General features: G+C 39.7%; 1 protein-coding gene, 1 long non-coding RNA gene and 1 other non-coding gene across 7 annotated transcripts; all 3 read left to right on the forward strand.

Annotated features, from left to right (window-relative positions):
- Positions 1-34,881: 34,881 nt before the first annotated feature.
- ANKRD20A1 (ankyrin repeat domain 20 family member A1) lies at positions 34,882-94,411 on the forward strand. Of its 3 annotated transcripts, none has more exons than XM_033209061.1 (21): positions 34,882-35,547; positions 35,815-35,929; positions 36,092-36,265; positions 43,186-43,292; positions 44,341-44,478; positions 47,176-47,231; positions 52,622-52,652; positions 55,318-55,387; positions 58,715-58,796; positions 61,302-61,330; positions 61,426-61,498; positions 67,445-67,515; positions 71,410-71,573; positions 72,960-73,140; positions 74,322-75,242; positions 76,794-76,943; positions 81,725-81,837; positions 83,845-83,974; positions 91,335-91,616; positions 92,222-92,433; positions 93,779-94,411. In XM_033209061.1, the coding sequence occupies exons 1-21, from the start codon at positions 35,345-35,347 to the stop codon at positions 93,903-93,905; spliced, it is 3,429 nt and encodes a 1,142-aa protein (XP_033064952.1). In that variant the 5' UTR covers positions 34,882-35,344; the 3' UTR covers positions 93,906-94,411. The 3 variants fall into 3 exon arrangements, with proteins under 3 accessions (XP_033064952.1, XP_033064878.1, XP_033065016.1); XM_033208987.1 differs by having other exon boundaries at positions 34,883-35,547; positions 58,712-58,796; XM_033209125.1 differs by lacking the exons at positions 76,794-76,943; positions 81,725-81,837; positions 83,845-83,974; ... (1 more) ...; positions 92,222-92,433; positions 93,779-94,411 and having other exon boundaries at positions 34,883-35,547; positions 58,712-58,796; positions 74,322-76,683.
- Positions 45,961-46,067, forward strand: LOC117082576. The gene has a single exon (XR_004436688.1). It is a non-coding gene; the product is annotated as a U6 spliceosomal RNA (small nuclear RNA).
- A 3,311-nt stretch (positions 94,412-97,722) lies between the features above and the next one.
- LOC117082485 lies at positions 97,723-106,108 on the forward strand. 3 transcript variants are annotated; one of them, XR_004436665.1, is made up of 4 exons: positions 98,143-98,185; positions 99,349-99,402; positions 100,206-102,064; positions 102,218-106,108. It is a non-coding gene; the product is annotated as an uncharacterized LOC117082485 (long non-coding RNA). The 3 variants fall into 3 exon arrangements; XR_004436646.1 differs by having other exon boundaries at positions 97,723-100,325; positions 101,892-102,064; XR_004436635.1 differs by having other exon boundaries at positions 97,723-99,402.
- Positions 106,109-144,179: the final 38,071 nt, after the last annotated feature.

Below are 144,179 nucleotides of genomic sequence, written 5' to 3' on the forward strand. Positions count from 1 at the left end.
AAATTCTTTAGAAAATGAGGAAACTTTGGAGTTCATTTGCATCCTAAATGTATATCTTTATAAGTAACTATTTAAATGTGTGACTGTGATTTAACTACTGGCTACACATTTCATTCAATCATTAAATTGTATTTCTTTCAGTAACAATAAAACACAGAAGTAGTAAAAGTTCACTGGTAACCATCAGCGGTTGGGTTGTAAATATCAAATAATAAGATAAACTACGGTACAACTGACTTCACTGGACAAAAATTTAGCAGCAAATTTGTTTACTTCTTCATAATATGTGGTAATAATTGGCCCTGTAGAACTTCTTTAAGGTCATTTATGATCATAATTAAAAGAAGTATTACTTTAAATCATTAATCTACAATCAGCCAGCTATTTGATTCATATTTGATTAATAAATCAAAACGTCCTTCTCAACCGGATTGGTCTAACCTTCAGAACACATTTTGCAAGTCCCTACTTGATTCAAAGTGGTCTTACATCCCTAGTGAAAGTAATAAGTAAAAATTATTCTCTAACCCTTTCAAATATTTTCCTGAAACTGTATTTATCTTTCTGTAAACCAACTTTTAGAAAGAATAAATAAACTAATAAATTGTTGGTTTGTATGAAGTAAGACAAAATGTTTGGACACATTTTTTCTTTTCTTTAGTGACAGAATCAAATAGTTATTTTTGATGCTCAATAGAAGCAACCTGAATATATCACAAAACTTAATCCAGGCTTAATTTCACTTTATGTAAAGATGGTCTAGTCTATGCCATACCTACCACCTACAAATCAAAGCTTAGTATTCAATATTTGGGCAGGTGGAAAGAAATTTCCAATAAAAGTTCTGAGGTAGATTAGAGAATAAAAATAAGAGTGGGACAGATGGGTAATGGTTAATAAGCCTTAACTATTAAAAACAGTATATTTAAAATAGAGGGATCTAAAATACAGAAGCAATAACATGACATTTGGAAGGAAAGATGGTGACAGAGTCCAGGTGTTTAGATATCTTTTTATTCAGAAGATACCAGATAGGGTAGCACAGTTATTACAGAAACAAATGAAAACACATGTTGTTATTCTGACAGTCACAGTGGGGTCAGTAATTCTGCAATATAAAACAACTTCAAAATTTTGCTTGTTTGACAAATGGAAAATTTGCATTTCAAGTACATGTCCTATGTAGATTATTAGATCAATCTGCCCAAGGAGTTACTCAGGGATGTGAGATAATGGAGGCTTGTTGACATGAGCATCTGTGATCACCAGAACTGTGGGAAGTGCAAGCGGTGAATTATTAACTGGCTTTTAAAGATTTGGGTCCAAAGTGAGCCATATCACTCCCGATTATACCACATTGGCTAAAGCAAGTTATATGGAGACAGAAAACATCAAAAAACTTCCTTAATAAAGAAAACTTCAAAAATGCCTACCATATTTCTGCAAAGAATAAAACTGGAAAGATTGGTTGAACAACTTGGATCCTTATCACAGTTGGTCTGTCTGCTCACCAGATATTCTGGTTAGGATTCTTCATCCAGGCAAAATATACTGTAAATGTTTTATCCAGCGATAGTTTCCCAACCCTAGAGCCAAAGACATGGAAGTGAATGGGGAAAGAAATTATCCCCACATACACCAAGTAGTATTGGAGGAATCCGGACAATGAAACTGAAATACTCTCTTTCAAAAAGAAGATTAATGAGAGAATAAAAGAGTTTATGGTTAATAGCAATTCTGTAACTCTAGTCGGAATTAAAGGTGACCTATTTTATGATGGTGTTTGGGTCATACTCTTTGTTAGAGGTCCAGATCTTCTCTCTGGGATAAATTCCTAAATCTACTGTTCTCTATGGGCTTTATTTCTATATAAGGGAAGAGGAGCGGAAAGGAGGGGAAGGGAGGGGAGGGGAGGGGATGAGAGGGGAGAAGAGGAGAGCGGAGGGGAGGCAAGGGGAAGAGAGGGGAGAAAAGGAGAGGAGGGAAGGGAAGGATCTTCTTTTTCCACTACTTTCTTTGTCATATCTGAAGTGTACAATGTGCCCTCCTTAAGAGCTTAGGCATTTGTCGTTTACCTCCTATTTGTAGACAGTTAACTCAAACAATGTTATAGAAATGGAGATATTTATATGCAGAGTTCTGGTTATAATGGTAGCTTTCCTCTTTATATACATGGTAGGTTTTTAATTCTATTCTACTTAGGTTTATGTGCCAATAAACATTCATTTCAGTTTTTTTTTTTTTTAAACAAATGTCTTGCAACATTCCTCTGCTTTTTTGTGCTCCAAAACTTCTTTTTCTTTCTCAGCTTACTTGCAGAAACCATGAGACTATCAGACTTTGAGGTCAAGGTGCACCTTTAGTATCATTTCCTGAATCATTTTTATTCCAATTGAAAAAATCTGTTGAGCTCTACCATAATCCATTCAAAAGTATCAACAATAGAAAGATTGTTAATACCCTTGATTTGATCCTTATAGAAAGGTTGACTTTGATCCTCCCTTGTTATCAAAGTACATCTTAATAATATTTCATATTATATTGTGGTTGAAAATTTTTTAGGTCTCTGAGCTTTTTGACAATATTCTATTTCATTTCTGATTATTCATTTGTACATTTGTCTCTGAGTTCATCTACTTTAGTGATATTTCATTAAGTACAGTAAGCAGCAAGGTATTACTACATCAAACAAGATATTTCAAGAAGAAATAACTCAGATATGAATGTGGACATGGGCAATCAGAATGAAATAGAATGTAACCTGTTGCCAGCTGTTCCTACATTGCTACCTGTTGTTCCTTATGAACCTGGCATTATACTTGCATGCACACACATACAGGCGTATATATATTATGGTGAGGTTTTTACTAAATACTTTGTCATTGCCATGGTGATAATCTTACAGTGAATTGCCATCTTTCCGGTACCCATTCCCTTACCCCTTAGCTTCTTGCATATTTATTTATTTATTTTTGAGGCGGAATTTCACTCTTGTCGCCCAGGCCGCATTGCAATGGTGCAATCTCAGGTCACTGCAACCTCCGCCTCCAGGGTTGAAGCGATTCGCCTGCCTCAGTCTCCCGAGTAGCCGGGATTACAGGCATGCGCCACCACCCCAGGCTAATTTTTATATTTTTAGTACAGACAGGGTTTCACCACGTTGACCAGACTGTCTCAAACTCCTGACCTCAGGAGATCCACCTGCCTCGGCATCCCAAAGTGCTGGGATCACAGGCGTGAGCCACTGCACCCAGCCTATATTCGTTTCTGTTTTCCCCAGAACATGCTTTACTCTTTACTTTGCTTGGAAACAATCTGCATTCCAAATATGTTTAGAATTGCTATAAATGAGTAAGAGAAATACATAGCATAGTATTTTTAAATGAGTACAAAAGTGGATTATGTATTCTATAATTCTATGAAAAGGTGTGTTCAACCTTGTAAGCATAAAAGCAAAACAAATTAAAACAACCAGGAGAGTGGCAAAAAATGAAACAAAAAATTTCATTGTGAAGTGTGGATAAGAGAATAAGTTGGTACAATCATTTTGGTAATTAGGATATAATTGTATACTAATTTGGAAGATGTACATAACTTGTCACACAGAAATCCCACTGGATTTTATCATAATAGACTTAAACTAGAAGAAAATCCTATGTCTATCAATTACAAAATAAATAATTATTTCTTATTGATACAATGAATTATCATAGAGCAATAAAAATAAATGGCATATCTAATATCTAAAATTATCTAAGATAATTTTCACAAACCTCTTGATTGAAACAATATATCAAATAAAAACATATATTACCATTAATAAGCATAACAGACAAAGCAAAATTAAGGATGGATACAAAGGTGTATAACGTTTTTTGAAAAGGTGATATTGGGAGGCTGAGGTGGGCGGATCACGAGGTCAGGAGTTCGAGACCAGCCTGGTCAGAATAGTGAAGCCCTGTCTCTACAAAAAACACAAAAAGTTAGCTGGGCGTGGTGGTGGGCGCCTGTAATTCCAGCTACTCAGGAGGCTGAGGGAGAATTGCTTGAACCTGGGAGACAGATGTTGCAGTGAGCTGAGATCACATCATTGCACTCCAGCCTGGGTGACAGAGCGAGACTCTGTCTCAAAACAAAAAAAAAAAAAAAAGGGAGATAATTATCATAAATTTTAGTGTACAGTTTACACCCAGGTCAGTTGCAGAGAGGTTTCATATTTACAGATGAATTGGTGGAGGCTTCTTGAATACTGATTATAGTTATAGTCATGGCTCTTTGTTGTACCTTATTTTTTCCAGACACATATATTTTTATGTATCATTCTTTATATATGTTAAATCCTAACAAAACAAATACAGAATAACTAATTTAAAAATACTAATTGGTTCTGTAATAAAGTAAACCTATTATGATTCACCTGAATAGAAACTAAAATCCTAAATAGGATTCACAGAATATTGTTTTTCAATGAGCAAGCAGCGAATCCCAGTAGTCTGGCTAAATGTCCCATCTGTGGCATGTACTATCTGTTTGCACTTGGCAAAGTTATTTTGTATCTCTGAACCTGTTTTGCGGTTTCTACAAAACTAATAGTAAAGGAACGCTTATCATCTCATTGTTGTGAGGATTCAGTAATATGTGATATGAAAACTGCTTTACAATGTGGCTTATGATTATGATTATTTTATTATTATTATTTAAACCATACTGTTAATTAAGAACAGAACTGGAACTGCTCTTGAGCCTTCTTGCTTCACAATGTATCCCTCATTTCTCTAACACATTCTGCTTTTAGGTTCCTCAAGGGCTTTGTGCAATTTAGTTACATTTTCAGAATCATAAATCATCTCTGTCAAGCCTAGCATGTCTAGGCAAACATCCCATTATGGTGAGATTAAATTTTAATTTTTTGGAAATAAAATATATCCAACAAGAATAACACCCTCATTAGATAAAAATGCACCTCCTGTGAGTTGGTGTCAATAATTAAACTAAGGATGTGATCTGCACTCTAGAATATTAACATATCGACTCTACCAACCAAAAGTTATCTTCAACAATTTCATTTAAGATTTTTAGGTATAATCAGTTTTGAAATGGTTGTATATGAGTCTTACTAAAACAATATTTGACAATATTCTATTTCATATCTGAGTACTCATTTTTACATTTGGTTCTGAGTTTATCTACTCTAGTTGTATTTCATTAAGTACGGTAAATAAACGGCAAGGTATTACTGCACCAAACAAGGTATTTCAAGAAAAAATAACTGAGAAATGAATGTGCAATTGGGTAATCAGAATGAAATAGAACGTAATCTGTTCCCAGTGTATTTTTTCGTGACTATCTGTGGTTCCTTTTGAATCTTACGTAGAGGTTTTGTAATTGCAGGACAGTAAAAGCAAATCTTGGTTTATAACTTAGGGTTAAAAAATCTTAATTGTGTTCACACAGTAACTAATTGTCTGTTTGTTGAGTTTTTATGGCCTATTTTATATTCACAATATTAAATTTATTGTGGTACAAATGGATGGTTAAGGCAAGCAGAAATGCATACTTGTCTAATTTAAATATTTATTTGATTTTATTTTCTATTAGATTTCAGCTCATTAATTTAATTTAGTACATTTTCTCCTGTGCAACCAGAATGTTTATTAACATGCTTATAATAACAACATAAATGAGCAAGCTACAACCAAAAGATAGATTTTTTAGTTAAGACTTAAAATTTCCACCAGATGGCAGCCCAACCCCTAAAATGCTAGAGCTTACTAGAAAGAGTAGAATGAATATGAAAATTTAATACTTGAGTGTCTGATAAAATAAATTTTTTTAAATCTCTTATAATTAGTTATAATATATTGAATTATAGTTAAGTTATTAAATGCATAGGTGTATAGGTATGTTAATATTTTGTTTTTTAATCTTGATCTTCACATTAAAGTTAAATAGTAAATAAAATTTTTTACTGGAGACTGCATATTGTTTTCAAAAGTAAATAATAACATTAAATAGTTTGTTTTCCTGAATGATGCACAAATTTCAAAATATTAGTTATTTACTTAAGGATCAGTGAAGGCAAGTCATATTAATTATGTCAATGTACAGATTTATAAAAAAATACACATTTGATAAGAACTATCTCTTTACTAGGAAACAATAAAAGAATTAAAACATTGATAATTTTATAAGACATATAATGCTTTCGGAATATAGAGGGAGAAATTAATTTTAGTCCAAAAATATATTTAGTTTGAGGAGGAAAGGTGTATTTTTATAGCGGGGATGACGCTTTATCTGGGCCTCAAGGAAGGTAAAATCAGTATTTATACATATGGGAAAAGGGAGAAAGCTATTCAGGAAATGGAGACCAGTGAATGTAGAGCCAAGGTGTGAGAAATGTCCTGAGTTGTTTGGAAACAAACTTGTATCAGTTTGGGAGTCATCAGAAAGTAAAATGAGTACATCAAAATCAAGAGACAGAAGAGAGAAAAATATGGTAGATAATGATTCTGAAGGCCTTTATAACCTACTAAAAAGTTTTAAAGCATAAACTATTTTAAATAAATCCCATTGCATATTTTAAGCAATGAAAGATTAATTGGGAAGCTGGAAAATCAGAGGCAAATTGTACACCCTGGGAAAGAGTTTATAGAGCCTGATTCAAACCATAGGATGAAAAATGAAATGAAAAGAAGGTGACAAGTGAACAAATGCACATTTCATTGGTGACTTCTTGTTATACTCCTTCAGTCATTAATAAGGAACCAAAGCTTGCTCTTCGTTCCCAGGAAAGTGCCAAAGACTGTTCTAGGTTATTGTTTATCCATTCTGCCCATTTTATATGAACAACAGCAGTATTATTTTAGTAAGGGAGAAAAAAAAAAGTATTTCTGAGATTTTTAATTTGAGAGACAGGACCATGATTGCTTTAACCAAGGTAGAGAATGCCTAAGTAACAAGCTGAAATGGTGTTAAAATGAAGGAAGGGCAGACAGTGGTAGTTATCTTAGATTTGATGTATTGATTTTTGGAAAGACAACCTAGTTGTTATACTAATAGGCAGCTGGGAACACAGATGAGACTGAAACTTTATAGAGATCTAGGCTGTAACAAAGATTTGCTGGTCAAATCTGAAAAGCAATCTTTTGGGAATAAATGAGGTTGTCCACGATAGTAGTAGGGAAGTGAGTAAGGAAGGACCCAGAGGAGCTTGACGCTGAAGTAGAAAGAAAATACATACATGCATACATTAAGTAATATATTTAATGTGTATTGAGGATTTATCATGGGTCAGATAATAAAATGCTGTAAATTTTAAAGAACATTTTGTCTTCTAAACAACTCTCTGAGGCAATATTGCTATTCCAATTTCACAGAAAAGGAAATAGGTACAGAGAAGTTAGAAAATGTGGCCGGGGTGACACAGAAAGGATGTGGTAAAGTCAAGTTCTAAACTTCTATTATCTGATTCTACACTTTGAGCTTTTCTTCTCCAGGTTGTACTGTCTTTTAGGATGAAGTTCTAACTTCTCACGTATTTTCCTTCCTTAATAAAATCATGAATTACATTAATAAATGATAAAGCATGCTTTCATTTTTGCTATACACTCTACTTGAGAATATTACAATAAGCTTTTGGTATTTCCCTTCCCTCCCCTCCCCTCCCCTCCCCTCCCCTTCCCGCTATTTCTTTTCTTTCTTTCTTTTCTTCTTTCTTTTCTCTCTCTCTCTCCCCCTCTCTCTCTTTTTTGTTTCTTAGGATTTTTACCTTTGTATCTGTAAGTAAAACTTGGTTAGTTTTTGTTTTGTTTTGTTTTGCTTGTTTGCTTTTTCTAGAAGATGTTTGATAAAAGATTCTGGGAATGTAGACTGTCCGTAAGTCTTATATGTATTTATAATTCTTACATGCATTTATATGTATTTCAACACATGAAAATTGGAGCAACTTCCTTAACCACGAGAGGGTCTGTTGTTTTTTTAGTTGTTGTTGTTGCTACCACTGTTGGTTTCTGTCATTCCTGGCTGGGAAAAATGTCAATTTGATTTTAGACTTGGGTTGGAAGTAGGAGTCAGCAGAAAGAGCAGTTGACATTACAGGTGGGAGAGGAATTGATGGCAAATCCAGGTCCTGGCAACACAGCTATGAAAGGGGATGCTAACAGTGGTACACAGGTTTACCTTGGGATAATGGTATGTATCTCTCCTAAACAAAAGGAAGAGAAAAGAAAGAATGAGGATGCAGTGTAATTTCTGCTGGAAATTTATATCTCCTGCAACAAAACTGGATTAAGCAATGGGTAAAAAATTATGGGACTGGGTATTTACCCATATCATTAATTCAGAAAAAAAGTGTGATAAACAATAGATAGACTCCTTTTTTATAGAAAGTTTGATTTTGAAATAGAGTGCTGTGCAGCTCCAGCACTGAATGTGGAATGATGTTGTAACCAAGGCAGAAATGCAAAATATGGAAGTTTATTTACTTTTCTCTCTCATGGAATTTCCTCATGCACTGGTACCCTTTGGGCGTGTGGAAAATGAATAATTGAAAACAAATATTTGCAAATTAATAAGTCAGGGTGTGTTTAGTTAGTGAATCTTTTGATTATGCATCATAAGTGAAATCACATGACAACAAATAACTAATAAAGAGTAGCAACGCAAATGAGTACATAAGCTATCCTAAATGGCAGGTGCTTTATATATCAATTATGGTTCATTTTTAACTTAAGATTTTACTTTTGTTCAAGATAATAACCGTTGATTATATTTCCATGTATATGTATATGTACATGCCATGTATATGTATTGCCCAGCCACTAGCTACTTATTACTGATTAATTTAAATTTACCTCAACTAGATTTAAATACAAGGAAATGTTCAAAGACTCAGTCATAATACCCACATTTCATGACCTCAGTATCCACAAGTGGTTAGTCACTACTATATTGTCTACTGCAGAAATAGAATATTTTTATTAATCAAGGCAGCCTTAATGTTCCTCTCAGCTTGACTGAACTCTAGACAGGCTTTTTCCTATTTCTAATCTCTGAGTTCCCTTTTCTTAGAACATTTTTTAGAAGAGTTGTAGTTATAAATTCATTATCTGTTCCTTTGAGATGTATGTAAATCTATTTAAAAGTCTCTCACTAGTATTTAAACCCAGGAATTTCTTTCTCCAGGATCTGGGAGCCATCTTCTTGAAATGTAAATATCAAGAATGATAGCACTCCTATCTCCCACTCTTTCTAGGAGGGTAGGCTAACTTCAGCGGGCATATCACTCCCGTGATAAAGATATGGGATAGTTTATTTTTCCTTTGGGAACACCTACTAGCAAAAACAGCTTATGATCTCCCCCACTCCCCCACCTCCTTCACCAACTTTTAAAATTCTCCAGCCTTTATTCCATTGTAGTTCAGTTCAAATTGAGTTCTCATCTGTCCTCTGGAATAAAGTGTTCCTTGCCTGTGTAATATTGATACAATTTTTGCTTTGACATCATCAAAGTAGAAAGTTGTATTATAAAGGGGTCATCTATATTATGAAAAAAGATAAAATGTTTTGTTAAAACTTGGCTGATACTAGAACATAGTCTTTCCTGGATTATCAAGAAAAAAAATGTTAACCCTGTTTATATGTGTTTTTATGTTCTTTGTGATAAAACACTTATGCATAGTGAAAAAAATCCTATTTTCCTCAAAATGTGCAAGATTTAATGTGATAGTGACTTAGCAGCATTAGGAGCTATTATTTCTTAAGCTGCAATTTTATACTTCATTTTAAAATATAATGTTAGTGATAAGAGATATAAAACAAAGATAGCCCAATTCACCTCTCTGTCTTTAAAAACAACCAGTAAACTCTGGCATCGGTCTAAAAACTTCAAAGTTACCATCCTAAAAAAGTAATTGGTGAGTGTTCTGTTGGGTTTTTTTTCAAGTATCTACAAAGACTAAGTAAACTAGAAGTAAATATTTGAATCAATTAGAATAAACCCCTATTTTTGTTTGTTTGTTTCCTAGAAATGGTGAGTTCAAAAGTGCATGATAAACACATATGTAGCATTGCACATATATGTATGGGTTGTGTGTGTTTATGATTGTGCGTAGGTAGATGCATACAGCTACACATAGGTATTGATATAATGTATTATACAATAATACATACATTTTATGAAGAGAATACATTTCTGCAGACACAGGTTGTCTTAATGACAATTGATATGATAATCATTACATAAGACATATTCATGATACATCATTTATTGCTTTTGGGTTTAATCCATTCACTCTGTAGAGAGGATACGAAAATACTATGTGGCAATTTCAGTGGAGAAGCATTTATATTTTTACATCCCCAGTCTTTCATAGTTATCTGGTCCACAATTATTTTCCCATATATTATGTTTATTGTCTTACAGAACAATATAAAATAATGAATCTCTTCTATTTTGAATGTATCTCAATTTATTTTCATAACATTTAAGTGACATTGCTGAATTTTGAGCATATATGGCATAACAAGCTTTCAAAGAAAGACACCTCAATTTTTCTAAGTAAAATTCAAGTGGTGGAAGCTGAAGTTAATGGCCATCCAGAGAGAGAACTGACCTGCCATGGGCAAGTGATGTGCCCCAGGCATCAATCAGTTTGATTTACAGAGGCAACAGGGCTCATCGACTGGTCCAGCAAGTGGTTAAGTGTAGAAGGCTGGCTGATAAAGTTTGTAGTGTTTAAAACAAATTCTGCTGAGGAAAATCATTCTTACTTGAATTATCTAGAATGATTAAATTTATTAAGTAAATATCCCAGGTTGTATGGTAATATAATTTACCTTACACTGATACAGCATGGCATCGTTATCAGCATCTTTCTTCCAGTGAGAATTATTCTATCTATTAGGATACAATAATATTGATTTAGTTTTTTGAAGAGCAACAGGAACCCAATTCTTATTGAAAAATAGGAAATACATTGCAGAAACTAAATTATAGATATTAATGTATAACAGACATGTAGAAAAAGCCAGTATGTAACTCACATTCATATTATGTAGTAATGTAAACATCTAAGTGTGTGGTCATCCTTATAAAAATCATAGTTGGGTGTTGGGCAGTTAATGAAGATCACTGCAGAATATAACACTAAGAAAGATAGCATACCAGAGATTAGTATGAAGAAAAAATATTTGAAGTCAATGAAAGATCCAAGGCATGAGTCAGCCAGCAAAAAACTTCTGGCAGGTTAAGTATAGATGAGTTGTATATGGTTAAAAAGTACCTTTCCCCAAGTTAGTATTGCATTCTTTTTTTCTATAGAAAAAAAATGAGTTTACAAGTTTCTTATTAAAAATTAAGAAGTCTGTGCCAGACCCATCAATGTTTATAGACAGGCTCACCATTCAGCTTGATCCTATTGGAAGTCACTGTGGAAAGAGACCACAACTTTCCTTTCCCCCTTTTTAGGTTTTCTTCCTCTCAATTTCATGTTCTTCTTGCTCCACCTATAAATTCCCTGCTATAGTTATTGAAAATCTTTAAACTCTTCCAAGTTTGGTTTGACCCAATGAAGTTAGACACATTTCACAAGCTAGCTTCTAGCTCACCTAGAAGTCTCCTTCAGTGTTGATTTCCTCATTATTTGTATACTATGTCCGTTGCATGAACTCCTTGTCTGGGTTGGAGACACAAGTCCTTTTTAAGTAGAGAATATGTATTTATTAGAAATTACTGGCCGGGCGCGGTGGCTCAAGCCTGTAATCCCAGCACTTTGGGAGGCCGAGACGGGCAGATCACGAGGTCAGGAGATCGAGACCATCCTGGCTAACACAGTGAAACCCCGTCTCTACTAAAAAATGCAAAAAAACTAGCCGGGCGAGTTGGCAGGCGCCTGTAGTCCCAGCTACTCGGGAGGCTGAGGCAGGAGAATGGCTTAAACCCGGGAGGCGGAGCTTGCAGTGAGCTGAGATCCGGCCACTGCACTTCAGCCTGGGTGACAGAGCGAGACTCCGTCTCAAAAAAAAAAAAAAAAAGAAATTAGGAGAAATGTCAAAACAAATATATTTATAAATAAGTAGCACTAGAAACTAAATTGAGACTTGGCCTTAGGTCTTATGTCAGGGTGAGGTGAGAGTGGGTACTATAAAAGACCTCCGAGGTTCTGATATTATCAGAGAAGTTCCCAAAGAGGAACATATACTCAATATATTACCAAATCCCTTACAAGGTAACGGTTTGCAACCTATTCAAATTTATCTGTTATTAGAGAAAGACACCTGTTGGCGAGATAAATTAGCATCAGCCCAGAATGTCTTGCAGCAGACCTGTGGTCACACATGTGCTGTGTGACCCAAGCACTCCTGGCTTCCACTGATTCATCCATAATTAAACACTTGATTCAAACTGAGCAATTTCTTTCTTCCAGTGTTTAGAATTTAGTGAGGTCCAAAACAAAGACATACTGGATCTGAATACTGCCGTTTAGTGCTCTGAAAAAATGTTATTTGTGTTTCTACTGCTTAAGATTTTGACACTTGATGCAGGTTTTACTTGAATCTTGGTGTTTCAAACTTTTCATTGACTTCTGTTTTCCCAGGCTTTACTTTCCATTTTTGTTTGTTTGTTTCATATAGCTGATATATATTTTAGAAGTGAGTATAAGATTCTGTTTTTACATATTTCATGGCGAAGGAGAATTAGCATAGTTGAAGAAAAAAAAGATACCTAAAATGAGAAGGATCCATGTACAGTCAATTCAGTGTGTGTAATTATATGTACCTACTGATTTGGAAGATGACCTTTCACACACTGATGTAGTACACAAGAGACAAGATCTTGCTCATAGTGGAAAATATTCCAGAAAATGTTCCAAGACTATTGAATTGTCTCCAGATGGAAAGAGGCTGAAAGATTTGCACTGAAGGGGTGGAGCATTGACCAGTGGGGTAATGTGTCCTCACATTATGTTTTCAGAACTTTGTAGTTATAGAATCCTACATCTGAAAGCCATGCACACACATGTCACATACAGATGAGATCAGGGAACAGTATTAGGTTGGCATAGAGTACTTTTAACTCAAAGATTGTTGGGCTGAATCCATTTTAAATAAATAGTGTGAGAGAGAGATATGTGGCTTGCTGTATGAATTCACCTTTATCATCTTTGATTTCAAGTAAAAACATAGTTATCTTTGAAAAAAGGAGAAAGAAAAATTCTCTTTGACAGACAAATATATCCACATACATTTAAATACAATGATATTGCAAAACATGTTGAACCTCTGTGATATGGTTTAGTTGTGTCCCCACCCAAATCTCATCTCGAATTGTAACTCCCACAACTCCCACTTCATGTTGTGGGAGGGAGTAAGTGGGACATAATCGAACCATAGGGGTGAGTCTTTCTAGTGCTGTTCTCATGATCGTGAATAAGTCTTGTGAGATCTGATGGTTTTATAAACAGGAGTTCCCCTGTACAAGTTCTCTCCTTTTGCCTGTTGCCATCCACGTGAGACATGACTTGCTCCTCCTTACCTTCTGCCATGGTTGTGAGGCCTCCCCAGCCATGTGGAACTGTAAGTCCCTTAAACCTCTTTCTTTTGTAAACTGCCCAGTCTCAGGTATGTCTTTATCAGCATTGTGGAAACAGACTAATACAGTAAATTGGTACCAGTAGAGTGGGGTGCTGCTGAAAAGATACCAGAAAATGTGGAAATGACGTTGGAACTGAGTAACAGGCAGAGGATGGAACAGTTTGGAGAGCTCAGAAGACAGGAAAATGTGGGAAAGTTTGGAATCTCTTTAGAGACTTGTTGAATGGCTTTGACAAAAATGCTGAGAGTGATATGAACAATAAAGTCCAGGCTGAGGTGGTCTCAGATGGAGATGAGAAACTTCTTGGGAACTGGAGCAAAGCTAGTGACTCTTGTTATGTTTTACCAAAGAGACTACCGGCATTTTGCCGCTGCCTTAGATATTTGTGGAACTTTGAACTTGAGAGAGATGATTTAGTGTATTGGGAGGAAGAAATTTCTAAGCAGCAAAGCATTCAAGAGGTTACTTGGGTGCTATTAAAGACATTCAGTTTTAAAAGGGCAACAGAGCATACATGTTTGGAAAATTTGCAGCCTGACAATGTGATAGAAAAGAAAATTCTATTTTCTGAGAAATTCAAGCCAGCTGCAGAATTTTGCATAAGTTACTAGGACCCCAATGTTAATCACCAAGACAATGGGGAAAATGTCTCCAGGGCATGTTAGATACCTTTGCAGCAACCCCTCCTATCACAGGCCTGGAGGTTTAGGAGAAAAATATGGTTTCACAGGCTGGGCTCAGTGTCCCTCTGCTGTGTGCAGTCTAGGAATGTGGTGCCATGTGTCCCAGCTACTACAGCTATGACTAAAAGAGTCCGAGGAATAGCTCAGGCTGTTTCTTCAGAGGGTAGAAGCCCCAAACCTTGGCAGCTTCCACATGGTATTGAGCTTGTAGGTGCACAGAAGTCAAGAATTGAGGTTTGGGAACTTCTGCTTAGATTTCAGAGGGTGTATGAAAATGCCTGGAAGCCCGTGCAGAAGTTTTCTGCAGGGGTGGGGCCCTCATAGAGAACCTTTGCTAGAGCAGTGCAAAAGGGAAATGTGGGATCGGAACCCCCATACAGAGTCCCTACTGGAGCACCATGTAGTGGAGCTATGAGAAGAGGGCCACCATCCTCCAGACTCCAGAATGGTAGATCCACCAAAAGCTTGCACTCTGTGCTTGGAAAAGTCACAGACACTAAATGCCAGCTGGTGAAAGCAGCCAGGAGGGGGACTACATCCTGCAGGCCACAAGGGCAGAGCTGCCCAAGACCACGGGAACCCACCTTTTGCATCAGCGTGGCCTGGGTGTAAGACATGGAGTCAAAGGAGTTCATTTTGGAGCTTTAAAATTTGACTGCCTTACTAGATTTTGGACTTGCATGGGGTCTATAGCCCCTTTGTTTTGGCCAATTTCTCCCACTTAGAATGGCTGTATTTACCCAATGCCTGTACCCCTGTTGTATCTAGGAAGTAACTAACTTACTTTTGATTTTACAGGCTCATAGGCAGAAGTGTCTTGCCCTGTCTCAGATGAGACTTTGGACTGTGGACTTTTAAGTTAATGTTGAAATGAGCTAAGACTTTGGGGAACTGTTGGGAAGGCATAATTGGTTTTGAAATGTGAAGACATGAGATTTGGGAGTGGCTAGGGGCAGAATTATATGGTTCAGCTCTGTCCTCACCCAAATCTCATCTTGAATTGTGATTCCCACAATTTGCATGTGTCATTTCATGGGAGGGAGCCAGTGGGAGGTAATTGAATCATAGGGGCAGATTTTTTTTGTGCTGTTCTCCTGATCATGAATACGTCTCATGAGCTCTAATGGTTTTATAAACAGGAGTTCCCCTGCACAAGTTCTCTCTTTTTGCCTGTTGCCATCCATTTAAGATGTGACTTGCTCCTCCTTGCTTTCTGCTACAATTGTGAGGCCTCCCCAGCCATGTGAAACTGTAAGTCCATTAAGCCTCTTTCTTTTGTAAATTGTCCAGTCTCAGTTATGTCTTTATCAGCAGCATGAAAATGGACTAATACAACCTGTAATTTTTTAGTCATATACAACAATACATAGTTATTCTAGTGAAATGGTTTCAGACTTATTATTTTTTGTGATTTTATTTGATTTGGCTCTTTCACCTGATAACATTAAACTTTTCCAATTATTGGAGAAACCCAACTACATTATTAGTTCAGGTAAGGATTTAAGAAAATCATGAACTAATGCAAAAATATTAGGCCAAAAAATGTACCTTATACAATAAGCCAGAGAGAAAACGCCAAAAAATAATTCAGAGCTACATCAGGGAGAAATTCAAATCAATTTATAGTATGATAGGTACTTAAACGATTTAAATGAAGTTAACCTGAGTACAAGAGTTGACAGCTGACTTAGCCAGGTGTATTTCTTTGTGAATTAAAATGTACCGCTTCTGGGAGTAACACACAACTAAAATATATCAGTAATTTCTTTTTCTATATAGCATGAATTGTTCCTTTCCAGAAAACAACCAGAACAGAGACAGAAAAGATACTAATAATAGAGAGTTGATAGTCAATGTTTAGTTCAAGAATGTTTCAAAGGAAGTGTGGTCCTAATTTGGATCAACATCTAATTGGTTCACTTAATTACTCTGTGTCAAGAGTAATTGATTTTAGACCTAGAAATAAAAACACATCTACAATCAGGGGAAAAAAGTAATTTGGGCCCTTTAAATTGGAAGCAGGGTAAAGGTTGCTTCCAAAAAAGTGTGAAACATGAGTGAGGTTTTTATCTCCTATTTGAACTCTTATTTTAATATCCCTTCCAACCACAGTTATCACCACATTAAATACCAGTGTAATTTAGACCTTGATTATAAAATGCTCAGATTGCTGAAACAAATTGTTGTATTATCTATATAGAAAGCATCATGCACTTAGATACAATTAAAGATTTAGATACAGACATACATCTGAGATATTTCTGGATGGATTCCAGACCACTGCAATAAAACAAATAATGAAGCAAGTCACATGATTTTTTTTAGTTTTCCAGTGTATATAGAAGTTATGTTACACAATACCATAGTCTATTAAGTGTGAAATAGCATTATGTCAAAAAAAGTACATACTTTGTTAAAAATACTTTATTTCTAAAAAAATGCTAATAATCTTCTCAGTATTAAAAGAATAGTAATCTTTTTGCTGGTGGAGAGTCTTGTTTCAATGTTGGCTGCTAACCGATTAGAGTGGTGGTTGCTGAAGGTTGGAATAGTTGTGGCAATTCCTTAAAATAACAGTGAAGTTTGTCACATTGCCACAAACAAAGTTTTTCGTAATATGAAATGTTGTTTGATAGCATTTTACTCACAGTGAAATTGACTTCAGTTCTTTCAAAATTGGAGTCAGTCCTCTCAAAACACACTGCTGCTTTATCAGTTAAGTTTATGTCATATTCTAAAGACTTTGTGGTCATTTCAACAATGTTCACAGCATCTTTGTCAGGAGTAGATTCCGTCTTAAGAAATCACTTTCTTAGCTCATCCTTAAGAATTGAATCCTCATATATTCAAGTTTTATCCTGAGATGGAAGCAATTCAGTCACATCATCAGGCTCCACTTAAAATTCTAGTTCTCTTGCTAATTCTATCACATCTGCAGTTAATTCCTCCTCTGAAGTCTTGAACCCCTCAAAGTTATTCCTGAAGTTTTAAATCAAATTATTCCAAACTTCTGTTAATGTTGATGTTTTGACCTCCTCTCATGAATCACAAATGTTCTTAATGGCATCTAGAATGGCAAATACTTTCCAGAAGATTTTCAATTTACTTTACCTAGATCCATCAGAGGAATCACAATCTATGACAACTATAGCTATGAAATGTACTTTTTTTTTTTTTTTTTTTGAGATGGAGTCTCGCTCTGTCGCCCAGGCTGGAGTGAGTGCTGTGACGCAATCTTGACTCACTGCAAGCTCTGCCTCTTGGGTTCACGCCATTCTCCTGCCTCAGCCTCCCAAGTAGCTGGGACTACAGGCGCCCGCCACCATGCCCCGTTATTTTATTTTTTATTTTTTATTTTTTTGTATTTTTAGTAGAGACGGGGTTTCAACATGTTAGCCAGGATGGTCTGGATCTCCTGACCACGTGATCTGCCCGCCTCGGCCTCCCAAAGTGCTGGGATACAAATGTGAGCCATCGCCCCCTGCCGAAATGTATTTCTTAAATAATAATATTTGAAAGTCGAAGTTAAAGCTTGATCCATGGGCTGCAGAATAGATGTTGTGTTAGCAAGCATGAAAACAACATTAATCTCCATTTATATCTCCATCACAGTCATCTATGGGTGATTTGGGTGCATTGCTGCTCTATTCTATTAGGTGACCAGGTGCGTTGTCAATGAGAGTCATATTTTGAAGGAATATTTTTTGTGTGTGTGAGCAGTAGGACTTAACAGTGAGCTTAAAATATTCAGTAAACCATTCTGTAAACAGATTTCCTGTCATCCAGACTCCGTTGTTCCATTTGTGGAGCGCAGGCAGAGTACATTTAGCATAATTCTTGAGGGGCCTAGGATTTACGTTTTGGTAAATGAGCATTGGCTTCTGCTCAAAGTCTAGCTACATTAGCTCCTAATAAAAGAGTCAGCCTGCCCTTTAAAGCTTTGAAGTCATGACATCTCCTCTCTAGCAATGAAAGTTCTAGATGGTATCTCCTATTAAAAGTTCGTTTAATCTACATTGAAAGTCAATTGTTTAGTATAGCCACCTTCATCAATTATCTTAGCTGGATTTTCTGGATAATTTCCTGCTGCTTCTATATTAGTAATTGCTGCTTCTCCTTGTACCTTTATGCTATGGTGACAGCTTCTTCCCTTAAACCTCATGAACTAAAGTCTGCTCACTTTAATTTTTTTTTCTCCATCTTCTACTCCCCTGTCAGCCTTAAAACAATTGAAGAGAGTTATGTGCTTGCTCTGGATTAGGCTTACGGCTTAAGAAAATGTGGCTGGTTTGATCTATCCAGACCACTATAACTTTCTTCATATCAGCAGTAAGGTCACTTTGCCTTCGTATTACTTATATGTTCACTGGAATAGCACTTTTAATTGTCTTTAAGAATTTTTTCTTTATACCGACAACTTGGCCATTTGGTACAAGAGGTCTTGAGTATCCACTATCTCAGCTTTTGACGTGGCTTTCCCACTAAGCTTAATCATTTCTATCTTTTGACCTTTGATATAAAGTGAGAGTCCTATAACTTCCTTTCATCTGAACACTTAGAAGCCATTGGAGGGTTATTAATTGGCCTAATTGTAATATTGTTGTATCCCAGAGAATAGGGAGTCCCAAGGAGAGGGGAATGGATGGGGGAATGGCTGGTCTGCAGAGCAGTCAGTATATCCATAACATTTACAGACGAAGTTGGTTGTCTGATATAGGTGTGAATTGTGGATTCCCAAAACAATTGCAATAGTAACACCCAAGGTCACCTATCACATAACAGATAAAATAATAGTAAACTTTGAAATATTGCAATAATATTTCAAAATTTGAAACTGATAAAATTTTGAAATATTGTACCTATCACATAACAGATAAAATAATAATAAAAAGTTTGAAATATTGCAATAAATACTAAAATAGAAACAGACACATAAAGTGAGCACATGATGTTGAAAATATTGTGCCAATGGATTTGTTCATGCTGAGTTGCCACAAACCTTCAATTTATAAAATATGCCTTTTCTGCAAAGCACAATAAAGTGAAGCACAATACAGTGATTTCTGTCTATGCTAACTTTGTTAGAATATTTCGGGTAACGACGATTCATAGGCATTATTTGTATAAAATGCATGGTGTGATCTTTTATTCCAATAGAAGCAATAATTGTTTATTGGTTTTTTGTTGTTTGTTTGTTTTTGAGATGAAGTTTCACTCTTGTTACCCAGGATGGAGTGCAATGGCACGGTCTTGACTCATTGCAACCTCCGCCTCACAGGTTCAAGAGATTCTCCTGCCTCAGCCTCCCAAGTAGCTGGGATTACAGGTGCATGCCACCACGCCCCACTAATTTTTGTGTTTTTGGTAAAGACGGGGTTTCACCATGTTGGCCAGGATGGTCTCAAACTCCTGACCTCAAGTGATTCACCCGCATCAACCTTCCAAAGTGCTGATATTAGTCATGAGCCACCGTGCCCGGCTTGTTGTTGTTGTTGCTGTTGTTGTTGTTTTCTACATTGTTTCTGCTTTAAGTCTGTACAAGGGAGAAAAAACCTCCTTTTGCCTTGGTCCTTAGTGGTCGATAGATATCAATCAAATGTCTGCTTAGATGACAAATCATTCTTTCCCAACCTTCTTCTGTTAAAGTGCTTCAGCCACTTCTTAAAGTGCTTAATGTAAGAACAGGACACTTCATGTGCCATGAGAGGGTACACTGGGTTACGTTTCTTCAGCGACTATCGGTACAGGAGGTGGCATCTGCCCTTTGCAGCTTTGGAAACCTGAAGAGGGAACTTGCTTCTTCAGCAAATGCCTTAGATCCACAGATGCTAGCATCAGGCTCCTTATATCACAGTAAAAATCACTGTTAATGGCCACAGAAACATACCTAATTTTAATTTATCTCCTAATTCAAATATGTAGAGAATATTTTATGCTAAAACAGTACATTATTCCAAAATATGACATACTAAGACACATGTTTTTTCTTCTCAAAACACTCTTCGCAAACTACATTCGACACTTATTACCCAAACTTAACTGTCCACTAGTCTAAAATTTGACTGGACTGAAAATAATATAAACTTTAAGTTTAATATATTAATATTGATGCCTTACACTTTATGGATACATGTTTATATAATGCAAGTAAATATACCTGTTTATTATTTTCTTGACTATCTTAACTTATTACACCATTTTTAGGATCACAAATGAGACAGTAAAACTAAATTTAGATTGATTTTTCGCTCTCATAATACCAACAAATGCATAGAAAATTGTGTTTCTTGTTATCTACAGGAAGTTATATATTCAGTAATCGAAAAGTAAGTTTGTCATTCAAATACTAATTGGAAAGTAATTTTTTTCTGCTTTTTGTGTATTAATTTTCAGTGTTCTTATTTCTATTCAAGTTGTTTATGTTTTTTCCATCTGGTGTAGAATTCTGTGTTTTCACTCACACTGTTATCTGGATTGTTTATGTGAAGACACAGTAGGGGAGTACCGTTGTTTGATCATGGAGAATTTTGTTAAAATAAAATAAATAAATGTTTGCGGGGAGCTCATCATGGTGACAATTATGCTGTCTTCCAAGACTAGAAGTTGAGGAATAAGGAATCAACATAAAAGTAAGGAAACAATGATATCTGCTTATAAAGAGAAAATGAGCAAATCAGGAGTATGCTAACCATGGAATATAAGTGCAATAAATTAATATTTGAAATGTTATGATGTCCATTTATTTGTTTTTTTATAGTAATTTTTCCATTCTTATCAAAAAGTGCTAAAGTAAGATTCACCAGATATTTAGAATACAAACATAAAGGCCTTACATAACTGTGGAACGTGTATCATTACCACCACATTTGAAGAAGCAGGAAGGAAGAAACATGAAAAGTGACGGTAAACAGCATGTTTCCTTAAACAGTATTTCTAGAAGTCCCGTTGCTATGGTTTGAATGTGTCTCCTCTAAAACTCAGATGTAGTCAATGTGATGGTATTAGGAGTGAGGACTTTAAGAGGTGATTAGATCATGACAGCTGTTCCCCCTTTAATGGGATTAAAACTTTCATTGAAAAGGGTTCAAACAGCTGTTGGCTAACTTTTCTTCTTTTCTATCATGTAAGAAGGTGGTGTTCCCCCCCTTTGGAGGATACAAGAAAGATACGATAAGAACAAAGATACAGCTTTGTCCTGTTACATAAATCAGTAATGCATCATCCTTGATATCTCTCTCTTTAATCCAAGTGTCCACATTATAACACATCCACTGTCGATCATCTGTATTCAAATAAAAGCCATTCCTTTCATGTGCACAATCAGCCTCATTCACTCTAGTTTGCAAATGGCAAATATATTGGGTTTTGTTGTTGTCGTTTTTTTCCTTTCACAGTTGTTATTAGCATGGCAGTTGATTTTATTTTTCTACTTTTAAACAATCAAACAAACTTCAATGTCATTTCTAGGTACTGCTTATTACACAAATCCTCCCATGGTAAAATTCCTTGAAAGAGTTGTCTATTTGCGTAGGGCTCAATTTCTTTTCTCCCTTTCTCTCCTGAACCCATTTCATTTAAGGGATTTTGTCTCTGTCTCCATTTCTCTGCAACTGCTCTGTCAATGTCCTTATGGCCCTCTGCGTTGCTAGTCCAGTGGCCATTTCTCAGGCTTATTTCAGTCATCATCAGGCATGTTTGAAAGACATGATCACACACTCTTCCGCACGAAACACTCTCCTCACTTGGTTTTCATGCCAGACACCTCTTTTGTTTTTCTCCTCTTTAACCACTAATTTTCAGTGTTCTTCTCTGAATCCTCCTTTTGGCATGACTGTTAATGTTGCACTGGGTTCAACTTGTTTTTTTTTTTTATTTTTAAATGTCTATATACAAACTTCATAGGTGATTCTATCCAGTTTCATGGCTTTTAATATCATCAATATGCTGATGACCTCCAAAGTTGTATCTCTAAACTAGCTCTCTCCTCTGAACTCCAGATTCAAGCATGCAATGGTTATTATGTTATCTTTATGTGGATAGCTTTTAGACACATCAACCTAACTCAGAAAAGTCCTTCCAACTCTACTGAACATGATCGTTCTCTTAATTATATGCTTTCATATAATCATGTTCTTTTTCCTATATGTATATATTTTTTTCTGTTCTTGCCTATTAGACTGCAATCTATCATATAAGGACACGGTGTTCCTCCCCGCTGGAACATACAACAAGAAGGCCCTACCAAGATGCTAGCTCTTCAATGTTGACCTTCCCAATACTGTGAGAATTAAATTTCTGTTCTTTGTAAATTACCCAGTCTCAGGTATTTTGTTGTAGCCGTGCAAACATACCATGAAACTTACTGAACAATTTTTACTTGTATCAGATTAGTAAGAATTAGTCTCAATTTCACATCTCATGACAAGAGAGACAGAGATATATATTCTATTAACCTGGCACATTACTACATTCTGAAGTACAGGGTTATTGTTACTAAGATGGAAGGGGTGAAGGAACATTAGTGTAGGGAGATAAAGGTCTCTGCCAGTATCTTTAGTGGAGATACATCTCATTAAAATTTCTTAGTATTTTTCAAATCACTATTGTTTGGTTTTATTGTTGCTATCTTTTTTAAATAACATTTTACTGTGGGATTATTTTCCAAAATCATTAGGCTTCACTTCTTAATAAATCATTCAATTTAGAAAGAAATCATCTGGGTTCTAGTCTCTGTTTTGTCATAAATTCTTTATATAATCTTGGAAGATTGTTTAATAGCACTGGATTTCAATTTATTTTGAAATATACATGGTTTTAAAATTTAACTATAACATAATTTTACCATCTATTTTTTACTTATCTACGTATTATGCATGTAAAATAATTATATATTAGTAAACATGTTTCTAATGCATACCACAGATCCAATTCTAGAAAATATATCAACACAAAATTAAACAACCCATTATTCAACCTTGCATTTAATTGTAATTTATCGTCAAGATAGTAAATAATTGTTCTAAATTTTTATTAACATTTTATTCTGAAATGTTAAGGGAATCTTATTATTTTTCTAAATAAGTTATTAAATTCATTTACTACATTATTTTACAAATAATTATTTAGCACATCCTATATGATGGCTACTGTTCTATGTATTTATATTATATATTAAAAGAATTATCAGATAGATCCATACTGTTTAGTAGATAAGAGTCTAATAGGTAAGAATAGCAAAATATATATTTATATAGAAGACAAAGGACATGATTGTATGAAAGCATAAAATTAAGAGAATCATCATGTTCAATCGAGTTGGGAGGACTTTTCTGAGCTAGGTTGCTGTGTTTATAAGCTATCCACATAAAGATAACATAATAACCTTTGCATGCTTGAATCTGGAGTTCAGAGGAGAGAGCTAGTTTAGAGATACAACTTTGGAGGTCATCAGCATATTCATGATATTAAAAACCATGGAACTGGATAGAATCACATATGAAGTTTGTATACAGACTTTTAAAAATAATCAAAAAAAGGAGTTGAAACCAGTGCAACATTAACAATCATACCAAAAGGAGAATTCGGTGAAAAACATTGAAAATGAGTGGTTAAAGAGATAGGACAAAAACCGAAAGAGGTGTCTGGAATGAAAACCAAGTGAGGAGTGTGTTTCAAGCAGAAGAATATGTGATCATCTCTTTCAAATGCTGATCATGAGTAAAATGAAGCCTGGGAAATGGCCACTGGACTTAGCTATGTGGAGCCATAAGGACATTGGCAGAGCAGTTGCAGGGAAATGGAGAGACAAAATCCCTTCAATGAAATGGGTTCAGGAGAGAAAGGGAGAAAAGAAACTGGGCTCTTCAAAAATAGACAACTCTTTCAAGGAATTCTACTATGAGAGGATTTATGTAACAAGCAGTACCTATAAATGACATTGAGGTTTGTTTGTTTGATTGTTTAAAAGTAGAAAAATAAAATCACCTGCCATTGTTGCAAGAAGTCAGGGACCCTGAACAGAGGGACAGGCTAGAGCCAGGGCAGAGGAGCATAAATTGTGAAGATTTCATGAACATTTATCACTCTCTATTAATACTCTTATAATTTCTTATGCCTGTCGTCTTACTTTAATCTCTTAATCCTGATGTCTTCGTAAGCTGAAGTTGTATGTCACCTCAGGTCCTCTATGATGATTGGGTTAACTGTACTAATTGAATGTAAAACGTGTGTTTTAACAATATTAAATCAGTGCACCTTGATAAAAACAGAATAACAGCGATTTTAGGGCATATAGTAGGTATTCAATAAACGTTTTTAATGAATTAAAAAATAATGAAGCCACTTTCACAACAAAAAGAATTCTCTATATATCCAAAACGTCACTTCAAAGCATTTGGTTACTGGGGTCCCAGGGATGATGGAATCTAACCAAGGATTTACACTCAATTTATAAAATTTACGGGACATTGGCAATGCTGGAAATGTACTGGTAACATTGGCAACATCTTTATTCTTAGGTCAGGATGGAGAGAACAAAATCATAACAAATGCAAATGTCTAAAGGTACTGATTGCATTAGGCCACAACTCATTTTAGGCGTAAACTTTCATCTTAAATAAGGCACAAGTTCATTGATAAGCATTTTCAATATTTTCAACAAGACTACTACTATGTCCAAAATTGGGTTATGTGGAACCCAACGTTGAGTGGAGAATCAATAACTAGTCCCTCTAGGTGCCAAATTAGTCCTGGGATTGTTATCCTAAAGGATGTGCTGTATGTGGAAACCACTGCCTACCCAAGAGCCACATAAAACAAGGCCTAGGGCATAGTAGCCCCAAGCAAAAACAAATCAACACATTTGTTTCTGGCAACTGGAGCCTTTGTTCTACATGGCACAATGTTTACTACTTGACCTCTATTACTCTGGACTTTGCAACAAAACTTTGACCAAAGAAAACAATTTTATAAAAAGCAGATATTTCTGCATTGTATGAATATAAAACACAAGATATTCAGCCCCACTTCATTTGAAAAATTGTTCTGAATGCAAACTAAAGACTTAAGTGAGATTAATAAAGAGCTATTGAGGAAACCCCATAATCAGATAGGTAGGAATGATTTTGACTGGAATTCACTAGAATCGTTTTTGTTGGAGCTCACTAAATTATACATTTATTAAGGGTTGATATTTGGAATATAGTAACTAGGATTCATGTCAGAAATATTAATAATGGTGTTCTAGTGATATAATGACTCTCACTCTTAAATGTACCCATTTTATGCAATTAAACATAAGTCTGAGTTTTATAATAAACTTAACGTGCAAACTACTGTTACTGTTGACATTTTTGACTATAATACACTGAACCCTTGGAAACTCTCCAGTGTTGCTTTGTTTGGTCCTTGCAAATACATAATACTAATACTTATTAATGTAAAAATTACAGAACTTGTGATTTACGTTACAAAAATAAGTGTCAGGAAAACCATGAGACAAGGTGGATGCCTTTTATAAAGAACTGATTAACGGGTCAATTTAGTTTGGTTTCATGGGGAAAAAGTGTGGCCAGCAGATAGGTGTCCTGTGGAGTGAAATTTATGACAGCAGAAAGGGAATAATGAGATCATATCCTAAAATAGCAGTGCAAACACACACACATACACACAAGCACACACACACATGCACAATCACACAGGCTGTACGTCTAGAAATTCAAGATTTTGTAGTTACTGTAATAGCCTCTGGCAGCAAATCATCATTCTAGTAGGTTATATACTTCCAAATGTACCTACTATAGGTAAGTCTAATCCTACTCCCTTAATCCCACACTTGTTGAATCACTGCAAATAAACAATAGAGCAATACAGTGCAGGATTGAGTCATTGAGCCCCATGTTTGAGAGCACTCCCTAATTGACTATAATCCAGCAGTAGACAATGGAGTCTTAAAGCCATACTAAAGTCTATCCGTCTAGGTCCTTTCAATTCTATTCTAGTGGATCAATCCAATTCCATTCTATAAATTATTTAGATTAAATTATCCCATTAAAGTGTCATTTCAAAGGATGGTTTCCAATTATTTGTGTCATTTTTAAAAAAAATTATACATCTATATGATTTGCAACACTCTTTTTTTAATCTCCAAAATCAGCACATATTTTAATTCTCATATTTTGATACTTCATCCAAGTTTCTAGGTCTGGAAAAAGAAGTGGATGACTTTCATGGGGTATAAGGTTATTTCTTGCATAGAGAAAGATCTGAGGAAAATTCTCCTACAAAAATTAAAGATGGTAATAGCACACTTGCAATATTTCATATTTTATAGCATTACTATTTGTGTTTGGGGCAGACTGAAAATCCATTTTTATTATGCCTTCTGAGATGGCACTTTGAATTTAAGCCTCATTTTCCGTGGCTTACAGCTTTTCCACTGAATGCCTTTGGGGCTAAACTTCATCATTCTGGAAGTTGGAAGGAAATTTATTTCATCATTTTTGATTTAAGTAACTACAGGGAAATTATTTTTGGCTGTTCAAAAAATATACAAACAAGTTTTATATTGAATCATTCATAAGGAATTATGATTTTCAGTAAAATATTTATAATATGATTTTCTATAAAAGACATATTTAAAATTACTTATACAAACTAGGAAATGGAATATAATACATATTTACTGCATACCTTACTTCGCATAATAAAATTCTGTATGATCTGCCAAATTCATTAGAAGTTCTGAAATGTAGGTTTTTGTGGGCAAGTCTGCTGTATTGAATCAAAATGAAAAATCTTATTTGCAAGAATGACTAACCACCTATTAAAGACTCAGGAGTTCAGTGTCATTTAAATGCAGTTTCAGTGGTTTATGCAAGCTGTCAAAAATTTCCATTTGCTCATTTCAAATATGTCTAGGTAAGCCTATTTTTTAGACCCATTTATACAAAATCAAAATTTGAAAGAGTAATATAATGAAAAATTCATAGATGATAAGAATGGCTAAGACTCACATAATAGCTCCTTTAGCTTAATAACTTTTGGAATTCTCAGAAGAGGAATATTTATACTTTCCAACATAGCCATTAACTTAGCAAAAAGAATTACCTTACTGTGGCAGTTTGATAATTATTATACACTGAGTATTCATTATTGGAGAGATTATCCCTTAAAAAAATAAGATAATTTGATCAGAAGCCTGACACACTATTTATGTAAGCATAATATTTGTGACTTTGTCTCACACACAAACATAAACATACACATAGAATATATATGCAGAGACACACACATATATATACACATACATATATGTTTGTGTGGTGTGTATATATACTTAATATACATATTGTTATACACACATAATAAATGATGACTATATGGAAATGTATAGACAGACCATAGACAAGTATAGATGGATAAGTATTTGACTTTGGTTTAATTGTCTCCTGTTTCATAGTTTCCTATTTTCTGTGAAAAAAAATTTGTTTAATTAGATTTTAGAACATTTCTTAAAATAACTAGTATTTAATTGTTTTTCCAATTATATTGCTAAATATCTTTATACACACATATGCAAAACTATCTCAGTTGATTTAGTCATTTTCATTTTGCATATTCTCGAAAAGTCATTCTTATTTTTAAAAAGTGAGCCTACAAAATTTTTCTTATGTTCATTTTGATTTATTATGATCCATGGTCTAGGTACCATACCAAGGGAAAAGCTATATAAAGAAAGTTCATAAATAAATAATAGTGTGAGATGAAAAAATTTAAAACAACGTAAAAGTATCTATAAAGTGTTTTTGGAGCCATTGAAGTAAGAAAATGTGTTCATCTTAAGAAGAGCGAGGCGTTAATACTGGGTTTTAAAGAAAACATTGGGATTTATAAGGTAGTAAATAGAGGGGATTAGTTTCTATCAAGTATGTTCACTGCATAAAATGATATTTCTGATGTTTTTTGTTAATGAATGTGTATCCAGAGATCATTAAATCACAGTGGAAAAGGAGAGAAAATTAATAATATTGTTCCAGATTTTTGAATTGGGTCATTTACATTTTTTAACCCAAACTTCTTTTCTTCTGATCCACGACCAGAATGCAATTACGTCACTCATGTTTCTCCTACTTAATGCGTTTATAGTCAAAACTCCAATTTTACCTCAAAAAACCTTATAACTTGTTTCCCCTTAAATATCAGTAAAGTTATATTAGAAAATATTAAATGATTAGAGACTATATCTCCATAATTAGTCGCTCTTGCTTTTGAAAATCACATTTCAGAGTGTATTATTGTTGCCATATGTCAATTTTCAGGTCATGTTTTTGCTCACTCTGGCAATTTGTGTTCCCTGATATTCATTTATATATAGGTCTTGCTCAGTACGAATTCCTGAAAGTTTTTATGATCTGGGAAAAGTAACCAGCGCTGCTCATAATCAGTATATAGCTATATGTTGTGCCTTATTTTAAACTATTTCAAGTGGGCAAAGAGATAGATGGATAGAATTGAGGATACTAAATGCCTGTTAGTATGTCTCTTGTTACTACAGCTGAAGCGAGAACTACAACAGCTGCACTCATTGCTTTCTAACATCTTTCTGTAGCTCTAGAAGTAAACTCTGACATGTAAAGTCTCAGCTCAAATAACGGTAAAGAATTAGGGATGGGCCTAAAAAAATGCCTTTGTCTTTGCTAGCTACAGAACTGACACAGTTAAAAATCAGTTAACACCACAGATTCTGTAGGTATGTAAAGGGAACAATCTGGGATTTATTAGGAATGAATGGATTCCTGAGAAACAGGCTAAAAAATGTATTAGATGAGTCTGTTAACCTTGAACCCATAAATGAACCCCGTTTTTTTTTTTAATTAGGTGAAATAGCTAACTTTTCTTGATGAGTATATTTTCTCTCATATTTATTGACCTGGAAGCACTTGTACCCTTGAAAAATTATGATTTCCTAACTAAGCTCATCTAATGTATCTGTAATATGTACAATGCTCATCATTACTTTATTAAACATTCCTTTACTTTATTATTTTTCCAACATACTTAATTATTCATCTTTATTCCCAGGACCTGGTTAACGTATATTTTTGTGGTTTAAGTAAAACGTAATCCAGAATGAGAGATAGGTACAAAAAGGCATTTATATTCTATAACCATATTCAGGTATTATCTCTGAATATGGTTATTTTCATCGGAAGGAAATGATAAATAAGAATATTTTCTCTTAGGTGCCTATCATTGTAATATACCTAAAGTGTTATGCTGTTTTTTAAATGTGCCTTATATAAGGTTATTAGAATGCAATGAATGCCATTTTTATTTGGAAACAAACTTTTAGGCCAATCTGAAATGTCCACAGTTATTGCTTCTTTTGTAATAGTTACTTTATTTCTGCACATACGTTTCAAGTCAGGTCAGAGAACCTATTCATCCCATAAAAAGTAATTTCAATAATATATTTTTATTTATTTTAAGATTATTGATGAGGTACAACATACACAAGGAAAACAGACTGGCCCTAAGTATATAACTTGATTAATATTCAGAAATTGAAAACACTCACATAAGCATTATGTAGAACAAGAAAGAAAATATTAACAAACGTACACAATAATCTCTTATTAGCACTATGATTATTAGCAATGCCTCATTTTGTACACTTAGAAAAGTAATTCTAATTTTGTCTTTTCTTCTTGACTAGTCTCTTTTGCGTTAGCTTTTAAAATTAATTCTACCTTTTAAAAATATTCTCTATTGTAAGTTTTTCCTATTGCAATAATTTTTGCTCTTAGTTGTATGTTAATAATTCTATTTCTTCTAAATTTTTACTTTGATTCTTCTGTACTTTTTCTAGCTTCATGGAATATAAGCCTATATCATTACTTTTTAGCATTTTCTCTTTTCCAATATTGGAAAAAATCGATCTTTTTATAGGGACTGAATTGGATCCCCCTGCCCAATTCATAAAGTCCTAATCCCAATGTACTTGGAAATGGGGTGGACTTTTGGGTGTTAATGAGGTTTAAATAAGGTTATGAAGGTGGGCCCTTTATAATGTGAATAGTACCCTTATAAAAAGATACATCTGAGAACTTGCTTTCTCTTTCTCTCTCAGTCTTGTGAAGACATAGTGAAAAGATGGTTGTCTGAAAGCCAGAAAAACAGTTCTCATGGGCCAAGTGAATATGATTTTCAAAAGTATAAGCTTACTTTCCTGTTAAAAATGCAAAGTTTATAAACACAATAGGGTCTGATATTAGTAATAGGCAGTATGTAGAAGTGTAATACAGTCTATAAGTCAAAAAAAAAAAAAAGCCTCACTTCTATTGCTACGTCAACCTTAGCAGTTTGTTCTTCCAGAACAAGCGTGATTCTGATAACAGGAGTTAACATTAAATCTTCTAACTTAGTTTACATGTTTTAAAGAAATTTAAGTTTAGGTTTCCAGAGTAATCTTATGTTTCAGACACTGCTCATTGCTTAAAAATCAAAGACATATTCCAGTTTCTTCCTTAAAGATATCGAATTTCTGGAATAAAGTTGTGGCAATGTTCTTAAGAAATCTGGATTCCTCTATCAGCTCCAAAGGTAAAGAGAAATAGTCTAATCCAATCATAGGCCAATGTGATTTAAATGGAAGCCTACTCCACTCATAGGTGGACTTTAAAAAGTTGGTCTCACAGAAGTAGAAAGAAGAATAGTGATTAGCAGAGCATGGGGAAGGTAGGGGAAAGAAGAAATGGTGAACGATTGTTCAGTGAGTACAAAGCTACAGTAGAGTAGAAATAATAAGTTTATTGGACTTATTACTGGATAATAGTATGATTAGAGTTAACAATAATGAATTGTATATTTCAGAATATATGGAAGAGAGGTTTTGAATATTCTCATCACAAAGAAAAGATTAAGGGAATTAATACGCTTATTACCCTTATTTGATCATAACAATGTGTACAAGCACATGCAAATATTACATTGTACTCCAGGAATACATACAATTATTATGTGTGAATCATACTTGCATGTATTTATGGAGTAAATGTAATATTTGCATATATATAAAATGCAAAAATATAAATGCATACTATTAAATATGGAGAGAGATAACATTTAAAGGTATGAAAATATGTAAAATCAGTTGTCGAAAATATGTAAAATCAGTTGTCTAAAATATGTAAAATCAGTTGTCTAAATGCTTGCCTACACTGATTATAATTGTGAAAGTAACACATTTTTATAATTTTTATAAGCATAGACCTATTCATTAATTTCAAGTAGATTACAGATGTCTTTTATCAAAATAAAAACTGCAAATTCACAATGCAGATAATATTTTTGTAGGTTTAAGATAATTTTGAAACAACTTTCTAACTTGACCGTTACTATTATCGGATAGTTTTGGGGAGCTTAACTAGAATGAAAGGAATCTGGCTCTAGCAAAGGAGAATAAGATCATACAGAAATATTTTGAGAGCATAATGATGAATTTCTGTATATAGGAAAAATGCTCAAAGTCCTTTCGTTTGTAAATATTGTCAATCTAAACTAAAAACACATGTGTGTGTGTGTGCATGTGTGTGTGTGTGTGTGTGTGTGTGGTGAGAGAGAGAATCACTCTGTTGCCCAGGCTGTAATACAGTAACACAATCATAGAACACTGCAGCCTCAATCTTATCTCAAGCAATTCTCTCACCTCAGCCCTACTGAGTATCTGGGACCACAGGCATGTGCCACCATTTTTTTAACTTTATTTTATTTTATTAACTAATTTTTTAACTTTATTTTATTTTATTACTTGTTAAGACAAGGGTCTCCCTATGTTGCCTAGGCTTTTTTTTTTTCTATTTATGCCGAAGCCCATCATGTAAAAAAAAAAAAAAAAAAAAATAGAACCATTGGTTATAAAATTGAACATGTGGTTTGTCTCTTAAAATAAAATCAATATTGTTAAGTATTCCAACTTGCTGATCAAGAAAGCTTAAATATCTATTAGGATTGCTGTGTCAAATGGTATTTCTGGTTCTAGGTCTTTGAGGAATCTCCACATTGTCTTCCACAATGGTTGAAGTAATGGAACATATACACCATGGAATACAATGCAGCCAATAAAAGGAATGAGATTATGCCCGTTGCAAGGAATTGGATGGAGCTAGCAACCTCAGCAAACTAACACAGGAACAGAAAACCAAACACCGTATGTTCTCATGTATAAGTGGGAACTGAACAATGAGAACACATTAACACCAGGAGAGAAACAACACACAGTGAGGCCTGTCAGGGGTGGAGGGAGGGAGAGCATCAGGATAAACAGCTAATGCACACGGGGCTTAATACTTAGGTGATGGGTTGATAGGTGCAGCAAACCACCATGGCACACATTTACGTGTATAACCAACCTGCACGTCCTGCACATGTATCCTGAAACTTAAAATATAATAAGTAAAAATTATTTAAAATGCTGAAATAAAATAACATAATATTGAAAAGGTCTGTAAACTATTAGACAAGTAATAACCAGGTACTAACTTGTACAAATATAATCATACTACTTTGAAAGTCGAGAAAACTTGTCTAAGAAGTTGCCCAAGATTGGAACCCAGCGTTTTCTTAGGAAAAAGTTGTGTGTTTTCCAGGATTCATGTGTCTGAGGGTACAAATGTTTATGTTCTGGAGACTCATTACAATGGTTCTAGGATTTATTAAATAAAATGTTACCTAAAGTATTCATTATATTTTCAGTAAACAAATATAGATAAACAGGATAGATCTGTTGATGCTTGAATTAATTGACTATAGGGTGTTTTTGTACTATATTACGATTAAATATTAAAAATTACCTACACAAAGTAAGTTTTAAATTATTAACTTATGTCATGCAATTAGAAAAATTTATGTTTTTTTGAGTACATTTCTTATATTTGTAAATAAAATGTTTCCAGAAAACAGAAAACTGCTCTTTCTGAATTTAATAGTGGGTGGCAAGTAGTGGGGAAAACAAGCACCTAATTCATCCAGAAGTGGTACTAGTTATGAATGTGCATTCTTATTTGTAGAGATCTAACATTTCTAGTTCCACACAGTGGAAATAATTTTCTATCCCATTAAGAAGAATTTACTTCCAATGATGGTTTTCAAAGTAGTTTCAAGATCTATATTTTTATATACATTAATAACTAGATAACTGTGGGATCCATACTCATAAACAAACACTGCACATCAAGTTAAAAAAAAGAATAAAAGACAGAAAAGCCCTGAGCAATGGCTATTTCTAAAAAAAAAAAAAAAAGTGAAATAAAGTTATTCCACAAATATTAAAGTGTAAAATGACAAAAAACTGCTGCTGAATACTTTTGTAGTACTGAATTTATAAAATAAATTTCATTTGCAAAAATAATACTTATTTTTCAGTAAGGGTAAATAGTTCTTATTCATGATCAAAGTTCAGACAGTGTGGTTTTCAGGCAAAGCTTATTCAGATGGTCATATATGTGACTGCCCAAGAACAACTGTCTTTAGACGGTTGCTTTATGCAGCTCTCTAATGTTGTCTTTATTCCCTCCTTTGTCACCAAATTTCTTAGGATCTGATCGAAAACTAGGAGAAAAGTTTCAAGGATAGGTAGATAATGTGTATGTGTGTGTTTCCTGAATAGTACTGCATGAGGTGGCGGGCGCCTGTAGTCCCAGCTACTCCGGAGGCTGAGGCAGGAGAATGGCGTGAACCCGGGAGGCGGAGCTTGCAGTGAGCTGAGATCCGGCCACAGCACTCCAGCCCGGGTGACAGAAGGAGACTCCGTCTCAAAAAAAAACAAAACAAAACAAAACAAAAAAACACAAAACTAGCCGGGCGAGGTGGCGGGCGCCCGTAGTCCCAGCTACTCGGGAGGCTGAGGCAGGAGAATGGCGTGAACCCGGGAGGCGGAGCTTGCAGTGAGCTGAGATCCGGCCACAGCACTCCAGCCCGGGTGACAGAGGGAGACTCCGTCTCAAAAAAAAACAAAACAAAACAAAACAAAAAAACACAAAACTAGCCGGGCGAGGTGGCGGGCGCCTGTAGTCCCAGCTACTCGGGAGGCTGAGGCAGGAGAATGGCGTGAACCCGGGAGGCGGAGCTTGCAGTGAGCTGAGATCCAGCCACAGCACTCCAGCCTGGGTGACAGAGCCAGACTCCGTCTCAAAAAAAAAAAAAAAACCACAAAAAACTAGCCGGGTGAGGTGGCGGGCGCCTGTAGTCCCAGCTACTCGAGAGGCTGAGGCAGGAGAATGGCGTGAACCCGGGAGGCGGAGCTTGCAGTGAGCTGAGATCCGGCCACTGCACTCCAGCCTGGGTGACAGAGCCAGACTCCGTCTCAAACACACACACACACACACACACACACACACACACACACACACACAAAACTAGCCGGGTGAGGTGGCGGGCGCCTGTAGTCCCAGCTACAGTACCGGACACTAGCCACACAGACTCTAGGGCCAGAGCCTCAGTGTGAAGCCAGGCCATCCGAGAAGCCACTCCGGTGGCTGCGGAGTGCCCTTGCCAGCACCCGATCTCCCTTCCCAGGAGAAGCGGGGCAGGCCGCAAGGCCATACTAATCCTCCTTCTCAGGCCTGGCTGGCTGCGCGCCTAGGATCCTGGGGCCGCCCGGGAGAGCCCAGGAGAACCCGCGAGCCCAGTGGCGCCCGCCTGGAGCTGCAGCCCCACCTGTCCGCGAGCGCAGCCAGGGAGCGGCTTCCGGGAGCCGGGCGACAACGGCGGTGCAGGCGCGCGCCCAACGGCTTTACCAGGCTCACTCGGTCTGAGAGGTCGGAGGCTGCGAGTGTCGCTGCTGAAGGCTGTGGTGGACCGGGCTGGATCTGGAATTGTGGAACACGTTATAGATTTGGGATCGGAGACTGGGGTTTGGATCGCGGATTTGGGGTTGGATCGGGACTTGGGGTTGGATTTGGGGCTGGGTCGGCAGGGACGGATCGGGGGTGGTGAAAAGGTGACAGGGAGCTGCCCCTACTCAAGATCCCGTCGGTGGTTGGGGGTCTGAGAAGAAGTCACTACCATGAAGTTGTTCCGCTTCGGGAGCCACAGGGGCCAGAAGGTCCTGGGCTCCGCAGACCACATCTACACGAGTTCAGGGTACCGAATCCGGGACTCTGAACTGCAGAAGATCCACAGGGCTGCTGTCAAGGGCGACGCAGTGAAACTGGAGGGCTGCCTGGCGCGCAGGAGCGGAGACCTGGATGCCTTGGACAAACAGCACAGGTAGCGGGGGGGGGGGGGGGGGGGGCTCAGTCCGGGGTGGGAGGGGGTCCCCAGGCCCGGCTTCCCCGCAGCCCCTGGGACGGGGCCTTGGAGGGCGCCGGGCACCCTCCGAGCGGGAAGCCAAATGGACCCTCAGCTGTTTTCCATCCCTCATAATTCCTGGCTGGAGCAGTTGGAGAATTTGAGTGATTTACCTCACAAATCACTGTTGTGTGTGTTTTGAGATGTTGCCCTACAGTTTCCTAAAAAGTCCTCTTGCTCTTGTAGAACTGCTCTACATTTGGCCTGTGCCCGTGGCCATGCGAAAGTGGTAACTCTCCTGATTAAAAAAAAGTGCCAGATTGATATCTGTGACAAAGAAAACAGGACACCTTTGATACAGGTATATTAGAGCCAACTCTTTTAGCCTGACATGGATTTGATTTACATATATAGAATTAAAATGAATTGATCTCATTTAAATGTAACTAGTTGGTGAAACCTGTGGAATGTGTATTTTGAATTCTTAGAATTTACAATCTGTTTCTTGGTCTAATACGGACAGGCTGTCCATTGCCAGGAAGAGGCTTGTGCCGTTATTTTGCTGGAACATGGTGCCAATCCAAACCTTAAGGATATCTACGGCAACACTGCTCTCCATTATGCTGTGTTCAGTGAGAGCACCTCACTGGCAGAAAAACTGCTTTCCCGTGGTGCAAATATTGAAGCACTGGACAAGGTATAGATCAATCAACTTTATTTCCAAAATATTTGTTTTAACATTGACATAGGTAAGGGTCAATTTTTTTTATATTTGGACGCTCAACCATTCCCTGAATGCAAATGTAAATTATTTTCAAATAACTTAATTGTGTAAGATTTTGTTTTAAATATTGATACTTTTAAAGAAGCATTCAAGGGGACAGCTTTATAAAATGCACTTTGGAAAATATTTGTGAATTTGTTAAAGATAAAACCTTTTCAACTTATTTTCTTTTTTTTTTTTTTTTTTTTTTTTTTTAATTATACTTTAAGTTCTAGGGTACATGTGCATGACGTTTATATCATGTATAACTCCCCAATGCAATCCCTCCCTCCTCCCCCCTCCCCATGATAGGCCCCAGTGTGTGATGTTCCCCTTCCCGAGTCCAAGTGATCTCATTGTTCAGTTCCCACCTATGAGTGAGAACATGCGGTGTTTGGTTTTCTCTTCTTGTGATAGTTTGCTAAGAATGATGGATTCCAGCTGCATCCATGTCCCTACAAAGGACGCAAACTCATCCTTTTTGATGGCTGCATAGTATTCCATGGTGTATATGTGCCACATTTTCTTAATCCAGTCTGTCACAGATGGACATTTGGGTTGATTCCAAGTCTTTGCTATTGTGAATAGTGCCGCAATAAACATACGTGTGCATGTGTCTTTGTAGTAGAGTAATTTATAATCCTTTGGGTATATACCCAGTAGTGGGATGGCTGGGTCATATGGTACATCTAGTTCTAGATCCTTGAGGAATCGCCATACTGTTTTCCATAATGGTTGAACTAGTTTACAATCCCACCAACAGTGTAAAAGTGTTCCTATTTCTCCACATCCTCTCCAACACCTGTTGTTTCCTGACTTCTTAATGATTGCCATCCTAACTGGTGTGAGATGGTATCTCATTGTGGTTTTGATTTGCATTTCTCTGATGGCGAGTGATGATGAGCATTTTTTCATGTGTCTGTTGGCTGTATGGATGTCTTCTTTTGAGAAATGTCTGTTCATATCCTTTGCCCACTTTTTGATGGGGTTGTTTGTTTTTTTCTTGTATATTTGTTTGAGTTCTTTGTAGATTCTGGATATTAGCCCTTTGTCAGATGAGTAGGTTGCAAAAATTTTCTCCCATTCTGTAGGTTGCCTGTTCACTCTGATGGTAGTTTCTTTTGCTGTGCAAAAGCTCTTTAGTTTAATGAGATCCCATGTGTCAATTTTTGCTTTTGCTGCCGTTGCTTTTGGTGTTTTAGACATGAAGTCCTTGTCCATGCCTATGTCCTGAATGGTACTACCTAGATTTTCTTCTAGGGTTTTTATGGTATTAGGTCTAACATTTAAGTCTCTGATCCATCTTGAATTAATTTTCGTATAAGGGGTAAGGAAAGGATCCAGTTTCAGCTTTCTACTTATGGCTAGCCAATTTTCCCAGCACCATTTATTAAATAGGGAATCCTTTCCCCATTTCTTGTTTTTGTCAGGTTTGTCAAAGATCAGATGGCTGTAGATGTGTGGTATTATTTCTGAGGACTCTGTTCTGTTCCATTGGTCTATATCTCTGTTGTGGTACCAGTACCATGCTGTTTTGGTTACTGTAGCCTTGTAGTATAGTTTGAAGTCAGGTAGCGTGACGCCTCCAGCTTTGTCCTTTTGACTTAGGATTGTCTTGGCAATGCGGGCTCTTTTTTGGTTCCATATGAACTTTAAAGCCGTTTTTTCCAATTCTGTGAAGAAACTCATTGGTAGCTTGATGGGGATGGCATTGAATCTATAAATAACCTTGGGCAGTATGGCCATTTTCACGATATTGATTCTTCCTATCCATGAGCAAGGTATGTTCTTCCATTTGTTTGTGTCCTCTTTGATTTCACTGAGCAGTGGTTTGTAGTTCTCCTTGAAGAGGTCCTTTACATCCCTTGTAAGCTGGATTCCTAGGTATTTTATTCTCTTTGAAGCAATTGTGAATGGAAGTTCATTCCTGATTTGGCTCTCTGCTTGTCTGTTACTGGTGTATAAGAATGCTTGTGATTTTTGCACATTAATTTTGTATCCTGAGACTTTGCTGAAGTTGCTTATCAGCTTAAGGAGATTTTGGGCTGAGACAATGGGGTTTTCTAAATATACAATCATGTCATCTGCAAACAGGGACAATTTGACTTCTTCTTTTCCTAACTGGATACCCTTGATTTCTTTCTCTTGCCTGATTGCCCTAGCCAGAACTTCCAACACGATGTTGAATAGGAGTGGTGAGAGAGGGCATCCCTGTCTTGTGCCAGTTTTCAAAGGGAATTTTTCCAGTTTTTGCCCATTCAGTATGATATTAGCTGTGGGTTTGTCATAAATAGCTCTTATTATTTTGAGGTATGTTCCATCAATACCGAATTTATTGAGCGTTTTTAGCATAAAGGGCTGTTGAATTTTGTCAAAAGCCTTTTCTGCATCTATTGAGATAATCATGTGGTTCTTGTCTTTGGTTCTGTTTATATGCTGGATTACGTTTATTGATTTGCGAATGTTGAACCAGCCTTGCATCCCAGGGATGAAGCCCACTTGATCATGGTGGATAAGCTTTTTGATGTGCTGCTGAATCCGGTTTGCCAGTATTTTATTGAGAATTTTTGCAAGAGAAAGCAGGAGAGATCTAAAATGGACACTCTAACATCACAATTAAAAGAACTAGAGAGGCAAGAGCAAACACATTCAAAAGCTAGCAGAAGGCAAGAAATAACTAAGATCAGAGCAGAACTGAAGGAGATAGAGACACAAAAAACCCTCCAAAAAATCAATGAATCCAGGAGTTGGTTTTTTGAAAAGATCAACAAAATTGACAGACCGCTAGCAAGACTAATAAAGAAGAAAAGAGAGAGGAATCAAATAGTCGCAATAAAAAATGATAAAGGGGATATCACCACCGACCCCACAGAAATACAAACAACCGTCAGAGAATACTATAAATGCCTCTACGCAAATCAACTAGAAAATCTAGAAGAAATGGATAATTTCCTGGACACTTACACACTCCCAAGACTAAACCAGGAAGAAGTTGAATCCCTGAATAGACCAATAGCAGGCTCTGAAATTGAGGCAACAATTAATAGCCTACCCACCAAAAAAAGTCCAGGACCAGATGGATTCACAGCTGAATTCTACCAGAGGTACAAGGAGGAGCTGGTACCATTCCTTCTGAAACTATTTCAATCAATAGAAAAAGAGGGAATCCTCCCCAACTCTTTTTATGATGCCAACATCATCCTGATACCAAAGCCTGGCAGAGACACAACAAAAAAAGAGAATTTTAGACCAATATCCCTGATGAACAACTTATTTTCTATGCAGGGTTATTCTTTTTTTCTTAATTAGTGTAAAACAACACAGGAAAGGAAATGTGCCCTGGAAATAGGCTTTATTTTAAAACTCAAACAAAACTAAAGCAACTTACAATAAATGGACATGTTGCTGCTGCTGCTAGTTTTCTGAAAAACTGACGTATCATTTCTCAGGGAAAAATGGGAAGGGAAAAGGAGAGCAATCAGAAATACACAGGTCACTTGGAAATTAGGTAATGAAGGAAAATGCGAGGAAGAGTTTTTGTTGTTGTTGTTGTTGTTTTTAGTTTGTTGTTCTTCCAGTTTATGTGTTGAGACAAGGTGCTCTTTAGCTTTGGGTCTAATAATTTTCGGTTTGAAAAAGAGAGTGAGTGAGTTGAAACTTGCCTAGAGATTAATTTTAGGAGGACTCTGAGGAAACCAGATTGGCAGTGAATATGTGGTGACGAAGTGAGAAAAACTTCAGCAGAAGCTGGAACAAATTATTAACTGACTTATTGCCCATCCTGGGAGAAACTGCCACTTAATTAAGAGTCTAAAGACTCCTCTCAAATCTAGAATGTCTTGGTGGAAAAGTGGGAGATAAGGAGCTTATACATAGCAAAATCAAGTGGAATTTTGAGTTTACTTGTCCCTGTTCTAGCCATACCCAGGGAAATTAACTGGAGTTTTAATAAATGAGTCTATCTCTTACTCTTTTATCTTTTTGGTCACATCTCTGACTGATAAAGGGCATTAGCCATGTGGGTGAGAGAAGTGACTGAAGTGATTGTCTGCTGCACTAATTCTCAGAATTGGGCATTACGGTTACCTGAGGACATTTTGTTAAAAATCTACAACTGTAGTCTTTCGCCTGAAGATTTTGATGTAATAGACCTAATAAGGCCTGAACATGTTTAAAAATGGTTTCTTGAAGCTGGGCACAGTGGCATGTTCCTGTAGTTCCAGCTTGAGTCTAAGAGTTTGAATACAGCTTGAGAAACATAGTGAGACTCTTGTCTCTAACAACACTTGTAGCAAAAGGAAAAAAAAAAAAAAAGAAAACCTTCAAGGTTCGGATACACTCCTGATTAAGAATCCCAGAATAGATAAGTGCAATATATAAATTTCTGTATCTCAAAAATGTAAGAAATCTCTAGAAGACTTGGCATTTGATAGGTGCCACATCCTTCAAAGTTCTCCTGTTTGATGATATTATCCTGACTTATCTGTCTTTCTCCACATCTGTGACTGGGAAGTGAAAGGAAATATTGGCGATATCTCTCAGCTGACAGAATAACACCATTCCTTCCATCCACGAATCATTCACTCCCATTCAGAGTCTTTAGAAATGTGCGTATGGGTAATCTTTCAATAAGTAGAGGCTGACCCTGTCAGGATTTGATGTCCCTTTGTCACCATGCAGGTGATTATGTGTCAACAAATTTTCATTACAAGTTGGGCTTTCTCAATTAGAATAGTAGCAAATCCTAAACTCTTTTTTATAGTTGAAGTTGTATTATGAACTATCTCAGTATGTTTGTTAGTTGTATAGAGCTTTATCATAACCAAAATGTCAGTTTTAAACACTGAAATCCATGAAGTTAATAAGAATACAAATAGGAATTCTTTTAATAATTTAGTTTTAGCAGTCCTATGAACCAATGATCTATTGGTTAATAATCTGGGAAAATTATATACAAACATATTTTAAATGAATAAATGTTGGAAAAAATTCTTGAAGCAGGTATTATGAGTCTTTTTAGCAATTTTTATTATCTATGAATACCTCATATTTTGGTAAAACATATGATACTAGAGAAAGAAAATACTTTACATGCAAATACTTGGATTATACACAACCATTTCATAACGCATTTATAGTAAATCTAAAAACACAAGGGCTATATTCTAATGTGGTACACAGATTTGTTTGTTTGCCTCTATAAGTTGAATCAACATGTAAAATTTAGAAGACTTGTGTAGAAATCTGGACTTCAGGCTTATCCTAAAAAGTCAAATCTGGTGTCTCCTGAGTTTCTATCACTGTTTGATCTGCTGTGCAGAGATTGCCCCTTTATAGAAGGCGTGCATTCTCCAGTTTGCTATTGTGCCCACCTCAGTACTTCCCTTACTCTGGGAACCTTCCTTTGTCCTTGTAAGTATTTGAGTTTACAACTCCTATGTTATAGTACATTTTGACAAAGATTTCAAGATTTTTAAGTCAGTGTGTAGATTTGTTTATAATATATAGTCTATGGAGTATGTATATACCTTTTCTTTATATATACCAGAAATAATTATCTGCCCATAAGAATGCCTAGAAGCTGGTTATAGTTGGATAATTTATGAATATTGCAGATATTATATCTTTGTCCTCAGCACCCTCCTTTAAAAATGCAAGTGACTTACTGGTTTTATTATGCCAGAAATAATTCATATGGATCAGTATGAGAACTTTTATTGATAAGCCATTAAGTTGTTATTTCAGATTCATATTTTGCCTAAAATGAAAAATAAGTTTAAATAGCCATTTAAGTGGAAGCCAATAAAAATGGATTTAAAAAGTAGAGCTGCATGAGTGTCCTGGGATTACCATTATAACTGAGAATAGTATTTCTTACTGAGCTTTGGTTTTTCAAATATTTGTTCTTAAGTTTTTTAAACCTGTCTCTCTTACGCAGAACATACTGAGCTTTCTAACAGTAAAGATAAAAATCTATTCTCTTGTATTAGGAAAAAAACCGTGGACTATTTCTAAGGCAAATAAGTGCATTTGAAGCCAATCTCTCTTAATTCAGAGTTCATTTCCATAGTGACCCCTTTGGAGCAGGAGTGCCTGACATTGGCGTCTGGTATCCTGACACCATTGATAGAAGTGAATCAAGCAAGTTTGTACCACCCAGAGGAATCGTCCACCTGTATTGGGAAGCTCTGGCAACTGTTTCTCTGAAACTCTTAATTCCTCAAATGTTAATGTTTGCCACAAATAGTATTGTGAAATGGGGATTAGGTAAAATTCAAGAGAGTTCTTGATTATTGGATGTAAAATACAATTTTGCAATACTTCCCAAATGCAGAAGGTCAGGGAGTCTTTCTCTTGGGGTATTATACTTCTGGTAAAGCAAATATTCTTTGGAATATAGTTTAAGAAACACTGCTTTAGAGATAATAATTTATTTCATTAATTTCTGTAAAAAACTTAAAATATTTGCTACTATGTCTTAGGGTTTTGGGCTATAGAGACAAAAGTTACAGCCCTTGCCCTCAAGAAGCTCTTGGTTTCAGAGGGAAACAATGAAATGATTACAATGTAGCATGCTAAGTGCTGTGATCAAAGCAAGGATTCTTGGGACTGGTAAATGTTTACAGTGAATTTTGGCAATGACCACAGTTAATCCCGGGAGACAGAGGAGGGTTGTTTGCAAGGCAAAGAGCAGCACATCAGAAAGCACAGAGGAGTGAGAAGGAAGGGACTGCTTTTCATTTACTTCCTTTCTATTTTGTATGTTGAAGTTCAAAGAATCCTAGAGAGGATTTTCAGTTCAGTTGATAAATATGTAATTTTGTGAATTATTAATTTTTTCTGCTGTCTTATAGGACAATAATACTCCACTTTTATTCGCTATTATTTGCAAGAAAGAGAAAATGGTGGAATTTCTATTGAAAAACAAAGCAAGCGTACATGCCATTGATAGGCTGAGACGGTACAGTAGTTCTTTTTTTTAAAATAAAAGTCTGCGTATTCTAGAGTGGTAATAGTCACTCAAGTCAGAAATATTAATAAGATTAGTGTAATTATTGGCATACAGTGAAAAATGTCACCACAAATAATCAGGTAGACCACAAATATTTAGACTGAGTCACATAAAGAAGAGTGTATAGTAGGATTAATCTTCTCTCATAAGATTCATTATTTATAATTGGATGTTTTTGGTACTGTAATCTTTTATTAGCTAAAGGGTTTTGTATTAGTTTTATTAATTTTTTTTTGAGATGGAGTCTAGCTCTGTTGCCAGGCTGGAGTGCAGTGGTGTGATCTTGGCTCACTGCAACCTCCACCTCCCAGGTTCAAGCGATTCTCCTGCCTCAGCCTCCCAAGTAGCTGGGACTTCACATGTGTGCCACCATGCCTAGCTAATTTCTGTATTTTTAGTAAAGGCGGGATTTCACCATGTTGGCCAGGATGGTCTCGATCTCTTGACCTCATGATCTGTTCTCCTTGACTTCCCAGAGTGCTGGGATTACAGGCAAGAGTCACTGCACCTGGCAGTTTTTTTATTTTTAAAATGTGGACTTTTAGTTTATGACTACTGCTATTATCATTATTATTGTTGTTGTTGTTGTTTTCAGCCTGCAGATAACTCTTATCTGACCCCTAGCTGATTAGAATTATAATATATCAGAGTAGGAAAGCAATGGGGAAATCTTCATCTAAATCTTTGCCTACTTTAGATGACTGACCTCAGCACAGTTTCTTGGCCATCAGAGGACTATAAGTTAGCAACTTGTATTATGTCATATGCCAGTGGGACAAGAGGCTTCCTTGTTGTCCCTTTCTTTTAGCCTTGGTGATAATTTACAAAGATGAACACTTGAGCACCCTAGATGCTTATAGACCCGAGCTAGTACATGCAAATGGTTATTATGTCTACACTGACAGATGGATATGAAATTGGTAAAGTGTATCAAACTAACTGTTTAAAAAAGTCTCTATTAAAGTTCTTGAGTGGAGTTATTTCTTTGTTATTTTAGAACAGCCCTCATGCTTGCTGTGGACTGTGACTCACCAGGTATTGTCAACATCCTTCTTAAGCAAAATATTAATGTCTTCACTCAAGACATGCATGGACACAATGCAGAAGATTATGCTATTTCTCGTCATTTGACAAAGTAAGTGTTTATGTCAAAAGACCAGTTGATACTAAATTGAAGTTTAAAATAATTGCAACTACTCCATCTTATACATTAGGTAAGAGTTCATACTTTGGTTCAGATGGTTTGAAATAGCAATGAGTTAGTCTACTTTTAGCCAGAAATCAAGCAGCAGCCTAGATTAGTTCAAAGTAGAGTGCAAAATTTTTTCAGGAGTTTTAAGACCTTTATCCCCAGTGATCTCAGTGTTGTCCATTTTATTCTAAGTATAATCCCCATGCATGGGATAAAAAGAGCCACATCTTTGATTTCTTTTCCTTTCCTTTCTTTTTTTATTTTTCTTTCCCCTTCTTCTCCTCTTCTTCTTCTTCTTCTTCTTCTTCTTCTCTTCTTCTTCTTCTTCTTCTTCTTCTTCTTCTTCTTCTTCCTATTATTATTATTATTATCATTTTGTAGAGATAAGGTCTCACTCTGTTGCCCTGGCTGGTCTTGAACTCCTGAGCTCAAGTAATCTTCCTGCCTCTTCCTCTCAAAATGCTAGCCACCATGCCTGGCCTGACTTTTCTAATTAGTTATTGGGTCTTGAAATGTCCAATTTAGCAGAAAATCTTGTATTGTCCCCTTGGGCTGTCTCCTGTGTCTTCCTTCTTTGAATTTCCAAGAAGCTAAGGGGTTCCCTAAGTTCAAGGAAGACAATCTTTCTCTACAAGTCAGAAGAATGGGAAAAAAGGCCGTTCCGATCATTCTGTTGTTTCCATGGACTCGCTTGCTGTTTAGCTGCCATTGTAACCCATCCTGCAATCTGATAATGATTGACCTTTGCCACCAGGATGCCTTCACTGATGCAGACCCCCTAGTTTTCATGGTGATTCATATATAGAATTCAAAGCTATGGTGTTTATTAGTTTATGTACTTATGGTCAGTCGTTGTTCCCAGCACCCTGCTCTGCCAGCTAGGCCTCCTAGCTTTACCCACACAAATACTGAGAAAGTTGATGCTTGCCCTACACTAAAAATCTTATTTAGAACCCACCTCTTAGCTAGACTTAGCCTAGGCCTTCATGGTATGTTATCCTTTGAAAGCCATGTTTGTCTTTTCTTTAACCACTATTAGTTGAGATTGTTCTCCACAGTCAGGGATGTTCAAATAATGTTGCAGGGAGATCAGAGCTCCCTTTCCCTTTTGCTATCAGATCTGTACCTTGAGGCTTTTTATATCCTGTGCAGCAGCTTTGGTTAGATAGCAGAATGTTCCATGTTATCTTTCCCGCAAGTAGTGGGATCAAACTTGCGGTTGGCCCCTCTAGCAATGTGTCTCTATAATCATGAAAATCTCTTGGGCTACTTGCAGCTCTTCCTCAAGTTTTCAATATATTTTAAAATTCTACCTCACAGGAAGTCATTCAATAAAATTCTCAGAATCTAAAGTAAGTGAGTTGGATTTACCAGAGCTAAGCCTCATCTGTGACTCATGAGCATTTGTGTATCAAACAGGGCTCTGTGCTTGTTTCTGCAGCACATATTTTAAAATTGGATTAATACAGAGCAGATAAGCATGGCTGCTGCCTGGGGATGGCACACAGATTCAGGAAGCATTCCATATTTTGCATAGTCCCGGGAAGGTCGTTTGACTGTTTGTTGAGTAGCTCCTAGGAAGCAGTGTGAGTGAAACCAAAACAGGAGACACCCAATATTGAAATTGTGATTATCACTATGAAAATATTGATGTCCAGTGATCTCTGAAAGGAGAACAGAGCTGAGTAATAATTAGGGGATGTTACATGTTGTTAGTCCATGTCTTGGAAATGAGAAAATGTCCACTTGCCTTTCCTTCATGGAACCGAAAAACAATCACAGCAGGGTTCTGTCTTGTCTGTTAGTTGGAGAGGACCGTGGAGATCCAGCATCCTAGCATGGATCTGCTGGCTCAGAGTTTGAGGAGGTAGAGAAGGAGTGGTAGTTGTCCAAGCTGGGTTTAGACAATTAGTTTTCTGCCCTTGGTGTGACTGATGAACTCAGTGATGGGAGACAATTAGGTAATCCATTTTAATGAGAATATATATATATATATATATATATATGTAACTTTTGCAGTAAGTTGTGAATTAGGTAAGATGCCCTGAATTACAAGCCACAATGAATACAACTAATAACCAAAATTAGCACTTAATAACATCTTCTGAAAACTGTAACATTTGAATATTAGAACTTATAGAAAAACATACACCAAGCTTTATTTGGGATTCCAAAATGGTTTCAGGAATAAAGTTCAAGAAGAAATTATTCCATTGCTTTACTATTTCTCTGAACATTTAAACATGTAATCTCATTACATCTTCCTAAGGTAGCAGAGTCCTTATTTTTTAGAAGAAACCATGGGGCCTATGAGAAGCAACTTGTCTGAAAAGAAAATACCTATTGGTTACAGAGCGAGGACGAATTCTGAGTGCAGGACACTTTGCATGATGTCCAGCTAACTAGAGTTAATTTACTGAGCTGTTTTTCCTCCATTTATGAGTATTTCCCTTTCTTTTATTCTTTAATTATAAGCTTAATAAGCTTGTAAGGTTTAAAAATTTGAAGTGTATGGGACATTAAAATTCTGATATTAGGTCTGATATTGCCTTAAATGGTTTTATAATTTAATATGTTTGGTAAATATTTTTTATTTCAGTGTTAAAATAGCAATTTTATTTATTACTTTTGTATACATAGAATTCAACAACAAATTTTGGAACATAAAAAGAAGATACTTAAAAATGACAAACCAGGTAAGACTTCTGATAGTGAATTTCTTATTTCTCTTGGTGGTCCTGCTCTTGATAAGAAAATGAAAAGTAAGATGTCAGATTAAGGTAATGTTTATCAAAAAAGACCAGTTTAAAAATATGTGTAAATTGAATGTGTATATATGTATATACATATGTAAATTAATTTTTAAAATTTAACTAGTTTGAAATTCAGATTTATTTAAGAAGGTAGTTGTAGCTGCTTTATAATCTCAAACATTATAGTCTGAAAAAAGTCATTTATGATCCCTAAAATCCTATATGATGTTTTTGCATGAATAAGAAAAAAGATTTTTAAGTTAGTATGTTATATGTTTCCTCTATAGTCCATTATAACCAATTGGACTTGTTATACAAATGGATCTTCTATTTCAGTTTTATAATAAATTGTTTATATTTAGTAAACAAAGAATCACAGTTGACCCATGAATAACGTAGGAGTGAGTCCCTGTGCAGTTGAAAATCTGAGTATAACTTTTGATTGCTTCACCTTAGCTACTAATAGCCCACCATGGGCTTGAAGCCTTCCTGATAACATAAAACAGTTGATGAACACCTATTTTGTTTTTGCCGCATTATTATATTCTGTGTTCAGACAATACAGTAAGCCAGAGAATTGAAGCTGTTAGAAAGAAAATCAACAGGAAAGATAAATTGACTTTTCATAAAGCATAAGTAGATCCTGACAAAGGTCTTCATGATATTCAGGTTGACTAGCCTGAGGTGGAAGAGGAGAGGTGGATCTTGCTGTCTCTGGGTTGCAGAGGCAGAAGAAAATCTGCATATAAGTGAATCGCTGCTTTTCAAGGGCAAACTGTATTACATATTGATGTGTGTCACTAAGAAAGTAACTATCTTTAGAACCGGGAACTCAGCTATCCCTTTCTGGTACCATAAATAAATGGCAATAAAAACTGTAGAACTGAACCAGTGTGCACCCATACAAATAGGAGACTATTTTTTGAAGACAGCTACTGAGCACAGAAGACAGAAAAGCAATTCCTTCATGACAAGTACAAGTTATATTACATATTCTTACACAAGCAAAATGGTTTTATCTGTCATAGTTTACACACACACAGTTTACACGCACACACACACACAAACACGCGTGTGCACACAGACACAAAGTTAAAAGTCCTGCTGATTCTTAATGACCAAATCCAACTGTTCACAGGGAGCGGTGGATAACACATCCTACAGTTTGGATGCAATTCTTCCATCTTTTTGACTTGTTTTGTGATGAACTGCTTTTAATGGATGAACCATGTTTTCAGTTTTAGGAGAAACACAGAAAAAGATTAGAAGCAAGCAAACAGGAACTCTATGATCAGTGGTAGACTGTTATAGTACATTCTCAATAGTACTATGTTTTTCTCCAGTTATACAATTTACTTGAATGATGCACAATTAATCCATTATTATTATTATAGGAGATGGGGTCTTTCTATGTTGCCTTGGCTAGAATACCGTGTCTATTCATTGGTGCATTCATAGCTCACTGTAGCCTTGAACTCCTGGGCTCAAGCAGTCCTCCTACCTCATCCTCCTGAGTAGCTGGGACTACAGTTTTGTGTGGTTACATCTGGCCTGATACACAATTATTTATTTATTTATTTATTTCTGATACAGGGTCTCCCTCTGTTGCCGGTACTGGAGTGCAGAGGTGCCATCTTGGCTCACTGCAACTTCTGCTTCCTGGCCTTAAGTGATCCTTTCACCTTTTACCTTACCTCCCAAGTAGCTGGGACTACAGGCATGCACCACCACACTTGGATAAATTTCTTTTTAAGGTTTTTGTTGTTGTTGTTGTTTGTTTGTTTGTTTGTTTAATAGATGAGGTCTCACTCTATTGCCCAGGCTGGTCTGGAACTTCTGGACTCAAGTGATCCTCCTGCCTCAGCCTCCCTAAATACTGGGATTTACAAGTGGGAGCCACTGCACCTGGCCTGCACAATTATTATGAAAAGGAATTAAGCCCAGTTGAGTTGCAGAAAACTGACCACCTTTTCATTTTTTTCTAGAAACATTCATATCGTAGAACATATTGTCAATCACCCAGATTCTCTATTTTTTATTCGATTTAAATAGGATTGCTGCTTATTTCACATTATTTTCCGACATTATCGTTTCATTTTTTCCTTTTATGGCTTTATTCAATTGGATAGATATAGAAATATCAGACTTTCCAAGTCAAATAACACGGGAAAAAAAGAAAAGAAAAACAGATTAGGGAAAGCTATTCTGTGAAATAACCACCTGATTATAGTTACATATATCATATCAACTTTATAAAAATCTTACACAATGCATTTGTGCCAAGGTTCCCCAAGACCACCTCCAGGTTTAGTGGTTCACTAGAAAGACTCACAGGACTCAGCAAATAGTCATACTCAGATCTTTACTTGATTACAAGAAAAGGGACAAGCAGAATTAGTAGAGGAAAAAGGTGCATGTGTCAAGTCTGGAAGAAGCCAGGCACAAGCTTCCAGGAGTTCTCTCCTGTGGAGTACCAGGATCTGCTTAACTCTCCCAGGCTCACATTTTGACAACATTTGTGCAGTGTTATCTACCAGTACCAGAGTCTCATTAGAGACTAAGTACCCAAGTGTTTCTATGGAGGTTACTCTCCCTGACATGTACCCAAATTCCAGACTCCTAGAAGGAAGACAGCTGTTCAGAGTAACCACACTGTTTCTATAAACACTTTAGACACAGTGAGCCACTCTCCTTAGGGAATGGCGGAAACCCTTCTAGGCTCAAGCGATTCTCCTGCCTCAGCCTCCTGAGTAGCTGAAATTAGAGATGCCTGCCATCATGCCCAGCTAATTTTTGTATTTTTAGTAGAGAAGAGGTTTTGCCATGTTGGCCAGACTGGTCTTGAACTCATTTCCTCAGGCTGGTCTTGAACTCATGACCTCATGTGATCCCCCCCACCTTTGCCTCCCAAAGTACTGAGATTACAGGTGTGAGCCACTGAGCCCAGTTGTGAATATCTTCTTTAAATCAACAATTTTATTTCTTAGAGCAGTTTTAGTTTCAGAGCAAAATTGAAAGGAAGGTACAGAGATTTCTCATATATTCCATGCCTCCCACATGCATAGCCTCCCCCATGATTAGTATTTTCCACCAGAGTGGTACATTTGTTACAACTGATGAACTTACATTGACACATTATAATCACTCAAAGTTCATATTTACATCAGGCTTCACTCTTGATGCTGTACATTCTGTGAACTTGGACAACTGTATAATGATATGACATGTATCTATTACTGTAATGTTATTGACAGAACAGTTTCACTACACTAAAAATTCTCTATACTATGCCTGTTCATCTCTCACTTTCTCCCTAGCAACTCCTGGCAACCATTGATCTTTACTCTGTCTTCATAATTTTATTTTTTTCAGAAGAGTACAGTGGATATCTTTTTGAATAGTTAAAAAATTAAAGCTCCATGGTAATTGAACGTAGTCATTTAAGATGTTCCTTGTCCTTTTTGTTTTCCTTTTGCTTCTTTATCACTGTAAAGAATGATATATGCTGATGAGATATACTTTGCATACTCAGAAAGCATGATTTGTATAGATGTTTGGGACATAATAGAAAGGGTTGAGGAAAAGGACACCATGCCATGCCACACAGCACAAACTGGAGTATCTTGCTCTATGATGTGGGTCCAGATAGATTCTCTAGCAATGGAAGGGGACAAGCGCAATGGGTTGGACTTTATAAAAGTGGAATGACTAAGTCTTTTATACTTACCTTCGGTTGGAAATAAGACCAGGCAGTGAATGCTATAGGTAAATACATATGTTCCTCACTGATCCTCTTCCTTTGATGGATGAGGTTGACAACAGCCTACATTATGATGACATGACTCATCTACAACTAGATTCTGTCATGAGGGATGGTAAGGGAGTTTTGCTTGATGTGAGGTGAAAAGCAATTTTTTTCTCCTACTTGGGAGGGCAAGCATTGGAACATTCTGGTAGTAAAAGGGCGTTGATAGTTTTCTTTCTACATATTTTTCGCATCAGATAATGCTGCCCAGCAGCAGGCCACACCTCCCCAGTGTTTCTTAAGCTTCTCTCTGAATATGGATAAGCTCTTAAAGGAGTAATGTTTCCAGTGGTTCTTTCTGTGGGAGGTAAAATGGCAGGTGAATTTGGGTCTTGTTATACATAGGGCAGAGCAAATAGCTACAACTAAGGAAACCACCCAGCACCTTCCCCAGAAGAGTATTTGCCAGAGTAACACACCAATCTCTCTTCAGCTCTTCTCCACTGGCAGCTGGAAGGTCTTTGCAAGGATTCCTGTTTCTGGTCTGATTCCTATATTTTGCTGGCTTCTGGTGATAGGGTGTTTTATTCTAAACTGAACAGTTTGAACTGAAGGGCTGGAGAGGTTGTGTTGTGCTATAACAAAATAAGTGCAGTAGTTCCCCCTTAACTGTGGGAGATACATTCCAAGACCCCCAGTGGATGCATGGAACCACGAATAGTACTGAATCACAAACCGGTTTTTCCTATGCATACCTATCTATGATAAAGTTTCATTTATAAATTAAATTAAATCTGATTGTGTCTGCAGATAGGGTGTGAGAATTGAATGGTGTCATCAGCAGGAATGATTCTTGCTTGTTTGGGGGGAAAATATCTCCACACATTTGGTCACGGAAGCCTTCTTTGTTGATGATCCTTGCTATGGCGTGAGTTCAGAGAAAACTGTGTCAAGTATGTCTTTCCGCACATGTAGTGGGTAAGGGGTGCTACTGTATACTCTGTTTTAACGGCCCTTCATATTTTGGTCCAGAAATCATGCTCTTTGACACTGTTGACTCATCACACCTGTTCTGCTAACAGTACCATTTTTGCTCAATCTCATAGGGTTTGGCTAAAATCACTTGTATACTGCAGTTCACTTGTAGATACAACGTTTTTATAAACTTATTCTTCTTTCCATCTAATAAATACAAAGGGAAGAGTTCTTACTGCATTAATTACTTACCAATAGGTATAATTAATGTTAATTCTAGTAAAGTCCCAGGCACGCTCCCAAAGGAATGCTTTGTAACAAAGCATCAGTCTTTTGTTTTAAAAAAAAAACAAACCAAACCAAAACAAAAACAACAACAACAAAAACAGCATCTAAAGCACACACAAAAGTGTGCCCAATTTTTTACGACGGTAGAGTCTTACTATGTTTCCCAACCTGGTCTCAAACTTCTGGGTTCCTCAAGTGATCCTCCTGCCTCATCCTCCCAAACAGTTTAGAGTACAGGCCTGCAGTGCTGTGCATTCTTAATGTTTTTTAATATTTTGTACATTTATTATTGATTTAAAATGCATTTTTCCTTTTTCTTTAATAGATGTTGGAAGTTCTGATGAATCTGCAGTCAGGTAGGATTTTATAGATGTAAACATTGATGTTAACTAAGGAAATAGAGATGGAAGAAACTAATATCTGTTGAGTGTTGTATTCTGAGCTAGACATCCTGCTATATTCTAAGCATTTATCATCTCATAAAGCCATCACAACAACTGTGTTCCTATAACCTACTGTTTATTCAGTAAACGACTATGGATTAGAGCAGTTGATTCATTGCCTCATGATCCCATAGCTAACAAAGTAGCTGGCCCACAACTTGACCGTCTGCCTGCCTGCCTTCCAAATCCCTTCTCTTGCTCCTCAGCATAGATTGATAGACATCTGTGCAGCCATTGGATGAAGGTATAGGTCTGAATCAGATTACTCATATCCATTAATTCAATTAATGCCTAAATTAATGAGTGTTTAAATACATTAAACTCACATTGAAGGTTATTGTTAGAATGTGGTTAGTCCAAGAGTTTGTCCTAATAAATCTGACAATTTCAGTGGTAACCAGTATCTTATTTTTACCATCAAAGGCTTTAGGGCAGATTTTACTTAGCTTTGGCCATAGGACTGTAAGTTGTACAAAAGTAAGTTTAGGCAAGTCTTAGAGAGAAATGATTTGACTTCCCAGTTTGGTTTTCCATTTAGTCCAGGAGTTCTGTTTACTTCCATAATACTTTTTTAAGTTTTGTTTTCTTTTTTCCATGACTTTTCTATAATCTTGTCTTGATATTTAATACTTTCCCCTCTGCTTTTCTTTGTGTTTCTTTTGTTCTATTATTTTTTTCAAATTCTGTTGGCTATGTACTCCCGGTTTTCCTATAGACAGAATCAAGAGGACATAGAATTACAGAATGTTACGGAATCTTAGAATAAATTAAAATACCTCCTAGTATTTTTACCTGTGTTGAATATTCCTGTCAAGTGATTCGGTAGATAGAGAATGTGAGGCTCAAAGAGATGAGTATGCTTTTTTTAGACATAGCAACTGGCAGAAATGAGATTTGAACTCATTTTAAAGCCCAGTACTCTTCCTTCTTTTTCTATCCTATTGGCATGTCTTTTAATATTACAAACAGAAGTGAGTCTGGTGCACACAGTGGATAGAATGAGAATGGAATTAGCTGGTGAACCCAATGAAAGTAGATAATAATGGAATGAGCAGGGGAATGCCAAATTTGAAGAGAAACAACACCGGATTGTATAGGAGTATGGAGTCTTCACTAAGAGATGAAAATATTGGGGTTTATGACAAGTTTAATAAAGATAAATTATAAAGATGAAAGACACAAGAAATTTGGGAATTATCTACAAAGGCACATTAAAATAGAAAGTTCAAGGGAGCTCTAAAAATTTGCTGTTTTTTTTTTTTTTTTTAATCAAGGACTGACAACCTTGATGATTTTTACGGAAACATGCTAAAACATTTTGAGACACTGGGAGGAGTGTCTACAGCAGATAGAAATGTGGTATCATCTACTTCCATTCTGACTTACAGAGGGGTGGCTTAGAGCCCCTGGAGTACTAAGAGGCTGGAGACTGCTGAACTACATAGATCTGTGGTACAGGACAGGTGCCTCCTTACCTCTGCCTTTGTTCCGAATTCACTGATGTCCTTCCCATGTCCATGTAGGCTGGGTCAGGGGCATGATTGTCTGGCAAATCAGTCATGGAGTTCAGTTGGGTAGTTGGCAGTGTGTCTGTGCTGGGGGAAGGTGACGGAGACTCCAGTTGGCTTGCTTTTTAGGACCAGGGATATAGAGATCTCCTACTCCTGGTCGTTTGAGGCCATCCCTTCCAGAATCTGTGCTTTCATAGACTGAAGAGTTGAAGATTGAAGACTTCTATGGAGCCCTGCAGTAGTGGAATCTGAAAGTGGGTGCCCATAGAACAACTACCAGGACTCTCTTTTTCCTGCAGTCTCTCTCCTTGGATGTCTGAGTGCCTATGAAAAATTTTAAGGGCTTGTTAGCTTATGTGGACCTGAATAAGGTAGTACCTATAGAGTGAAAATAATGGGATTTTATAATTATTAGTGTTTTAATCTTTCTGGGAAAAATATTCTCAATAAGAACATATACCTTTGTTATTTGACTTTTGTACATTTAGCTTTCATACCTTTCAAATATTGCAGGGGATTCCCTGTACTGATTTAGGGCAAAGGAAAGCAATAGGACCTTCCTCAGTGGGTTCCATGCTGAGGAATCAAGACTGCCATTTTGAAGTGAAGCAGATTAGTCTTTTAAGGAGAAATAGATCAAGGAAAAGAGACAGTGGATCTTTCTACCTTGTTTTAAGTCATCCGTTGTCTTCCAATTTAGGTAAAATTTATGTCATCCATTAATTGGTTTTAAGTTCAGCTTCAGGACAGATAATTTGTGAGTGTAAATTCCTGTCAGGTTCTGCCAATATAGTGACTGTCACTATTTGTTATAAAGCTCAAGGTCAGTTTTCATTGAATATTTTATAGATTTAGACAGATGGAGGCAGAAATAGGTAATTAAAACCTATTTTTAGAACAGAGGCCATATTTTAGTTATATCAAGAATTATTATTTAATATATGGATCACTGACCTTTCCCCAGATTATGTCTTTTGTTTGAGGGGGAAGCTGGATATAAACTGGCAGTTATAAAAATTGTAAAGAAATCAACTTGCCCATTTTCATTGTGTGTTTTTGGTCTCAAGCATTTTCCATGAACTGTGTGTGGATTCGTTGCCTACGTCGGATGACAAAGACATGAGCGTTGCTACTAAGGTAAAGTAGTCTCTTGTAAAATTAATTCTCTTACTCTGAATCTAGTTTTGCACAGTATTTACTTTTCAAATTTAGCATTGATTTACCTGTCATTGTTTTATGATGATAATGGAAAGCTGGTCAGAGAAAAACATACATATGGCTAGTTGGTTCAAAAAATTTGTTTAACTTTGGTACCTAACAAAAATTGACAAGTACTGTGACAGGGTGGGAGCTGTGAACCGGAAAATAAGTAGTGACAGGAAAGTTGCATTAGTAAATGCTTTCCCCAAGAGAGGAAATATGAAATTTGGTTAAGGTTTATTTGGATAAGTAGTAACACTTTGACTTTTCAATCATACAAGTGTGACTTTCATACTATTTATGCCTCTATAAATCTTCAGTGTTCAAATGATTTGCAGTAATCATGGACCCGCTCTGGTACTTTTTAGTTGTGAAAATGTCCAGGACATAGCATAGAGCTTTTTCTTGCAAACTTATTATTTTGGTATCATAGAGTTTCTAGGGGAGATTGTTTCTCTACCTATATTATTGATTCTGTAGTGAGATTAAAATAACATTAAAAATTGTAGAAAAATGGCTGAGTGTGGTGGTGTACACCTGTGGTCCCTGCTGCTTGGGAGTTTGAAGCAGGAAGATTGCTTGAGCCCATGAGCTTGAGAACAGCGTGGGCAACATAACAAGAATGTATCTGATTTAAAAATATAAATTGTGGAAATGTAGACATTTAAATTTATGTTCTCAAAATTTGTATCACAAAGGGATTTTTGTGTGTTTTATGAGTTGTCCATGAAGAGTTTATAAAAAAACACTTCCTCTAATTGAATAACATATTTTGCTGCAAATAACCAGTTCTAGAAGCAGAGACTCTTAATACCAATCTAGTAAGACTTTAACATCATAATTTTATCATCGTAGTTTATTTAAAATATTTACTTGGCCGGGTTCAGTGGCTCATGCCTGTAATCCCAGCACTTTGGGAGGCTGAGGTGGGTAGATCACCTGAGTTCGGTAGATAACCTGAGGTCAGGAGTTCGAGATCAGCCTGGCCAGTGAGGTGAACTCCTGTTTCCAAACAAAAACAAAAACAAAAACAAAACAAAAAACCAAAAACACACACACACACACAGGAAAATTAGCCGGGCATGATGGAACATATCTGTTTTCCCAACTGCTCAGGAGGCCGAGACAGGAGAATCACTTGAACACGGCAGGCAGAGGTTGCAGTGAACCAAAATCGCACCATTGCACTCCAGCCTGGGTGACAGAGCTAGACTACATCTTAAAAAATAAAATAAAATAAAGTAAAATAAAATAAAATAAAATAACCACTCAAAGTCCTTATATCACATTCTGAAATTTCAAATTTTGAAGTTTTGATATTTAGTTGTTTAAATAAGCATTGGAAGCTCCTGCATACCATAAGCTACTGGAGGTCAGTAAACACATTTGTGTATCTCCTGGAGTGCCTAGAATACAGTCTTCCATGTAAGAAGCATTTTAATTGTTGTTTTTTGAGATGGGGTTTCACTCTGTCCCCCAGGCTGGAGGACACTGGTGAGATCTTGGCTCACTTCGATCTCTCTTTCCTGGACTCAGGTGATCCTCACACCTCAGCCATCCAGGTAGTTGAACTTATTGACCTATGTCACGATAGACCTGTGTCACCAAGCTTGGCTGAGATTTGAAGAGACAGGGTTTTGCCTTGTTACCCAGGCTGGTCTTTAACCATTGGGCTCAAGTGTTCTGCCCACCTCAGCCTCTCATAGTGCTGAGGTTACAGACAGGAGACATTCAGCCTTAATAGTTGTGTTGTCTGTATAAATAGACAAGTGAATTTTTATATAATAGAATATTGTAATTAATATATCTAATGTATCTAATTATTAAATATGGTATTGAAGATATTGCTTACATTTGTATTATTTCTTAATATTTAAAGGTGTATAAGTTTTGATGTGTTACATTGAGAAATTATGCCATAAATAACAAGGAAATAAATTAGAAATAGGTGATCAATAGCAAAGAGGGTTACAATATATTTTCTAGTATCATTCAACTGGAATGTTAACATTGTGAGATTACATTAACATTTCTTAAACGTTTTATCAGCCCCAGCTCATATTCTATTAAATATATCATTTCAAGCCATACATTATGTTTGGACGAACGGAGGCAAGATGGCGCAGTTCCGAGCAAATCCGCGTCCTAGAAAGCAAATCCGCGTCCTAGAAAGCAAATCCGCGTCCTAGAAAGCAAATCACATTACTCTTTAGTATTCTGGTGACCAATTCCTTTCCTGGGTGGAAAGTTGATGAAAAGTTCCAGGTTTCTCTCTGTTGTAATAATGTTCTTTCAGGTAGTGGTAGATGACCATATTTAGCTACTTGAATGTCTTAGAGTAATAAACTCTATCACAGAAGTAGTTACATAAACTAATTGTAGCATAAATATTAATTAGTATTCTTCGAGATACGAAAGACCAAAACACTCTATAATAGATCGATTTCTCCATGTATTTTATTGTACTTCATGTTGTTTCTTTTCTTTCTTGGCTTAAACTCATATTTCATTGACCAATTAAGCTTGTTTTTCATTTGTATCTCTCTTTGTTCTCACATTTTACATAGAAATTTTTGGGGAGTCGGGGTCTTGCTCTGTTCCCCAGGCTGGAGTGTAGTGGCATGATCTTGGTTCACTACAGTCTCCACCTCTCAGGCTCAAGTGATCCTCCCACATCAGCCTCCCGAGCAGCTGGACCTACAGGCACAGACCATCATGCCTGACTCCTTTTTGTATTTCTGTGTAGAGATGTGTTCTCATTATGTTGCCCAGGCTGGTCTCAAACTCCTGAACTCAAGCAGTCCACCCACCTTGGCCTTGCAAAGGGCTGGGATTACAGGTGTGAGCCACCATGTCTGGGCAACATTGAGGTTTATTTAAAGGAATTGATTAGGGCTGGGTGTGCTAGTGCACACTGGTTATCTCAACAGTTTGGGAGGCAGAAGTGGAAGGTTTACTTGAGCCTAGGAGGTTGAGACCAGCCTGGGCAGTATAATGAGGCCTTGTCTCTACAAAAATAACAATGAATACATTAGCCTGGCATGATGGTATGCACCTGTAGTTCCAGCTCTCAGGAAGTTGAGGTGGGAATGTTGCCTGAGGTCGGGAGGCTGAGACTGCAGTGAGTCATAATCGTACCACTGCATTCTAGCCCTGGGTGGCAGAAGGAGATCCAGTTTCATAAAAAGAGAATGATAAGAAACTCTTGATGCAACTCATTATAATTTTTTAAATGGAAACTAACTCTTGATATTTCCTTAGAAGTGTGTCCCCAAGGATGTGTCACAGCCGTTACCTGGACCTTCCCATGAAAAAGGCAACGGAATAGTCAATGGAAAAGGAGAAGGTGAGAACTGGATTTTATTTTAAAAGTCATTGGAATGTTTCTTTTCAAATATGAGCACTAATATAGTCTACTAGCTAAAGAAAATGTCCTATTAACTATAATAAGTAAAGGAGAAGTAAAATGGTGATAAGTTGTATCTCTAACCAAGGGTCAGCTATTGATTCTATTGGGAGCACCGCTGAAGGAGCTGAGTCATGAGTTCCATTTTAAGATACTCTAAAAACTGAGGCAAGTCAGGAGAGAGGGAGGAGGAAATGAATAAAAGAGAAAGAAAGAATGAAGAGGGCAGAGTGTACATGGAATAAATTGTAAAAAGCATATGCGGGTATATGTAATGGAAGGTAGTAAAGTCAAATTGATCTGTAGAAGAAGGAAGAACAGGGTGTTAGAAATAGCAAAGAAGATAAAGTGAGCTTCCAGTACCAAAATGTGTCAGTAAATTAGAGTAACATTTTCCTATTATATTTTCTTGCTGTCATCCTCACTACTGGGGAGGCATTAAGGATTGAGGTACTTTACCACACAGACCTGTGTTTTATCTACCATAGACGAATATCACCGTAAATGGTCAGCCATGTGTGGCCAGAATTTAGTTTTATAGAAAATAGTGTAAATTCATGGGATAGTATCATGTAGGCCAAATTAACATATTTGAAAAGAATAGTGTTGGGTGATTTATGGAGGAGAAATTAAGTAGAGAAGGTGTTGCCTGATTAAAAGTTCATTAGAAACATTATGGCTTAAAATGTAGTATTAAATTCAGGGACATAGTAGGGAAGAAATTGACGCTAGGCCAAACAGGGCGATTAGGGTAAACCAATATGCAAGCACATCAGTGTAGAACAGGGCATTCAAATTGTCATGAATCAGTTGAGGAGCTTCTGGAAAGTGCACATTCTGATTCAGCAGGTATGGGGTTCTGCATTTCTCGTGAGTACTCAGGGGATGTTGGTGCTGGTCCTTGGACACGCCCTGAATAGCAAGGGAATAACCTTCCTTTAGAGAATCTGGAAAAAGAACCATTGGAGAGCAATTTAAAAAATAACAGAATCCAGGGAAAGCATTAATTTCCTTTTATTGCTGAGCAGGATTCTAGTCACAGGGGAATGAGAATGAGATGAAAAGAGAGATTACAGACGTATACTACTGCTGAACACAGATGACAACGGTGGTCGCAATGATCCATAAAAAGCAGCTAGGAAGGGAAGCATCAGATTGACAGATCTAAAAATCACTTTTTCAAAGGAAGAGGGATTGTGAAAGGACAAGGAGGGAGGAAAGAAAGACATTTGCTGGGTTCTTGGGAGTTAAAGCCAAGTAAACTTGAGATGAGTCACTTCCAGCTGCTTTGGCGTATGGCCAGTCTCACAAGAGAGGTTATTGCTGTGGAGAGTACTGGAGGCAGGAGGGAGTGCCAGACTTGGGGTAAACTGCAGCAGCTCATTTCACTTGATAACTGTCAGGCCTCAGAGAGAGAAGTTTCACTGACATGAGTGAATAAGATGTGATTAAGTTGCATATAGATGCTTTGGCTAATTATTTTTGAGACAGCCAGTTATTTGATATGATAGCTGTTTTTATAAATGTTCTTTACAGTGTAAGATAATATACCAAACTTAGTTAATTTTAGATGCAATCATATTATAAAATTCATTCTGTGAATACCAAATCTCTCATTTTCAATAAATACTGCACTGATTTTGCAATATAAAAATGTATTCATATCCAGCAAGTCTGTGGTATTTCAGTGTTTCCTTTTTTGATAAATATTTTGATATTGGAAACTGATTCTACATGGTTTATTTGATGTGTTTTATGGACCGCCTTGTATGAGTGGATCAAAGAGCTCTAATTCAATTCCAAACGAGGGGATAGGAGAAATGTAGGTGCTGCAGTAGTAGCCCATGTGGTCATAGGAAAAATGAATATTTTGATTAGCTGTGATTTCATACGTGTGTATCCCAGCTGATCAATTTAGAACACTGTCTTTGATGAGAGGTGAATTGCACGTTCACCTGAACTGTCATCTCAACTGTGTATTTCCTCAGCAACAGGACATGGGGAATTTATCTGTGGTGTGCTGGCAGCAATGCCTCTGATGTGTTGAGTGAAAATACTCTGTACCTTCACCCTCAGCCTTGACATTGATGCCCTCAGGTTTGATTTCGCCATCTGTTTAATGGTCTCTTTTCTCCTCATCAGCCAACGTGTTTACAGTGATATCCATGCTTTTCTGTTTTAGGTATAGGCCTTTGAAACATAATCTCACTATTGAAATGTAAACTGTGAGTTTTAGGAATCCTATATTCCTATTTTCCTCATTATATTTCTGTCATGTTGCTGTCCTAGGCAAGGAAAAGAAGAAGCCGAGAAGTACCCTCAAAATCTAAGTAATTATTTTTATAGTAGGCATGAGAACTCAGCTTGATAGTAACACTGCCTGAATGTTTGGTTGGCCCTGTCATACTTACATATAATTGATGACATATCCCCTTTGCTTTGTAGGGTCTTTTGCACAACATCCTTCCTTGAAGGTAATTAATTTTATGTATATTTTTTGAAGCACTAATTCCATATTGTATAAAATATATATGATTTATGAATCATTTTCTTTTTAAAACCCATTCAGTCTAGCACTAAAATTGAAGATCCTGCTGTGAAAGGGGCAGTACAAAGAAAGAAAGTACAGACCTTGAGAGAAGGTACGTTTTCAATACAAATGGAATGCTAGGAATAAGTGCATTAAATGATGGAAGTGCTCACATTATTCTTACCGCTTACTCTATTTGTTCAAAACTGAATGGAAGGCATTGACATAAATGTTATTGTTGGTATTCATATTTGAATAAAAATAAATTTAGAAGCATAAAAATATTTTTAAAATGTAAGCTTTAACTCAGATGTTTCTCTTTTAATATTTTGAATAGAATAAATTTTTCAATGTGAAATTTTTGTACTTGTCAGTGATTCAAAACAGTGAATTTTGAGACTCTAAGATATTTCCAGTGAGTTATGTGCTGGTTGGAGTTCTGATCTTTACCTAGAGGAAGGCTTTACTTATTAACGTGTCAGTTTCTGTTTTAACTTTAGAGGCTTGCTGCTAGTGTTATTACACTGATGATCTGAAGCCAATCAGATGTTCCAATGAGCAGACTGTGTGTGTAGGTGTATGCATAGGTGTGTGTATGTGTGAGTTTGTGGCATCTTTGATTATTAAAAATGAGGAATTCATTTATAACTGGTAGACAGTCTTTTAAAAGTGTTATTGTGAGACTTTTTGGTGTTAAGGTTTTTAAAACGTGATTGCATAGAGGCTACCGACATTGTAAATTGGTTGTTTTTCATTTCAATGTCCTTTTGAAATCTTTGACTATACTGTGATGCTCAGAAGTAATGTGCAGAATGTTTTATTTGTGTCCTAAAATGCTACATGAGTGGTTCTACACTTTACATACCTTTCTGCCACTTTCTTTGGTGTGTAATATTTTCCAGATGCATCCACATTGATATGATTATCTCTGGTTTAACTCATTTTACACTTTTCATTGTATTCCCTTATACCACTTTACCACTTTCAGTTAGACTCTCTGTTGCTGATAAATGAAGAAAGAAAGAAAAATAGAAATGTCAGATAAAAAGGGCTTTTTAAAATCAGTTTGTATCTATTAATATTTACTGTATGAAAGTTTAAAGCTGAAAAGTTCAGAATACAAGCATGCACCACCATATTTTATAAATGCTCTTAGAACTGTGACTCGTGAGCCTTTAGCCTATGAAGTTAGGACAATTCACTTCTCTGAGGAAGAATGCTGCACTGTTCTTGGAAAAGTAAATTGAAAATAGCAAGTGGCATTGTCTTATTTGACCTCGTGGACATCCTTGAATGAATCTGAAACTCCAGGGATAGTAAAATCAAAATTCAGAAATAATGTTTTGAACAATATATATAGTTTGTGAAAGTTCAGTGATCATGAGCCCTTGATGGCCAAATGACCTTTCAAGTTTCACTTCTGCATTTTTTGCTCTTTTCGTTGACTTGTCCTAAAAGCTAAAATTCAACTGTTTTATTGATACAGAAACCAGGAATATAACTTTTAAAATATATTTCTGTCCTATCTCACGGCGTTGTGTACTCTTCAGATCTCGTGTGAACATAGACTTATTTTTATAATGGAAAAATTAGGTCTTTTGTTTGTGTTTTTGAGACAAAGTCTTGCTCTATCACCAAGGCTGGAGTGCAGTGGCTCAGTATTGGCTCATTACAACCTCTGCCTCTTGGGTTCAAGCAATTCTCCTGCCTCAGCCCCTTGAGTAGCTGATATTACATCCACGTGCTACCACACCCTTCTAATTTTTCTATTTTAGCAGAGATGGTGTTTCTCCATGTTGGCCAGGCTGCTCTCGAACTCCTGACCTTAGGTGATCTGCCCACCTCAGCTTTCCAATGTGCTGGGATTACAGGCGGGATCCACTGTGTTGGCTACAGATAAGATTGTTAAGGTTATTATATTTTATACAAATCTTTGGTCTATATTTAAGGTTTCACATGTGAATTCTGAAGGTATTCATGCATTGAGGGAAGATCATCTTGGTTAAATGAAGGCAGTTTTAAATTTAATGTATATTCATTCTAATTTTTTTGACGTTTTTGTGTGTAGTACACAGAAACACACAATAGTGTCATGTGTTTATCTCAAACTTAGTTATTCAAATATTTTCTTACCACTGAAGAATCTTAATTATTAATAAACAAATTTCTCATGGAAAACAACATATATAATAGAGATCGTTGAGTGATTCAAAGTAAATTGTAGTAAGTAACAGAAGCTTTAAACAAGGTAAATAAACTTGTTTGAGTTAATAGCAATTACAAGAATTGTAAAATACATTAGACCATGAGGGAGTAGTGTGTTTGTGGGGTAGATGACAATATGGTACTGCTTCAGGGAAGAAAGAATTTTTACACTTTATTACAATTTGTATTACTATTTACATTCTAAGAAATAAAAATATTATTTTCAGATATTTTACATTGTGTTTCTACTAGTTGAATCATCAATAGTAAGACTTTTCAAAGATTTGGGAAGTTGTGAGTTGATGATAAATGTCTATCACCATCAGTGAAGAAAAATCAGACAGCAACTACAGACTTTGGACACATGAACTTCATAGTTAAAGAAAGGATTAATCTTAGAGCTGTGTTTCTATCAGGGAATTTTGTTCTTCATTACCTGTGTGAGTCGCAGCTATTAGAGTAGGAAAAGAACAAAGAAGGGAAGAAGCATACAACATGTTATTCTCGATTCCTTTGGCTGGGTTCGTGCTTCCATAGTTCTGACTTTTCAGAAGTCATTTTGTGGCCAAAAGTACTTTGTGTTTCCTCCCCTTGTGCAGCCTACACCCAAACAGAATGCTTCTTAGCAAGGCATTTGTATTCTTCCTTTAAGGAAAACAACATACAAATAACAAAGAGAATAAGGAGAAAGAGTAATTTCATTGAGGTTAGTATTTAACATAAATTTGAGAGTGGGTACCATGATTATATTTAGAATTTTGGGGCTGGATTGGAAAAATTGGGGGCTGCTACAGACGTCTACAGATTTCCTACTCAAACACAATGTGGCTTTGATTCATTTTTACATCTCTAATTCTGCAATTATTAGTTACAACAGTATGCAATGTCACTAAAAATACCTTCCCAAACCAAATCTTAAATATAATGCCTATGGCTTTCTGTATTATAGTGTTGATTTTCCCAATATTAATGGGAACCATTGAGCATTTGCCTTGTGGTGTCTCCTCAGCTGTACTCACACATCCCTTCACCTTGTCTTAGTGGATAATCATGCACTAGGAGTACGGGTGTTCAGAAGAGCTGTATCATTTAAAGATAACACAGGAGCATCAAATTTAGTTCTGCTAGAACACCAGTCTATTGACTACCTGCGGCTAATATGGGGTCTACTTTACATACAAGTGAAATTCAGTGCTCTTAATCAGTCCTATGATCATGTCAACAGTAATAAATTATGCAATATGTTTTCACCCCATAGCTTTAATTTATTTTTCCTCTTATGTCTAAAATTAACATTTTGTTTTACAAAACATGATAATAGTCTTCTAGAGTAGTGATGACAAGTTATAAATCCAAAGTTTCTTAACTATGCAAATGACTTGTTTGCTTCTATTTTCTCATGAGCTTCGTAAATCCAGGAAGCAGAACTTTTAAAAGAAAATCCCCAAATATGGCTGGGCGCCGTGGCTCGTGGGCATAATTCCAGCACTTTGGGAGTCTGAGGCAGGCAGATAACCTGAGGTTGGGAGTTTGAGACCAGCCTGACCAACATAGAGAAACCCATCTCTACTAAAAACACAAAATTAGCTGGGCATGATGGCACATGCCTGTAATTGCGGCTACTTGGGAGGCTGAGGCAGGAGAATCTCTTGAACCTGGGAGGCAGAGGTTGCAGTGAGCTGCGATAGCACCACTGCACTCCAGCCTGGACAGCAAGAGCGACACTCCATCTCAAACAGCAACAACAACAACAACCACCACAAAACCCAAATGCATTTCCTGCGCACGGTAAAACTGAAACAGAAAAAGTGTAAAGTAAATAGAAGTAACTGAAACAGTGTATGTAGATTAATTTACTTCTCATTTGATAAAGTTTGTAAAGTAATGAGCAGAGCGTATTGCTCCAGGGACCCAGATATATACATTTATTCATTCAGTAAAAATCCATTCTTATAATGACTACTATACTTACATCCTAAATATTTCTGAAAACATTTCAGGCCTGCATCATCTTTGCAACATTGCCTTACGTTTTATCTTTGTTCATTTGTTTATATGTCTCAGAACTTTATGCTCCTCACAGTATTTAGAGTTAATTATCTCTAATGCAAATAGATCCGTGAACCACTCCTGAATACCTAATGTCCAAGCATCTTAAAGGTATATAAGGATTTCAGAAACTGATTTCTGGGTTGGGCATGGTGGCTCATGTCTGTAATCCCAGCACTTTGGGAGGCTGAGGCAGGTGGATCATTTGAGGTCAGGAGTTCAAGATGAGCCTGGTCAAACAGGTAAAACCCCATCTCTAATAAAAATACAAAAATTAGCAGGCGGTAGTGGTACACACCTGTAATCTCAGCTACTCGGGAGGCTAAGGCAGGAGAACTGCTTGAACCCGGGAGGCCGCGTTGCAGTGAGCCAAGATCATTCCACTGCACTCCAGTCTGGGAGACAGTGTAAGACCTTGTCTCAAAAAAAAGAAAAGAAAAGAAAAGGAAACTGATTTCTGCCCAAATCTTCATCCATAGCCCGTTCCCCATCTGCCTTTTTCTCTGGAATTACTGAGCTGCTGGCAATGGCGCCCTCACCGTTCCTCTTTTGCAGAGAAATACACACACTCTTGGAGGCTTCTCTCCCTCTCTCATTGCTTCCTGACATGTGCTCACCCTTTCCTGCCCTCTGCCTCACTTAATCTGGCTAACCTCACTCTGTAAGTCGCAGCTCATGCATGATCTTTAGGAAAGCCATCGCTGACAGCTTTTATTTTCCTTCCTTATACCCCAGTGCTTAACACATAGCAGGAACTCAATAACTAATTATCTAGCAAAGTTAAGACTTTATACAAAGATGATTCAAAAGATTGTCCTCTACAACCTAGCAGCAAAGGGGATCAACATGTAAAGACATGATGTGCAGTTCAGGTGGTAAAGTCACACTGGAAAAATTGACAAAGTACTAAGGGAGGCCCATGAAGCAGACACGTGTGTGTGGAGAAAGACAGCTAGAATGAAGGAAGACTTCACACAGCATTCTGAGCCTTTTTTCTTTTTCTTTTTCTGTTGTTGGAGACAAGTTCTTACTCTATGCCCCAGGGTGGAGTGCGATGGCATGATTGAGACTCACTGCAACGTCAAACTCCTGGGCTCAAGGGATCTTCTCACCTAAACTTCTTGAGTAGCTGGGACTGCAGGCACATATCAACATACCTGTCTAATTTTTTGTAGAGTCAAGGTTATCTATGGTTCCCAGGCTGGCCTTAAAACTCTTGGCCTTGAGCAATTCTCCCATTGTGACCTTCCAAAGTGCTGGGATTACAGATGTGAGCTATTATGGCCAGCCTACATTCTGAGTCTTAAAAGATGAAAATAAATTTTTCAGAATAGTAGGGGAAAACATTTGTGATGTAAAAAATGGGGTGCACACTAATTAAGGTATAAACAACGATAATTTTGCAAATTATTAGTAACTGCCAACTCCATGAGTGTGTTGTTAAAAAGATACTGTTATGAAGTATAGTAAAGTGTTACATTGTATATTTTGACTGTATTTCAAAATTTGTTTTGTTTGCAACAGCTTTCTTTATTTATATTGGGTGGAACAATTTGTGAGTGACCCTGAGATTTTGTACGGCTTGAACCTGGTGATACCTAGTGTCTCCCCAAGTGGTTTGTTGAAGTTTTGGATAATGAGAAGTATTTCTTAAAGAAGTAAATACTTCAGTAAATATTAAGCTTCATTTAAACTCTCAAAATATAAAATACAAAGAAATTTTATTCTCTATTTTTATAAAGATTATAGTCTTTATCTAACCGTTCTTAGTTCATTTGAACTAAACCAATGAATTTGTCAACAGAACAAGCCTTACTAGTGGCTTCAGCGGAAGAGCAAGAAAGGCATGAAAGAAGTGAAAAGAAGCAACCACAGGTATATAAAAATTTAAGTTTCTTGTTTAACATTTTTTTTTTTGGCTTTAGTAACAAAGCATAGACCAAATGACATGACCTTTTAGACTATACTTTTAGAATCCAATGGATCATAATTTTATATTCAATTTTTAAAACATTTCAACCTGTTATGAAACTTAAGATATTCTTACTATCTCTAGTAACTCATAGCTGTCTTTACCCTTGGAATTGAGGCAAGAAATTTTCAGAATTCTCTTGCTCTTTTATTTTTATAACCTTACTCTTAATACAGAAGGTAACATGAAATATTGAGTCATATTACTAAGGAATAGAAATTATGAACAATTTAACCATGATGGCCACTGAGCTAAACTAGTGTTAAAGGAGTCATCATTGCCAGTGGTTCAAATGTTGCAGTTTTATATTGCTGGTCACCAGTGTCGAGTTTAAAGATTTATTCTGTTTTGTGGTCGCCAGTTGACTTCAGTGTCTGTGTTCAGGAAGTGAATGGGGTAATAAAAGAAGTCAACCCAGTTGCCTATTAAGAGAATCCTACCTTGCAGAATGGGACCTTTGGTGTCAGGGTACAAACAATAACTGTATTTCAACATAAATACATAGTAAATATTCCTACAATTTAAAAAATCCATCCACTATCACTAGTGGAACTTAAAATATATTAGAAGTAGATATAAGCATGAAATCTATCTAGATACGTAACACTATCATAGTATATCATTTGAATTGGAATTTAAAATTTTGCTTCTCTTTCTTAGTGGTGTTCAGTTTGGCTCTTAATAATTGAATGTTTGCCTAGTCTCTATTTAATCTTCAGAAATATACATGCACTGTAGGGGCTCACTCTTTCTGGTATGCTGAGGTAAAATCTTTGTAAGAGAGGAATCTTTTATAATACTACATATCTTTGAGTTCATTTCTGGTAGATTTAACACATAATGAATTAAGTTTAGGTCAAACAAACACAGAGAGTTCAGCTTGCCAGTTCATGTTTCTTTCCTATGTTAAGCCAAGGCAAATTATTTTTCACATTTTAGTTACAACCCCATCATATAAGAGTAGTGACACATAGATTAAGTATCAGTTAAATTTTAATTATTTTCTAATATTTCTTTGTTTATACTTGATTAAAGCTAAATTTAAAACATGCACTCCAACAGAAAAGACAGCAACTGAGAAACAAAACAAGCAAATTTGTTTTCCATTTTGCACCTGCCAAAAAAAAGATCTCAAGAACCAGAACTGGGTGAAAATTGTGATAAAGGGAATCTATCTGTATATTCAGGACTTTCTTTAATATTCATTACAAACAAATTCAAGCTGAATATTGATGAAAATTTTGAAAACTCCAAAAGTATTGCTTTCCCTGAGGCAGAGCTCCTACATAGTAACTCTAAAGAGGGATGAACAAATGGAGTGCCCTCTACTCTGCTGAATCGTGTCCATGATTGTGAGGAGGAAGATGCATCAGGAGGGTCTATCTCTGTGGCATTCCAGGCAGCGCCTGAACAGAGGAAGCCCGTTACAAGCGTCTTTCCTTCCATTCCCACTCCAGGTCCCTGAAATATACTTACCAGTCATCTTCTAAGCTTCATTTAAATGAAAATAAATCAGACTATAACAATGATAACAAACCAGACACATAGCTTGTTTCTGATACAGATGAAGAAAAATTTTTTAATGATACAGAAACCAAAAAATTAAGGAACCCAGTAATTATGATTGAAATGAAAGATGATTAAGAGTTTGACATGCAAATAGCAAAAAATGTAAACCCAAAAACCACTAATTGGAAATTAGACATTAGGCAGTGGCCTCGGTCTAGAGATCCTGAAAGTCTTTTTGATTTGTCATTTACCCACCCCAAAGAAATAAAGCATATGATTCAGATAGAAAGCTACAGTATTTCTGCTGCTACAGATACTTCTAAAAACAGAAAACCAATACACTGCTTATTCCAGAAGCCACCATATGACAATCCCAGTGCTAATAACTACAAAAGCAGGAGTCTTGAAGTATAAAATGTGAATTATTCTCTGCCACATAGTGAAAAAACATCAAAAATATAGCTAGGAGACTTACAGGAAGATATTCCAAGGTTTAAGAATGAGGTAGGCATGTTACAAGGAGAGTTCCTGGCTTTGGAGAAAGAGAAAGTCCAACTTCAAAAACACAGAGGTTCACTTGCTGCTTCTCTTTTTTCTCTTTATCAATTGTTTGATTTAGTCAAATTTTCTATTCAAGAAAATCTCATGTGTACAGTTACAGTGGGGTTATCTAAATGTGTAATTATGTGTCAAAGTAGATGAGTTCTGCTATCTAAATAACGGTTCTGGAGAATGTTCTCATAATGTTTGTTCATTAATCAACCTAAGTCTCACTCTCAGTCTTCCAAGTGGCATATGGGCTGGGAAACTAATTCAGCCATATACCAAGTGACCTTCTGAACCAGATAAACATAAAGAAATAAGCTCTAGATTCTAGATTATTTTTTCTGTATTCATTTAGAGATGAATTACATTTATTTATTCATAGAATGGGAATACAATGGGAGGGAAGCAATGACTGAGATGAGCCACAAAACACATCTAGCCTTGAGAGTTGCAATGAATATTTGCAGCCAAAAGAGTCTGTTCAATGTGTTTTCATGCATGCAAGTTTATCTGTGTAGCTCAAACTCTTTGAACTTATAGTCTCATCATGGTTATTTCAAATACTTTTGAAAACATATATATACTTCCACATATTTTAAAAATCACCAGTTTCCACTTTTTCTGCTGAATCAGACCTTATGTTGTTTAATAAAGTATAGTAAGTTTTGGCATGTATGATTTTTATCATATAAGAAGCATAATTTATCAGCCAAAAATTTAACCTTTGACTCTTTAGTAGGAAGTTGAGTTCTGTACATTGTGTTCTAAAGATGGAGATTTTCTTTTTTCAAAGTAAAAGCACATGAGGCTTTTTGCACCCACTGAGGCATTAAATTGCTTTGCTCAAGTTAGACTTTTAATATGTCTGACTAATTTGATAAATCGATCTTTTATGTAATTCAGCAATATGGAATTGTGTCATGTTATTTGGTGCCATGAAATGCTAGTGAATGCCACCTTAAGAGATGTGGATGAAACATTGAATATGTCTTGGTTGGTTTGACTCCCATTATCAGTAGATAATGAGGCTAAAGTAGGTAACTGTACCATATGTTTTCCACCTATCAACTTTTGTGGTAATTGAATGTGAAATCTGGGAAGCATTGCGCTTTCCAGAATTCCGCACTAGAAACTCAGCAGTTTCACTCTACTTCTTGTGTTGTGGCAAACTTTGGTTCCCATCATTCAGGGAGCACGTTTACTTTTTTGATATCCCAGGATTCAAATAAAAAAAGAGAGAGATAAAAGGCAGTGGGGAAAAGAATAGCTTAGTGCAGAAAAGGGAAAGCTTCTTTACTGTTCCTGAAACCCTACAAGTTCACATCCTCTTCATCTGGCTATTTCATGTAAAATCCAGGTGGTAAAGACAGAAGACATATGTTACACCTGTGTCTTTTTATTTCTCTGTTTCTGCCAGTCAGATAGCATAAAAATTTATATCAGGTAGCAAAGAGTGGATGAGAATAAAAGCACAAAATGGAAAAGAGCCCTTTTTGAAATTTTGTAAAATTCTTCTGTTCACTCAAACAGAAATGAGCAGACTTGGCAAAAATTTCAATGATAAAATGATGAGTACCTTATAATTATAATAATTATGTGCGATGATAAAATTAAAGTAAGCACAAAATACTTTTATGATAAAAGTGGTGATATTTAACCTGAATCAAGTGAAAAAATCAGGGAAAAATTCTTTTTATTGAATAAAATAATAACAATTATTATTCATATTACTTTTACTAAAGGTCAAAGGAGGAAATAATACAAACAAAAGTGAAAAAATACAAGTATCAGAAAATCTATGTGATCGCACATCTTCTGCTGCTGTTGACAGATTACCCCAACAAAGAAAGACTGGGGAAATGCATCCTCAGCAGTTTCCCAAGAAGCTGAAGGAAGAGTGTGATAGGTAAGCCTAGAGCAGGGATTTTTTTCTTTTTTTTTTTTTTTTTTTGATGGAGTTTCTCTCTTCTTACCCAAGCTGGAGTACAATGGTGTGATCTCGGCTCACTGCAACCTCTGCCTCCCGAGTTCAAGCAATTCTGCTGCCTCAGCTTCCCTAGTAGCTGGGATTACAGGCATTATGCCTCCATGCCTGGCTAATTTTTTGTATTTTTAGTAGAAACGGGTTTTTAACCTGTTAGCCAGGCTGGTCTCGAACTCCTGACCTCAGATGTTCTGCCCACCTCGGCCTCCCAAAATGCTGGGTTTACAGGAGTGAGCCACCGTGCCTGGCTGCCTATAGCAGTATTTAACAGGAAGTAATTGTCATTGTGCTATATACTAATGCAAACTCGGACTAATATTCCTTATGATTAACAAGTTTTGTATTTTTCGCAGGGATATTTAGTCCTGACTGGTAATCAGAAAAATGCAAATTAACATAAAATAAGATCTATTTTTTAAAGTCATGCTGATATTTAAAAAGTAATTCTAGTGTTGGCATATGTGAGGAAAAACGCATTCTCATACACCATTGGTATATGAAATTGTTAAATTATTTCCGAAGGGTAACTTAGTGCTGTGTATCTAAAATTCAAATAACCCGACATCCCTTTAACTCAACAACTCCATTTCTGGGACTAGATTTCACAGGAAAACATAACTTGTGTAAACATGCACACACTTACTAAGGGCATTAATTATGTATTACACATAATGAACAATAGATTAATAAATATATAAAATCTATGTAATAACAAGGTGAATTGAAAGTATTTGGAAAGTAATATAAAAATATGAGGTAACAGATGTTAGACTCTTTAGCCTCGTTTTGGCTGACAGTCATCTGCAGATATAGTTTGTGTGAGGGACAGCTGAAGGTGCCATCTTACTCTGTCAATCATTTGGAGAGGTACCTGCAATATTTCATAAAGATGAAAATTTATTTCTAGTGAACTTATACACTTGTCAATAAATAGTAACTTTAAAAATGTAGTTGATGGTAAACGATCTTTTCTAATTAGGGAGTAATTATGACTATGTGATTTAAAAAGGTAATTTTGAACTTGTAACTTTACTGAATAATCTCCAGTATCCTTTTTTATAATATATACTAGAGTGATTAGTAACAGAAACTTTAGCGGAATATCCTTTCCTTACTACTTTTCAAGTATATGCATTCTTTTGAAGATGCTGAAGTGAGAAATTAAATATCTGAGAGCTGCAAAGGAAAAATAATCCAGAACATGGAAGTTTTATTAGGATGATAAACAACATCTGCAGAGGTAGATCACAAGATGAGCTCTTTATTTTTTCACAAAATGCATTTTAAGAGAAATGTCTTTATCTGCAGATGCACCTTAAAACAGGAAAATGAAGAAAAAGCAAATGTTAATATGCTGTACAAAAAACATAGAGAAGAATTAGAAAGGAAAGAGAAACAACATAAGAAAGAAGTTGAAGCAAAACAACTTGAACCGACTGTTCAGTCACTAGAGATGAAACCAAACACTGCAAGAAATACTCCAAATCAGGTAAATCAATCTTTGGTAAAAATTCTATATTTTAAACTTTATTTATCAATTTTACTTGTAATATCCACTTGATTTAATATATACTATTTAGGTCTAAAACAAATCAGAAATGTTATCTCACTTTTAAAAATGAATGATGACACTTACAGGTACAATTATTAATATTTATTATAAGTCTTGGCATCCACATAGGATATTATTTTATGACCAAGTGCTTTTGCAAACAATAATATGCCATAATGTCTACTTAGTGATACCCTATTGATAAAAATGTTGTTCCCAGTAAAATTGTTCCTTGTACTTCCCCTATTTCATATTGATTACTGTACCTAAAATAAAACAAAGAAGAAACAGAAATTACTGCAATCACAAATAATCTCATGATATTCTAAGAAGAGCTCTATAAATTTTATCTTATTTACCGTTGGTGTTTTAAAATAAAAGTTTTATTTTGTATTGGTATAACTACACCACAGAAGTAACTGTGATCTGTGGGAGAACTAGAAATAGACTCAGAAGTCCTGGGGAAAATCCTGTAGCTTGCTTATATTTTTAACCTTTCTTTTTCAAAATTATGGTAACTAGAGGAGTTCATCAATGAATGTATATGGGGTGACTAGTATAATATCTAGATTTATGATTTAGTAAATGTAATTCATATAACTGACTATAGAAGTGTTAAAAGAGTCAAATTGCAATAGAATATTATCTGTGAAACAGAACTGTAATAACTTTGGGAAATTTTATCTGTCCAAATACGTGTGAACTAAGGTTCTTACTATAGGGTGGTGTAAGAGTTAGATATCAAAGTGTAAATGCATTTTATTGATATATTTTAATTTAGTCAAATTTGTTAATGCTTTAATTTATGCTTTTGGGTTTGTTGTAATTCAGGCAAAGGCTTTTCCAATTCTGATATTCTTAAAAATTCTCTGGTGTGCATGTGTGCGTGTGTGTGTGTTTTCTTTTATAAATTCATTGACTTTAAATAAATTTCTGGACTTTGTGGAATTTATGCTCTACAAGGTTCAAAGTTTTGCTTCAACTTTTTCTCCAGTTGGATATCCACTGACAGTAAACTTTTTAGTGTATGGATGTGCAGGTTATTCTTTAGCTTCAGAGGTAATCATGATATGTTATTTTATGGAGTACTAGCTAAAACTTTCTTTTATTTTATTTAGGATTTTCATAATCATGAAGAAACGAAAGATCTGATGGATGAAAATTGCATTTTGAAGACAGATATTGCTATACTCAGGCAGGAAATATGCACGATGAAAAATGACAACTTGGAAAAAGAAAATGAATATCTTAAGGACATTAAAATTATTAAAGAAAGAAATGCTGCCCTTGAAAAGAGTCTAAAACTCAATGAGGAAATAACAAAAACAGCATTCCAGGATCAACAAGAGCTTAATGATCTCAAAGCTGAGAATAAAAGGCTCAATTCCGAACTGCTGAAGGAAAACGAAAGCGAGGCAAGACTGGAAGCTGAAATTGAATCTTATCAGTCTAGACTGGCTGCTGTTATAAGTAAGCACAATGAAAGTGTGAAAACAGAAAGAAACCTAAAACTTGCTTCACAGAACACACAAGACATTTCTGTGCAAGTAAAAATGAGTTCTGATATTTCCGAGGTTGAAGATAAGAATGAGTTTCTTACTGAACAACTTTCCAAAATGCAAATTAAATGTAATACCTTAAAAGATAAGTTCCGTAAGACCCGAGATACTCTCAGAAAAAAGTCATTGGCTTTAGAAACTCTACAAAACGACCTAAGCCAAACCCAGCAGCAAATAAAGGAAATGAAAGAGATGTATCAAAATGCAGAAGCTAAAGTGAGTAATTCCACTGGAGAGTGGAACTGTGTGGAAGAAAGGATATGTCAACTCCAGCGTGAAAATCTGTGGCTTGAACAGCAACTAGATGAGGTTCATCAGAAAGAGGATCATAAAGAGATAGTAATTAATATCCAAAGAGGTTCTATTGAGAGTGGAAAGAAAGACCTCCTGCTAGAAGAGAAAAATAAGAAGGTAATGAATGACTATGATCATTTAAAAGAAAGTCTCCTTCAATATGAGAGAGAGAAAGCAGTAAGAAAAGTAAGTATCAACGAAGAGAAATATTTTCAAACTTCCAGAAAGAAAATTTAAACATTTGGTTCTGGATACATGTTGAACCTAGATGAATATAAAAATCAATAGGTGAAAAGTGTGTTTACCATACTGTATAATTCCATTTACATGAAGCATCCAAAAAAGAGAAACGTATAGGGACATAAAGTAGATTAATGTTTGCGAAGGGCTGGGGCTGGAAGCTGGTAATGACCGCTAAAGGGTGTGAGAGATCTTGCAGTGATGGAAATGCTCTAAAGTTGGATTGTAGAGATGGCTGCAATCTCTTTCAGTAAATGTACTAAAACTCGTTTAACTTAAGTTAAAACAGATGTAGTATGTAAATGATATTTCAACAAAGCTGTTTTAATAAGAAAACAAAGGCAAAATGTGTTTACTCTATCAGCTTAGAAACATACCTTGCTTCTAGGAAATAAAAGGTAGAGGTGAGAGATGATTTACTTTGAGAAAAGACATTGTGTCACCACGAAATTGTATTAGGCACAGAATCATATTTTAAGGTAGGTAGTCCTGTACTGGTTAAATAATAATTTTAATGACTTTATGTTGCCACATGTTAAGACCATGATGAAGGTATAAATGGAAATGTTTACACCTGAAATGAGTCTTTTCAAATTACAATTTAATTAAGTGATTTTCTTCGACACTTAATTCTAGATTTCACAGATGAACTGAAGTGCATTGCTGTGTCTTGTCATACCTTGCTTTAAGTAGCTTTTATATATTTTAGTTGGTATAGCTTTGTTATTATTCATATTAATTTAACAAATCTGAAAATATGTCAAATTACATATTTTTATGACCATATCATGTTTTAAAGGCACCTACTTGTTATAAAATCATAATTTAGGGTAAATGTGGTAAATTTTAGCAAAACCATATTTGGTTTAGTCTTCCCACTGGTATTTATAGTTTACTTTGAATATTTTTATTAATAATTAACTCATAATTTTTATTCCAAAGCTCAATGACTATCATTTGAATATAACTTTGTCCAGTACAAAGATACTATAGCTGCCTGTGATTTATGAGTTAGGCATTAGATCCCCATTTTCAGACTAAAGAGGGGTGGCAGGCTTCACATACAGTGGGATTGGAGTAATTACAGAGGGAGTCGTAGGAGCTTGAAGTCCAAGAGGGAGGTAGAGGCCTGTTTACCTAGGGCCTCAAAGGTCATTGGAATTTTACTTTTATTCTGAGATAGGAATCTGTTAGAAGGATTTGAACAGGTGATTGAATATGTTAGGAACTTTGAGGTTGAGTTGAGCTTCTAAGATGATTGAATGGTGGGATGAGTCTGTTGTGTAAGTAAGAGAATACCAATTAGACAGGAAGATAACACATTCTGCATTCCTCACTGAATTCAGTAATAAATAAATGTGTGTACATGTGATGAAAAGAAGGTGAATTAATATGTGTGGTGATAATTTTCAAAGTAGGTACGTTAGAGTTAAATAGTATTAACATAATTTAATAATAAGGCAATTAATAAAATCAGTAACCAAAATATTTTATCAGGTGGTTGTGAGACAACTTCAACAAGAAGTAGCTGATTCCCTTAAAAAATTAACTATGTTAGAGTCTCCACTGGAAGGTACATCACGTTGTCACATTAATTTGCATGAGACACAGGCCTCAAAGAAGAAATTATTTCAAGTGGAAAGTCAAGTATGTATGAAATTTAACATGTCAACACAGTTATTCTGTAGCTGGTTGAATTATATAACATGTTTTAGGATACTAATTTTGGCAGAAGCTTTTGTATTTTAATTATAATTAATTATTTCCATTTTACTATCTTTATAATGTATTTTTTTTGTATTGTGATTTTCATTCTACCATTTTGAAAAACCATTGTATACCTCTTCTCTTGCAACATGTACCCTTGGAAATGTTGAGAATTATACATCATTCCTCACAGAAAACTGACTTTTCTCCTGTTAAACAGTATTTTAAAGTATTTTTTGTGTTGCTCTGATGAGGCACGCCAGATTAAATCTGAGGAGAATATTTAATGGAATGTTCCAGAAAATTGTCTTATTTCCTCACTTTTGTGAATGGACACAGAATCTGTGTCTATTTATTTCACAGATTCTAGGTTAACTTGTACAGAAAGGCCACTATACTATTCTTTGAAATGTACGTGTTTTAGGTTAATTTACAAACTATTTGAAAAGTTAGGCATTTTCTTTATTTATCTATTGTTTAAAATATACTATAAAACTGTAGAAATATTTAGATTTGATATAGTATGTACATCAAAAATTGAGAGTTGAGAAAATTATCATGGTCCTGCCATTAGATTTTGAAAACAGTTTCACTGATATAATTCACATATCAGATGGTTCAACCATTTAAAATGTGCAACTCAGTATTATTAGTATATTCACAGCATTTTCATCACCCTGAAAAGCAACCCCATATCTCCTAGGCATGACGGCAACCTTCCTCCATGACTCTTCACCTACCCCTGTTATAGGCAACCACCATCTACTTTTGTCTCCATAGGTTGGCCTGTTCTGTGTATTTTATATACATAGAGTTATACAATCTGTAGTCCTTTGTGACTGGCTTTTTCACTTAGCATAATATTTTCAGAATTCATGCATGTTTTAGCACACATTGGTAGTTTATTTCTTCTTATAGTTAAGTGATATTCTATTGCATGACTATACTGGTTTTCCATTCATTCATCAGTTGATGGATCTTTAGGTTAGTTTCCACTTTTTAGCGATTATGAAAAGTGCTGCTGTGAGCATTCACTTACAGGTTATTATGTGGACATGTGATTTCATTTTCCTGCCATTGAACTTTATCCTCAGAGTTAATTGGACAGATTTCAGCACTTGTCTTGCTCATGCTATCCTTTCTGCCTTTTCAGTTTCTGTTCATCTAGCCTCATTCATTCAGACCTGGCAGACGATTTTTTTGTTTCATGAAGCTTTCTATGACTGTTCTGACTCTCATTGACCTATGTGTTGGCAATTGTTGTCTAGTCTATGCAGAAAAACTTAGTCCTTAATTTTACATGGCTTTTTTTATGGAAGATAATTTTGTCTCATTATAAATGTGCTTAATGGGGGAATAATATATAATATGTATGCTACCTATCCTTGCATAAATTGAAACTATTTTAGCTTAGAAGATTTTAGCATACAATTAAGTACTTTATACCATACCAATTATTTCTTCTTTGAGACCTTGACAAAGTAAGGTTTATATTCTAAATGTATTTTTAGCAATTAAATATCAAATCTAAACCAATGAGTCTAATAGAGGAGAATCGTTCAATCCCATGTTTATGTTTTTCTCACTATGAAAAGGAATCTAAATTGGCCTTTTTTCACTCTGCAGCCAGAGCTGTATTTCTGGACTGCTACCAGTTTGTCAGCTGAACAGTTCTGGCTGCAGCTTGTCTGAGGAACGATAGCACAGCCCCTCAATCTGAGTGCTCAGCAGACGGCTTGTGAAGGCAGCACCACAGCAACAGTTGCTCAGAAGGAACTGATTCAGGAACCTCGATTTAGCAATAGAGCCTAGGGTTTTTCAGCTCAATGTCTTTAGCCTGTCTCTGCTGGTCGTGTCAGTTATGTACTATTCAGTCCAGGAGGTGCTATTTACATTGTAGTACATACATAGTCATTGCCTACTGAGTCATACAGATAGAAAAGTCAGTTATAAATTTTATGCCCCCATTTGCTGCAGCTCTCAGTGGTGAGAAGAATGACTGAGTGCAGCTATAGGAGACTACTTCCATTGGCATGCCGCCTGCCTAACATACACAATTTTGTTAAGATATACAAACAGAATTATTATGCTAATAGCAACTATTTTATGTAGCTCACTATGTTCCACGTACTCTTCTAAGGGCTTCATGTTAGTCCCCAGTTAAACACCTGGTTGGGGGAGGTGACTCATGCCAGTAATCCTAGCATTTTAGAAGGCTGAGGCAGGAGGATCACTTGAGCCCAGGAGTTTGAGACCAGCCAGAGCAATATAGTGAGACCCTCTCTACAAAAAATAAATAAATAAATAAAACACTTACTGAGGCATGGTGGTGCATGCCTGTAGTCCCAGCTACAATGGGAGGCTGTGGTAGGAGGGTCACTTGAACTTGAAATATTGGGACTGCAGTGAGCGGTGATCAAGCCTCCGCACTCCAGCCTGGGTAACAGAGCGAGACTCTGTCTCATAAGTAAAACGTTTTGTATAGATTCCCATAGAATTGAGTTAAACATCAGGCGTAGAATTATTAGCCACTTGATGTCTGCCTTGAGTGTAAAACATGTAATAAGGGGCAGCTTTAAACCATCTCAATCAATAGCCTCTAACTTCTCAAGAAGGTTCTTATTTCAATAATTTCTAAGCAAGACACTACTAGGATTAAGACATTTGGTGGATACCAACCATTTTGAGATGACGAATCTCAATTGGGAAGTAGGGAGACCTCTAGTTGACTGGAGCTGCCAATGATATAGTTGCGTGTCTCCCCGAAAGAAACTTTAGAACAAGACTTTCATCATGCCATAACTCTAAGGAAAAGGAAATTCTTTAAAAGAAAACAAAGGCAACCAACTGATAATCTGATTCTCATGTGAAAGTTTTCATTATAAAAGAAAACAAGGTCTGGGTGCCGTGGTTCATGTCTGTAATCCCAACACTTTGGGAGGCTGGGGTGGGTGGGTTACCTGAGGTCAAGAGTTCAAAAACAGCTTGGCCAACATGGTGAAACCATGTCTCTACTGAAAATACAAAAATCAGCCAGGTGTGGTGGTGTGCGCCTGTAGTCCCAGCTATTTGGGAGGCTGAGGCAGAAGAATCACTTGGACTCAGGAGGTGGAAGTTGCAGAAAGCCAAGATGGCACCACTGCACTCCAGCCTGGATGACACAGTGTGACTTCATATCAACAAAAAATGAAAAACAAAGAAAATCAATGTATACTAGTCCAAAAAAGAAGAAAGAAAGAAAAAAAGGACAAAGTATACTGGTCAGTATCCTAACAGTGAGATAGTCCCTCTTTGAGATTAGAAAATAACAGTATACTCAAAGTAGCATCAGTAAGAACCAATGTAAAATAGACAAGATTCACTATCTACAAAAGTAATCTGCACCAAGTAGCAATGTATGAGTGTGTGGTTGAGAATATTGTCTATAATAGGTGTACTAGAAGGAAGAGGCCTCAAGAGAAAGGTCAGAGCTGGAAATGTAGATTAGGGAATCTAGGTCAAAGTTTTGAGATTTTTCAGTCTCAAGAGAACTTAAAAAGTGAAATAACAGCCGGGTGTGGTGTCTCATGCCTTTAATCCCAGCACTTTGGAGGCCAAGGCAGGCAGATCATGAGGTCAGGAGTTCAAGACCAGTCTAGCCAACATAGTGAGATCCTGTCTCTACTAAAAATACAAAAAATTAGCCAGGTATGGTACCACATGCCTGTAATCCTAGCTACTTGGGAGGCTGAGGTAGGAGAATCACTTGAACCTTGAACTCAGGAGGTGGAGGTTGCAGTGAGCCGAGATTGTGCCACTGCACTCCAGGCTGGGTGACAGTGGGAGAGTCCATCTCAAAACAAAAAACAAAAACAAAACAAAACAAAAACCAGAAAGGAGTAGAGCTGAACAACACAGGTTGCTGCATTTGGAAATGAAGTGGGATCAGAGGAGCAGAGGTAGCATTTGGTCACTGCTTGCAGTTGCTGCTGAGTAAAGCAGAATAAAGTCCTTGATGACCCTTGGAGTTTCTTATTGGAATTATTAAAAATCAGATTTCAGTATAAAAAACACAATAAGTGATGAAAAATAGATTTCTGGATGAGACCATATGTCATAGAGTCCAATGGAAGGGGAGAAACAGGGTAATAGAAAAGCCACAAAAAGTAGACAAAGGTTGTGTTTTTGTTTACTACAGAAAAAATAAACTTTATTTAAAGAGAAGTGGTTAAGAGAAAGGGAAAACCTGAAACCTATGGGTGAATACTTAGAATGACAGTATTTAGCTCAGCCTGAGACAGATGAGGATCAAAATGTAATGGGAACTAGATAAGAGTTTTCTAAAAATCGTGTTAGTAGGACGTAATTTAAGAAAACTTGGAATATCTTAAATATTAATGACAATGTTTCTAGAGTATCTTTAAAAACTGAATGTAAATATATAACTACTCTTTTTTTTTTTTAACTAACCCTTGGTATTTTATGTGTAAAAACCCTCATTTGTAACAAAGATTTTTGGCAGTTTAAATTTCAGAAAAGATAATGATGAAAGTATGAATCATTTTTAGCAGTATTAAGGAAAGTGACTATTTTTGAAATCTGCCCTTACTGGCATCAGGTTTATAAAACGCACTTTATACACCTGCCTAAATAAGTATTACTCATCCACTTATGAGAAATATATTTGAGATAAAAGAGGGTCTCTAGATTTTACAAAAATAATTTTAAACACTTTCTTTAAGACTGAAGAAAAAAATGGAGAATTAAGAAAACTTTTTGAGTTAATATCATCACTGGAATGTAATGTGAATCGAATAAGAAAGAAAAATCATGAATTAGAACAAGAGGCAACTGGGTAAGGTTTTCATATTGTAGAACATGTTAACCATTTATTAATTGATTTGACTCTAATTTTACTTGACTAAAGCCTAAATACAAATTCATTTTATGTTTGTATTTTCATAATTAAACGAATTCTATTTTGAAATGTATTTCACAAGCTCACAACACGACTTTATAGGCATCTACATCGTGGGGGCGGGAGTCAGCTGAGCTGCTGGGGCAAGGTGAAAGTTTTCTGAATGCCAAAATATTATACTTTTCTTTTTTTTTCTTTTTTTTTGGTGGGGGACAGAGTCTGGCTCTGTCTCCCAGACTGGAGTGCAATGGCCTGATCTCGGCTCACTGTAACCTATGCCTCCAAGCAATTCTCCTGCCTCAGTTTCCTGAGTTGCTGGGATTACAGGTGTGTGCCACCATGTCTGGCTAATTTTTGTATTTTTAGTAGAGACAGGGTTTTGTCAAGTTGGTCAGGCTGGTCTCGAACTCCTGACCTCGTGAGCTGCCCGCCGCAGCCTCCCAAAGTGACGTGAGCCACCGCACCTGGCCACTTACTCCTTAATGATTTTGAAAACAATGACAAAGCCTTGGACATATAATGTCAAGTACACTCTTCATTATCTAGCTTGAATTTTGATTTCTGAAGATATTTTTGTTGTCTGTGGTCATTTTTTCTTCCCTTTGTAGTATCCTCTGCTGCATTCAAATTCTTTAAAGAAGACCTATTTGTGTCTTTCTTTAACATCAAAATTTATCTTGATATGTAGCTTATATTTTGTTTCTGCTTCTTTCTTTTTCTTTTAGATATAAAACATATCGTGGAAGTTTACTCATTTTACACGGTACCTCCGCTGCATACATGAAGTATGCATGTTATAAAACTTCTGTTTTACATAAATAAATTTCATATGTATATAAATATATGTAAAACTTAAAGAAAAAGGAAAGTAAGCATTCACGTTTTGATCACAGATTTTTTTTTTAATGGAATGTGTCTTTGAAGCCCTGAACACAGCTACTTCTCTATTTATTTACTGAGCACTTAAGTTTGTTTTTGATTCTAATCAACATTTTTCTATCATTGCCATTCTCTACATGGTTTTGTATCTCTTTCGTTTTGTTGACATTATGTCAGCAAAAATCTCTAGATCTCTTCTTCAAAGTCTTTAAATCATCACACATCTCTCTGCCCCTTTCCTTTTTTCTAAAACTGCCCATTTCCTTTTTCTCCTCAACTCAGATACTAAAGATGTTTTCTTCTCTTTTTCTACATTGAATGATCTCCTTGATGCTTTCTGTGCGTACATTTTTTTCTTATTATAGACTGTGGTCAATGGGTATCAAAATGTATTTTTGTGTCTTTTTCAAACAGATGTGTTTTACTTTTTTATCTTGGTTACTCATCTCTGGGTTATGGCTTATATTTAGTAATAGGTTATTTTACTTAGCATACCAACATGGATATGAATAGTTTATTTACAAGAAGTGTAGTTAGGCCAGGTGTGGTGGCTCACACCTGTAATCCCAGCACTTTGGGAGGCCAAGGTGGGTGGATCATTAGAGATCAGTAGTTCAAGACCAGTTGAGCAGTGAAACCCCATCTGCTAAAAATACAAAATGAACCAGGCATGGTAGTACACGGCTGTAATCCCAGTTACTTGGGAGGCTGAGACAGGTGAATCACTTGAATCCAGGAGGCAGAGGTTGCAGTGAGCCGAGATCACACCATTGCACGTCGCCCTGGGTCACAAGAGTGAAATTCCATCTCAAAACAAAACAAAACAAAATGTATGGTTATAATATCACTTTACCTGCCATATATGCCATAAATTGTTCTTCATATTATTTATCTAAGATTGTAATTTCATATAGAATGCTTTCAAACTATGTTCAGTTGAAACTGAAAGGATCATAGTTTATAGATTTGTTTCTTTGATATGCCATAACATAACATCTTTTTAAACAATTATTAAATATTTACTCTTAAAAATACTTGACTTACTAATTATGTACATTTTTGCAGATATAAGAAACTCCTGGAAAGGACAATAAATATGTTATATGAATTTGGAAATGAAGACTTTGGTTTCCATGGAGACTTAAAAACAGATAAACTGAAAATGGATATTCTGATTAAGAAGATAAACCATAAGGTAATATTTTTTTTAAAAAATTATTTTATCTTAAGGTCTAGATTACCTGAGGAAGGCGTGCAGGTTTGTTACGTAGGTAAACGTGTGCCATGCCATGATGGTTTGCTGCACCTATCAATCCATCACCTAGATATTAAGCCCCGCAGGCATTAGCTATTGATCTTGATGCTCTCCCCCCTGACCCCCAACAGGCCCCAGTGTTTGTTGTTCCCCTCCCTGAGTCCATGTGTTCTCATTGTTCAGCTCCCACTTAAAAGTGAGAAGATGTAGTGTTTGTTTTTTTGTTCCTGCATTAGCTTGCAGAGGATAACAGCTCCAAGTTCATCCATGTCCCTGCAAAGAGCATGATCTCATTCGTTGGTATGGCCCCCTAGTATTCCATGGTGTATATATACCACATTTTCTTTATCCCGTCTATCACTGATGGACATCTGGGTTGATTCCATGTCTTTACTGTTGTGAACAGTGCTGTAGTGAACATACAAATGCATGTATCTTTATAATAGAATAATTTATATTCCAACATATGGTAATTTTAAATCAGTTTTGGGATTAAAAATCACATAATTTGGGAAATATTAATAATGGAAAAACCCAAATTCTGCCAAAATATGTTGAGAAAATAGAGGACAAATATATCTTTTCAGATATTAAATGCATCAGGCTCTTAATTAATCTTCCCCAGAACTGGGAAGACCTAGAAGGGGAGAGATTGGGCTACATTAATGAGGGCCATTTCAATCTTTTGGCCCTGCAGCAGCCATTTCAAAATATGTCAAAAATACGTTTAGGGGTTAAATATTTTGATTTCCTTCAGCTTCTTTTCTCTGTGATGCTGGACCAGAATCAGGTTAGAAAGTAAGCCACATTATAAGAGTTAATAAAACCCATCTGATGAGATTTTATAGTTTGAAGCATATGATTCCCAGACCCTTTGGATAGAAATTGGAGCCAAAGAAAACAAGTTCGTATTCCTCAATATAAATCTCTCAGCACTTTAAGCAGTGAAAGAAACATTTTTCATTTAATTTTACTGACTTGTTACTAATGAAAAGAATAGTTTTTAAAACATAAATATTTCTTTCTATAAAAAGGACATGCTGTTGATTCTCTTAGGCCTTGACCTCTGGCCAGTGATCTGAAACCAAGTAACGTCTGTCTCCAGATCACTAGTACGGAAATCACTAGTACCAAATTAATTTGGGGTGGAGGATAACAGGTTTATTGAGAAATAATGGACACACCATGCAATTCACCAATCATCATATACAAGTCATTGACTTTCATATTTTGAGAGAGTTATGCAATCCTCGTTACAATCAATTTTAGAACATTTTCATCACCCTAAAAACAAACCCCACATTATTTAGCCATCTTCACTAGTTTCCCCTTCCTCCCTCAGCCCTAGGGAACCACCCACCTTCTTTGTATAGATTTGCCTATAAGCCTCTGAAATAAAAAGCAAGTGGTCTACAGTGACTGGCTTAGTTCACTTAGCATAATTTTTCATGCTGCATCTGTGCTGTAGCAGGTATTGATGCAGGGTTTTTGCTCCTTAGTTCAGCTAAATCTGGGTTCTTCTGTCATGACCAGGAAAAATTAAGCACGAAGACACATTGAAGGGTGAGGAGGACAGAATTTATTAAGTGAAAGAAAAGTGCTCAGCAAAGAGAGGGGTCCTGCAAACAGGTTTCCACCTCACAATTGAATACCTGGAGTACATGAGCTGAAGTGGTCAGGCTCCTCCCCTGCATAAGGCGGGAATTCCTGGTGACTCCTCCCCATCCCCCCAGTGCTTGTAGGCCTCCAGTCCTCTGCCGGCATGTCCAGGCAAGACAAGTCCAGGTTCCCTTATCTGCACATAACATCTGGTGTAAACGTTTGTGGGACTGCTTGAAGATTCTCCGGGGACACTTCTGTATCTGCCTATGCATTTTGCTGTCTCCTCCTAATACAGTATCAGTACCTAATTTCTTCTTATTGCTGAGTAATACTCCACTGTATGGATACATCAAACATTTTATTTATCCATTCGCCAGGTGATGAACCTTTGGGTTCTTTCCCACCCAAACGTGATGGACGCTTTGGTTGTTTCCACTTTTTGACTCCTATTAATAATGCTGCTGTAAACATTTATGTATGAGTTTTTGTGCTTGCATAGGTTTTTATTTTTCTGGAGTATATACTTATGACTGGAATTTCTGGATCATATGGTGACTTCATGCTTAACGTTTTGAGGAGCTGCCAGTTTGTTTTCCAAAGTGGCTGCACCACTTTACATTCCCAGCAGCATTGGAAAAGGGTTTTAATTTCTTTGCATTTTTTCCTAACACTTCCTCTTTTTTATTGAACAAAGATTTCATCCTGTCGTGTGAAGTGATACCACAGGTGGTTTTGATTTACATTTTCCTAATGACTAATTACATTAAGCATCTATTAATGTGCTTGTTATCCATCTTTATATCTTCTTTGCAGAAATATCTATTCAAAATCTTTGCCCATTTTTTAAATTGGGTTATCTTGTTATTTATGAATTGCAGACATTCTTTATATGTCCTATATGTGTAAGTCCCTTATCCGATATACGCTTCTCAAATACTTTCTTCTACTCAGTGTCTTACCTTTTCACTTCTTGATATTGTCTTCTCAGGCACAGCAGTTTTCAATTTTGAAGTCCAGTGAATCCATTTTTCCTTTGGAGTCATAGCTAAGAAAACACTACGAAATGCAGTCACAGAGATTTATGCCAGGGTTTTCTTCTGAGGGTTTTATAGTTTTAGCTGTTACAGTGAACTGTTTTGAGTTAATTTTTAAATAAGATATTTGGTCCAGCTTTATTTATTTTTTGCATATAGATACCCAGTTTTCCCAGCACCATTTGTTGAAAAGACTATTCTTTTCCCATTCTGTTCTTTTGTTAACCTTGTATAAAATCAATGGACTGTAAATGTGCAGGTTTATTTTTAGATTATCAACTCTTAGCTTGTTTATGTCTATTCTTATGCCAAGGCCAAATCAAATTTAATGAGGAGTTTTTTTCCATCATATTGCATATTACCAGATGTCTTATGTCATAATAAAAAATAAATTTAGTGGAATATCTTTAACTTCACCTTTTGTGTCTCAAAGACATCTCTGGCCACTTTATACCTTACTTACTCTAAGACATGATGGGAAGTCAGCCTTACAAGACACACTTGATTTCTTTTTTTCTCCATTCCAAACTTCTAGTCTCTTTTCCATTGCCTCACTCTATAGTTATATTTGCGGAAAGTTTTGATCACAGGATCGGCTGACATAGTCTAATATTTAGTGCATTATGTTTTGTTAATTCGTTGTACTTCATGGAATCTTCCATAGATGTCTACCACCAGGAAGGAGAAGTTTAAGTCTGAGTTGCCAGCTTTCCTCAGTGGAAATCAAGTGAAGTCATCATCTTTCAGTTCTCAGATCCTCTTTCCACCTGGTTCTCTTGGGTTGCACTGTGGCTAATACTTTTCTTGGTGCCAATCTTGCATTTTCAGAAACCACAGTTCCCTGTATTGACCTCCTTTTACTGAAACAGAGATGCACAGCTCTGCTTTCTAGCTCAGTAGATGATTCTTGGAATATAAAGTTTAATTCATTCCAAGAAAAAGTCTTAGGAGTGCAGCACTTCAACATCAGGTAATGTTCAGGCAATTTATCAGAGACACATAGTAGATTAGTATTTTGACTTTCAAAATTTCAGAGCCAAGTTGTGTGCTATAGAGATGCATTGTGGCATAACATAGAGATGGGATGGTCTTAACTTCTCCATACAAACAAGCTTGAAGTAAGGTGAAGGAGAAATTGCATTTGATGTCTTAGCACTCAAAGCACACTGTTTATTTTACTTCTTTGAGGACGAAAAATCATTCCATAATGTTCTCCTTATTTCCTCACTGAGAAAAGGAAAATGAAAATTGAACACTAGATGGATTAATAAATACTCAAAGCTTCTTCTTTTAGAATTTTAGTTCATTGAAATCAGGTAAATGTCTGATTTTGGTCATGTAACCAAGTATTTCTAGTTGTTTCTCAAATCATATGTCTTCTTGCTTCCCAGTCTGGTTTCCTACCTTGAGGGGAAATTGTAAGGAGACACCCTTGCCTTGTTATCAGAGCTCATAATTGAAGGGGGTTTTAGGAAAAGTTCCTCCTCAGCAGCTTATGTCTCGCTCCTGGTTATCTGCTGCTTCTCAGTAATGTTTGCCATCAATGAATGAATCTCAACATTTATTAGATCCTACTTTAAAGGAGACTCTTTGCTGCTACATCAGTTATGTTTCCTGTTTTCTCTTTTAAACTTTATTTTTCTGACGATTACCCAGAGTTTTGTGGCTTAAAAGAAAAACATTTCGTTTGTTTATGAACCTGTGGTTTAGAAAAAGCTTGGCCAGGAGAGCTTGTCTCTGCTCCCCTCAGCGTCTCTAGGAACAGCTGATCATTTGGGGAAATGGAATCATCTGAAGCTTTGCTCACCCATGTGTTTGATGGTTGATGCTGGCCGTTGGCTGGAGCCTTGGTTGGGGCAGGCAGCATGAACACTGACACTGGCACTGCCAGGCTGTCTTTGTGGCCTGATCTCTCTCACAATCTGGGGGCTGAGTTCCAAGGGAAAGCAGTCTGAGACAGGGAAGCCACATGGCATTCCTTTTACTGCATTCTATTCATTAGAAGGAAGTCAATAAGGTTGGCCCATATTCTGTTTTTAAATGGGATGAATATAGCCTCACTTTTGTTTTAATTGACACATATATATACATAATTATGGGCCATGGAGTGACATTTTGATACATGTATATAGTGTGTAATGATCAAACTAACTAGTACATTTACTACTTCAACCATTTTTCATTTCTTTGAATTATGAACATTCAAAATCTTCTGGCTTTTTAAAAACATACTATAAATCATAGTCAGCCATATTCACGCCACAATACCACAGGACACCGGAACTCATTCCTCTTATCTAACTGTAATTCTCTATCCATTAACCAGCCTCCCCTCTCCTACTTCTGTGAGCTTTTTTGTTGTTTTTAAGAGACAGGACCTTGCTAGTGTAGTCTGGGCTCTGGGCAACTGTAGTCATCCAGATTGGAGACAGTGGTTTGATCATAGTTCACTGTAGCCTCAAACTCTTGGGCTCACATGATCCTCACACCTCAGCCTCCCGAGCAGCTGGGATTATGGGCATGCAGCACTGCACCTGTCTAATTTTTGACTTTGTAGAGATGTCTCCCTATGTTGTCCAGGGTGCTCTGGAACTTTCAGCCTCACTTGATTCTCCTGCCTTGGTCTTTTAAAGTGCGAAGAAATAACAGGCATCAGCCATGTTGCCCAGCCCTCAGTTTTTCTTCAGCTCCCACACATGAGTGAGAATGTGCAGTATTTATCTGCACTTAACATAACATCCCTCAGACTGATCCACATGGCCACAAATAACAGGATTTAATTCCTTTATGTAGTGAATAGTATTCCATTGTGTATGTGTACCACAGTTTTTTGTCCATTCATTTGGTGATGGACATATAGGTTGATTTGATACATTAGCTGTTGTGAATAGTGCTACAATAAACATGTGACGACAGGTATCCTTGTGATCTATTGTTTTCTTTTTTCTGTTGCCTGAATACCCAGTAGTGGGGTTGCTGGGTCCTTGGGCAGTTCCATTATTAGATTTGTGAGAAAAACTCGTGTTGTTTTCTGTAGTGGCTGCACTAATTTACCTCCCCACCAACAGCATGTAAGAGTTTCCTGTTCTCTGGAGCCTCACCAGCATTTGTTATTTTTATATCTTTTCAATGATAGCAATGTATTCAAATTGAAGCAAGATTATATGACGTTGTAGATTTGATTTGTATTTCCCTGAGGATTAGTGATACTGAGCATTTTTAAATTTATTTATTGGCTATTTGTATTTCTTTTTTCTAAAAAAACAGTATAGTCAGATATTTTGTTCGATTTTGAACTCAAAATTTTTTAACAGTCAAGTTGTTTGAGTTTCTTGTATATTTTAGATATTAGTCCCTTATTAGATGAGTAGTTGACAATATTTTCTCCCACTCTACAGGTTTTCTCTTCACTCAGTTGTTTGCTGGCCGGAAGCTCTTTAGCTCAATGTAGTACCATTGGTCTATCATTTGTTTTTTCCTATGCCTGATGTCTTACCCATAAAAATCTTTGTGCAGACTAATGTCCTCAAGCATTTTCCCTATATTTACTTACAGTAGTTTGATAATTTGGGGCCTTACATTTCAGTCTTCAATTGATTATGAGTTTCTTTTGTTATATGGTGTTACAGAGGAAGCTAGTATCATTCTTCCCCATATGGATATTTAGTTTTCCCAGTGCCATTCATTTGAAGAGACTGTCCTTTCCCCAGTGTATGTTCTTGGCACCTTAGTCCAAAATCAGTTGGCTTTAAATATGTGGATTTATTTCTGGGTGCTGTATTCTATGGCCTTTACCCCAAGAATCATTACTTCTTAAAATGCAATTCAAATTGTCATGAAACATTTGCAGTCTAAGGAAAGGCTTATGGCCTCAGAATCCTTATTTACAAGATTCATTATTTTGTGTCTTTTTGAAATATGGTCTTTGTCTGTCATCCAGGCAGAAGTGCAGTGGTGTGGTCATAATTCACTGCAGCCCTGAACTCTGGGTACAAGCCATTCTTTTCCCTCGGTCTCCCAACTAGCTGGCTCTACATGCATGAGCCACCATGCCCAGCTAATTAAAAAAATATATACACACACACACACACACATATATATAGACATTGGAGTATCACTATGTTGCTCTGGCTGATCTCAAATTCCTGGCCTCCAGTGATCTTTCTGCCACAGCCTCCTAAAGTGCTGGGATTACCGGCATGAGCCACAATCCCTAGTATAGAGTATTAAATTACTTTCAATGTCTTATTCCCAGAGTCATTTATTGACTGTGGCCTAAATCACCCAAAATGATATGTCTGACACTATTTTGACATATTATGGGGAGTGAGGATGAGGGAGGGGGTTAGACAGTTTTCACTGAGAGATCACTTAGTGCCAATGAAGGAGGAACAGAAATGTATTATCAGGAAAATAAAAGTCAGATGAAGTGCAAAAGTTCTCTGGAAAGATGATGACAGTAAAGCATATACTTTTGTGACTCATGGTAGCTTTAACTTTGCTCTTAAAATTCTGAGTAATTTAAGGCTTTACATTTGAAGAATCTACTGTGTTACAGATAACATTTTATTGCAAGTAAATACTTTTCAAAATTTACTATTGGTTTTGTATTAGATTATTCTTAGCCTACTTCATTATCAAACTATATTATTTCATTCATACAGTTTGATGATCTTATGGCAGAGAAGGAAGCTGTATCTTCAGAATGTGTCAATTTGGTGAAAGACAATGAAGTTCTTCAACAGGAGTTATTATCTATGAAAAAAGTACAACAGGAATGTGAAAAACTTGAGGAGGATAAAAAGATGTTGAAAGAACAAATATTAAATCTTAAGACCCATATGGAAAACAATATGGTAGAACTTGGCATAGTACAAGAATATAAATCGGAGCTAGATGAAAAGGCAATGAAGGCAATAGAAAAATCAGAAAAAATCCATTTACAGGTTAGTTTTTTAAATCAGATAGGTTTATCTGTAATGTGCTTTCATTCATTTCACTGCAAACTGTGTTTTGGATATGTATATATCGTGTTTCTTCTGCCTCTCTTGTAACAATTTGCTTTGTAGAGTTCTAGAAAAAAATGGCATCTGTTTTTTATTTTAAATACTTAAATTTCCATTATCATTATAACAAGATCAATCTTTCAGAGTAATGATTCTCACTATGAAGTCATTTGATGGTTAAGACCAGTTGGCATAAGAAAAAATTGTGATTTAGAAATTATGTGATACTTTTGAATTAGTCTTAAGCTACATTGTTCTATGATCACTTTTTAAAATTATGAATGGATTCTATTACTTTTTGTATGACCAGATTACATTAACAGTAACATAATTATGATTTCAAATTTGTATAAATCAGCCTTAATTCTGAATTCAGTTATTAGTGTTCTTGATATTGCTGATAAATATATTAAGCTTCCGCCTCTTTTTTTTTTTTAACATATTCAAAATTGCTCTTTGAATCACTGACTCAAAATGAAAGGCACAAAACATATGGTAATTAGGTTATAATTGTCTTAAAAGTGTATTCTTTTCATTCATTTTAGACACAAGCACAGTATGAAAAACAATTGGAGCAGTTAAGCAAGGATAACATGGCTTCACTAAATAAGAAGGAACTCACACTTAAAGATGTGGAATGTAAATTCTCCAAAATGAAAACTGCTTATGAAAAGGTTACAACCGAATTAGAAGAATATAAGGAAGCCTTTGCAGCAGCATTGAAAGCTAGCAATTCCATGTCAAAAAAAATAATGAAGTAAGTCAAAACATACACTCGTAGGAAATGAATTAAGCTCATTAATTTGTTTTGAAAACATAATTTTTAGTGAGATGGCTTCAGGAGATTAGTAGGAAGTGAACGCTAATTTGATAATGTAATTTTGGAAAATAATGTTAGTAAATAATCTTACCTTTAAAATGTTAGTCAAGGATAATTTTTGTCCCATTTCTTTTTTTTTTTTTTTTGCTTTTGTATGACTTTTTTCCCCTGAAAAATCTCATGTAGTTAATCTGATCTGTTAGTTTTTGTCACTAAGTATTTTTGAAGCTTTATAATTCATAAAGTGATCTTGTTATAAAATTACTTGTCAGAGTTTCCCTAAATAGAAAGATTAATGAGTTTAATTTGTTTTTCAGTAGATCACAACCTACACCCAAAGTGTTGAGTGGTACTGCTACTCTGGGCACAATCATTTTTAATTGTGATTTTTTGTATTTTCAATAGAGGGTGTCTCAAGAAAGACTATTTGTGTAACAATTTCAAGGTGTTACAGAAAGGCATCCTTGTGAAATGAATGATTATCAAGGAATTTAAAGAAGTGTAATTCACAAAGTGGTTAAAAAATAGCACCTTGTTCAGCCTGAAGATTTGTGTGGAAGGCAGAGAGAACAAGCCTCCCTCTCCAGTGCCTTGGTCACACTGCTGGGGGCTAATTGCCTTCAGAGCTGCTTTAGTTCTTTTTATCCCCAACCACACCATCTAGTTCTCCCCCAGGAGCTGTTCCTCTGAGTTCTTCCTCAGTGCCAAATGCTTAATTGTTCCTAGATAATGGGTGAAATGTGCAAGGGTGAAACCTAAAATTTCTTTACTAAACACAGCTATTCCTAGATTTTTGTGTGTGTTCATTTTAGTTTTCTTAACCTACATTAAGGAGTACAACATGATGTTTGATATACTTATTCCCAGTCAAGTTGTTCTTATACTCAAGCAAATCAACATATTCATTTTCCTGCATAGTTACCCTTTAAATACAAGTATTTCTAATGGAATCTTTAGAATCTCACAAGTGGAGCCATTTTAGAAGGCAGCAAATTTCACCTGGTGAGCCGTGTGCATCACTGACAGCCGTTTCTCTCCCCTGTCTACTTTGTTTGAACTGCTTGTTCAGTATAAATTACCTTAGAAACATAAGTGCTTCTTTAGAATGATTTTAAAATTATAATTGCTTACAACAGGTATGCTGTCACACATCTAAGGTGTGAAAACACCATTTAGTGGGTACTGGTTTACTCTCAAGGCAACGTTTTTAAAAACTGCAAGTCATTAAGAATTATTTAAGGAAAAATGAAATACTAAGCATTTGTCTTTGCTATCTTTACAGATCAAATGAGAAAATAGCAATGATCAGCACCAATCTCCTTATGGAGAAAGAGTGCATGAAAAATTTTCTCAGCACTCTTCCTACAAGACGAGACCCAGAGTCACCTTGTGTTAGAAATCTTAACTAGTATAGGACTCAACAGAAAATGTATTCCCCAAATGCCCGTCAGAATTCCTACTTCAAACCCAGACTTCAAATTACTACAAGAACTACTTGACTGAGGTTAGTTATATGACCATTTCTCTTTTGGCTTTCATTTCTCTAATATAATTCTTATTTGTAATTTGGTGAAATACTGAGTTGTTCTGTTGACTTATGCATGTTAAGTAAAGATCATAATTAGCTATGTTAACACAAAAAGGAAATGGGAACTTTACATTTTTTAATTCCCCGGAGCTCTCATTTTCAAGAGATACCAATTTGCTAACTTTATTCAATACATGTGACTAAACTGACACATTTAAAATGTCTTTAAAAGCTGCATTTAAGTTAGGTTTTAGAAATTGCATGTTATTGCCTGATAACTGATGATATACCTTGAGATGCTTTGGCTTACTCTCTAATTAATTCTAGTTCAGTTGTGGTGCACACTACCACCCTTTTTTTTTTTTTTTCTTTTTTTTCAATACAGTGTCTCACTCTCTTGTCCAGGCTGGAGTGTCGTGGCACCATCTCGGCTCACTGCAACCTCCACCTCCCAGGTTCAAGTGATTTTCCTGCCTCAGCCTCCCAGTAGCTGAGACTACAGGCGCCCACCATTACACCCAGCTAATGTTTGTGTTTTTAGTAGAGAAAGGGTTTCACCCTATTCGCCAGGCTGTTCTTGAACTCCTGACCTTGTCATCTACCTGCCTCAGAGTCCCAAAATGCTTGGATTATAGGCATGAGCTACTGCGCCTAGCCCATGTCACTTTTAAAGTTTGTTTGCAGCAGACACCATGGTGACTCATGCCTGTAATCCCAGCACTTTTGGAGGCTGAGGCAGGGGTGTCACGAGGTCAGAAGTTCAAGACCAGCCTGGCCAAAATGGTGAAATCCCGTCTCTACTAAAAGTACAAAAAAAATTAGCCGGGTGGGGGGTGGGCACCTGTAATCTCAGCTACTAAGGAGTCTGAGGCAGAGAATTGCTTAAATCCAGGAGGCAGAGGTTGCAGTGAGTCGAGATCACACCACTGTACTCCAGCCTGGGTGACAGGGCAAGACTTCATCTTGAAAATAAAAACTTTTAAAAAAAGTTTATTTGCACCATCTCAACTCTTCCCACCCATAATCACAACTGAATGATTGGCATCCAAACACTTTCCCACATATGGATGTTTATTATTTAGTAGAATCCAATTTAATTGCCTTTTATGAATTAAACAAAACCCTAAAATGTTAATTTCCTTTTCTATGTTAAAAGCTTTGTGTTTGGCCAGGCGCGGTGGCTCAGACTTGTAGTCCCAAGGCCTACAAGTTTGGGAGGCTGAGACAGGTGGAACACCTGAGGTCAGGTGATTGAGACCAGCCTGGCCAACATGATGAAACCTGTCTCTATTAAAAATACGAAACAAGACACACCCTGAATAACATCCGATCAGATCGCAAAGCTGAGGCGCCCCGTTCTGGGATCACCAAGCCGAGGTACCCTGCTCCAGGGTACGCCCCGCTGCCTGGCGGTGCAACCTGGCCCCCCGGAAACAGCTCCTCCCCCAGACGTGTTGTGTGAAACCGAGGGAAGCCCGGGATGGCCAACGTCAGCGGGGACGACGTGACGCCAGGGATGGGGAGCAGAAGGAGGGAGTCCTGGAACAACAGGGGCCCGAAAACACTTAGGAGAAGAATCGAGCCCCAGACAGGGCTTGGAAGGGAGCTACGTTCCCGGGCCCGTGAAGTCAGCAGCTGAGTGTCCTTTTAAGCAGAAATGCTATGTTCCATGAATAAAATACATTGGAAGATAAAAAAAAAAAAAAACGAAAATTAGCAAGGCATGTTGGCAGGCATGTGTAATCTCAGATACTCGGGAGACTGAGGCAGGAGAATCACTTGAACCCAGGAGACAGAGGTTGCAGTAAGCCAAGATCATACCACTGCACTATAGCCTGGGTGATGGAGACTATCTAAAAAAAAAAAAAAAAAAAAAGTTTGTGCCTTTCTTTTTTTTTTTTTTTGAGTGGAGTCTCGCTCTGTCGCCCGGACTGGAGTGCAGTGGCCAGATCTCAGCTCACTGCAAGCTCCGCCTCCCGGTTTACACCATTCTCCTGCCTCAGCCTCCTGAGTAGCTGGGACTACAGGCGCCCGCCACCTCGCCCAGCTAGTTTTTGTATTTTTAGTAGAGACTGGGTTTCACTGTGTTAGCCAGGATGGTCTCGATCTCCTGACCTCGTGATCCGCCCATCTCGGCCTCCCAAAGTGCTGGGATTACAGGCTTGAGCCACCGCGCCCGGCCACCTTTCTTACATATAAGTATGTCCTCTGACTATAAAAATCCTGGAAGAAATCCTAGGAAAGGCTCTCCTGGATGTCATGCTTGTCAATTAATTTATGGCTAACTCCTCAAAAGCAACTACAAGAATAACAAAATTGACAAGTGTGATCTAATTAAGCTAAAGGGCTTCTGCACAGCATGAGAAACTGTCACTGGATTAAACAGACAGCCTAAATAATGGAAGAAAATATTCACAAACTATGGATACAGCAAATGCGTATTATCCAGAATCCATAAGAGACCTAAACAAATCAAGCGAAAAATAAATAACACCATTAAAACTGGGCAAAGGACGTGAACAGACACTTCTCAAAATAACACATGTAAGTGGCCAACAAACACATTAACAAATACTTCCCATTGCTAATCATCAGAGAATTGCCAAATAAAACATCAGTGAGATACCATCTCACACCAGTCAGAATGACTTTTGTTAACAAGTAAAACCATATACATAAATATATATATACACATACAAATATATATATATATGTTGGGGAGGCTGTGGAGGAAAGGAAACACTCACTGCTGGTAGCAATATCAATTAGTTCAGCTGCTATGGAAAGCAGTTTGGAAATTAAGTACTAAGAATGACCCCATTACTATACTAGGGGTATACCTAAAGGACAATAAATCATTGTAACATAAAGATGCGTGAACATGTGTGTTCATTGCAGCACTATTCAAAATAGCAAAGACGTGGAGTCAATCCAGGTGCATCCAAGGTAGATTGAAAATCCAAGCTAGATTGGAGAATTCCATATATACAATGGAATACTTTGCAGCCATGAAAAGAACAAAATCAGGTCCTTTACAGCAATGTGGATACGGCTGGAATCCACTACCCTAATCAAACTAACACAGAAACAGAAACCAAATATCTCCTGCTTTCACTCATGTGGGAGCTACACATTGGGTGCACATTATCATAAACATGGGAATAATAGACACTGAGAAATAAGAACAGGGAGGGACAGAGTGGGCCAGGGTTGAAAAATTACTTATTGGGTCGTATGCTCACTGCCTGTGTGATGGGTTCAATTGTACTCCAAATCTTGGCATGCCTCAACATACCTTTGGAGAAAACCTCCACAGGAACCACCTTAATTGAGAATACAAACTAGAAAAAAAAAAGAAAAAGAAAAATTTACCATAAAAAAGTTTAGTATAAGTAGAGAATAGAAATTTCTTTTTAAGATAAAATTTATTGGAGTAAAAAAATGGATTAAACTTTTATAAAGGACAGAGTTTTGCTAAAAATTTCAAAGGAATGCATTCGTTGTAAAAGATGACTTTAATTTTTTTTTTTCTCTTTTGAGACAGGGTCTCACTCTGTTACCAGTCTGGAGTGTAGTGGTGCAATATGGGCTCACTGCAACCTCCAACCCCTGGCTTCAAGCAATTTTCCTGCCTTAGCCTCCCAAGTAGCTGGGACTACAGGGTTGTGCCAACACGCCCAGCTGATTTTTGTATTTTTAGTAGAGACCAGGTTTCCTCATGTTGGCCAGGATGGTCTCGATCACCTGACCTCGTGATCTTCCCATCTTGGCCTCTCCGAGTGCTGGGATTCCAGGCATGAGCCACCACGCCTGGCCATTGTTTAACCTTTGTACTAATAAACACCACCTTTCTAAAATCATGTATATGCAATAGACCAATATTAACTGTATTTTTGTCCGATTACTCTAAGCAGCATTACACAGATACATCCTCTGTTATCTAAATTAAAATAAGTAGAAATTTTACTTTATGTATGTAATTATTTTTCTTTTTAAGAAAACTTCAAGTTATGTCTAGTCACTAAAAATGCTAAAGGCCACAATTTGTAAGTGATATTTTCATGATAATATTTCTTGTTTAACTTAAACATTATTATTATTTTCACGTATTTTAGATGGAGCCAGACTGTATAGAACAAATAATTAGGGAAACAAAGAGAAGTATGTTGCCAAAATTTATTCCTTAAATTTAGGTTTATTTTAGAAACAAAATGTAAATAACAAATGGCATTCCTTTTCATTGTTGGGTTAATAGAACCACGTTAAGTATTTTTTTCTTACACACATCTAATGAAAGATGTGAAAACAAAAACTTTCACAGAGAAGACTGCCCTTGCGCACCGTAAATTCATCACATCCCATAGCTTAAAAAGTTCACAAGAAGTCTATGCATCTCTTTTTCACTAGCTCTACCCTTTCTTAAGTTTTGCCATCCTCATGGAACTGTCAGCCAGCACCCTGAAACGATTCTCAGAAAACAAAGACATCATCAAGTTCTCAGGGTTTTGGTAGAGATTGAAGGCCAACAGACCTCAGACTCATTCAGATATACTTAGCTGAGCAATAACCCTTCATAAGCAGTCACTTGACAGGTGACATTTTAAATCTCCTGTCATTAAATGTGTCATTGGGTTACATCTGTTCTCAGGAAAAGTTCCAACATTTCACCATGAAATAAAAATATCCACGTCAATGTGATTCCTGTCAAGTTACTCAGCGTTGTCTCTCACCACTTACTGCACTCTGCCCTTTGCTCTAGCGCCAAACTGGACGGAGCGGAACTCCGCAGGGCTCTTCCTCACCTCAGGCTCTTTGCCTGCACCTCTTCCCTCTCTCTGATGAGCTTTTCCTTGTCCTTCAGGTATCAACCTATATTATCTCCTCCACGAGAAAGCCCATGATATTGACATAAAAGTGGGATAGCTGACCCTTCTGTGTGTTCCAGTAGTGCCCTGCTGTATACCTCTCATGTATCCATGACTCTATATGGACGTTGTCTTGTCTGTTTTTTTAGGGTATAGCATAGGACTGTTGGGAGGTGGACCATACCATCTTCATCTTGAAATTCCAGTGCTGGTTCTAGAACCTTAGCACATGTCTGTTGCGTAGATGAATGAAGAATGAGAAAGCTCTGATATTTAAACACAATTAGAGCTAATGCCATGTGTAAATTATTTAATAGTAATTTTGTATTGTAAATGTACATACATATTTCTCATTCTTATTAACTCTGATAAAGTTCTCAACTCTTTAGTTTTTAAAATCACACTGAGTTAACTGAAGTGTTTTAGGTAAAGAACAAAATTCTTTGTTTTTCTTTTCAGCTGTTGCTGTGTTGGACACTTTCACCCATCTACTTTCTTCTACGGAATCCACTAGTAAGCTACATCTAATCAAGAGAATATTTAACCATAAAATCTTAAGGAAAAATTGTATGATTCAAAAGATTATAAAACTTTATTACTGGGCTATTTACACAACATTTTAATTGTTTCTTATAAAATATACAACATCACAATCTTTACTGAAGTAGGATTTTTTGTATCATATGTATGAAGATAATTTGTAGGGTATTTGAAATGATGTTTTTCAGTCTCCTTCAGTTTTAAGTGGATCTTGCAGATGAAAACCATTATTATTGAGTTTGACATACTCAAATTGCCCAAATGCCAGCTGTTTAAACAGCCAAACAACCAAGTCATCATTGATTCTTTAGTAAAGGTCATCGAAGACTTATTTGCATGTCACAGTTTTTATTACTTAGGAGACCTAAGGAGTACCTGCCAGGCTTGTCCATGCTAATGTTATGATTTTCTTTTCGTAGTTGAACCGTATTTTGTGTGGAGATGATCTGAGGCTCTGTAAATATCTGGTTACTCCTCAAAACACACTAGATTTGACATTTCATGGATGACTTGTGTTTGAACCATTATTACTCCAATGGTTGCCGGGTGATTATTTTCTGATTCTCTTCTTTGTTCTACATGGAGAAATAAAACCAATAAATAAAGGAGAAGGGAAAGCTCATGATTCTGGTGCTCCAATTCCCCAAGATTAGGCCAGTGGTAGACAGTCCAAGCTGACTTTATGTCTTTTTGATTTGTGCCCGTTACTCTGTCAGCACTTTTTTACTTTCTGGCACAAGATGTTCTAAGATAATCTTGTATTTTCTCTGCCCCAGCCCTGGAATGAGTGATTTTTCTTAGAAGCAGAGGTGGAGCCACTGAGGAAGCACAGGCGAGCCCTCCCCAGCATGTGCTCACTGGTCCCCAACAGAAGAACAGCTGCTGCATCCACTGAGGTACAAAGAAACTAGCAGAGGGCCTTCTGGCTGTCTGGGGACAGTCCTCGTGAGGTCCCTGGCTCAGGCTCAAGGGTTCTGGGTTAGTCTCCCTGCAGCCTCTGTGCTGTGTCTCTAGATCGGGCTCTGCGGGAAGGGCCCTGGGAGACCCAGCAGCACAGGGTGTCTCGTCTGCCAAATGTCCCTCCCTTCCTCTCACTCTGTCACTCAGGAATAGGGTAGTTGGGGTTTCCAGGCTGTGCCAGGACACCTCACTGTCTCCTTTGAGATGAACCCTGAGGGCCTTAGGGGATGAGGGCGAAGCTGGCTACCTGGAGCCTGAGGCTGACTGTCTCTCCCTGTGTCTTGGAAGAGAGGCCTTGTCCCAAGAAAACCCCCAAGACCTGACCTCTGGGCTTACATGCAGGGAGGGAGGGTCTGTGGGCTAAGGGGGGGGGCATTGCAATGAGACTTTATGCAGCGCTGCTCACGGGCCTGGTGGGTAGACCATGGTCAGAAATGACCTGGTCATTAGGACCTAGTCAGTTGGTACCTGATCAGCAGGGGCCTGGTTAGTGGTGTCCTCCTCAGTAAAGTTCTCATCAGTGGGGACCTGGCGACATAGTCATTGGAAGGCTGGTCAGTGGGGACCTGGTCAGCGGGGTTCTTATTAGTGGGGCCTGATCGGTTGGAACATAAACAATGAAAAACTGGTTGGTGGGGCCTATACAGTATACCAGGGGCCTGGTCAGTGTGGGGCCTTAGTGGCTTGGAGCCTGGTCAGTGAGGGCCTGGTCAGAGGGCACTCGGTCAGCTGGGGACTGATCCATGGAGATTTGTTCAGTGAGGGACGGGAGAGCGGCAACCTGGGAAATTGTGGTCTTGTCAGTGGGAACCTGGGCAGTGGGAACCAGGTCAGTGGGAAATTGGTCAGTGGGGTCTGGCCCATGAGACCTATTAAGTGTGAGCCTGGTTAGGAAGACATGGTCAGTTGGGACTTGGTCAGTGGGACCTGGTCAATGGAGGAGTGGTCATTAGGGGCCTCGTCAGTAGGGATCTGGTCAGGGGTGGCTGGTCAGTAGGCACGTGGCCAGCTGGCCACTGTGTGACCTCAGGCAGGGGGTTTGTCTGTGGAGTCTCCTTGCCTCCATCTGCAGGGAAGGTGACTCAGGTCACCCTGGCGGGTGGCTGGTAAAAGAAGATGAAAAGATGTGTTGAATCCAGCACTGCTTGGCAGACCTACAACTTTACACAGGACCTGCGTTCCACCTAGAGAGGGTGCCAGCCCTCTCTGCTCTACCCGGTGCCCCTCCTTTGTCTGCATCCCCAGGACCCCCATGAGTGGGGAAGGCAGAGATTGGGGAGCATCTGTAGAGGCTCTAATGCTGGCCATGGACTTTGATGGTGACAGTGGTGAGACCTGAGTGCTCCCCTGCGTGCAGAAGCTAGGCCTGGCCAGAGAAGCAAGACAAACACACACATACGCACACACACACAGGCACCCACACAGGCACAAACACACTGCATGCACACATGTCAGTTCAGGGGATAGAGGACACTGACTCTGGGCCCTCTTGACCCAAGCAGGCTCCAGTTGTGCTGGGTTGTGTCACCCCACGATGTCACTGCTGCTGAGCCCCCATCGCCTCTGTGTTGTGGAGCAGTTAGAGGCACACAGCAGAGTCTGTGAGTGGCTCTGCGTGAAGGACTGTTTTCTGCGTGAGAAGCACATCTCAGCACAGCTGACTCATCAGACTCAGGTGAGTGGGACACGCTCTCTTCTCTTCCTCCTGTCTTGGGGACAGTCACTATCAGGTGGGTGGTTTTGGCCTCTGGGCAGCTACTGAGGATAAACCCTAAACATTCACCGGGTGCTTGTTCTGTGCTGACAGTCATCTCATTCATCCTCACAGCAATTCCATTCTGAATCTCCTCTGGACACCTCCAGGACCACCAGGACAACCCCATCAGGGCCCTGTCACCAGGCTCAGTCTGGCTCCATGATAACCAAGATGCAGGTCCAGAGACCAGCGCCCTGCATGGTGCCTGCATGTGACTCCCCTTGGTGGGTAGTGACCAGCACATCATGGAAGAAGCCAGGGCAGTGTGCGGCCAGCTGCCCTGCAGCCCCAGATGACTCCTGGGCCTTGGGAAGTCATTCTTAAAGGGGAAGCTGGTCACTTTGAGGTCCCTGGAAGGAAGGGTGAATGTGTCATCCCAACAGCCCTGGCAGCCAGCAGCGTGCCATACATCTTCTCACCCAACCTTTGTGACAGAGGCCACCTTCTGGGACACAAGTCCCATACCTAAAGGGTCCTCAGTCGGGCCTCATCCTGAGCCCTGGGATGGGAGAGGCACCATGCACCCCCCTGCAGCAGCCAGGATTACCACCCAGGGGACGCATCCTTCTGTGACCCTGGCCAGACTTAGAATTTGGCCCAAGACAATACAAGCTCAGTCAGAGCAGCTTGTCAGTACCCAGGGCCTATGTATGCCAGGCATGGCCAAGCTGGCTCAAAGAGCAACCAGCCACCTCTGCAAGGGTGTGCCAGGAGCAGGTGGACCAGACACCAACCTCACCCACTCAAGACAACAGGGATGGCCAGGTTCCCACACCCTGAGTGACCACCACCTGACAGCTGATGAAGTGGAGGCCTGAGGAAAAGCAGATGGCACTGGGGCCCTACTTCCAGGGCAGAATAACTGATTGACCCTGACTGGCAGTGAGTGAGTTGGGGACTCTTCCACCTGTCCCTGGCACACCCTTGCAGAGGTGGCTGGTTGCTCTTTGAGCCAGCTTGGCCTTGCCTGGCATGCACAGGCCTCAGTGCAACAACTGTGCTGCTAATGGAGCCACATAGAGGATATGAGCAGCAGGCTCAGGAGCAGGCTGTGCGCTGCCTTTGGGGCTCCAGCCCATGCATCAGGGCTCCTACAGCACTGTGGGCTTCTTGGGTGCCAAGAGGCAGACCACAGGCCATCTTGAGGAGGACTCTGGTAAGAGCTTCCTTGTGTATGTGAATGATGTCCAGGATGTTGGCCTGGTGTCCCTGAGGCAGCACTAACAGGTCCATGACTGGGTCCAGGTCCTGCCTGGGCTGATTGGCGAAGATCTCCCTGGCAGCGTTGAAGGCTTCGGTGGTGAAGTGGCATCTATGTTCAAGTTCAGAAAGGGCCCAGTCTGGTGGATGAACCACATGGCCAGCTTCTGGGTGAGGGCACAGTGCCACATTCTTTGTCACTTCCTGATGTGCCCCACCAGCACTGAAGAGACAGCCTGGAGACAGGGCAAGGGGAAGGCTGAGTAGGATGAGATGGTGAGTTCCAGATTCTTCCTGTCCCTGAGCCCACCCCAAGTGACCCTCAAACTTTAGGAATGGGAGAGCAAGATTGACAGCTTCAAGTGCTTCACCAAGAAGATGGACAGCAGGGCACTCAGCTCAACTTCACAGCCAGTGAGTTGACATGCAGGCAGATGATGGTGACAGGCTTCAAGAAAGAGCCTCAGATGGCAGCCAGTACTTCAGCCTCAGCCAGGCATTGGAGTCGGACCAGGCCATCCACTTCACCATAGAGGCCTTCCACACTGTCAGTGAGCTCTTTGCCAGTCAGCCCAGGCAGGATCTGGACCCAGTCATGGACCTGTTAGTGCTGTCTCAGGCACACCAGACCAACATCCTGGACATCATCCACATGCACAAGGACGCTCTTGCCAAAGTCACGGAGAGCCAGCAATATGTGTCAGAAGTGAAGACAGAGGTGCAGAGGCTGATGATGTCAGAATCACAGGAACAGGAGATCTTTGGCCACTTTGGCTGAAATTCACCACTTTCATCCAATTCGAGTGAGAGACATGGACTCACAGATGCTGCATTTCTTGCAACAAGAGATATTGTTTTTTCAAAAAGTCACCCAGGAATTGATAGTGTTGAATGACTAGATACTCGATCGTGGACTGTTTCCAGTTCAAGGATTCATTCTACAGAGAATAATAACATTAGAGCAAAGAGCTAGTGCCAGCTATCGGTGGTAGCACAAGGACGGTTTTGTGATCAACTGAAATCTAACTGAATACAGAATTGTGTAGGAAACAGTTAATATGATGACAGAATAGAAACAGTAGCAAACATGAATTAAATCATGCTATGAATGCCTAAACTACCATTGTAACTTTTAGAAGAATGATAATACCACTTTACGGCTTTTTGAAGTATGAATATTTTAGTGTATGTGCTATAGGCCTCAAATCCTATAAAGAATCTCCAAGAAGTTGGCTGGATAAAGCCTGCTGTGGATGTCTTTATACTCAAAGATTGATGATGTCATTTGAATGTTTGTCCCCACCAAGTCTCCTGTTGAATTATATTTCCTATTGTGGAAGGTGGATCCTGGTATAAGGTGATTGAATTATGAAGCAAATTTCTCGTGAATGGTTCAGCATCCTCACAATCATGAGTGACTTCTCATGAGATCTAGTCACGGAAAACTCGGGGTCACCTCCCTACTCTCCGTGTTTTCCTCTTGCCATGTGAGACAACTTACTCACTCTGTCTTTGCCTTCCACCATGATTGAAGGATGTCTGAGGCCTCCCAGAAGCAGAAGCCACTGTGCTTCCTGTCCACCCTGCAGAACCGTGAGTCAATTAAACCTCTTCTTCAAAATAAATCATACAGAAAATGGCCAGTGAGGATTGGAGCATTGCTATAAAGATACCCGAGAATATGGAAGCAGCTTTGGAACCAGGTAATGGGCAGAGGTTGGAAGAGTTTGGAGGGCTCAAAAGAAGATAGACAGATGAGAACACTTTTGGACCATCATAGAGACTGGTTAAACGGTTGTGACAAAAATCCTGTCGGAAACATGGACAGTGAAGGCCAGGCTGAGGAGGTCTCAGAAATAAGAAGATTTCTGGAAAATGTCTTCCTTTTGGATATGGAAAGCTTATACAATGCCTGTACCATCGTTGTGCCTTAGAAGCAGTGAACTCGCTCTCTATTTCCGAGGCTCATAGGCAAAAGTGACGGTTGCCTTGACTCAAATGAGACTTTGGACTTTGTAACTTTGAGTTAATGCTGAAATGAATTAATGCTGAAATGAGTTAAGACTCATGCTGGAAAGGCATGATTGTATTTTGCAATGTGAGAAGGACATGAGATTTGTGGGGTCAGGGACTATTCTGTCCCTGTGTCCCTACCAAAACTCATGCAGAATTCTATTCCCTAATATTAGAGGTGGGGCCTAGGTGGCAAAAGATTTAGTCATAAAAGGGTGGGGGTGGATCATTCACGAATGATGAAGCACCATCCCCTTGATGCTGTCCTGAGAGTGAGTGAGTGCTCATGTGATCTGGTTGTTTAACAGGCTGTGGAACCTCTCTGTCCTCATTCTGTGTTCCTCCTACTCCTGCCTTAGGAGACGTCTCATTGTCCCTTGGCTTTGTGATATAATTAGGAGGCTTCCAGATTCCTTTGAGAAACAGAAGACACTAAGCTTGCTTCACAGCCTGCAGAATCATAAGTCAATTAAACTTCTTTTATTTACAATAATACAGAAAAGTAAAACTGCCTAGAGGAGCTGTGAAATGTCTTCAAGGCCTTTTTCCCTTTGTCTTGGCTGTTAGCACAGGGGTTTTTATGTGCAAATTTCTAAAGTCTTCTTCAATTTTTCCCCTTAAATTGGGTTTTGCATTATTACTCCATAGGCAGCCTGCTATACAGATACCTGAAAAAGTAGAAGCAGGCTCAGTAGTGGCTAGCAAACAAAGATTGGAAGGGTTTGGAGGTATTGGAGCATGACAGAAAGATGAGGGACTGGGAGGGAGTGATTTAATTATGGATGGGTGGGGGGTGTGGAAGGAAATAGGGGTGGGTAGGGTGGGAAGGAGTAGGCTGGCTGTAGGGTGGTTTCGAGGGTGGAGGGTATTAGGAAGGGGTAGTAGTGTGCTGCAGAGGCAGAGCCTCATGGAAAACCCCTACTAGGGCAGTGCACCTGTGGCTTTGCAGGTTTGAGCCCCCATTGCCACTGTCAAGGACTTGACTAGTGTTCAGTGCCTGTAGCTTTTCCACACTGAGGGTGCAAGCTGTTGGTGGGACTATGAATCTGGGGTTGGAGGGTGGTAGCCCCTGCGTGGGGGCTCCAAGTCCATATTTTCCTTCTGCACTGCCCTAGTAGAAGTTTACCAAGAACTCTGCCTCTGCAGCAGGCTTCTGCCTGGAAACAGCAGGGGTGGGGGTGGCAGGCATATCCTTCACCAATGGTTAAGCACCATCTTCTTGATGCTGTCCTCGTGATAGTGCGTTCCCATGAGATCTGGTGATATAACAGGGTGTGGCACCTCTTTCCTCTCTCAGTCTTGCTTCTACTCCTGCCATATGTAGCATCTCCTTGCCCCTAGGCCTTCTGGTATGATTGGGAGGTTTCCTGAGTCCTCCCAGAAGCAGAAGCCACTATGCTTCCTTTACAGCCTGCTGAACCGTGAGCCAGTTAAACCTCTTTTCTTTATGATCATATGGAAAATTAGTGCTGTAAAGTGGAGCCATGAAATGCCTTCAAGGCTCTCTCCTCTTTGTCTTGGCAACCAGCACTCAGCTTCTTTTCATGCAAATATCTGAAGCCTTTGTGAACTTTCCCCCTGAAAATGGACTTTTCTTCTTTTATTACATTGCCAGGCTGTGACAAACAAAGATAGCTGACAGTGTAGAAGCAGGTTCAGAAGTAGGTAAAAGATAAAGGTCGGGAGAGTTGGGAAAGCTTAGAAGACAGCAAGATGAGGAAAAGTTTGGACCACTGTAGAGAATTGTTAAATCCTTGTGATCAGAAGGCTGACAAAAGGATAAACACTGAAGTCCAGACTTAAAGGGTCTCAGATGAAAATGAGGAATTTCCTGTTAACAGGAGCCAAGATTACATTTGATTGGCCTTAGCAAAGAACGTGGCTGCGCGGTGACCCTGCCTTGGAGATCTGTGAACTATGAACTTGGGGGTGGTGATTTAGGATGTAGCTGGTGGAATGAACATCTAGGCAGCATAGCATAAGAGGTGTCCTGTCTGCATTGAACAGCCTGTGTTCTTATGTGTTACCTAAGAAATGACTTCAAGATGGAACTTCTATTTAAATGAGAAGTGGAGACCTAAAGTTTGGAAAATTTTCAGCCTGGCCACGTGTTCAAAAAGAAAAGCTGATTTTGAGTGGGAAAATTCAAGAAGGCTCAGGGTATGTGCATAAAAAGGAGCCCAGTGCAAATAGCCAAGACAATGGCAAAAAGGCCTTGAAGGCATTTCAGAGACCTCTGCAGCAGCCCTTGCTGTCACAGGCCCTGGGGCCTAGGAGAGAAGAATGGTTTCCTGGGAAAGCTCCATGGCCTTCTTGCTGTGTGCACCCTCAGGACACTGCTGGCTGCATCCCTGCAGCCCCAGCTCCAGTCATGGCTGAAAGATGCACAGGTACAGCTTGGGTCACTGCTCCAGAGGTGGCTTCAAGTCTTGACGGTTTCCATATAGTGTTAAGCCAGCAGGTGCTTGCAGCAAGAATCGAGATGGGAGCCCCCATCTAGACTCCAGAAGATGTACAGAAAATCCTGGATGTCCAGGAAGAAGCTTTTCCATGAGACAGAACCTCATGGGAAACCTCTACTAGGGGAACCAAGAAGGGACATATAAGGTTGAAGTCCCCACACAGGGAGGCATCATTCTCCCAACCCCAGATTCATAGACCCACAAACAGCTTGCACCCTCAGTGTGGAAAAGCTACAGGCACTCAACACCAGCCCTGTCCATGAGAGCAGCCACAGAGGCTGAACACTGCAAAGCCACAGGTGCAGATCTGCCCAAGGCCTTGAGAGAGCAGCCCTCATACCCTCGTGCAATGGATGTGGGACTGGGATTCTAAATGGATGATTTGGAAGCTGTAGGATTGAGTGATTGGCCTGCTGGATTTTGGACATTTATTTATCCTATGAGTCCCATCTGTGTTTTGTGTTTCTTTCTAGCAATTTTGTATTCTATCAGCTGGGAATGCTTACCCATTGCCTGTATAATCATTGTACTAGTTAACTTGCTTTATAATTCAGTGGCTCATGGGCAGAAGGGACTGTAGACTTGTCTCAGGTAAGACTTTGGGCTTTGGATATTTGAGTAAATGCTGGAATGAGTTAAGATTTGGGGGACTATATGGAAGGCATCATTGTATTTTGCAATGTGAGAAAGACATGAGATTTAGTGGACCAGGGACAGAATAGTATGATTTGTCTCTGTGTCTCTCCCAAAACTCATGTGGCATTGTAATGGAAAATGTTAAAGGTGGAGACTGGTGGAAGGTGATAGAATCGTGGTGGAGAGTGAGTTTGGATGGGGAAGGGTGGGGAGAGTTGGGGGGTATTGGGGTAGGGAGAGTTGGGGGGATGGTGGTGGGATTACGGGTGAAAGGCAGGGGTGGGGTGGATCATTTGCAAATGGTTAAACACCATGTCCTTGATGCTGTCCTTCTGATAGTGAGTTCTCTTCACGATTTTGGAGCTGTGAGATTGAATGAACACTGGCCTGCTGGGTTTTGGGTGTCCATTGTGCCTGCGGTCCCATTTGTGTTATTTTTCTTGGAAATTTCTTCCCTTTGGATTGAGGAAACTTACCCAATACCTGTACCGTCATTGTACCTTGAAAGAAACGAATGCACTTTTAACTTCAGGGACTCATGGGCAGAAGAGATTGTAGCCTTGTCTCAGATGAGACTTTGAACTTTTTATATTTGAGTTAATATGGAAATGAGTTAAGACTTTTGGAAACTTTTGAAAAGGCATGATTATGTTTTACTCTGTGAGAAGGACATGAGATTTGGGGGGTTCAAGTTCAGCATAGTATGATTTGGCTGTGTGCCCCTAGAAATACTCATGTGGAATTGTAATCCCAAATGTTGGAGGTGGAGCCTGGTGGGAGATTATATAATCATGGATGGGAGGGGTGGGGTGGAAGGAAATAGTGGTGGATAAGGTGGGGAAAAGTAGGCTGGCTGTAGGGTGGTGCGAGGGTGGTGGGTGGTAGGAAGGGGAAGTAGCCTGCTGCGGAGGCATAGGCTGATGGGAAAGCTCTACCAGGGCAGTGCACCTGTGGTTTTTCAGCTTTAGCCCCCATGGCTACTCTCGTGGGCTGGGCTGGTGTTGAGTGCCTGTAGCTTCTCTATACTGAGGGTGGGATTTGTTGGTAGGTCTATGGATCTGGGGTCTAGAGAATGGTGGCCTCCTGCATGGCAATTCAAAGCCCTTATTTTCCTTCTGCACTGCCATATTTCAGGATTTCCAAGAGGCTCTGCCTCTGCAGCCAGTTTCTGTCTGGAAGCACTAGGGGATGGAGGTGTGTTGTGGGGCGGATCCTTCACCATCTTATGGTGCTTAACAGCACCATCTTCTTGAGGCAAACGTCCTGATAGTGCGTTCTCATGAGATCTGGTTTTATAATAGGGTGTGGCACCTCTTTCCTCTCTCAGGCTTCCTCCTACTCCTGCCGCATGAAACATTTCATTGCTGCTTTCCTTCTGGTATGATTGGGAGGCTTCCTGGGTCCTCCCAGAAGCAGAAGCCACTATGCTTTCTTTACAGCCTGCAGAACCATGAGCCAATTGAACCCCTTTTCATTACGATCACACAGAAAATAAGTACTGCCAAGTGGATCTATGAAATATCTTCAATGACTTTTCCCCATGGTCTTGGCTATTAGCACTGGAATTCTTTTTAATGCAAACATCTGCAGCCTTCTTGAAGTTTCCCCTGAAATTGAACTTCTTTTCTTCTACATTACCACGCCACAACAAAGAAAGCTGAACATGTAAAGCAGGTAAAGAAGTGGGTAACAGCCAGAGGTTGGAGAGTTTGGAGAGCTTAAAAGAAGACAGGAAGATGAGGGAAAATTTGGACCATTGTAGATACTTGTTTATCTACATAATACCACACCTATTGGTGGGTATATGACTCTGGTGTCTGGAGGATGGTGGTGTCCTGCGTGGGGGCCTCAAGCCCATGTTTTCCTTCTGCATTGCACTAATAGAGATTTTCCAAGAGGCTCTGCCTCTGCCTCAGGCTGCTGCTTGTAAACAGTGGTGGTGGATATGGGGTGGTGGGCGGATCCTTCACCAGTAGTTAAGCACCATCTTCTTGATGCTGATCTCCTGATAGTGGGTTCTCATGAGATCCAGTGGTATAACAGGATATAATACCTCTTTCCTCTCTATCTTTCTTCTACTCCTGCCATATGAAACATTTCATTGCTCCTTGGTCTTCTGATGTGATTGGGAGGCTTCCTGAGTCCTCCTAGAAGCAGAAACCATTATGCTTTCTTTACAGCCTGAAGAACTGTGAGTCAATTATACCTCTTTTCCTTATGTACATACAGAAAATTAATGCTGCGAAGTGAAGCTATGAAATAGGTTCTAGACCTTTCCCTCAATCTCTTGGTTATTTGCACTGGGCCTTTTTTAATGCAAATATTAGAGACCTTCTAGATGTGTCTCTCTGATAATGGACATTTCTTCTTTTACCACATTGCCAGCCTGTGACAAAGATAGCTGACAATGTAGAAGCAGGTTCTGAATTGGGTAATTGAGAGCTTAGAGAGTTTGGAGCGCTTGGCAGAAGACAGGAAGATGAGGGAAAGGTTGGATCATTGCAGAGACTTGTTCAATAGTTGTGATTAAAAGACTAAGAGAAGGATGGACAGTGAAGGCCAGGCTTAGAAGATCTCAGATGAAATGGAGGAACTTACTGGGAACAGGAGCCAAGGTTTCTTTGTTTTGTTTTGTTTTGTTTTGTTTTTTTGAGACGGAGTCTCGCTGTGTCGCCCAGGCTGGAGTGCAGTGGCGCGATCTCGGCTCACTGCAAGCTCCGCCTCCTGGGTTCCGCCATTCTCCCGCCTCAGCCTCCGAGTAGCTGGGACTACAGGCGCCCACCACCTTGCCCGGCTAGATTTTTTTTTTTTTTTGTATTTTTAGTAGAGACGGGGTTTCACCGTGTTAGCCAGGAGGGTCTCGATCTCCTGACCTCGTGATCCACCCGCCTCGGCCTCCCAAAGTGCTGGGATTACAGGCTTGAGCCACCGTGCCCAGCCAGGTTTCTTTGTTTTGCCTTGCCAAAGTAATTGGCCACACAGTGACCCTGCCTGGGAGATCTGTGAAACTTTGAACTTGAGGGTGATGTATCTGGTGGAATGATCTTCTAAGCAGCAAAGCTCAAGAGTTGTCCTGCCTACGTTGAACAGCCCATGCTCTTATGTGTGATCAAAGAAATGACCATAAGTTGGAAATTATATTTAAATGAGAAGCAGAGCTTAAACTTTTGGAAAATTTGCAAACTGGACAAATGGTCCAAAAGAGAAGCTGATTTTCAGGAGGAAAATCAAGAGGGCTTCACATATTTGCATAAAAAGGGACCCAGTGCTAATAATTCAAGACAACGGGAAAAAGGCCTTGAAGATATTTCAAAGACCTTTGAAGCAGCCCTTGCTGTCACTGGCCCTGGGGCTTAGGTGAAAAAAATGGTTTCCTGGGCCAGTCCCATGGCCCCACTGCTGTGTGCAGCCTCAGGACACTACTGCCTGCATCCCTGCAGCTCCAGCTCCAGCCATGGCTGAAAGATGCACAGGTACAGCTTGGGTCACTACTTCAGGGGTGCAAGCTCCGAGCCATGGTGGCTTCCACATAGTGTTAAGCCAGCAGGTGCACAGAGCACAAGACTAGAGGCTTCAGAGCCTTCATCTACACTACAAAGGATGTATCAGAAAGCCTGGGTGTCCAGCGAGAAGCTTTTCCAAGAGGCAGAGCCTCGTAGTAAACCTCTACTTGGACAGAACAGAAGGAGAGTATAGGGTTGGAGTCAACACAGAGGGAGGCACCATTTTCCAGTCCCCAGTTGCATAGACCCACCAACTGCTTGCACTGTTAGTGTTGAAAAGCTACAGGCATTCAACACCATCCCAGCCCATGAGGGCAGCTATAGGGAAAAGATTCTGCGGTGGCAAAGGTGCAGAGCTGCCCAAGACCTTGGGATCCCAGCCATCACACCACCATGTGCTCTGGATGTGGGCATAGATTCCAAAAAGATGATTTGGAACTGTAGGATGGAATGACTGGCCTGCTGGGTTTTTGACTTGCATGGTGTCTGTAAGTTCCATCTGTGTTTTGTCCTTCTTCCTGGCAAATTTCTTCTTTCTGGCTTGGAATGCTTACCCAATCCCTGTACAATCATTGTACCTTGGAAGTAATTAACTTGCTTTGTATTTCAGAGGCTCGGGGCAGAAGGGACTGCAGCCTTGTCTCAGAAGAGACTTTGGGCTTTGGAAATTTGAGTGAATGCTGGAATGAGTTAAGACATTGGGGAACTGTAGAGAAAGCATTTTTGTATTTTGCAGTATGAGAAGAACGTGAGACTGGGGTCCAATGGGAGAATAATATGATTTGGCTCTGTGTCCCTACCAAAACTCATGTGGAATTGTAACGGGGAATGTTAAATGTGGGGCTCAGTAGAAGGTGATTTAATCATGATGGACACTGTGGGTGGCAGATCCTTCACAAATGGTTAAATTCTATCTCCTTAATGCAGTCTGTGTGATATTCATGATAAAGGAATGCGGTCCTGCTCGGTTTTGGACTCGCATTGGGCCCATGTCCCAACTGTGTTATTTTTCTGGGAAAATCTTCCCTTTGGATTGAGAAAGCTTACCCAGTGCCTGCACTATCATTGTAACCTGAAAGAAAAGACTTCTCTTTCACATTCCGGGACTTACAGGCAGGAGGGATTGCAGCCTTGTCTTGGATGAGACTTGAACTTATTACATTTAAGTTACTGCTGGATTGATTTAAAACGTTGGGAAACTTTTGAAAATGCATGTTTGTATTTTTCTCTGTGAGAAGGTCATGAGATTTGGGGGTGTCAGGGTCAGAATTACGTGGTTTGGCTGTGTTTCCCTAAAAAATTCATGGGGAAGTGTTTTCCTGAAAGTTGGAGGTGGGGCCTGGTGGGAGGTGATTTAATCATAAACAGGTTAGTAGGGGTGGAAGGAAAAACCAGTGGGTAGGGTGGGGAGGAGTAGGCTGGCAGTAGGGTGGTGACAGGGTGGTGGGTAGCAGAAAGTGGGAGGAGCCTGCTGCAGAGGGAGAGCCACATGGGAAACCTCTACTAGGGCAGTGCACCTGCGGCTTTGCAGGCTTTAGCCCCATGGCTGCTTTCACGGGCTTTGCTGCTGTTGAGTGCCTGTAGCTTTTCCATACTGAGAGTGCAAGCTTTTGGTGGGTCTATGAATCTGTGGTCTGGAGGATAGTAACCTCCTGCGTGGAGCATCCAAGCACAAATATATATATTTGTATTATATACATATATATTTGTATTATATACACACATATATTTGTATTATATACATATATATATATTTTTTTTCTTTTTCCACTGCCCTGGTAGAGGCTTTCCAAGAGGTTCTGCCTCTGCCTCAGGCTTCTGCTTGGAATCAGTGAGGGGTGGTGTTGGTAGGGGCACATCTTTCACCAATGGTTAAGCCACATCTTGATGCTGACCTTATGATAAGGAGTTCTCAGGAGATCTGGTTGTATAACAGGGTGTGGCACCTTTTTCCTCTCTCTGTCTTGTTCCCACTTCCACCATATACAACATCCCGTTGCCTTGGTCTTCTGGTATGACTGGGAGGCTTCCTGAGTCCTTCCAGAAGCGGGAGCCTCTATGATTTATTTAAAGCTTGTAGAACCATGAGCCAGTTCAACCTCTTTTCTTTCTGATTATACAGAAAATTATTCCTGGGAAGTGGAGCTATGAAACGCCTTCAAGTCCTTTTCCCTGTTGTCTTGGCAATCAGCACTCAGCGTCTTTTCAGGCAAATATCTGAAGCCTGCATTAATTTTTCTCCTGAAATGGATTTTTCTTGTTTTACCACATTGCCAGGCTGCAACAACATAGCTGAAAATGTAGAAGCAGGTTGAGAAGTGTGTAACGGCCAGAGGTTAGAGAGTTTGGAGGTCTTTGAAGAAGACAGGAAGATGTGGAAAAGTTTGGACCAGTGTAGAGACTTGTTAAATAGTTATACTTAAAAAGCTGACAGAAGGATAGACAGTGATAGGCAGGCTTAGAAGGTCTCACATGAAAATGAGGAGCTTGCTGGGACCAGGAGCCAAGGTTACTTTTGTTTTGCCTTAGCAAAGGACATCACTGCACAATGCCCCTAACCTGGAGACCTGTGAAACTTTGAACTTGAGGGTGATAATTTAGAGTGTATCTGGTGGAATGAACTTTTAGACAGCAAAGCTCAAGAGGTGTCCTATCTGTGTCGACCAGCCTGCGGTCTTATATGTGACCAAAGAAATGACCTAAAAGTGAAACTTATATTTAAATGAGAATGAGAACTTAAAAGTTTGGAAAATTTGCAGGCTGGAAAAGTTGATTATCAGTTGGAAGGTTCAAGAAGGCTTCAGAAATTTGCATGAAATGGAGTTCAGTGCTAATAGCCAAAACAATGTTAAAAAGGCCTTGAAGGCATTTCAGAGACTTTTGCAGCAGCCCTTACTCTCAGGTCACAGGCCATGAGGCCTGGGAGAAAAGAATGGTTTCCTTCTCCAGCTCCATGGCCCCGCTGCTGTGTCCATCCTCAGGACACTGCTGCCTGCATCCCTGCAGCTCCAGCTCCAGCTCCAACCATGACTGAAAGACGCACAGGTACAGATTGGGTCACTGCTTCAGAGGGTACAAGCTGCAAGCCTTGGTGGCTTCCACATTGTGTTAAGACAGCAGGTGCACAGAGCACAAGACTGGAGGCTGGAGATCCTTCATCTAGACTCCAGAGTATGTATGGAAAAACCTGGGTGTCCGGGTTTAAACTTTTCCAAGAAGAAGAGCTTCATAGGAATCCTTTACTAGGGCAATACAGAAGGAACATATAGGGTTGTTACCCCCACACAGGGAGGCACCATTCTGCAAACACCGGATCCATAGACTCACTAACAGCTTGCACCCTCAGTGTGGAAAAGCTACAGGTACTCAACACCAGCCCAGCCCATGAGGGCAACTGTGGGGGTTAGACCCTGCAAAGCCACAGGTGCAGACCTGCCAAAGTACTTGGGAGCACAGGCCTCACACCCTTGTGCGCTGGATGTGGGATCTGGATTTACAAAAGATGATTTGCAGCTGTTGGGTTCAATGACTGGTTTCCTGAGTTTTTGACTTGCATGCGATCTGTAAGTCCTATCTGTGTTTTGTGCTTCTTTCTGGCAAATTTCTTCCTTTTGGCTGGGAATGCTTACCCAATACCTGTACAATCATTGTACCTTGGAAGTAGTTAGCTTGCTTTGTATTTCCGAGGCTCAGGGGCAGAAGAGACAGCAGCCTTGTCTCAGAATAGACTTTGGGCTTTGGACATTTTGGTAAATTCTGGAATGAGTTAAGATATTGGGGAACTGTAGAGAAGGCATCATTGTATCTTACAGTGTGAGAAGTACATGAGACATGGGGGTCAGTGTCAGAAAAATATGATTTGGCTCTGCATCCCTACCAAACTCATATGGAATTGTAATGGTGAATGTTAAAGTTGGGGCCTAGTGCGAGGTGATTGAATCATGGAGAAGAGTGTGGGTTGGAGGCAGGGGTGTGGGGGGAATGGGGTAATTTATTTTGAGGGTGGGGGGTGAAAGATGAGGATGGGGGTTGGATCCTTCACAAATGGTTAAACATTCATTATCTCCTTAATGCTATCCACATGATACTGAGTTCTGTTGATGATTTTGGAGCTGTGAGATACAGTGAACACTGTCCTGCTGGGTTTTGGGCGTGCATTGGGCCTGTGGGCCCATTTGTGTTATTTTTCTGGGAAATTTCTTCCCTTTGCTATGAGAAAGCTTACCCAGTTCCCGTACCATCTTTGTACCATGAAGGAAAAGAACTCCATTTTAAATTCAGGGACTCATTGGCAGAAGGGACTGTAGCTTCGTTTCAGGTGAGACTTTGAGTTTTTTACATTTAGAATGAGTTAAGACTTTTGGAGGCCGGGCGCGGTGGCTCAAGCCTGTAATCCCAGCACTTTGGGAGGCCGAGACGGGCGGATCACGAGGTCAGGAGATCGAGACCATCCTGGCTAACACGGTGAAACCCCGTCTCTACTAAAAAAAAAAAAAAAAACTAGCCGGGCGAGGTGGCGGGCGCCTGTAGTCCCAGCTACTCCGGAGGCTGAGGCAGGAGAATGGTGTAAACCCGGGAGGCGGAGCTTGCAGTGAGCTGAGATCCGGCCACTGCACTCCAGGCTGGGCGACAGAGCGAGACTCCGTCTCAACAAAAAAAAAAAAAAAAAAAAAAAAAAGACTTTTGGAAACTTTTGAGAAGTCGTGATTGCATTATGCTCTGTGATAAGGACTTGAGATTCTGGGATGTCAATATCAGAATGATATGGTTTGGCTGTGTGTCCCTATGAATCTCATGTGGAATTGTAATCCCTAATGTTGTAGCAGGTGACTTAATTATGGACAGGAGGTTGGTGGTGGTGGAAGGTAAAAGGGATGGGTAGAATTGGGAGGAGTGGGTTGGCAGTAGGGTAGCGGGAGGGTGGGGAGTAGTAGGAAGGGAGAGTAGCCTGCTGCAGAGGCAAAGCCTCATGAAAAGCCTCTAGGAGGGCAGTGCACCTGTGGCTTTCCAGGCTTTAGCCCCGGCAGCTGTTCTTATGGGCTGGGCTGATGTGGAGTGCCTATAGCTTTTCCACTCTGGGGATGGGAGCTGTGGGTGTGTCTGTGACTCTGGGGTCTGGAGGTTGGTGGCCATCTGCATGGGGGCTCCAAACCCATATTTTCCTTCCACACATCCCTAATAGAGGTTTTCCAAGAGGCTCTGTCTCTGCAGCAGGCTTCTGTCTGGAAACAGTGGGAGTTGGGGGTGGGGGCGAATCCTTCACCAATGGTGAAGCACCATCTTCTTGATGCTGACCTTGTGATAGTGAGTTCTTATGAGATCTACTTGTATAATAGGGCATGGCAGCTCTTTTTTCTCTCTGTCTTGCTCCTACTCCTGCCACAAGAATCATCTCATTGCCCCGTGAAAATCTCGTCTTGATGAGGAGGCTTCCTGAGTCCTCTCAGATGCAGAAGCCACTATAATTCCTTACAGCCTACAGAATCATGAGCCAAGTCAACCTCTTTTCTTTATGATTATAGAGAAAATTAGTAGTGCAAAGTTGAACCACTAAATGTCTTCAAGGCCTTCTCTATTATCTTGTCAATCAGCACTCAGCTTCTTTTCATTCAAGTGTCTGAAGCCTTCTTGAATTTTCCCCACCGAAAATGGACTTGTCTTCCTTTACCATGTTGCCAGGCTGCAACAAAGACAGCTGATAATGTAGAAGCAGTTTCAGAAGAGGGTAGCAGACAGAGGTCGGGAGAGTTTGGAGGGCTTTGAAGACAGGAAGATGAGGGAAGTTTGGATCTTTGTAAAGAATTGTTAAATACTTGTGATCAGAAGGCTCACAGGAAAATAGACAGTAAAGATCAGACTTACAAGGTGTCAGGTGAAAATGAAAAATTTGCTGGGAGCAAGAGCCAAGGTTCCTTTTGTTTTGATGTAGCAAAAAATGTGGCTGCACAAAAGGAAAAGCTGATTTTCAGTGGAAAACTGAGGAAGGCTTCAGAAATTTGCATAAAAAGGAGCCCAGTGATAAGAGCCAAGACAATAGGGAAAAGGCCTTGAAGGCATTTCAGAGACCTTTGCAGTAGCCCTTGCTGTCACAGGACCTGGAGCCTAGGAGAGGAGAATGATTTCCTGGGCTAGTTCCATGACCTCCCGACGCCCATCTATGAGTAGCCTCAGGATACTGCTGCCTGCAATCCCTGCAGCTCCAGCTCCAGCTCTGGCCATGGCTGAAAGATGCACAAGTACAGCTTGGGTCACTGCCTCAGAGGGTGCAGGCTAGAAGCATTGGTATTTTCCTCATAGTGTTAAGCCACTGGGTGGATGGAGCATGAGAGTAGAGGCTTGGGAGCCTCGCTGGAGATTTTGTAAGATGCATGGAAATGCTTGTGTGTCCAGGCAAAAGCATCTCTGAAAGGCAGAGCCTCATAAGAAACCTCTACTAGGGCAATGCAGAAGGCAAATTTGGAGTTGGAACCCCCACACTGCAGGCCACCATCATGCAGACCCCAGATTGGTAGACCCCCCAACAACTTGTATCCTCGGTGGGGAAAAGTCACAGGCACTCAACAGCAGCCCAGCCCATGATGGCAGCTGTGGGGCATAAACCCTGCAATGCCACAGGTGCAGAGCTGCACAGGGCCTTGGGAACCCAGCCCTCACACCACTGTGCCCTGCATGTGGGACAAGGTTTCAAAAAGGGTGATTTTGGAGCTGCAGAATTGAATGACTGGCCTTCTCAGTTTGGAGTTTCATGGGGCCGGTAAGTTGTATCTGTGTTTTGTTTTTTCTGGCAAAATTCTTCCTTCTGGCTGGGAATGGTTGCCCAATGCCTGTACAAGCCTTGTACCTTGGAAGTAGTTAACTTGCTTTATATTACAGAGGCTCACGGGCCTAAGGGAATGTAGCCTTGTGTCAGATGAGATTTTAAGCTTTCAACATTTTTATAAATGCTGGAATGATAGAAGATTTTAGGGGGCTGTAGGGAAGGTATCATATTTTGCAATGTGAGAAGGACATGAGATTTGGGGAGCCAGGGACAGAATAATACAATTTAGCTCTGTGTTCCTACCAAAACTCATGTGGAATTGTAATCAGAATGTTAAAGGTGGGGTCTGGTGGAAGGTGATGTAATCCTAGTGGAGAGTGGCGGTTGGAAGGTTGGGGGGTAGGGAGAATGGGGGAATTGTGGTTGGGGTGAGGGGTGAAAATTGGGAGTGGGGGGCAGATCCTTCACAAATGGTTAAACACCATCTCCTTATTGCTGTGCTTGTGATGTGAATTCTCTTCATGATTTTAGAGCTCTGAGATTGAGTGAATAGTGGCCTCCTGGGTTTTGGACTTGATTTGCACCTGTGGTCCGATTTTGTTATTTTTTTGGGAAATTTCTTCCCTTTGGATTGAAAAAGCTTATCCAATGCCTGTACCATTATTGTACTTTGAAAGGAAAGAACATCCTTTTAAATTCAGGGACTCATAGGCAAAAGGGACTGGAGACTTGTCTCAGATGAGATGTTGAATTTTTTAACGTTTGAGTTAATGTTGGAATGCGTTAAGACTTTTGGAAACTTTTGAAAAGGCATGAATATATTTTTCTCTGTGAGAAGGATGTGAGACTGCGGGGGATCGGGGTCTGAATAATATGATTTGGCTGTGTTTCTTTACCAAAACTCATGTGAATTGTAATCCCTAATTTTGGAGGTGTGGGCTGGCGGGAGATGAATTAATCATGGATGGGAGAGGGGCAGGAGTGGAAGGAAAAGTAGGGTGTGGGGAGGGTGAGGAGTAGGTTGTTTGTAGGGTGGTGAGAGGGTGGTGGGTAGTAGGAAGGGGGAGTAGTCTGCTGTAGAGGCAGAGGCTTGTGGAAAGCCTCTACTAGGGTGTGCACCTGTGGCTTTGCAGGGTGTAGCCCCATGGCTGCTCTCATGGACTGGGCTAGTGTTGAGTGCCTGTAGCTTTTCCAACTGAGAGTGCAAGCTGTTGGTGGGTCTATGAATCTGCAGTCTGGAGGATGGTGGCCTCTTGTGTTGGGGTTCCAAGCCCATCTTTTCCTTCTGCCCTGCCCTAGTAGAGGTTCTCCAAGAGGCTCTGCCTCTGCAGGAGGCTTCTGACTGGAAAGAGTTGGTGGTGGTGTGGGTGGATCCTTCACCAATGGTCAGTCTTCTTGATGCTGATCTCCTGATAGTGAGTTCTCATGAGATCTGGTTGTATAACAGGGTATGGCACCTCTCTCCTCTCCCTGTCTTCCTCCTACTCCTGCCATATGGAACATCTCATTCTCCCTTGGCCTTCTGCTATGACTGTGAGACTTCCTGAGTCCTCCCAGAAGCAGACGCCACTATGCTCCCTTTACAGCCAGCAGAAACATGAACCAATTAAACCTCTTTGTAAAATAATTTTACAGAAAATTTGTACTGCAGAGTGGAGCTATGAAATGCCCTCTAGGTTTTTTTCCTCTTTTTTCTTTTCTTTTTTTACTGTTAGCATTTGACTTCTTTTATGTGTAAATATCTGAAGTCTTCTTGACTTTTCCCCCTGTAAATGGACTTTTCTTCTTTTACCACATTGCCAGGCTGTGACAAAGATAGCTGAAAATGTAGAAGCGGGTTCAGAGGTGTGTAACTACCAGACACTGCACAGTTTGGAGGGCTGGGAAGAAGACAGAAAGATGAGGGAAAGTTTGGACTATTGTAGACACATGTTAAATAATTATAATTAAAAGGGTGAGCATAGAGACTTGTTAAATAGTTGCAATTCAAAGGGTGACTGAAGGATGGACAAGTGAAGGCCAGGCTTAGAAGGTCTCAGATGAAAATGAGCAACTTACTGGGAACAGGACCTAATGTTACTTTTGTTTTGCCTTAGCAAAGAACTTGGCGGGATGGTGCCCCTGCTCTGGAGACCTGTGAAACTTTGAACTTGAGGGTGATGATTTAGGGTATGTCTGGTGAAATGAAGTTTTAGGCAGCAAAGTTCAAGACGTGTCATCTGTATCACACAGCCTGTGGCCTTCTGTGTGACTGAATAAACACCCTCAAATTGAAACTTATATTTAAATGAGAAGCAGAGTTTTAAAGTTTGGAAAATTTGCACTGGCCAAGTGATCAAAAAGAAAAGCTGATTTTCAGTGGGAAAATTCAAGAAGGCTTCAGAAATTTGCATAAAATGGAACCCAGTGCTGACAGCTAAGGCAATGTTAAAAAGGCCTTGAAGACATTTCAGAGACCTTTGCAGCAGAGCTTGCTGTCACAGGCCCTGAGTTCTAGGACTGAAGAATGGTTTCCTGGGTCAGTCCCATGGTCACGTGGTTGTGTCCATCCTCAGGACACTGCTGCCTGCATCCCTGCAGCTCCAGCCATGGCTGAAAGATGCACAGGTACAGCTTGGGTCACTGCTCATGGGTGCGGGCTCCAAGCCTTGATGGATTCCACATAGTGTTAAGCCAGCAGGTGCACAGAGCACAAGACTAGAGACTTGAGAGACGTCTAATAGACTCCAGAGTACGTACAGAAAAACTTGGGTGTCCAGGCAGAAGCTTTTCCAAGAGGCAGAGCCTCATGGGAAACCTTTACTAGGACGGTAGAGAAGGAACATATAGGGTTGGAGCTTCCACAACCCCACTTCCCAACACTAACATCAATGAAAACATTCCTACCCTATTAAACCCAATCAACGCCTCACAACCGGCAGCCTATACGCACCACTTTCCAGACCCCAGATTCATAGACCCACCAACTGCTTGCACCCTCAGTGTGGAAAAGTCACAGACACTCAACACCAGCTCCACCCATGAGGGCAGCTGTAGGAGATAGACCCTGCGCAGCCACAGATGCTGAGCAGCCCGAGGCCTTGGGGGCCCAGCCATCATGCCCCTGTGCTCTAGATGTGGGATGTAAATTCAGAAAAGATGATTTGGAGCTGTAGAATTCAATGACTGGCCTGCGGGGTTTTTGACTCGCATGGGGTCTGTAAGTCCCATCTGTGCTCTGTGCTTCTTTCTGGCAATTGCTTTTCCTTCTGCCTGGGAATGCTTCCCCAGTGCCTGTACAATCATTGTACCTTGGAAGTTGTTAACTTGCTTTGTATTTCAGAAACTCAGGGGCAGAAAGGACTGCAGCCTTGTCTCAGATGAGACTTTGGGCTTTGGACATTTCAGTAAATGCTGGAATGAGTTAAGACTTTAGGGGACTGTAGAGCAGGCATCACTGTATTTTGCAATGTGACAAGGATATGAGATTTGGGGGGACCCGGGTCAGAATATTAGGATTTGGTCCTGTGTCTCCACCAATACTCTTGTGGAATTGTAATGGGGAATGTGAAAGAGGGGCCTGGTGGGAGGTGATATAATCATGGAGAAGAGTAGGGGGTGGAGGTTGGGGCATGGAGAGAATGGGGGAGGTTATTTTGTGGGCATGAAAGATGAGGATGGGGGGCGGATTCTTCACAAATGGTTAAATGCTATCTCCTTAATGCTGTCTGCATGATAGTGAGTTCTCTTGGTGATTATTAAACTTAAAGATTAAGTGCATAGGTGCATAGTGTCCTTCTGGTTTTTTTTTTTTTTTTTTTTGAGACTGAGTCTCGCTCTGTCACCCAGGCTAGAGTGCAGTGGCCTGATCTCAGCTCACTGCAAGCTCCGCCTCCCAGGTTTACACCATTCTCCTTCCTCAGCCTCCCGAGTAGCTGGGGCTACAGGCGCCCGCCACCTCGCCCGGCTAATTTTTTGTATTTTTTAGTAGAGACGGGGTTTCACCGTGTTAGCTAGGACCTGCTGGGTTTTGCACTCACATTTGTGTTATTTTTCTGGGGAATTTCTTCCCTTTGGATTGTGAAACCTTACCCAATGCCTGTCCCATCATCGTACGTTGAAAGAAAAGAAATCCCTTTTAAATTCAGGGACTCATAGCCAGAAGGGACTGTAGCCTTGTCTCAGATGAGACTTTGGTATTTTTACATCCGGAATGAGTTAAGACTTTTGGAAACTTTTGAAAAGGCATGATTGTGTTTTGCTCTGTGATAATGACATGAGTTCTGGGGTATCAGGGTCAGCATTATATGGGTTGGCTGTGTGTCCCTATGAAACTAATGTGGAATTGTAATCCTGAATGTTGGAGGTGGGGCCAGGTGGGAGGTGATTTAATCTTGGATGAGAAGGGATTGGGGTGGAAGGAAAAGGAGGGGTAGGGTGGGGAGGAGGAGGTCGTGAGTAGGGTGGTGGGAAGGTGGAGGGTAGTAGGAAGGGGGAGTAACCTGCTGCAGAGGCAGAGGCTCATGGAAAACCTCTACTAGGGCAGTGCACCTGTGGCTTTGCAGGCTGCAGCCCCCATGGCTGCTCTCATGGGTTCGGCTGGTGTGGAGTGCCTGTACCTTTTCCATTACTGAGGGTGTGAGCTGTTGGTGGCTTGTGAATCTGGGTTCTGGAGGATGGTGGCCTCCTGTGTGGGGGCTCCAAGCCTATATTTTCCGTCCGCACTGCCGTAGTGGAAGTTTCCTAAGAGGCTCTGCCTCTGCAGGAGGCTTCTGACTAGGAAGAGTGGGCGGTGGTGTGGGTCGTTCCTTCCCCAGTGGTTAATCTTCTTGATGCTGATCTCCTGATAGTGAGTTCTCCTGAGATCTGGTTGTATAACAGGGTGTAGCACCTCTTTCCTCTCTCCGTCTTGCTCCTACCCTGCCATATGAAACATCTCATTGCCGCTTGCCCTTCTGGTGTGGTTAGAAGGGCCTGATCAGTGGGGGCCTGCTCAGTGGACCTAGTCAGTTGGGACTTGGTCAGTGAGGTGTACTTAGTGGGGCGTGGTCATCAGGGGTCTGCTTAGAGAGGGTCTCAGGGGGATCTAGGAGTGGGGGTCTTTGTGAGTGGGGACCTACTGGCAGACAAATGTTTGGTGTCTGGTCAGTGCAAAGCTGGGCTGCGAGGCTTGGTCAGTGGAGATCTGGTCAGCTGGGGCTTAGTGGTGGCCTTGTCAGCGTGGTCTGGGTCACTGGTGACCAGGTCAAGGGGTGCTATTCAGTGGAGGCCTGGTCACATGGGACTTAGATAGCAGAGGCTCTTGTCAGTGGGTCCCTGGTCAGGGTAGCCTGGTCAGTGGAACCTAATCAGTCGGGGCCTGGTCAGAGAGGTCTTGATCAGTGGTGACTTTTGTAGCACTGGTCTATGGGGTGACCTGGTCCGTGGGGATCTGAGCAGTGTGTGCCTGTTCAGCAGGGCCTACTCACTGGGTTCCTGGTCAGAGACATCTGGTCACCTCAGGCCTGGTTAGTAGGGGCCTGGTAACTGGCAGCCTATTCCCTGGAGTCCTGGTCAGTGGGCCTTCATCTGTGGGGCCAGGCAATAGGGTCATGATCGGTGGAACCTGATCAGTGAGCCCTTGTCAGTGAGGACTGGTCAGTGAGGACTTGTCAGTGAGGACTGGTCAGTAAGGTCTTGGTCAGTGAGGCCTGGTCAGTAAGGACCTGGTCAGTGAGGCCTTGTCAGTGAGGACTGGTCAGTAAGGTCTTGGTCAGTGAGGCCTGGTCAGTAAGGTCGCGGTCAGTGAGGCCTGGTCAGTAAGGTCCTGGTCAGTGAGGCTTGGTGATTATGGGCCTGGCAGTGGGAGATTGGTTTGTGGGAGCTGGTCATGGGGGTCTCTTCAGTGAGGGTGTGGTCAGGGAGGAGCTGATGTGTGGGATCTGGTCAGCAGGGACCTGGTAAATGGGGGCTGCTGAGCACTGCTGGGAGATGTCAGAGGAAATGCACATTATCCAGGGACCTGTGGACAGCTGGGATGGCCCAGTGATGTCCAGCGGCCCAGTCAAATGGAAAAAGCCGGTGTTTAGATGGACCAGGGAGATCTTGCTCAGAGATTCTGACAGGACAAAGGTAAAGGAAGGGCCAGAGTGGCGGAGAGATGGTCGCAGTCTATGGGCTGCACAGGATGGATGGAGGAAGCCAGGGAACAGGCAGGGTGGGCAGCTGGGGTGAACGAGAGGCAGGTGCATGCTGGGGGTCAGACCCTGTGAGGACTGTGGGGGGTCAGGTGGGGTGGGCTCCAGGTGCACCCTCAGTGCACTGGGCAGGTCTCGGGCCAGGCTCCCTGTATCCCACTCGGGTGATGTGGTCACTCCCTGGGGAGTGGTGATGTGGCCTCACTGCTGTGAGGCCCTGGCCACCCACCGTGGGCAGCACTGTCCCATCTCAGGCATGGACTTTCTCAGTTCCTGCTGAGGGTACAGCATCCAGCCCAAGAGCAGCAGCCCCATGGTGCAGCCTGAGCACTCCTTGGGCCTGAAGCAGCCCCTGCCAGCCCTGCACTCCCTTGTCTCCCAGGTCCCGCTTTTCCAGTGTCAGCCGGCAGGGAGGACATGCCCTCCCTTCCCTATGTGTCTCCAGGCTGAAATTTGTGGCGCATTGGGACAGTGATGGTACTTCCCTCAGGCCCATTTAGGGAGGGGCCTGGCTCCCAGCCTGGCACAGGTCCTCAGCTCTGCCTTGGTTGCCTTAGAATGAGATGGGTCAGTCCACTCCCTGAAGGTAAAGGTAAGGGGCTGTCCCTGCTCTGTGCTAGGCTGGTCTAGGGATGGAGGACTTAACAGGTCCTCCCAGTGTGTCAGGCCTGGGCAGCACTCTCCTGTCTCAGGACTCAGAAAGTGCAGTCTGGAGATGGATTGTTCTGCCCAGGATGGGTGACCAGGGCCTGACAACAGTCCCCCAGGGAGTGACCACATCACCCGGGTGGGGTCCAGGAAGCCTGTCCTGAGACCTGCCCAGTGCACTGAGGGTGCACTTCGAGCCCACTCCACCTGATGCCCCCACACAGCCCTCCAAGGGTCTGACCTCCCAGCATGCACCTGCCTCTCCCTGCACCCCAGCTGTCCACCCTGCCTGTTCCCTGACTTCCTCCATCCTCTCCAGCAGGATGCGATGGGCAGAGGGACAGCCTATGTGCACATTTGGTGGCAAGTAGGAGTGAGACATCATCCCTGGAAGGGGCCATGTTTCCTGCCAAAGTCAACCCCAGAACTCTGTCCCTGAGGTGTTTTTACCAAACCCAAAACCCACAACTGCGGTTGTGGCTCAAGGGTCAGCTCCCGCTGGTGCCAGAACACTACTGGGAGGCTGGGACCTGACCATACCCCATAGTGTCTGTGGCCTGAGGACAGGGTGTCTTGGGGCCATAAGGCCAAGCCACCAATGGCCATTGGGTCATAGGGTCTGAGCCCCAGTGTTTGTCTTTCCCTGGCTCAAGCTTTATGGCTCAGCCTTTACAACACCCCCTCCACTTAAACCACCTGAGCAGACTGTCTGTTCCAGCCAGAACCCTGAGTGATCCCAGAGAGCTAAATGCTGCATGCTCCTTCTAGACTCTCTTTTGCTGAGAACACACCATTATCCTCAAAATATATATTTGGGCTGGGCACGGTGGCTCACGCCCATAATCCCAGCACTTTGGGAAGCTGAGGTGGGCAAATCACCTGAGGTCAGGAGGTCTTGACCAGCCTGGCCAACATGGTGAAACCCCATCTCTACTAAAAATACAAAAATTAGCCAGGCATGGTGGCACATGTCTGTAGTTCCAGCTACTCAGGAGGCTGAGGCAGGAGAATCACTTGAACTTGGGAGGCGGAGGTTGCACTGAGCCGAGATGGCACCACTGCACTCTAGCCTGGGTGACAGAGTGAGACTTTGTCTCTCTCTCTGTCTATATATATATGTGTGTGTGTGTGTGTGTGTGTGTGTGTGTGTATCTTCAGAAAATATTCCCAGGTTGCTCTTTCTTCTCTTCATAGACAGTCAAAATGGAAGGGAGCAGTGAAGGCATCCTGTTGGGGTTTCTTGACCCCAGTGGTCGTTGCTAGATTCTCCCACCCAGGGCATCCTATGGTTGTTTTCCTGCATCCTTTGCCCTTGCTAAATTCAAAGACCGGTTGTGCATGAACAGGCCCGTGGCACCGCAGAGATGCTATCGGATCTGCACGTCAATCTGCAGGTGATGGATGGCTTCACTCTGCTCAGGGTCTGTGGGGAAGCGTGTCGGCAATATCTTCTGTGTTCAAGAAGGGCGGAGGCAGGCATGTCTTAGGCTGCTGGGAGATCTCCTTTGACAGGGATTGGAGAATATTGCTTTTAAAGAGACAATGGAAAAATCATGTTTTATTGTTTTTCAAAAACATCCTGTCCTGATCTCCTCTTTCCTATTCCAACTTCAAAATGTTTCATTTGTCACTCTCTAAGAGAATTTTAAGGATGGGTTGGATGCTCTAGGGCAATTGAAAAATGTTTGCTCATTTGAAAAATAACTAAATGGACAGAATAAGTATTTTCTTGTCACAGCTGGAGATTTGCTTTGGGATTAGGTTTAAAAATGTCCCTCCCCTCCAACTAACTGGCCCAGATTTTTGCCTAAAAAGTAAATCTCTGATGCATACAAAGCTGTTCTGCCTTGGTAGCGATGTTTGCAGGGTCACTGATTAATTCTCCAATAAATGATACTATACCCACTGCCTGCCAGAGTCAACACTCAAAAAATGTGAGGAATCATTGCGTCCTTTGTAGCATCATCATCATCTGAACTTTGATTTCCGCACCAGTACAAGGAAAGTGGGGAACTGAGGGCTAGCACAGGCCTTTCCAAGTTTAGGCTTTCCATTATGGGACTTGCTTTACTTAGAGCGTAAAGCTATGTTCTGATTTTAAAGATGATATAACTTCGGCCGGGTGCGATGGCTCACGCCTGTAATCCCAGCACTTTGGGAGGCTGAGGCAGGCAGATTGCTTGAAGACCAGGAGTTTGAAACCAGCCTGGGCAACGTGGTGAAACCCCATCTCAACTAAAAATATAGAAAATTAGCCAGGCATGGTGGCAGGTACCTGTAACCCCAGCTACTCAGGAGGCTGAGGCAGGAGAATCGCTTGAACCCAGGAGGCGGAGGTTGCAGTGAGCTGAGATTGCCCCACTGTACTCCTGCTGGGCGACAAAGTGAGATTCTGTCTAAAAAAAAAAAAAAGATGATATAGATGATATAACTTCATTAGAGATTATTGAGAAATGAAAACAGAGAATATATACATAAGCAATAATAATAATAATAATAATAATGATCTATCATCCCAAAGTGAAAAGAGTGATACTAGAACAGAAAAATTAGCAGGAATGACTTAGGTCAGCATTTTCTTCTTTCTCACCTTCCAGGTCAATTGGAGTTTGCGTAAGATAGGAGAAGGGCCCAGGAGGGAACACCATGCTGTGGTGTTGATTAATGACAGCCTTTCTTACTTTTTGCCATGTCCAAAAACCACTGAGTCTATCGTTTAATATTTTTTTCTAAAGAGAGAATAGTATAGAAACTGGGTGCTCAGCTTCATCCTGACTGTGTTGGGGTGAGTCCCAATGCCTCCTCCTAATGCCTGTGTGACCTTGGGCAAGTGATTTGACTTCTCTGTGCCTCAGTTTTCTCATTTGTAACATAGGAACAGGCTGGGTGTGGTGGCTCATACCTGTAATCCCAGCACTTTGGAGGCTGAGGCGAGTGATCGCAAGGTCAGGAGTTCAAGACCAGTCTGGCCAATATGGTGAAACCCTGTCTCTACTAAAAATACAAAAATTAGTTGGGTATGGTGGCAGGCGCCTGTAATCCCAGCTACTTGGGAGGCTGAGGCAGGAGAATTGCTTGAACCCAGGCGGCAGAGGTTGCAGTGAGCTGAGATCGTGCCATTGCACTCCAACCTGGGTGACAGAGTGAGACTCCATCTCAAAAAAAAAAAAAAGGAATAAAAATGACCCCCAACTCATGGGCCTGTTTTGAGAACTAACTGTACTCAGAAATCTTTGCTTGGCACTAAGTCTTCAGGAAATGCTAGTTATTTTAGCTTAAATAAGCTTCAGGTTAAACTTCCACTTATATTTGTTAATACAAATAGAAGTATATATTACTTGTGGGTATTCAAATAGTAGCTCATAAATCACTTTACACTAGATACCTAACTGTTACTACAGAAATGTTCATCCATGTGCCCGTTAGAATCCTACTGAGTCGGGGAGGTACCACTCTCGGTAAAATCTGTCCATAGAGCCCTGCAAACCCAGTGCCACCCTCATGTGAAGAGTGATGCCACCTGCCAGCTCACTCTCAATGATGAGCCCTCCCACTGGAATGTAAGAAATACAGTCCCGAGAGAAAGTAGCGAGGGAGGGGGTGACCCTACGCTTGTGCCAGGAGAAGACTGTGCACTAAAGCTGCAGCAGCGTTGCAGCCACCCTGCAGGGGTCCTGAGATGGAGAAACCCCCAGAGAATCCACACGGCTCTCTAAATTTGAATGGGAAAGTTACACCTGCATTTCCACTTAACTTCTAACTGAAACTTAGCGTTTTCTTCCTATCATAGTCCATTCGAGCCGCTATGGCCAAAATGGACTATGATAGGATCACAAAATGCCAAAAGCTGCATGGTTTATAAACAGTGGAAATTTACTGCTCATGGTTCTGGGGGCCAGAAGTTCAAGATCAGCAGGTTCAGTGTCTGGTGAGGACCTGCCTCCTGGTGCGTAGACGTGGCTTCTCGCTGTGTCCCCATGTGGTGGAATGGGCAAATAAGCTCTCTGAGGTCTCTTTTATAAGGACACTGTATTAGTCCATTTTCATGCTGCTGATAAAGACATACCCAAGTCTGGAAAGAAAAAGAGGTTTAATGGACTTACAGTTCCACATGGCTGGGGAGGCCTCAAATCATGGTGGAAGGCAAGGAGGAGCAAGTCACATCTTACATGGAAGGTGGCAGGCAAAAAGAGAGTCGCGAACCAAGTGAAAGGGGAAACCCTTTATAAAACCAACAGATCTCCTGAGACTTATTCATTACCATGAGAAGAGTATGGGGGAACCACCCCCATGATTCAGTTATCTCCCATTGGGTCCTTCCCACAACATGTACGAATTATGGGAGCTACAATTCAAGATGAGATTTGGGTGGGGAAACAGCCAAACCATATCAGACACTGATCCCATTCATAAGGACTTCACCTGCATGACCTCATCACCTCCCAAAGGCCCCACCTCCTAACCCATCACCTTGGGGGTTGGCATTTCAGCATATGAATTTGGGGGACATAAGTATTGTGAACACAGGTCATAGCCCCAAAAGCATTAGCAGTTGCCACTAAACTCACACATTTCCATGTCATATCATATGCAGTTGATACAGATGTCATGAAATACCTTCTACACTCTTCACTGCTTTGAAAGTAAAGCACTACATCTTATTACTTAATTCAATAATTAAGAAACATGTCCTACAGTACCTGAAGTTATTCTGAATTTTGGTAACTGCATTTCTTTGTTTTTTTGTTTTGTTTTGTTTTGTTTTTTTGTGAGATGGAGTCTCGCTCTGTCACCCAGGCTGGAGTGCAGTGGTGTGATCTCAGCCAACTGCAACCTTCACCTCCCGGGTGGGGATCTCAGCCTCCCAAGTAACTGGGGTTACAGGCACTCACCACTATGCCCAGCTAATTTGTTTGTGTTTTTAGCATGTTGACCAGGCTGGTCTCGAACCACTGACCTCAGGTGATCTGCCCACCTCAGCCTTCCAAAATGCTGGGATTATAGGCATGAGCCATTGCACCTGGCCTGTGCTGAACATTTTTATTTTTATTTTTATTTTTGAGATGGAGTCTCACTCTGTCACCCAGGCTGCAGTGCAGTGGTATGATTTGGCTCACTGCAACCTCCATCTCCTGGGTTCAAGCGATTCTCATGCCTCAGCCTCCTGAGTAGCTGGGATTACAGCCATTTGCCACTAGATCCAGCTAATTTTTGTATTTTTAGCAGAGACGAGGTTTCACTGTGTTGGCCAGGCTGGTCTTAAATTCCTGACCTCAAGTGATCCTCCTGCCTTGACCTCCCAAAGTGCTGAGATTACAGGTGTGAGCCACCATGCCCGGCCAGTAACCGCATTTCAATACAATTGATTTCCTGTGTGAGCACACATATCTTACTGTACATCTTTAAAAACTTTATTCTGGGAAAAGATTCTCAGACCTCACCTGCCAGCTAGAGATGCCCATGACCCACACAGAGAAATGGCTCAGGCCTGCTGCATATAGAAGGAAACGCTCACTCCAGCCGTGCTGCCACCCCTGCCTGCCGAGTCAAGGGAGGAGCCATCAGGGGCCTCTCCCTAGTGAGCGCCTACCGTGTGCAAGCCTTGTTGCAGATGCTGCCGGCTCTCCTCACCCGGCATCTTTGTCCTCGCTGTGCCATCCTGAGAGGCACCCCACCTCCTCCTCCTCTTTACTCAGGACTCAGAGCCCACCTTGTCCCTGGAGGCCCTCCCGCCCCTAGATGGTGCTGACAGCTGTGTTCCCTTCCCCCATTCTAGCACATTGCCTGATCTTATTTTTGGCATATCCAATAAAATTATTGTTTGGTCTGATCATTGTCTGACATTATCTTCCTTATGTTTTCATTTGTTTATATGTTTACTCCTCTCCCTGCTGAAATCTGGAATGTTGGCTCCATGACAGCTGGGATTTCATCTCGTTCTCATTTTAGCCTTGACAAAATTATTGTTCTGGCTGATCATTATCTGACATTATCTTTCTTATGTTCTCATTTGTGTATATATTTATCCCCCTCCCCCAACCGCCCCAGTCTGGAATGCTGGCTCCCTGACAGTTGGGATTTTGTCTCTATCTCATTTTGCCATTGAGTCTCTTGCCTCCTAGTCTCCCACCAGACACTCCCTGAGGGACTGGTGGGTGCCAGTCCAGGGAAACAGCAACGAGCATAACAGACGTAAGGTTCCCGTCCTCAAGCACCGGCATCTCAGGGACTATCTTGTGATCATTTATCTTGTGACCGTCATTTGGAAAGCCCCTGTGAGCCCTGGGTCTCCTGTCCTGCTGCCTCCAACCCAAGACAGCAGGTTCTGTAGGTCTGATGCCTCCTCCTGCCCTGCAGTTCTGCTCTGCAGTGTCCCAGCTTCCTCCACCAAGGAGTCGGGCCTCTATGCCCAGAAAGTGCTGGGTCCTGGTCAGTTCCATGAAAAGGAGGCCAAAAATGGCTGTGAAACTGCTGGGCAGCTCATGGCCAGCATCTGCACAACTTGAGGTGGCCATGGAGCTGCTGCTGCAGGAGAAATCTAGGATGCAGGTGCAGGTGCAGAATCCTGGCATCAGCGAAGTCTCCTGCCACACACTCTGATATCACACCTGCCCATCTGTGCCATCCCTTGAAATGCATCTCGAATGTGGCAGTCTCCCCCTACCTCACCACTTCCAGTCTCAGCCTAGCCCCATCATCTCACACCTGGATGTGTCACCTGCCTCTGGACTGGTCTCCCCTGCTCAATGCTGACCCCTGGCAGCCCCTTCCTCACAGCAAGAGCCTTGAACCGGTCATCTCCTCCCTGCTCTCACCTCCCTGAAAACTCCCCACTGCACTTTTTAAAAAAGTACAGTGTCTGGTCCACAGAGGCACACTAGGATCTAACCTCCTTCCCCAGCCCCTCCCATGCACTCTGCCCTGGGGCCTTTGCACTTACTATTTCCTGTACCAGGAGCCTCTTCCCCACATTCCAAACTGTGTTCTTCCTCCTGCTATTCAGGTCTCTGCTTACATCTTCTCAGGTGTACCACCATCACCTGATTTAAAGTAACAGCCGCTCTATGCCCCGATGGGCTTGATTTTCTTGCATAAAATGACCAAATAAAATGCATGGCTATTTGTACATTCATTATCTGAATTTCCCCAGTGGGGTGTCAGCTCCATATGGGCAGCAGACACTCTATCAGTAGCTTCTAGAACAATGCCTGGCACACAGTAGGCACATAACAAGGAACTGTTGAATGTATAAGGGGATGTATGACCCACCGCATCTGCCTGCTCCACCCGGACATGAGGGGCTCTGATCTTTTTCATGTGTTGATCACCAGTGCCATGCACAGCTCCTGCTCCATGGAAATTGCTCCGTGAATACCTGTTGCCTCAATGAACGCCACCCAAGGAAGACGCATTATCCTTACTGTTTGGTATATGATTATGGTGCCACGGCTAACATTAAAAGCTGTCAGCCTTTATTCTCCAGCCTCATAATTATGTCATCATTTGAAACATGTGAGCGCATTGATCTACAAATGAATTTATAATTTATTTTAAGTAATTGTCACATGAGGAAGAAAGGAAATATTTTGGAGGAAAAATTGGAGAATACATGTCTGTGTGGATGCAAGGGATAACTTTGGCGTGATTTCAATCTCTCTTACAAACATTATGCACACTGGGACCTGCTTGATGTCATCGTCCATTCATTTTTCAAATGAGAATGGAGTTCAAGTTCTACACGTGGCCCTTTGTTCATCCTTTGTTAATCTTAAGAATAAAAATACATGGGACGGTTGCAGTGACTCATGCCTATAATTCCAGAGCTTCAGGAGGCCGAGGTGGGAAGATGGCTTGAGCCCAGGAGTTCAAGACCAGTCTGGGCAATATAGTGAGACATTGTCTCTGCAAAAAAAATTTTAAAAATGAGGCAGGGGGATTGCTTGAGCCTGGGAGGTTGAGGCTACAGTGAGCCATGATTGCACCATTGTACTCCCGCCTGGGCAATGGGAGTGAAATCCTGTCGCAAAACAAACAAAAACCAATATGATTCCACTAATATCAGGTATCGGAGACAGTCCAATTCATGGAAGCAAAGAGCAGAATGGTGACTGCCTGCAGTTGGGGAAGGTGAGATGAGGAGTTATGAATCGAGGACCATGAAGTCTCAGCCATGCAGGTCGAACAAGCCCCAGAGATCTGCCTGGAGTCGACAACACTGTATTCTGCATTTTAACATTTGGCCGGGTGCAGTGGCTCACGCCTGTAACCCTAGCACTTTGGGAGGCCAAGACATGTGGATCGTGAGGTCAGGAGTTCGAGATCAGGCTGGCCAAGATGGTGAGACTCTGTCTCTACTAAAAATACAAAAATTAGCCAGGCATGGTGGCGCACACCTGTAATCCCAGCCACTCGGAAGACTGAGGCAGGAGAACCGCTTGAACCCAGGAGGCGGAGGTTACAGTGAGCTGAGATCGTGCCATTGCACTCCAGCCTGGGTGACAAGAGCAAAACTCCATCTCAAAAAAAAAAAAACAAAAAACAAACAAACAAACAAAAATGGCAAGAGGGTAGATCTCATATTACCTGTTCTTGCCACAGTAAAATAAATTATAAAAATTCAAATGCAAGCTGTGGGCTGAGGGAGGGGCGTGGCTGTGTTTCAGGCATCTTTGAACTTGAGCAGGGTCAGCATGGCCTTGGGGACTTGGGAAAGCCTGGGTGACCCCGTCCAAGCAGCAGGCTGGCGACAAGCCCGGGAATCTGCCTCCCTAAAGCTCCAGAGACCCCACTTTGGGAAGCACTGCCCTGGGTCCAGGGTTGCCCCTCTGACTCCCTGTGAGGGTCACTGGGGTCAGGGGGTGGAGCTTCTGGCCGCATCCCACACCACTTAAGCCAAATGGGCATAGTTAGAACCTGGGCCTGTATTTATAGGTCACTGCTTGGTGTCTCTGCACATCCAGAATTTAGCACAGCTGCCCTTGAACTTCTCACAGCCGGCTCCCGGGCTTCATCCAGGTGTCTACTCAAATATCCCCTCCTCACTAGGCCCCCTGACTAACCTGCCTAAAAGAGCAACCTCGAACCCCTCTGAGCTGTCCCCGCTCATCCCCCTTTGCAGCCCCATCTCTGCCAGACACGATGCTAGCTGAGCACTGTCAGCCTCTCCATCGTCCATGTCCCCTCTGGACGGTCATGCCCAGAGGCTTGGGAACTTGGCCATGTCCACTGCCTAGTCCCCACCTTCCAGATCACTGCTCAATATCTAGTTGATGGTCAAAAAATATCTACATTGAATGAGTGAGTTATAATAATATGTTGGCCAGGTACGGTGGCTCACACCTGTAATCCCAGGACTTTGGGAGGCCGAGGTAGGTAGGTCACAAGGTCAGGAGATCGAGACCATCCTGGCCAACAGGGTGAAACCCCGTCTTTACTAAAAATACAAAAATTAGTCAGGCGTGGTGGCATGTGTATTCCCAGCTACTCAGGAGGCTGAGGCATGAGAATCACTTGAACCTGGGAGGTGGAGGCTGCAATGAGCCGAGATCACACCACTGCACTCCAGCCTGGGCGACAGAGTGAGACTCTGTCTCAAAAATAATAACAATAATAATAACAATGTGTATGTTTTCTATATGTTTCTAAACTTTATGTTGTTTTGGTCCTGGTCTGGGAAGGAAAGATTCACATTTAGAAACAGATGAAGCAGTGTTATGCAATGGAGCTTTCGGTCGTAATGTTCTGTGTCTGCACTGTCCACTCTGGGGACCACTAGCTACATGTGGTCATTGAACACTTAAAATTGGCTAGAAAAAAAGAGGAATTAAATTTTTATTTTTATCTGAATTTAATTAATTTTAACGTAAGTAGCAACACATGACTAGTGGCCACTTTACTGCACAGAGCAGTGATAAAGAGCATCTGTGGTGATAGAGGTGACTCACTGGAAATCAAGACCCAGATTCGGCCCCAGCCCTGCAGGGAGTCACAGTCTCTCTCCTCATCATTCTTCATCTCTTCACCCCTTAGTGTGGTTCTTCTGAGATCCTCCAGTGATGGGGCTACTTTTTTTTCAGATTGCGTGGAATCTGGTATGTCAAACTCTAAAAATTAAACAAAGCATAGTGGAAGATTTTGAATTTCTGGTGTTTCATCAGCACAATTTTGGAGCAGGTGGCAGAAACCCAACTCAACTGGCTTAATCCAAACGGAGAATTGACCATGTAGCTTCAGGCACAGTTGAATCCCGGTGCCCAAACATTTTTAGCCTAGCCATTTGTCTCTTTGTCTCAGCTCTGCTTTATCTGTCTGTGGATGTTTTTCTCAGGCATCGTTTCCCAAAGGTAGTTCCTGGCATCCAAGCAATTTCTCATCCCCGGGAAAAAGTCTGCCTCTTTACCAAGAGTTCCAGCAAAAGTCCCAGGATTCCTCCTAACGGTATTGTCATCCCATTTCTGAAGCAGCCACCCTGACTATGACTGGCCAGGCATGGTGTGTGCCTGTCTCCCGCATAACCTCAGATCCAACAGGAGCCAAAATAATTGGAGTGGGGATGGGAGGAAGGGGGGTTGACAGACAAACCCCAACAGATGCCCATGACATCTGGCTTTACAGACACCCCAGATCTGGCTGCTACTATTTTGGTTGTAACATGCCTATCTCTATTGATAAGAGATCAGGGGCAGGTGAGCTTCAACCTGAGCGAGGCATCCTGGCATTCACAGCCACACACCCTCATCCCTTGGCCTAAATTCTGCCAATGTTTTGAAGACACAAAAGGGAATAAGGGGCCAGAGGCTAACAGCCCTCACCAGTGCAGCAAGGATTACTTCAGTTGATCTATGTAAAACACTTAGAAGAGTACTTGGCACATATTAAATGCTATAGAAAAATATTGGCCATTATTATTAATTAGTAGCAGTAGTAATGGTAACATTAATTAGCTCTTCCTCCATGTTCATAGGAAATTGCTTTGTTTGCTATTAAGGAGCTAGTTGCTGTTATTTATGATCCATACAGACTTAATTGATGTTCTTTTTTTCTCCAGATGCATACTCCAAGTTTATTAGTATTATGCTAGTTTCTGTGCTGACACACCTGGTAAAATTGTGCCCTTAAAGTCCCAGGTGGGGGAGGAAGAGGAGCAATGTTTTTCCGACTATGAAAATGGGAAGATAACTGAGTAGGAGGAGCACTCAAGTTTCTGAAAGATCAGGAGGAAAGCAACCAGCCCTTTTCTTTGCACTTTGGCCATGTGTGCAGAATCAATGAGGTTGCTGAATGAAAACAGTTTCCTTAGCATGAAGCCTTGTGTTTTCCATTCATTTTTCTAGGCAAAGGCTTCTCCTGACCTCAAATCTTTATGGAATATATCTCCTTAAATCCTGCATGGCCTAGTTCAGCAGTCTTCAGAAAGTGGTATGGAAACTCTTGGAGGTCCCCAAGACCCTTTCAAGGAGTCTGTGAGATCAAAACTATTTTTCTAATAATGCTGTAGTAATTATCTATTGGTGCATAACAATTTTCCCGAAGACACAGTGACTTAAAATAGCAATATAGGGCCAGGAATTCAGGAGCGAGTCTGCTGGGTGGTTCTGTCCTCAGGTCTTTCATGAGTTGCAAGCATGAGATTGGTGGGGGCTGCAGTCTCATCTAAGGTTCAACTGGGGCTGGAGGATCCATCTTCAAGGTGGTCTCCTCACCTGGCTGGCAAGTGAGTTCCTCCTCAGCAGGCTGCATAGTGGCCTAACAACATGGTGGCTGGCTCCCCCAAGAGATCAAGGCTGCAGAGCCTTTTGTTGCAGCCTCGGATGCCATATACCATGGATTCTGCTGTATCCCATTGGTTACATCGACAGCCCTGATTCATTGTTGGAGGGGATTATACACAAGGTGTGATTACTGAGGACAAGGATTACTGGGACCATCTTGGAAGCTGACTCCCCAAAATGCTATAATGTTATTTGCCTTTTTCGCTCACAGTCCCTCACAAGTGCACAGAGGCATAGGATGTTGTCATCACCCTGACAACTAATAGAAAGTGTGATTGTGTTATCTTGAGTTTCAAAAACTTTTCAGTTTTAACTTCTAATGCAATGAGTATCAATAGATGCAAACTACACAGGTAAAAGCTTTTTATGGTTCTCAATAATTTTTAAGACAACAAAGGGATCCTAAGACCAGGAATTTTGAGAAACCCTCACCTAGTTAAGAAGGCTGGAAGAATTAAATAGTAGTAGTAAAGAGAGACTTTTGGGAAGAGTCTTTAATTCCTGATTCTCACATGGAAATCTAGGTTATCTTACCAAACAATTCTTTGCAAATGTGTGAGTCAAGTGTGAGTGGAGATTTCATTTATTTAACTTTTCATCTAGATGATTCTTCACTCCTTTATATTACACCCCTCCATAAAAAAAAAAATCATGGTTAATGATTCATATTCCCAAGATAATGGGAAAAGAGCTAAGGGCAGATGTCAAGCTAACTGCAGCTTCATATACAAAACTGCCTATCAATTAATTCATTGAATGAATATTTATTGGGTATCCACAAAGTGCCAGGAAAATATTCCAGACTTTAAGTTCAGGGAGTGAACAATATAATCAAGTTTCCTGCTTACCTACTACACGAATCACATGCCTTTCTTCTTTGTTTGTTTGAGCAGGGTCTTGCTGTGTCTTCCAGGCTGGAGTGCAGTGGCATGATCACAGCTCACTGCATCCTCGAACTCCTGGGTTCCAGTGATCCTCCTGCCTCAGCCTCCTGAGTAGCTGGGACTGCAGGCATGTGCCATGACACCCAGCTCATTTTAAACATTCCTTTTATAGCGACAGGGTCACACTATGTTGTCCAGCTGGTCTCAAACTCCTGGCCTCTAGCCCTCTGCTTGCCTCAGCCTCCCAAAGTGCTGGGGTTACAGGCATGAGCCACTGGGCCCAGCCAACGTGTCTTTTCATTAATGAAATCCAAAAATAAGGAGACGGGGCTTGATTTAGAAACCAATGCTTCTCTATCTGAGAACAGATGGCTTTGAAAATATTTGCATGCTGCTTCTTTGTAATTCATTATGTCCCAAGGGAATGGCCCCAACACTAACCCAAATAAATTAGAAAGTGCTTTCCATAGGACAATTGACTTCCCTTTATCAGAAAATACATGATGCCTGCTACATGAATGACACCTCCTTAGATGTGGAGCCCTTGTGCAGTACAAAACCTGCCCAACTGTACTTGGCAACCTTGTGCGACCTCATCTACAAACCAAGTAAAATGCACTTTCCTTAGTTACCGAGAAACAGGTGCCGTCTATGGGGTGTTCATTTCTTCATTAGTTTTTCTTTCATCTGCATTTAAGGATTTAGCACCAAACCAAAGACTTTGACTCTGGTTTTGCCTGTGCCAAAGCCTGAAGTTGCTGTTATTATTAGCTTAAGATTCATGGTATCCCTTTTATTTCCTTTCCTTCTGAAGGGGCCTGGAAAAGACTGGATTGATTAGGAAATGAATATATAAGCAGTAGATAATTCCTTTTGTAAGTATAACTGTCAGGCAGCTGTAGGGAAGAAGCAGTCTTCATTTTTGTAAATGCTGGGCTGGTGTGTGTGCACATATCACCCACAAAATATAATAGGGATCAGGTTACTCGGAGCAAGTATTTTAAAGCAAGCATTTGCTGTAATCAGACTTGAGATTCACTCACAAATGTGTTCCTGACATTATCTCCAATACATGCTTTCATAATGTTAAGAGATTCTAAACAACAAACTTCCTAAGACACTGCATTGTGTCCCATAATTGAAGAGAAAAAAGTTTTCAGAATACTTACAGAATTCCTGCTGTGCTCAAGTCCAGAAATCACCAAAGCCGAAGTCCCTTCATACTAAAGATTCTTGAAAGTAGAAATGAAAAGGAATTGTTAATGGAATTTCATTTTCAAGAACCTTAGGTGGGTGCAGATTAGAATGAGAATGAATCTTGGGTATTTTGCTTTGTAAATTAATATGAGAACAGCTAGATGAAATGAGTTTTTTCTTTCGTTCTTTTTTTTTTTTGGTTTCCATCTGGATTTTGTCATGGAGTTTAAAAAGGTCAAAATCAGCACATTCATTTATTTTATTAAAACATGTTATTTTTGCCTTCCAAGCACACATATGAGAGAGTCCCGTTTTCCCTTTGAGGGGCCACCTGCCACCAGGTTACACATGAGCCCCTGAAACAGATCTCCATTGTCTAAAAGCAACCTACAGCAAATTATAACCTCTCAGGGTTGCAGCAGAACGTTGTAAGAGCCATGGGCCACTTACCATTTTATTTCTAAACCTAAAGAGAACTTCTGAGGAGGCAGGACTCCCAGGTAGATGTCACTTACAGTGTGCAGTCTCAACATGCCAGCTCCCTGCCCCAAAACCTGCCCCCAAGTTGTGACAAAGGCACAAAGGTGAGGATAAGAGTTCTAAGTGCCACACATCCTGCATTTGGAGAGCCCCAGAAGTTGGTCTAGCCACCTCCCCATAGCTGCCCAATCTCGGCTTCATTCCCTGTGGGAGGCAAGCTCTGCCACTTCGACTGGGTTCTCAGGAGATGTTCTACATTCTTCTCATCCACATGTTTTTTTTGAGACACGGTCTCACTCTGTTGCCCAGGCTAGAGTGCAGTAGCACGATCATAGCCCACTGCAGCCTTGACCTCCTGGCCTCAAGCAATCCTCCCAACTCAGCCTTCCAAGTAACTGGAACCACAGGCATGCATCACCATGACCAGCTAATTTTTAAAAATTTTTTAGAGACGCTTAGGATCTCACTTTGTTGCCCAGGCTGGTTTCAAATTCCTGGGTCAAGCAATCCTCCCATTGCAGCCTCCCAAATTGCTAAGATAATAGCCATGAGCTGCCACACCCAGTGTCATCCGCATTTTTAAAAACAGCTTTATTGAGGTATAATTGATGTATTTAAAGAAGTGCATATATTTAATGTACACAATTTCATCAGTTTGGGCATACACATCTACCTGTGAAATGATCATTACAATCAAGGTAATAAGAAGACCCATCACCTCCCAAAGTTTACTTATGTCCTTTTGTGGGTTTTCTTCTGTTGGGGTGTGTGTGTGTGTGTGTGTGTGTGTGTGTGTGTGTGTGTGTGTGTTTGTATTAAGAGCACTTCACATGAGATCCACCCCCTTAACAAGTTTTAAGTGCATAACACCCGATTATTAATACAGACCCAGGGTTGGACAGCAAATCTCTAGAACGTACGTATTCATCTGGCATGACTGAAACTTTACACCCATTGAGGGATATCTCCTCATTCCCCTCCCCTAGTCGCTGGCACTCACCATTTTCTTCTCTGCCTCTAGGAGTTGCACTGTTTCAGAGACCGCCTATGGGTGGAATCATGCTGTGTTTGTCCCTCTGTGCCTGGTGTATTTTGCATAGTGTAGGGTCCTCCAGGTGCATCCATATTGTCACAAATGGTAGGATTTCCTTCTTTATGACTGAGTAATATTCTACTGTATGTATCTACAATGTTTTCTGTATGCATTCATCTGTCTGTGGACACTTAGATTGTTTTCATATTTTGGTTATCGCGAGTAACCCAGCAATAAATATAGGTGTGCAGATATCTCTTCTACATACTGATTTCATTTCCTTTGGAAATACCCCCAGAAGTGGGATTGCTGGATCACCTGGTAGTTTTATTTTTTATTTTTAAGGTCTTCTCTTGCATATATTGTTGATTTTCCAAGAGGATTGTGAGAAACCCTCCCCACACTACAATCCCCCCAGCAACAGTACCTAACATTGTGGAGTGTTCAACATGGGCTGAGGAGCTCCTTAAGTCATCCCGAAAGCTCTGTATGGTAGCAGGCATTACTCCCATTCGCAGATGAGAAAGTCAAGGCTCAGAAGAGTAAAGTCATTCACCCAAAATCACATGGCTTGTAAGGACCTGCCATGGGGCTTAACCTCAGTCTATCTGATCTCCTTCTCCCTCCCTTGAATGACTGCAGAAGCTAAGAGACCAGCTGAGAAGCCGTATTTATAGTGTAAGCCTCTGTATTTACCACAATCTTCTCTAAATTGTTTTGGCTATTATCTTTTTTAAATAGTTTTTATTTTGTTTTTAGAGATGGGGTCTTGCTACTTTGCCCAGGCTGACCTGGAACTCATGGGCTCCAGGAATCCTCCTGCCTTAGCCTTCTAAGTAGCTAGATGCCATCTCATTTTTAAGGCATCTCCCCCATATTCCTCTCGCCACCATACAAACCTGCTTCTGGGAAGCACTGCAGATAAAAGGAGGCCTCCTCTGCTACAAACAGCCCAGTGGGATCCCACAGTTGGCACAGCAGAAGCTCCCAGAACAGAACTTTGCCAAGTTCAACTGTGAATATTTGTCTTTCTGTGACCTAATTTCTCTACAGCCTTGCGTATCTAGGTAGGAAACCTGAGACTTTCAGAGTCGGCAAAAGAAAATGTCACCTATAATTTGGGGGCTGATTTTAATTGAGATTATTTATACAATAAGTTTCCTACAGAGAGACATCATGGGAAACATGAGAGTGCTTTCATTTTCTGCAGAACCTCTAGAAGCTTCTAGTTCTGCATGGGAAGCCTGATCCTGGGTGTTTGTCCTCAGTTCTGCAGAGGTTGGGGTAAAGAACTGGACTGGATGCTCCTCTTGGCTCTGTGAGTGACTGAAGGCTAAACAATGAGTCATCATCTCCTTTCCTGACACCTGCTCAGCGCTCTACAGCTTATAAAATGCTTTCACATATTTGGTCTTGTTTTCTGTTTCTCAGTGTCAGTCATGGAAAATCCCCCTTCCAGGCAAACATCATCAGTATCCCCAAAAATAGGATTGTGTAATCCTGTGACACCTAACCAGAGGAAGTCAGAGTAAAAACAAGCAAGAATTTCCAGAAATTAGAGCTATCCTAGTTTAGTAAATCTGTAAGATCAAAGTTTGCTGAACCCTATTGAGTTTCATTTCCACAGTGATAATAATTAACAGTTCCTCAGTGCTGGCACTATGCTAAGTGTTTCATGTTCGTTACTTCATTTAATCCTCATAACAGCTGTTTCAGTGCTGTTTGAACCTATATTATCTTCATTTTATGGGTGAGGGCATTGAGGCCTGAAGGCAGAGCTAATATATCATGGTCACACAGCTTGGAAAGGTGGTTATGGGATTTAAACCTATGTATCTCTGGCTCCAGGGCTTATCTTTTTACTGGCACACCTTAAATTGGACAATATTTATAGTAAAAGGGTGGAGAAGAGGAGGAGAATGATGATGGCACTGATGATGGTTGTGGTGGTTACAATGACTGTGAGGCTGCTGGTGGTGATGGTGATTATGATGGTGCTTATGGTAATGATGGTGGTGATGATGATGATGGTGATGGTGGGGATGAAGAGAAGGATGGTGATGATGATGATGGTATGATGGTGATGGTGGTGATGATGATGGTGATGATAATAATGACAATGATGATGATGGTGATAGTGATGATTGTGATGATGGTGATAGTGATGATTGTGATGATGGTGTTGATAATGACAATGGTGATGATGATGATGCTGATGATGGTATGATGGTGATGGTGGTGATGATGATGGTGATGATGGTGGTGATGATGATGATGGTGATAGTGATGATGGTGATGATGATGATGGTGCTGATAATGACAGTGGTGATGATGATGGTGGTGATGGTGATGGTGGTGATGATGGTGGTGGTGATGGTGATGATGATGGTGATAATGACAATGATGATGATGATGATAGTGATGATGGTGATGATGATGAGGGTGTTGGTAATGACAGTGCTGATGATGATGGTGATGATGGTGTTGATAATGACAATGGTGATGATGGTGGTGATGATGATGATGGTGATATGATGGTGATGATGATGATGGTGTTGATAATGACGGTGGTGATGTTGATAGTGATGATGGTGATGATGGTATGATGGTGATGGTGATGATGATGGTGGTGATGGTGATGATGGTGATAATAATGACAATGATGATGATGATAGTGATGATGGTGATGATGATGAGGGTGTTGATAATGACAGTGCTGATGATGATGGTGATGATGATATGATGGTGATGATGGTATGATGGTGATGGTGATGAAGAGGAGGAAGGTGATGATGATGATAATGATGATGGCAAGAATGATAGTGATGGTAATAATCATGGTGATGGTCATGGTCATGGTAATAGTGGTGACATCATCTTTGAGAATAGTCAAAAATCAGATCTGATAAATGAGAAAATTGGAGAAAGAGAATGGCATTTTTGACCCAAAAGAAGGTGACAGCAAATTGAAGGGATTGACTTCTTTCCTTTCTTGTGTTCATACATTAACTCTGGCAGCAGTTCCCAAAGGTGAACAGCCATAATATGTCAAATATGGATACCTATGGGAATAGACTGTGGTCTTCCAGTAGGGTGACCAACCATCCCTGTTGACCTGAAACTGAGGAGGTTTCTAGGATGTGAGACTCCCAGTTTTAAAACTGGGACATCTGGGCAAAACAAGATGAATTCTTCACCCTTCCTCCCAAGTTGACTTTGGGGTTACAAACAGAATGTGTAGGTCCATTGTCGTTATGTTAATACCGTCTTCTTGCTTTACAAGTGGAGATTG

This window comes from Trachypithecus francoisi, unplaced genomic scaffold (assembly GCF_009764315.1).
Source record: "Trachypithecus francoisi isolate TF-2019V2 unplaced genomic scaffold, Tfra_2.0 Contig00260, whole genome shotgun sequence".
Taxonomy (NCBI): domain Eukaryota; kingdom Metazoa; phylum Chordata; class Mammalia; order Primates; family Cercopithecidae; genus Trachypithecus; species Trachypithecus francoisi.

What these genes read in the sequence shown, in the direction of transcription:
- ANKRD20A1 (XM_033208987.1), top strand. Translation starts at nt 35,345, where the DNA reads ATGAAGTTGTTCCGCTTCGGGAGCCACAGGGGCCAGAAGGTCCTGGGC. An exon ending in ACAGGACACCTTTGATACAG is followed by an intron (nt 35,930 to 36,091) that starts GTATATTAGAGC and finishes TAATACGGACAG; the next exon opens with GCTGTCCATTGCCAGGAAGA. An exon ending in ATGTCAAAAAAAATAATGAA is followed by an intron (nt 92,434 to 93,778) that starts GTAAGTCAAAAC and finishes CTATCTTTACAG; the next exon opens with ATCAAATGAGAAAATAGCAA.